Source organism: Silurus aristotelis (assembly GCF_946808225.1).
Source record: "Silurus aristotelis genome assembly, chromosome: 2".
Classification (NCBI taxonomy): Eukaryota; Metazoa; Chordata; class Actinopteri; order Siluriformes; family Siluridae; genus Silurus; species Silurus aristotelis.
The window spans coordinates 1,248,005-1,359,652 of record NC_139575.1 but is presented as its reverse complement, the minus strand read 5'-3'; the positions used below and the strand labels follow the sequence as shown (position 1 = coordinate 1,359,652).

General features: G+C 45.8%; 4 protein-coding genes across 5 annotated transcripts; all 4 read left to right on the top strand.

The window, feature by feature from the left end:
• Positions 1-2,041: 2,041 nt before the first annotated feature.
• LOC310738719 (uncharacterized protein) lies at positions 2,042-6,189 on the top strand. Its single transcript, XM_083563976.1, has 3 exons — positions 2,042-2,198; positions 3,047-5,092; positions 5,248-6,189. Exon 2 carries the CDS (start codon positions 3,097-3,099, stop codon positions 4,087-4,089), a length of 993 nt encoding a protein of 330 aa, XP_083420102.1. The 5' UTR covers positions 2,042-2,198; positions 3,047-3,096; the 3' UTR covers positions 4,090-5,092; positions 5,248-6,189.
• A 1,380-nt stretch (positions 6,190-7,569) lies between these two features.
• Positions 7,570-29,114, top strand: LOC310738613 (uncharacterized protein). Its single transcript, XM_083563750.1, has 2 exons — positions 7,570-7,768; positions 27,317-29,114. Exon 2 carries the CDS (start codon positions 27,399-27,401, stop codon positions 28,566-28,568), a length of 1,170 nt encoding a protein of 389 aa, XP_083419876.1. The 5' UTR covers positions 7,570-7,768; positions 27,317-27,398; the 3' UTR covers positions 28,569-29,114.
• Positions 29,115-31,525: 2,411 nt separating this feature from the next.
• On the top strand, positions 31,526-73,051 carry LOC310738567 (uncharacterized protein). 2 transcript variants are annotated; one of them, XM_083563625.1, is made up of 3 exons: positions 31,526-31,708; positions 69,775-69,995; positions 71,250-73,051. In XM_083563625.1, exon 3 carries the CDS (start codon positions 71,252-71,254, stop codon positions 72,506-72,508), a length of 1,257 nt encoding a protein of 418 aa, XP_083419751.1. In that variant the 5' UTR covers positions 31,526-31,708; positions 69,775-69,995; positions 71,250-71,251; the 3' UTR covers positions 72,509-73,051. The 2 variants fall into 2 exon arrangements, with proteins under 2 accessions (XP_083419751.1, XP_083419750.1); XM_083563624.1 differs by lacking the exon at positions 69,775-69,995 and having other exon boundaries at positions 31,527-31,708.
• Positions 73,052-95,228: 22,177 nt separating this feature from the next.
• Positions 95,229-101,160, top strand: LOC310738686 (uncharacterized protein). Its single transcript, XM_083563879.1, has 2 exons — positions 95,229-95,324; positions 99,118-101,160. Exon 2 carries the CDS (start codon positions 99,120-99,122, stop codon positions 100,674-100,676), a length of 1,557 nt encoding a protein of 518 aa, XP_083420005.1. The 5' UTR covers positions 95,229-95,324; positions 99,118-99,119; the 3' UTR covers positions 100,677-101,160.
• Positions 101,161-111,648: the final 10,488 nt, after the last annotated feature.

The window sequence follows — 111,648 nt, the reverse complement described above, 5'->3', positions numbered from 1 at the left end:
AGTAGATCTGTAACTCATCATATAGCATCCACCATCACCATGTTCCACTGAAACTCAAACTGAAGCTCAAACTCTCCTGAACTTCTGATTCACCACAGGGTACCCAAATTCTTCTACAGCAAACAAGCAACCAATTCAGAGCTCCAACCTGTGCTGAGAAGATAACTGCCAATCTTACATCACTGCAAGAGATTATCACTGCAGGAGATATCAGCTATGCTAATTCCTCTCCACTGCTCCTCTTTCTCTCCCCATCCCGAGGCATCCTGAGGTTGCTCCAGCTCCAGTCACGTCCCACCTCATGAAGATTATGGATTTTAAAGAAGTAGATGCCCACAAACATCCTGAACCATCTAAAGACGTACCAGTGCCAATTGGATCCCACTGCATGTGGAGTTTTGACACTGGACCTCTTTAGGTGTTTAAAGGCTCTGGCATGGAGAAGCTGGTGTTGGATCTGTGATGATTAAAATGTTGAGCTCAGTAGCTTCTAAATTTATAACCATAATGACTGTAAAAGACTGTAGAAAGATCATCAGTCCAGTGCTCATGTTAGTTCTCACTCTCCAGTGTTCTGTAGTGTTTAAAGACTATAATCACACTCTTGATGTCACCCACATGAGGATGAGGTTCTGCTTTTGAGTCTGGTTCCTCTCAAGATTTAAAGGGATAAAACCGTTCACCTTAACTGTTGATTTCCGTAAAGCTGCTTTGAGACAATGTCTGTTGTGAAAAGTGAAATAGAAATAAACTTGAACTTGACATATAAAATAGGATTTTGTCAATTGTATTTTAGAGGGTTGATGAAAATGGCTTCATATTTTTAGTGTTTGTAGTTTTAAATACTGTAAAATACTTTATAAGACTTTATAAAAACGAGGCCTCTGATTGGTTCCTACTCAGTATTTTGCTCAGACTTCAGATCAGAACAGAAAATTGATCATATGGAAGAAGGTGGTGAAGGTCAGAAACCTGCAGGCTGCCAGCTTTCAAATAGACGCCAATGATTAATAAATAAGTAGCTGTTTAGTAGATCATGATTTCGCAGACCACTGCATGAACGACTGCTGACCAATAATATTATTATATTTATTATTAACAATCAAATGATTAATGAGTTAGAAACTAGTTGGTATGAATGCTGGTGCCATCAGTCGTCTTCTTCTGTCTGCACCAGGTTGCACATGTGCACTTTATGTGGCGAGGACACTCACTAGTCTTTAACTCTGTGTTTTCTGTTGTCTGTGATTGTTGTTGATTGATGTTGTATGAAGCACCAGGGTTCAGGAGGAACGTTGTTTCTTGTCACTGTGTACTGCGTCACATATATTTGGATGAAATGACAATAAAAGCTTCTTGACTCTTGACTTGAACTTCATTAGGATACAATTATGATTCTTTCACAAACTGTTCAACATGAAACTGTTGGTTACTTTTAAACCGACCTTCATGTGGGAGATCACTGGGATCTTGTATGTGAATATTAGATCTGTTAACTCCTCCAGAGAAAAGCTGCTGCTATCAAACATGGTTTACTTAATAAACTGAGTCGGTGTGATGGTGAAGAACAGATCAAACAAACGAGTGATTGGAGAAATTTCATGTAAAAGTTTATTTTAGTATTTTATCAATACAATAATACAGAAGTTTATTTTGATTAATGTTTTGACTGCTGTAATTTGTAGTCTATTTTAAGTAAAGGTATTTTGTGTGTGTGTGTGTGTGTGTGTGTGTGTGTGTGTGTGTGTGTGTGTGTGTGTGTGTGTGTGTGTGTGTGTGTGTGTGCAATAAAAATATACCAAAAAAATGTGCAACTGGAAGCTTCTGTCACCAAAACAAATTCCTTGCCAGTGAAAACATTCTTGTCAATAAAACTCTTTCAGATTCTGATTCTGGATTAAAAATAAATATAAATCACGTTATGTTTAAGTCTGAAAGATAAATGTGATCTCTACATGCGATGAACAGTTCCAATTTTGTCCACTAGGCGGTAGTAATGCACTTCGCATACTACATTTACCAATCACTGTTAAAAAAGATCAAAGAAGAAGAGGAGGAGGAGGAGGAGGAGGAGGAGGAGGAAGAAGAAGTAGAAGAAGATGTAGAGGAAGCACGAGCTGCTTTCCGGTGGTCTACTAATGACGTCATGAATCATCTTTACATCTTTACATTCCCAAAGTTCTGCCGGAAACATCAAGGTAAGTTCAACAGTGGCTCAATCCTAAACGGGTTTCTGCTCCCTACACTAGTGCACTACAGAGTCTACACTAGCGCTGTTTACTACACACTCCGTAGTGCACTAGATACACAATTAGGACTGATTTGGGACTCGGCCCGGGTACGAATACGTTGCAGATTGATTAATTGATTGACTGATTGGTTGATTGAGCACTTAGTAGATACCTGCTAATGATTGGAGCGTAAATTCAAGACTCTGATTGGTTAGATGACGTATATACATGTTGATAAGTGCATTTCACTGTGGCCTTTTAAACAGACTCATCACTTTGATTCGAAATTATTGATTTAAATAATAATCGTAGCATGCGGTCGATGCCCTTAACTAGAACAATTTACTCATTTACACACCTGAGCAGGTGAGGGTTAGGGGCCTTGCTGAAGGGCCCTGCAGGGGCAGTGTGGTGGTGAGATTGGAACTCTCAACTTTCTGATCAGAAGTACAACTTCTTCACTTACTGAGCTACCCCTTCCATCTTATTATGTCAGATCAAACACTACAGGTACAGAAAACGGGTCAAAGATTAAATAAAAGTCATGTGACACCTCATATTTCTTTGGATGTGAATATTTGTGTGTCTTCTATTCGCATTGTATGTTTTTTCATATAACACACAAAGAGCTGTGGACTATTATATTTATAAATAAACCCCAAGCCGAAGACACGTAGTTTCCAGGCAGGATGATGATGATGATGATTGTATTGCAATAATAATACAATTATTTATTTATTTATTTATTTATATAAACTGATTTATTTATTTACAAAAACATAATCCTTGGCCATTGTTGCCTCTTTCTTCTCCAGGCACAAGCTCCATCCTCATCTTATAATCACCTCCACGAGAAAATCAAGACATGAATTCAGAAGAAATGAACATTGAGAATCCAGAACCCACGGAGATTTTGGTTACTCAGGAAACCTCTTCTGACACGTTTCACACCTGCACAAAGAACGTATCGAAGGTTCACATCTGCTCTCAGTGCGGGAAGAGCTTCAGCCAGAAGAGTTACCTGACGACCCACTGGCGCGTTCACACCGGAGAGAAACCGTACCAGTGCTCGCACTGCGGGAAGAGCTTCAACCTGAGCAGCATTCTCAGGAAACACACCCGGATCCACACAGGGGAGAAGCCGTATCCATGTGTGCAGTGTGGGAAGAGCTTCAGCTTGAGGAACACTCTGAAAAGACACCAGCGCATCCACACGGGGGAGAAGCCGTACCAGTGCACCCAGTGCGGGAAGAGTTTCACAGAGAAAGGAAGTCTCAGACAGCACCAGCGGGTCCACACCGGAGAGAAACCCTACCACTGCCCCGAGTGTGGCAAGAGGTTTTCGGTCCAGAGCAGCCTCCAGCATCACCAGCGCATTCACACTAAAGATAAACCCTACAACTGTATAGAGTGCGGGAAGAGCTTCCGAAAAGGGGCTCATCTCCAAGCGCACCAGCATGTTCACACGGGAGAGAAACCCTACTACTGCTCAGTGTGTTGGAAGGGCTTCAGCCGGCACGGATGCTTCCTGAGACACCAGCTCATCCACACCGGAGAGAAACCACACCGGTGTCCGCAGTGTGGGAGGAGCTTTAGGAGGCGGTCCCATTTACAGCGACACCAGCACATCCACACAGAGGATAAACCATATCACTGTTCGGAATGTGGGAAGAGTTTTAGAGAAGAACCGGATCTTCAGACGCACCGGCTCGCTCACAGAAAGGAGAAGCCGTACCAGTGCTCGCAGTGTGAGAAGAGGTTCGGGAACCGGAGCCATTTTCAGCGGCACCAGCGCGTTCACAGGCCCGAGAACGTTCATGTCTGGAGGTTCTCATCAAGCGGCGTAGGAGTCGATTAAAATCGTAACCCTGGAGAATGACTAGAACAGTCAGCTGAGAAATGACTTCTCACGGTACTTCATGGTTATTAAGCAAAAGGTTTTTGTTTGCCCTGCTCTTATACACAATACGCCCCACCTGACCGTAAGATTGCTATGTGCCTCTCATTCCACATTTAGTCTCCATTTGAGAAGATAAGATATGTTATAATAAGCTCCATTCTTCTGGAAGGATGTTCCACTAAACCTTTTGGAGATTTTTGTGGTGATTCATTTACATTAACATTTATGGCATTAGGCAGACACCCTCATCCAGAGCGAATTACAACTGAGCAGTGAAGAGTTAAGGGCCTTGCTCAAGGGCCCAGCAGTTGCAGCTTAGTGGTGGTGGGATTTGAACCTGTGACCTTTCGATCAAAAGTCCAAGCCGTTAATCACTGCTCACAGATCACTCAGCTACGACTGTGTTAATAAAGGGGTAGTGGTAGTGATGTAGATGAGGTGAGGAGGTCTGGGGTGCAGTCAGTGTTCACATTCATCATGTTCAGAAGGGATGGAGCTCTATAGCAGGAGATCTTCCACTCCACCCCATGGAAAGCGGATGTTGTGTCATGCTGGAACAGGTTTGGGTCCCCTAGTTCAAGTGAAGGAAAGTTTCATGCTCCTGCATCCAAAGACGCGTCTCCAACTTTGTCGTAACAGTTTCGGAAAGAAACACATATGGCTGGAAAATTCGGGTGTCCTAATACTTTTGACCGGATGCAAACATACACGAAAGTCCTCAAAGGTCTCAGAGTTTTGAATGTCTGTATTATTAGACATTAATTTAAATTGGATGAACTCCTTCAGCTACATTAAACAGTGGGAATAAAAGTGTCATAAACATGTATCTTTTATCGTATGATTTGTTTTTGTTTCTAATAAATATAATATGGTTTGTGCTGTAAAGGTTTTATAAAGATCACAGAAAAGTGACTGTCAGGTAAAGTGTAGCGTTCGAGGAATATATATATATATATACTGTGTAACGGTACACGTATTCGTACCGAAACCTTTCTGTACAGGGCTTTCGGCACGGTGCACACGTGTACTGAATGCAATACTTTTTTACGTGTGGAACACGACTACAATCTGTGTTCCCACACGTACGTATTACGTTTCAGACCACAGGTGTTTTAGTCTCCACCTCACACTTTGAGCGCAGTGTCACTGTTTTTTTATTATTATTATTAAACTTGAAAATATACAGAACACTGGCAGGGATGTAAAAAAACAAACTCGAGTTCCGGAAATACAAAAAATAGTTTTGTTCATGTGTGAAATGAAGCCGCGACCGGTTGTACTACAGTCTGTACTACAGCGCTATGGATTCTTGAGCGTTTCATGTCCAGCTTCAAGAATTTAAAAGCAGGCAATTTATTTTTAATTGTTTTAAAAATGTAAAATGTTGATGTTCACAAATGTTAATAATAATAAACTGCGTTCATAAAAAAACACAAGCAACTTTATCTTTTAATTTCTTTCACCAAACTGTTCTGAAAAAAAAAGAACCGTGACTTTAAAACCAAAGTATAAACCGAACGGTGAATGTTGTGTACCGTTACACCCCTGATATATACTGTTTATATATGTATTGTTAAATATGTTACGAGTTGTTGTTCTTGTTACACATCTGTCCTGATGATCATATGATCAGTTCTGCTCCTGAATCCACTCTTTCTGTGCTGCACTTCTGTAAATGGACCAAACCCAAGTTTAGCATTTAGCAGTATTCTCCACACACTTATACTTTACACACACACACACACACACACACACACACACACACACACTATATTCAATACAATACACTACAATACAATACAATCAAAATAAAACAAATTTCAAAAAAATTTGACCTCTGATGAACAATATGTGGGAAAGTTTGTGGAAAATAAAAAGTATTGATGCTGGTTGTATAAATATTTACACCCTTTTATAACGTTAACGAGCAGCTGTGCTCTGAATCATGTAATTTTCTGTGTGATTCTGATTAACCCCAAATAAAAGATCAGAAGTATTTTTTATGCATTTTATCTGACAGAAAGTAAAGATCAGGAGCAAGGGTATGAAAAGATCTCATAACACTACTTATACCAGTGGACTTCTGTTTACACTTTAACAATAGTCACTGTCAGTACAGGCCAGTAGCACTTACTTCTCTGATAATGAAAACATTTGAGAAGATTGTGAAGGACGCGCTTTTGACCATGGTACAGGCAAATCTGGATCCGCTTCAGTTTGCCTATAGGTCAGGCAGGGGTGTTGATGATGCGATATGTGCTCTATTAAACATGATTTGGGCACACCTTGAGGGCGCAAAAACTTTTGTACGTTTGGTTTTTATTGATTTTTTATCAGCCTTTAATTGTATCCAACCTCATATCCTAGCAGAAAGGTTAAAGAGTGTTCATAATATTAATTTTGGATTGATAAGTTGGCTGATGGATTTCTTAACCAATAGGTCTCAGCGTGTGAAGGTGAACAGTGTTTTGTCTGATGTACTTTTTTCCTCTACTGGGTCACCACAAGGGTGTGTTCTTTCACCTCTTTTATTTGTGCTTTATACTAATGAGTGTCGTACGCAACTTGAGAGGCGCCATATCATTAAGTTTGCTGATGATTCAGTGATCGTTTCCCTCCCTGATTATGATAATTCTGTTTACGGTTCTGTTTTGGTAGATTTTATTGATTGGTGTAAACTGTCCTTTTTGGACATTAATGTAATAAAAACTAAAGAGATGATTGTAGATTTTAGGAAGAATCGTACAGCCATCTCTCCTGTGGTTATTAATGATCATACTGTTGAGATTGTACATCATTTAAAATATCTTGGTACTATAATAGATGAAAAGTTGACTTCTGGGGCTCATGTGGATGCTGTTTGTAAAAAGCGTATGTATTTTTTACGGAAACTCCGTGGTTTTAACGTGGATAGCACTTTTATGAAAATGTTTTATTCTTGTTTTATTGAGTCAGTTATTACTTTTACATTTGTGTGTTGGTATGGAGCACTTAATCTGAAAAATAGAACTAGACTTCAGGGTATTGGTAAAGTGTGTGGTAAGATTGTGGGCACCAACCTGATGGATTTAAACAGTGTGTATAAAGCGAGGACTCTGAGGAAGACTGAGTTAATGTTGAGATTCCAGCCATCCCTTGCAGAATCTTTTTATGTTGTTACCTTCTTCACGTAGATGTTCTTTACCACTTTGTAGGACAAATAGATAAAAAAATATTTTGTAACAGTTGCTATTGGGTTTTCAAATACTTACATTATTTATTTATATTTATTTTTTTCTCTCTGTACTGTTTGTTGTGTGTGTTTGGGATTGTATGGATTCGGCTGGCTGTGAAACAAATTGCCCCTCGGGGATAATAAAGTTGACCTAACCTAACCCAAAGGTCTGGTCCTGTATTAACAAAACCCCTGGTGGAGATCAAGCGCGCTATAATACAGATGCTCCAGTAGGTGTCGCTGTGAGCGTCCAGGTCGCGTTGTGTTACAGGAATAGAAGAAGGCGTGCGGCAGTGTTGCTGATTGATGATCTGATCTCGGACTCTACTAATCATCTTTCCATTCCAATATTTCTGACAGGGTTTTACCTCCACACTTCCATCTGATCCGCTGGAGCTGAATTTGAGTGGCCAGTTGTCAAAGGTAAAATGATCGGATTTTGGTTATCGGATTGGATAAAATCTTGAAAATGGGTTGTTCAAAAGGGAAAGAAGAAATCTGAAATCAGATTAGATCATGGAATCCAATCCTAGTTTTAATCTGGATCAAACCTTCAGTTTGTGTTGTTCAAAACTTGTCAGTAGGATTTGGAGAACTTTGATCCAAAACAACAGGATTATCCTGATCCCAACAGGGGGTTGGATTTCAAGGTGGATTCCAGGAGGAAAATTTAGTAAAACTTCAAAATTGGTTAAATAATAAATTTGTATCATTTAGTGTATATACTTTTATTTATATTTTGCACTTGACTTGTGTAATGGTTGTAACAGTGATACAGTAGATGTAGTAGACACAGGCTACCATTTAAACTCTTCAGTATAGTAAAGTAAAAATAATGAAATGTGAAATAATCCCCAAACAGATTTCAATAACAAACAAAAATAATATATTGCATTTTTCTGTCATTCATCACCATATATTAATTTCAAAGAAATAATAATCAGAGACGAGCCTGTCAAAAATAATGTCTAACAATTGCATCCTTTACTATACGTCCAGTCAGTCCCTCATTCTGACAGAATACCAGAGGTTGGTCTGGTTCTTCAACAGGCTCAGGTGCATCATAAACATCATCACAGAGAGGGACATTACGCCTGGTAGCGATGTTGTGCAGGACGATACACGCTAGTATTATGTTGCCTGCTCCCTGTGATTCCACTCGCAAATAGTTAAGGCGTGCAAAGCGTCTCTTCAGAACAGAGTCTACACTAGCGCTGTTTACTACACACTCCGTAGTGCACTACAGAGTCTACACTAGCGCTGTTTACTACACACTCCGTAGTGCACTACAGAGTCTACACTAGCGCTGTTTACTACACACTCCGTAGTGCACTACAGAGTCTACACTAGCGCTGTTTACTACACACTCCGTAGTGCACTACAGAGTCTACACTAGCGCTGTTTACTACACACTCCGTAGTGCACTACAGAGTCTACACTAGCGCTGTTTACTACACACTCCGTAGTGCACTACAGAGTCTACACTAGCGCTGTTTAATACACACTCCGTAGTGCACTACAGAGTCTACACTAGCGCTGTTTACTACACACTCCGTAGTGCACTACAGAGTCTACACTAGCGCTGTTTACTACACACTCCGTAGTGCACTACAGAGTCTACACTAGCGCTGTTTACTACACACTCCGTAGTGCACTACAGAGTCTACACTAGCGCTGTTTACTACACACTCCGTAGTGCACTACAGAGTCTACACTAGCGCTGTTTACTACACACTCCGTAGTGCACTACAGAGTCTACACTAGCGCTGTTTACTACACACTCCGTAGTGCACTACAGAGTCTACACTAGCGCTGTTTACTACACACTCCGTAGTGCACTACAGAGTCTACACTAGCGCTGTTTACTACACACTCCGTAGTGCACTACAGAGTCTACACTAGCGCTGTTTACTACACACTCCGTAGTGCGCTACAGAGTCTACACTAGCGCTGTTTAATACACACTCCGTAGTGCACTACAGAGTCTACACTAGCGCCGTTTACTACACACTCCGTAGTGCACTACAGAGTCTACACTAGCGCTGTTTACTACACACTCCGTAGTGCACTACAGAGTCTACACTAGCGCTGTTTACTACACACTCCGTAGTGCACTACAGAGTCTACACTAGCGCTGTTTACTACACACTCCGTAGTGCACTACAGAGTCTACACTAGCGCTGTTTACTACACACTCCGTAGTGCACTACAGAGTCTACACTAGCGCTGTTTAATACACACTCCGTAGTGCACTACAGAGTCTACACTAGCGCTGTTTACTACACACTCCGTAGTGCACTACAGAGTCTACACTAGCGCTGTTTACTACACACTCCGTAGTGCACTACAGAGTCTACACTAGCGCTGTTTAATACACACTCCGTAGTGCACTACAGAGTCTACACTAGCGCTGTTTACTACACACTCCGTAGTGCACTACAGAGTCTACACTAGCGCTGTTTACTACACACTCCGTAGTGCACTACAGAGTCTACACTAGCGCTGTTTACTACACACTCCGTAGTGCACTACAGAGTCTACACTAGCGCTGTTTACTACACACTCCGTAGTGCACTACAGAGTCTACACTAGCGCTGTTTACTACACACTCCGTAGTGCACTACAGAGTCTACACTAGCGCTGTTTACTACACACTCCGTAGTGCACTACAGAGTCTACACTAGCGCTGTTTACTACACACTCCGTAGTGCACTACAGAGTCTACACTAGCGCTGTTTACTACACACTCCGTAGTGCACTACAGAGTCTACACTAGCGCTGTTTACTACACACTCCGTAGTGCGCTACAGAGTCTACACTAGCGCTGTTTAATACACACTCCGTAGTGCACTACAGAGTCTACACTAGCGCCGTTTACTACACACTCCGTAGTGCACTACAGAGTCTACACTAGCGCCGTTTACTACACACTCCGTAGTGCACTACAGAGTCTACACTAGCGCCGTTTACTACACACTCCGTAGTGCACTACAGAGTCTACACTAGCGCCGTTTACTACACACTCCGTAGTGCACTACAGAGTCTACACTAGCGCCGTTTACTACACACTCCGTAGTGCACTACAGAGTCTACACTAGCGCCGTTTACTACACACTCCGTAGTGCACTACAGAGTCTACACTAGCGCCGTTTACTACACACTCCGTAGTGCACTACAGAGTCTACACTAGCGCTGTTTAATACACACTCCGTAGTGCACTACAGAGTCTACACTAGCGCTGTTTACTACACACTCCGTAGTGCGCTACAGAGTCTACACTAGCGCTGTTTAATACACACTCCGTAGTGCGCTACAGAGTCTACACTAGCGCTGTTTACTACACACTCCGTAGTGCGCTACAGAGTCTACACTAGCGCTGTTTAATACACACTCCGTAGTGCGCTACAGAGTCTACACTAGCGCTGTTTACCACACACTCCGTAGTGCACTACAGTCTACACTAGCGCTGTTTACTACACACTCCGTAGTGCACTACAGTCTACACTAGCGCTGTTTACTACACACTCCGTAGTGCACTACAGAGTCTACACTAGCGCCGTTTACTACACACTCCGTAGTGCGCTACAGAGTCTACACTAGCGCTGTTTACCACACACTCCGTAGTGCACTACAGAGTCTACACTAGTGCCGTTTACTACACACTCCGTAGTGCGCTACAGAGTCTACACTAGCGCCGTTTACCACACACTCCGTAGTGCGCTACAGAGTCTACACTAGCGCTGTTTACTACACACTCCGTAGTGCACTACAGAGTCTACACTAGCGCTGTTTAATACACACTCCGTAGTGCACTACAGAGTCTACACTAGCGCTGTTTACTACACACTCCGTAGTGCACTACAGAGTCTACACTAGCGCTGTTTACTACACACTCCGTAGTGCACTACAGAGTCTACACTAGCGCTGTTTACTACACACTCCGTAGTGCACTACAGAGTCTACACTAGCGCTGTTTACTACACACTCCGTAGTGCACTACAGAGTCTACACTAGCGCTGTTTACTACACACTCCGTAGTGCACTACAGAGTCTACACTAGCGCTGTTTACTACACACTCCGTAGTGCACTACAGAGTCTACACTAGCGCTGTTTACTACACACTCCGTAGTGCACTACAGAGTCTACACTAGCGCTGTTTACTACACACTCCGTAGTGCACTACAGAGTCTACACTAGCGCCGTTTACTACACACTCCGTAGTGCACTACAGAGTCTACACTAGCGCCGTTTACTACACACTCCGTAGTGCACTACAGAGTCTACACTAGCGCCGTTTACTACACACTCCGTAGTGCACTACAGAGTCTACACTAGCGCTGTTTAATACACACTCCGTAGTGCGCTACAGAGTCTACACTAGCGCTGTTTACTACACACTCCGTAGTGCACTACAGAGTCTACACTAGCGCTGTTTAATACACACTCCGTAGTGCGCTACAGAGTCTACACTAGCGCTGTTTACTACACACTCCGTAGTGCGCTACAGAGTCTACACTAGCGCTGTTTAATACACACTCCGTAGTGCACTACAGAGTCTACACTAGCGCTGTTTACTACACACTCCGTAGTGCGCTACAGAGTCTACACTAGCGCTGTTTAATACACACTCCGTAGTGCGCTACAGAGTCTACACTAGCGCTGTTTACTACACACTCCGTAGTGCGCTACAGAGTCTACACTAGCGCTGTTTAATACACACTCCGTAGTGCGCTACAGAGTCTACACTAGCGCTGTTTAATACACACTCCGTAGTGCACTACAGAGTCTACACTAGCGCCGTTTACTACACACTCCGTAGTGCGCTACAGAGTCTACACTAGCGCTGTTTACCACACACTCCGTAGTGCGCTACAGAGTCTACACTAGTGCTGTTTACTACACACTCCGTAGTGCGCTACAGAGTCTACACTAGCGCTGTTTACCACACACTCCGTAGTGCACTACAGTCTACACTAGCGCTGTTTACTACACACTCCGTAGTGCACTACAGAGTCTACACTAGCGCCGTTTACTACACACTCCGTAGTGCGCTACAGAGTCTACACTAGCGCTGTTTACCACACACTCCGTAGTGCACTACAGAGTCTACACTAGTGCCGTTTACTACACACTCCGTAGTGCGCTACAGAGTCTACACTAGCGCCGTTTACCACACACTCCGTAGTGCGCTACAGAGTCTACACTAGCGCTGTTTACTACACACTCCGTAGTGCACTACAGAGTCTACACTAGCGCTGTTTACTACACACTCCGTAGTGCACTACAGAGTCTACACTAGCGCTGTTTAATACACACTCCGTAGTGCACTACAGAGTCTACACTAGCGCTGTTTACTACACACTCCGTAGTGCGCTACAGAGTCTACACTAGCGCCGTTTACTACACACTCCGTAGTGCGCTACAGAGTCTACACTAGCGCTGTTTACCACACACTCCGTAGTGCGCTACAGAGTCTACACTAGCGCTGTTTAATACACACTCCGTAGTGCACTACAGAGTCTACACTAGCGCTGTTTAATACACACTCCGTAGTGCACTACAGAGTCTACACTAGCGCTGTTTACTACACACTCCGTAGTGCACTACAGAGTCTACACTAGCGCTGTTTACTACACACTCCGTAGTGCACTACAGAGTCTACACTAGCGCTGTTTACTACACACTCCGTAGTGCACTACAGAGTCTACACTAGCGCTGTTTAATACACACTCCGTAGTGCACTACAGAGTCTACACTAGCGCCGTTTATTACACACTCCGTAGTGCACTACAGAGTCTACACCAGCGCCGTTTATTACACACTCCGTAGTGCACTACAGAGTCTACACTAGCGCCGTTTAATACACACTCCGTAGTGCACTACAGAGTCTACACCAGCGCCGTTTAATACACACTCCGTAGTGCACTACAGAGTCTACACCAGCGCCGTTTAATACACACTCCGTAGTGCACTACAGAGTCTACACCAGCGCCGTTTAATACACACTCCGTAGTGCACTACAGAGTCTACACCAGCGCCGTTTATTACACACTCCGTAGTGCACTACAGAGTCTACACCAGCGCCGTTTATTACACACTCCGTAGTGCACTACAGAGTCTACACCAGCGCCGTTTACTACACACTCCGTAGTGCACTACAGAGTCTACACTAGCGCCGTTTAATACACACTCCGTAGTGCACTACAGAGTCTACACTAGCGCCGTTTAATACACACTCCGTAGTGCACTAGAGTCTACACTAGCGCCGTTTATTACACACTCCGTAGTGCACTACAGAGTCTACACTAGCGCCGTTTATTACACACTCCGTAGTGCACTACAGAGTCTACACTAGCGCCGTTTAATACACACTCCGTAGTGCACTACAGAGTCTACACTAGCGCCGTTTATTACACACTCCGTAGTGCACTACAGAGTCTACACTAGCGCCGTTTAATACACACTCCGTAGTGCACTACAGAGTCTACACTAGCGCCGTTTAATACACACTCCGTAGTGCACTACAGAGTCTACACTAGCGCCGTTTAATACACACTCCGTAGTGCACTACAGAGTCTACACTAGCGCCGTTTATTACACACTCCGTAGTGCACTACAGAGTCTACACTAGCGCCGTTTACTACAAACTCCGTAGTGCACTACAGAGTCTACACTAGCGCCTTTACCACACACTCGGTAGTGCACTACAGAGTCTACACTAGCGCCGTTTACTACAAACTCCGTAGTGCACTACAGAGTCTACACTAGCGCCTTTACCACACACTCGGTAGTGCACTACAGAGTCTACACTAGCGCCGTTTACCACACACTCCGTAGTGCACTACGGAGTCTACACTAGCGCCGTTTACCACACACTCCGTAGTGCACTACGGAGTCTACACTAGCGCCGTTTACCACACACTCCGTAGTGCACTACGGAGTCTACACTAGCGCCGTTTACCACACACTCCGTAGTGCACTACGGAGTCTACACTAGCGCCGTTTACCACACACTCCGTAGTGCACTACGGAGTCTACACTAGCGCCGTTTATTACACACTCCGTAGTGCACTACAGAGTCTACACTAGCGCCGTTTACCACACACTCCGTAGTGCACTACGGAGTCTACACTAGCGCCGTTTAATACACACTCCGTAGTGCACTACGGAGTCTACACTAGCGCCGTTTATTACACACTCCGTAGTGCACTACAGAGTCTACACTAGCGCCGTTTACTACACACTCCGTAGTGCACTACAGAGTCTACACTAGCGCCGTTTAATACACACTCCGTAGTGCACTACAGAGTCTACACTAGCGCCGTTTAATACACACTCCGTAGTGCACTACAGAGTCTACACTAGCGCCGTTTACTACACACTCCGTAGTGCACTACAGTCTACACTAGCGCCGTTTAATACACACTCCGTAGTGCACTACAGAGTCTACACTAGCGCCGTTTATTACACACTCCGTAGTGCACTACAGAGTCTACACTAGCGCCTTTACCACACACTCGGTAGTGCACTACAGAGTCTACACTAGCGCTGTTTACCACACACTCGGTAGTGCACTACAGGGTCTACACTAGCGCTGTTTACCACACACTCGGTAGTGCACTACAGAGTCTACACTAGCGCTGTTTACCACACACTCCGTAGTGCACTACAAAGTCTACACTAGCGCCGTTTAATACACACTCCGTAGTGCACTACAGAGTCTACACTAGCGCCGTTTACTACACACTCCGTAGTGCACTACAGAGTCTACACTAGCGCCGTTTAATACACACTCCGTAGTGCACTACAGAGTCTACACTAGCGCCGTTTATTACACACTCCGTAGTGCACTACAGAGTCTACACTAGCGCCGTTTACTACACACTCCGTAGTGCACTACGGAGTCTACACTAGCGCCTTTACCACACACTCGGTAGTGCACTACGGAGTCTACACTAGCGCCGTTTACTACACACTCCGTAGTGCACTACGGAGTCTACACTAGCGCCGTTTACCACACACTCCGTAGTGCACTACGGAGTCTACACGAGCGCCGTTTACCACACACTCTGTAGTGCACTACGGAGTCTACACTAGCGCCGTTTTCCACACACTCCGTAGTGCACTACGGAGTCTACACTAGCGCCGTTTACCACACACTCCGTAGTGCACTACGGAGTCTACACTAGCGCCGTTTACCACACACGTCTACACTAGCGCCGTTTACCACACACTCCGTAGTGCACTACGGAGTCTACACTAGCGCCGTTTACCACACACTCCGTAGTGCACTACGGAGTCTACACTAGCGCCGTTTACCACACACTCCGTAGTGCACTACGGAGTCTACACTAGCGCCGTTTACCACACACTCCGTAGTGCACTACGGAGTCTACACTAGCGCCGTTTACCACACACTCCGTAGTGCACTACGGAGTCTACACTAGCGCCGTTTACCACACACTCCGTAGTGCACTACGGAGTCTACACTAGCGCCGTTTTCCACACACTCCGTAGTGCACTACGGAGTCTACACTAGCGCCGTTTTCCACACACTCCGTAGTGCACTACGGAGTCTACACTAGCGCCGTTTACCACACACTCCGTAGTGCACTACGGAGTCTACACTAGCGCCGTTTAATACACACTCCGTAGTGCACTACGGAGTCTACACTAGCGCCGTTTACCACACACTCCGTGGTGCACTACGGAGTCTACACTAGCGCCGTTTACCACACACTCCGTAGTGCACTACGGAGTCTACACTAGCGCCGTTTACCAAACACTCCGTAGTGCACTACAGAGTCTACACTGGCGCCGTTTAATACACACTCCATAGTGCACTACGGAGTCTACACTAGCGCCGTTTACCACACACTCCGTAGTGCACTACAGACTCTACACTAGCGCCGTTTACCACACACTCCGTAGTGCACTACAGACTCTACACTAGCGCCGTTTACCACACACTCCGTAGTGCACTACAGAGTCTACACTAGCGCCGTTTAATACACACTCCGTAGTGCACTACAGAGTCTACACTAGCGCCGTTTAATACACACTCCGTAGTGCACTACAGAGTCTACACTAGCACCGTTTAATACACACTCCGTAGTGCACTAGATACACAATCAGGACTGATTTGGGCCTCGTCCTTGGTGATATAGCTATTTATTTGTGGGTTAAATGACATCTGCTGCTGTTTTGTAGAATTCCTAAAAAATTATAGAAATAATTAAGTTTATCTTTCCGGAAAAAAAGACCTGCCTGTCCATCCAAAGAGCTTTGAGAGATTAATTTAATTTACACATATTATAGATTATAACATTAAAATGTTATGTTGGTGCCAATAAGTGCAACCCCAGTGAGTAAAAAGTTGTGAAACTGTGCAAAGCGTACAAATAAAACAGAATGCAATGATTTGCAAATCTCATAAATCCATATTTTATTTACAGTGGAACATAGAAAAATGTTGAAACTGAGGAAATTTACCATTTTAATGAAAAAATAAGGTCATTCTGAATTTGATGCTGTAACACATCTCAAAACATTTGGGACAACTATAGTTTGTAAATAAAGTAAATGTTATAAAACAGTTTAAGAAACATTTAGAAACTAATGAGGTTAATTGACAGCAGGTCAATGAGATAATTGTGGTATAAATAGTGTATTTTAGAATGGCAGAGCTTTACCAATCTGTAAAAGACTGTGACTTCAAACTGTGGAACAATTACAGAATAATGTTTGCCAATGTAAAATTGCTCTGTGTAGCATCATATCTTCTGTCTGTATATATACGGGTACAGAGGGAACCAGTTGCTGAAGATTTGGGGGAGGAATGTTGTCCCATATGTGTCTGATTCAGGATTAGAGCTGCACAACAGTTCTGGGTTTCCTTTGTTATATTTTTCTTTTCATGATGTGCCAAATGTTTTCAAATGGTGAAAGGTCTAGACTGCAGGCAGGTCAGTTCAGTACCCAGACTGTTCTACTACAAAGTCATGCTATTGTAATGGATGCAGTATACCATGAAAAATTTTTCTGGATGGAAGCATTTGTTGCTTAAAAACCTGTTCAGCATTAATGGAGTCTTTCCAAAATTGCAAGCTGCTCATTCCACAGGCACTAATGCAACACCATACTATCAGAGATGCGGCTTTTGTAACTAAACATTGATAACAATGATAACAAGCCAGATGGTCCCTCTCCTCTTTAGTATGGAGAACCTGGTGTCCATGGTTTCCAATCAGTATTAAAAAATTGTCTGACCACAGAACAGGTTTCCACTTTGCATCAGTACATTTTAAATAAACTGTGGCCCAGAGAGGATGGTGGTGTTTCTGGATCATGTTTACTCATGCCTTATTTGCTTATTTGCATGATAGAGATTTAACCTGCAGTTGTGGACGACATGGCAAACTGTGTTTACAATGATTTCTGGAGGTGTTAATGAGCCTATGCAGTGATTTCCATTACAGAATCATGACTTTTTTAAATGCAGTGGCCCCTGAGGGCCCGAAGATCAAGGCCATTCAAAATTGTTCACCCTTGCTCCGTGGGCACAGAGATTTCTCCAGATTCTTGGAAACCTTTAATTATATCATGTTCTTTAAATGATGAGATATTTAACTGCTTTGCAGTTTGATGTTGAGAAACTTAATTCTGAAATTGTTCCACAGTTTGTAGACTTTTTTTGGAATTGTAAATGAGTGATGCCAATGGTGACTGTGGTGATGGAAAAATTCCCTGAGATGGCATAAGGAAGAAACCTTAAGAGGAACTAGACTCAAAAGGGAACCTCATGCTCATCTGTGTGGCACTGAATGTTTATTCATTAGTTTTAACATTGTTGAGGTGTACTTTTATTTGACTGTGCGTAAATGCAGAACTGCAGAACCACCTGTAGTCCTAAGTATTCGTCCCCTTAATTCCAGCATTTTATAGTCTAGGAAGGAGGAGATTATAATCAATAGTGTTGAAAGCTTCACTAAGATCAAGCAACTCAAGTAGGAGACAAAGGAGACACAGATGCTAATAGCAGGTCATTAACCACTTTAACCAGCGCCGTCTCTGTGCTATGATGAGGCTGAAATCCTGAAACACTGTAACACTTAGATTTCAAAAGCTTCATAAAAAAATTGCGGAACCCCAGAGACTTGCTACATTTCAAATACATTTCACAATCTTTTAGAATGTTGTTCATGAACCTTTGAAAAGTTGCAGCAGCCTTTTTAAGTCCAAACAGAAGACGACTAATTTTGAACTGGGCATCTCTGGTGACAAATGCAGTTTTTTTTAATACTATCCAACCTGCCAGTAACCAGACTTTAGGTCTAATGTGCTTTATTTAGTCACCTTATATGGAGACTCTAACATATTTTGGATCTACGACACTGAAATCCATAAAATTCAGTGCTCAATAATCGACACAAAATTTAGTACTGCCATCCTTCTTTATTACTAAAACCACCGGTGTGGCCCAAGGAGAAACCGAAGCTCTTATAATGTTTGATAGCGTAACTGCTTATTGGTGGTCTCTCTTTTTTATATACTGTATTGTTTCTTTTTTTTTTTGCTGCTGTAACACATAAATTTCCCCACTGACTGTCAGTGAAGGTGATAAAGCGGTGAAATGTTGGATTACTTTAGGTTTTTCAGGCAAGGATTATGTGGAACTTTTAAAGTCAATAGTGATTCCTGATGTCCCCAGAAACTCAAGACCTAATACAACTGAAGAAGCCAAGTTACAATCCTTCATCACATAGGCTGTTAGAGGATAGCTGTGGCCATGGTCAGTACTCCACCAAGCTTTCTTCCCCAAGGCTAACTGTACATAACCATTAGCAAGAGAAACTGACTGTCCTCTGCTTAAATGCAAACCTCTTGATTTGACCTCAACTGTTGCCAGCATAAGTGCTTCCAGTAGCCAAAATTGCTTGGTATTGGAGACTTTTGATGGTTATGTGCAATGTTAACATCATTAGCGGTTCTCCACTGTTCTCTGAACAGACAGCTATGTGCGAATCCGTCTGTCACCCTTTTGAGAATTTCCTAGGTTTGACAGGTTTTGGGGTTGATTCCTGATGCCTCTGCTTCCAGAACACTCTCTCCTTGTGAATATCCCTTTCTGTAAGTGTTCCTACCGCTACCAAATTATCTACTGTAGTCACTGTGCCTCTTTGAACCCAGCCATTAGGGGGGCACAAGCCAGTGTACTCTTAGTGCCGGTCCCAAGCCCGGGTAAATGGGGAGGGTTGCGTTAGGAAGGGCATCCAGCGTAAAACATGTGCCAAATCAAATATGCGGATCACAAATGAGAATTTCATACCGGATCGGTCGAGGCCCGGGTTAACAACGACCGCCACAGGTATCGTTAGCCGACAGGGTACCGGTGGAAATTGGGCTACTGTTGGCCGAAGGAGGAGAAGGAGAGGAGGAAGGCGTCTACAGAGACGGCAGGAAAAGGAGCAGTGTAGGAGAGTAGAGGTTCGGGTTGGTACTTTAAATGTTGGTACTATGACGGGTAAAGGGAGAGAGATAGCTGATATGATGGAGAGGAGAAAGGTAGATGTGTTGTGTGTTCAGGAGACCAAGTGGAAAGGGAGTAAGGCCAGGAACATTGGAGGTGGGTTTAAACTGTTTTACCATGGTGTGGATGGGAAGAGAAATGGTGTAGGGGTGATTCTGAAAGAAGCATACAGTAAGAGTGTAGTTGAGGTGAAGAGAGTTTCTGATAGGGTGATGATCGTGAAGGTGGAAGTTGAAGGGATGATGATAAATGTCATCAGTGCCTATGCTCCACAAGTTGGCTGTGAGATGGAGGAGAAAGAAAGATTCTGGAGTGAATTAGATGAAGTGGTAGATGGTGTACCTAGGAAAGAACGATTGGTGATTGGGGCAGACTTTAATGGGCATGTAGGTGAAGGGAACAGAGGTGATGAGGAGGTGATGGGTAGGTATGGTTTTAAGGAGAGGAATGTGGAAGGGCAGATGGTGGTAGATTTTGCTAAAAGGATGGAAATGGCAGTGGTGAACACGTATTTTAAGAAGAAGGAGGATCATAGGGTGACGTATAAGAGTGGAGGAAGGTGCACACAGGTGGATTATCTTCTGTGTAGGAGATGCAACCTGAAGGAGATTGGAGACTGTAAGGTGTTGGCGGGGGACAGTGTAGCTAGACAGCATCGGATGGTGGTCTGTAGGATGGTTTTGGAGGCGAAGAAGAAGAGGAGGAAAGTAAGGTTTGAAAGAAGAATAAGATGGTGGAAACTGAAGGAGGAAGAGTGTAGTGTGAGGTTCAGGGAAGAGGTCAGACAGGGGCTTGGTGGTGGTGAAGAGGTGCCGGATGATTGGGCAACTACTGCAGGAGTGATGAGGGAGGCAGCTAGAAAAGTACTTGGTGTGACATCTGGAAATAGAAAGCAAGACAAGGAGACGTGGTGGTGGAATGAGGAAGTGCAGGAGAGCATTAGGGGAAAGAGATTGGCAAAACAGAAGTGGGATCGACAGAGTGATGAGAAGAGTAGGCAGGAGTACAAGGAGATGCGGCAGCAGGTTAAAAGGGATGTGGCGAAAGCCAAGGAAAAGGCATATGAGGAGCTGTATAAGAGGTTGGACACTAAGGAAGGAGAAAAGGATTTATACCGATTGGTCAGGCAGAGGGACCGAGCTGGGAAGGATGTACTGCAAGTTAGAGCAATAAAGGATGGAGAGGGAAATGTGTTGACTAGTGAGGAGAGTGTGTTGAGAAGATGGAGGGAGTATTTTGAGCAGCTGATGAATGAGGAAAATCAGAGAGAGAGAAGGTTGGAGGATGTGGAGTTGGTGAAGCAGGATGTAGATAGGATTAGTAAGGAGGAAGTGAGAGCAGCGATTAAGAGGATGAAGAATGGAAAGTCGGTTGGACCAGATGACATACCGGTAGAAGCGTTTAGATGTTTAGGAGAGATGGCAGTGGAGTTTTTAACCAGATTGTTTAACAGGATTCTGGAAGGGGAGAGGATGCCTGAGGAATGGAGAAGGAGTGTGCTGGTACCGATCTTTAAGCATAAGGGAGATGTGCAGACCTGCAGTAACTACAGGGGAATTAAGTTGATCAGTCACACCATGAAGTTATGGGAAAGAGTAGTGGAAGCCAGGCTGAGAGAAGAGGTGACCATCTGTGAGCAACAGTATGGTTTCATGCCGAGGAAGAGCACCACAGATGCCTTATTTGCTTTGAGGATGTTGATGGAGAAGTATAGAGAAGGACAGAAGGAATTGCATTGTGTATTTGTGGATTTAGAGAAAGCGTACGACAGGGTGCCGAGAGAGGAGTTGTGGTATTGTATGAGGAAGTCAGGTGTGTCAGAGAAGTATGTGAGGGTGGTGCAGGACATGTATGAGGACAGTGTGACGGCAGTAAAGTGTGCAGTAGGTACGACAGACTGGTTCAGGGTGAAGGTTGGACTGCATCAAGGATCGGCCCTGAGCCCTTTCCTGTTTGCAGTGGTGATGGACAGGTTGACGGACGAGGTCAGACAGGAGTCTCCCTGGACTATGATGTTTGCAGATGATATTGTGATTTGTGGTGAGAGTAGAGAGCAGGTTGAGAAGAGCCTGGAGAGGTGGAGATATGCGCTGGAGAGAAGGGGAATGAAAGTCAGTAGGAGTAAGACAGAGTACATGTGTGTGAATGAGAGGGAGGGCAGTGGAGTGATGCGGTTGCAGGGAGAAGAGGTGGAGAAGGTGGAGGAGTTCAGGTACCTGGGGTCAACAGTGCAAAGTAATGGAGAGTGTGTTAGGGAAGTAAAGAAAAGAGTGCAGGCAGGGTGGAGTGGGTGGAGAAGAGTGACAGGAGTGATTTGTGATAGAAGAGTATCTGCAAGAATGAAAGGGAAAGTTTATAGGACTGTGGTGAGACCTGCGATGTTGTATGGATTAGAGACAGTGGCATTGAGTAAAAAACAGGAGGTGGAGCTGGAGGTAGCAGAGCTGAAGATGTTGAGGTTTTCGTTGGGAGTGACGAGGATGGACAAGATTAGAAATGAGTTTATTAGAGGGACAGCACATGTAGGATGTTTTGGTGACAAGGTGAGGGAGGCGAGATTGAGATGGTTTGGACATGTGCAGAGGAGGGACATGAATTATATTGGTAGAAAAATGCTGAAGATGGAGCCACCAGGTAGGAGGAAAAGAGGAAGGCCAAGGAGGAGGTTCATGGATGTGGTGAGGGAAGACATGCAGGTAGTTGGTGTAAAAGAGGCAGATATAGAGGACAGGGTGGTATGGAGACGGATGATCCGCTGTGGCGACCCCTAATGGGAGCAGCCGAAAGAAGAAGAAGAAGAAGAAGTCACTGTGCCTCTTTGAATACTGGCAATTCTTGGATTGCAGTATCGAAGAGTTGTTTGGAGCATCTCTTGTTCCATCATGGAAGGCTTCAACTGCAGGCACAATGCTCGGTACTATTATGCAAAAGTCCTAATGCTTTCATAAACTCTTGGTTTCCTTTCTCTGATCCTTCTCTCCACTTCGACCTCATGATTGTCAGACAAAAAAGATTGAAGAAAGGCAGACTTGAATTGTGACCATGTCTTTACCTTCTTTTTAGCTGCTACCCACCAGTCTTTAGCTGTATGTGTTAATACAGAAGGAAGCATGGAAAAGATCTCAGAGTCATTCAAAGGTTGTACAGACAAATACTCATCACCTTGCTCCAGATACATAATGGGATCTTCTCCATCCAGACTTCCAAATTTTGGAAACTCTAGGTTGATGGGGTCTTATAATGAAAGGAACTGTGGTCTGGTATGGTGTGACTGTGTTGTGGAGTGGAAGTAACTCTCCCAGAAGACTGAATTAGGGATCTCATCTGCCCATCTCTCCATTTCAGGCAATCCATAACGGTCCGTGCCAACTCAAGTATTTTAGCTTACAAAGTCTCCTTTACTTGGTAGCATTTATCCTTCAGCTTGGTGGTCAGTACCTTTTTGAGCTGCTGTACCTCTGTGTGATAATCCTGGTGTTGTCTTCCCATATGCTGTAGCTGACTTTCGATGGCAGCAATTCTTTTTACTTTGCTCTGTCAACTGAGTTGAACACCCTTAAAACGACGATCAATTGAGTTTTCTAACCCGTCCACGTTACATTAAACTTTATGCATTCTTGAAGCCATAATAAACATCAATAAGCTATCATCTCCATTTGGAGGAGAAGGAGCAGGTAACAAAGTGCCTTTCAATTTGCATCCTTGTTCTATATTTTCCAGATACAAGCTACTGAGAGAATGACTAAGGTCTTGGATCGGCTCACAACGACTGGTGAAAGCTTCTGAAGAGTAGTCTGGGCCTGCAGGATCCTCACCCTTTATCTTCTTTTGCAAAGTGGCCATTTTACAACATAAGAACAATTAAAACTTTAAAGCATCAACTCTTTTACATTGCTTGTAATTACAGGTCTTTCAATATATTCCACAAAAACACAATCAGCCAATCAGCCTGACTCATGGAAAGTAGAATAGGTGTTTCTCATTAAGTTTGGTTCCCTGTTCGGGTGCCATATTTTATGTAATACTTAGATTTCAAATGCTGCATTAAAAATTGAGGAACCACAGAGACTTGCTACATTTCAACAGGCCAGGTGTATTAAACATATATTGGATGTCACACATCTGCACCAAGAAGTTTACCAATACATATAAAAACTGCTAACATAAAGGAAATAATAAATAGTATAAAGGCCACTGTTAGTGCAGCGTTTAGAGCAGAACCCAAGAGATATACAGTCTTTAAGTGCAGTAGAAAAGCATCTGTCCAGTAGTCTACCACCACTTAAGAGATAACCATTAGCAGTGTTGGGCAGTAACGCGATACTTTTGACAGTAACTAATACTGTAATGCGTTACTTTTAAAAATAAAGTAACTCCGTTACCATATGGTGCGTTTGTCCTTTGTACGTCCCTGTCTGGCCCACGTGAGGCCAATCATAATTTACAGGGATGCACCGAAAATTTGGCCACCAAAAACTTTCGGCCGAAATACTTAAATCACCAAAACAACATGGCACGGTGTGCGGATAGCGATTTGCAACACACGCAATGCTGAAATTTCAAGAGGGGGTGTATCTGCAAAGAGTTTCTCCACGTCGGGTTTATTACCTGAAATCCAAACATCCCGATTGCCATTCTAAAATTTGAGAAGAACGCGGCGCAGAAAAGTAAAGTCAATCCGAGCATGCGCACTCCGTCTGTAGAGGACGTTTTTGAAAAGGCAGGAAAGTTTTCCAGTGATGGTGCCAAGGCAAAAGGCATAACACACAAATTATGGAATTCATTGCTTTAGATCAGTGGTCTCCACTGGATCGACGGGTTGATCTTTGAAACATTCCCCGTGGATCCCGAAAATAATAATGATTATATTATAATATTATTTATTACACGGCTCTTCTTAATGCTGTAGATTAGATCGTTCCATTCACTTGAATGAGCTTCCAAACGTTCAGCGGTCAATTGTTTTGCTTTAACAGACCGTTGCTTATAATAATTGACCTCTATCTGTCTGTCAATACTATGAATGGTAACAAATAAATAACAATAATTTATAAGAATAAATAAAACACTTTTGTAATTGATATATTCTTTGAATTGCAATGCATTGATTTTAGTGAGGTGAGTACACACTCATAGCCAGAAATGCAATGGTTCTAATAATTGACAATCTTTTCTTTCGGTGTTTCGGTTTTGGCCTTGGTTTCCTCATTTTTGGGTTCGGCCAAGAATTTTCATTTTGGTGCATCCCTAAAATATTATCGTTGGTGTGGCTCTTTGACACAATTCAGGTTTCTCATGTGGCCCCTTGTAAAAATTAATTGCCCACCCCTGGTATAGACCATAACGCATAAAAGGCCAATATTGGGAACATTAAAAAAGGTTCTTTTAAAAAGTAACTAAAAAGTTACTTTTAACAGTAACGCATTACTTTTTGGTGTAAGTAATCAACAAAGTAACTGTTACTTTTTGAATGAAGTAACGAGTAACTGTAACTAGTTACTATTTTTAGTAACTAACACAACACTGACCATTAGCTGGATATAGGATGAACAATGACAGATTATTGGAACTAATAAAACAGTAAAACTGTTACAATACAATTCATAAATGTTATTCCTACACACGTGTGAGCAGTACTGCTGTGCTACAACCTTTTGAAGGATCTTTTAAAGAGGTTTTATATTGGCCTGTAATTGGAGAGCTAATAGGTGTTGACAGGTTAGTCACGCACAACAATTTTATTGCCCCTGACTCACAGTCCTGTCTTCAAGCACTTAAAACTGTAGAGATTGACCATCCAATAATAGCTGACATTTTAACTAAACTAGACCATCTGAAGAAGGAGAAATTTAGTGTAAAATATTGCTAGGTTCCGAGTCACATTGGTTTGTTGGCTGGCAATGAGAAAGTGGATACACTGCCAGTAAAACACATGAATTGGAAATAACTGACTGTGAAATACCACCCTCTGACCTCAGACCTTTAATTTACCTATACATTACAATCAAAAATTGCAAAAATGGAAAATGCTGTTTGTGGACTACAGTTCAGCATTTAACCTCCACGTATTTCCCTCCACGTTTACCTCTAAGTTGAAGGTCCTGGGACTCAGCCTGCCACTGTGTCAATGGATCTCCATCTTCCTGACAGACAGACCACAAGCCGTATGGGTGGGCAAACACATCTTACCCAACCTCCCCCTCAGCACTGGAGCACACCAGGGTTGTGTTCTGAGCCCCCTGCTGTACACATATGACTGTGTGGCCACTTCCAACTCCACCACCATCATCAATTTTGCTGACGATACTGTTGTGGTGGGCCTGATCTCCAACAACGATGAGGCGGCCTAATTACAGGAGATAAAAAACCTGGAGAGGTGGTGCCAGGAGAACAATCTTCTTCAGAACGTCAGCAAGACTAAGGAGTTGATAGTGGACTTCGGCACAAAGCAGGAGCGGCCATACCAACCGCTAAACATCAACTGGACCTGTCTTGGTCCTGTCATATCAACACCCTGGTAAAGAAGCCCGGCAGCATCTGTACCATCTGAGACACTTAAGGGACTTTAAACTACCCTCTCAGATGCTAAAGACTTTTTACACTTGCACCATTGAGAGCGTCCTGACGGGTACCATCACTTTCTGGTTTGGGAACAGCACAATGCAGGACAGGTGAGCCCTCCAGAGAGTGGTGCGGTCAGCGGAACGTACCATCCACACCGAGCTCCCTGACCTGCAGGACATCTACAGCACGCGGTGCAGGACCAGAACCAACAAGATTGTAAAGGACCTCAGCCATTCCAACAATGGACTCTTTTCTTTGTTATGTCCAGGGAAGCAATTTCGCTCCTTGAAAGCAAACACAGAGAGAATGAGATGAATTTAATCAAATGGCAGAGGGAATGTAACTGAATGAATGAATTAAGCCTGTGTACCAAAAGAAGCTTTTTTGTAGGTTTAAATAAGCACATGACCAAGTTGTCTACACGCTGTGCCGACTTGGCCACTGAAGGCTTACTCATCTGTTTCTTCTGATGGGTAAAGCTCCTCCCTTATGTCTCTCATGTCAAGTTCCCTTGACTATTAAACAGATCTTGTTGGACTGTAACTTTTACGATACTGCTAGAAACCAATTTTATTTAGAAACATCTTTACAAGGGATCTTTCAAAATGTATCACCTGAATATGTTTTAAGTTTTTATCTCTCGTAAAACTGAAATGTCTTATATAGTAATTTAAATGTAACGGACTTGATGATGACCCTGTGTCTACCATGTATACAGCCCTGATACTAACATGGGGTTAAAGCTCATTAAACAAACAAAGAACATGTACTTTGCTTTCAAAACAGGAAGCCTGTTTTGTAGCTCAGCATAAAATGTGTTTTTCTAAAAACATATTGATTTGATTATCTGTTTTGCTTTTTTCTTTTTCTAATCCAGATATGAGTGGCCTGCTCCTGCTACCCTGCTACCCACAGAACATACATTTATCTCTGCAAGAACATCACTAGTTCCAACTGAGATGGTCTCCTTTGTTGTGATTAAATGTGAGGATCTGGAATCCACAGAGATCTTTAGAAGTAATCAAAGCTTATCTGGTACTTCCCACACTAGTGCCCCTAATAGAGAAGTGAAAAATGAAATTTACCAGTGCCCAGAGTGTGGCAAGATCTTCAGTCAGAAGAGGACTCTGAAGGAACACCAGCGCATCCACACAGGAGAGAAGCCGTATCATTGTTTAGACTGTGGAAAGAGTTTCAATCAAAGCGGGAATCTCAAGAAACACCAGCGGATTCACTCGGGTGAAAAGCCGTATCAGTGCTCTCAGTGCGGCAAGAATTTTACGAGTCAGAGCGATCTCCAGCGGCATCAGCGCACTCACTCGGGGGAGAAGCTGTACCAGTGTACACAGTGTGAGAAGAGTTTTATTGAGCGCAGCAATCTTGTAAAGCACCAGCGGGTTCACACTGGAGAAAAGCCGTATCAGTGCTCGGACTGTGGGAAGAGTTTTACCCAAAAACCTCACCTACAGAAACACCTGCGCACTCACACCGGAGATAAACCATTTCACTGCTTAGAGTGTGGGAAGAGTTTTACTCAAGAAATTAACCTCCAAATACACCAACGTGTCCACACGGGGGAGAAACCGTACCACTGTACACTCTGTGGGAAGAACTTTACCAACCAGACTAATCTTCTGCGACATCAGCGCATTCACACGGGCGAGAAACCGTATCAGTGCTCAGAGTGCGAGAAGAGTTTTATAGAGAAAGGTTTCCTGATACAACACCTACGGACTCATACAGGAGAGAAACCGTATCAGTGTTCGTACTGCGGGATGAGTTTTACACAAAGGGGTAACCTCAGAACACATTTATACATTCACACTGGTAATAAACCCTATAAGTGTTTAGAGTGCGGGAAGAGTTTCATCCAGGAAGCCAATCTCCAAGTGCACCAACACGTTCACACTGGGCAGAAACCGTATTACTGCTCAGCATGTGGGAAGAGCTTTAGTAGGCATAGTAGTTTCCAGCGACACCAGCTCATCCACACTGGAGAGAAACCATATCAGTGTTCAGATTGTGGTAAGAGCTTTACACAAAGGGGTAACCTCAGAAAACATCTACAGGTTCACACCGGAAAAAACCCGTATGAGATTCTGGATTGTGGTATGAGTTCTACTGATTAAGCTAATGAAACCCCAGAGGATGCAGACAGTAGAGGGTTTTAGTATTTGTAGGAACTTGCAGGAACACGAGCTCCTTCACAGGGCTGAGATCCAGGACATTCTTTTTAGAGAAAAGTGTAGAGATTAACTAGATCACTTCAGTGTTTTTTCAGGGCGAGGGCAACCACATTATACCAAGCATCAGACCTTGAAGTCAGTGTGGTGTCCAGGCAGGTACGAACAAGGAGTAACCCAATCCGCTCCACCAGCAGTGTTTATACACATTGGTAGAAAGATATACCAAATTATACTTTTATTGAACTTTTATTTTTTGGAATGATATTTCTTTCCTATCACTATGAGCTGATGTCATGGCATTAGGGGTATAACGATACAATGCTAAATGATGCATCACGATGCAAAATTGTAACGATTGATCTTATGTACATGAGCACCAACACAGAATGGTGTAAAAGTCATTAATAGTTTTGGATTTCCATTGTACTAAAAGAAATTATATAAATTATATATTTGATTGTTTAATAAAGTAAAGTTGGGATTTGAGAAGATCTGTGATTTATATGATTTATATGATCTACTTTACATGGGTCGGATGTGTGTGAAAAATTATCTACCGTATTTTTTGGACTATAAGTCGCTACTTTTTCCCGCTCTTTGAACCCTGCGGCCTAAACAACGAAGCGGCTAATTTATGGATTTTTCCTGGGTTTTTCCCCGTTTCACAAACTTCAAGCCAAAAAACTGAGCGACATAACATTAGACCAATGAAATTTCCGAACGAAACGGAAACCTCACCTGTGTTCTGAGCTGCACGGCATCGGGAGAAAAAACTTTTTTTTTTTTAAACGAACGACGATGCCAAAAGATAAACTCCCGAGAGAAATAGTTGTGAAAGGAAGGAGGAAGACAGTGAACAATGGCTTTCTTGGTCGGCTACTGTTTAGATACAAGCCGTTGTAACGTGTTGAGTCTGGGTGAAGGGAGAGCTCACTAACTCCAGTTACAACAGAAATCATATAGGCACAGACAGGTTTCCAGGTTTCAGGTTTCTTGGCAACAGCGTTACGGGTTAGTCAAAGAAACTTAAAAATCAGCATCAAAAAATAATAAACACATAATCCTCGTCTTGCACACATGCAGTAATAGTGGAAAAATGCGGCTGCAGGATATTCCCACAATGCCGCTCTGCTCTTAAAGGAAGCGCAACATATTTCACCTGTTACATAGGTCCCCTGGTGGTCTAGTGGTTAAGATGCAGCGCTCCCACCGCTGCGACCCGGGTTCGATTCCCGGTCAGGGAACCATCCCCAGCCACTCTTAGTGCCGGTCCCAAGCCCGGATAAATTGGGGAGGGTTGCGTTAGGAAGGGCATCCAGCGTAAAACATGTGCCAAATCAAACGTGCGGAGGATCCGCTGTGGCGACCCCTAACGGGAGAAGCCGAAAAGAAATCCACACAGTGTGTAACGTGTCTTTCGTTAAAGCCTGTGTAAAGTTCATTAGTTTCAGTGTAGACACTGCGGCTTATAGACAGGTGCGGCTTATTTATGTTCAAAATTAAAATATTTGTAAAATTCAGTGGGTGTGGCTTATATATGGGTGCGTTTAATAGTCCGGAAATTACGGTATTTAAGTACACTGAAAAAAGTTCAATGAACTTAAATATACAAGTTTTGGAAAATGTATTACTCAATTTAATTGAGGGTAGGAGTTTACTCAATAGGTTAAGTTTACTTAACTTGGTGCTCATGTAGACTGTACTTAAATTGTTGTGTTCATCTTACTTGCTGTATTATAAATTGTACTGAAACTATTAAGTTCATGTACTTACACTACATATTTAACTTAATTTAAAATGGAACTGAAATAGAAAATTTATTATAAATTAAATTGACTACTTTTGACTGTTAAATATTTATGCAATAAAAAAAAAAAAATACTGAACAGCATATTGAATGTATTTATTGCACAAAATCAAACAATATTAAAAATAAATTACAATACATACTTTAATGAAAAAGAACTGGATCACAGCCAGACTTTACAACACTGTACGGGTGGTAACAACAGTAAAAATGTTCCTCATTAACTGCTGCACTACATCACTGCTCGAACTTTGTGCATTTAATCAATTTAACCAATCACACGTTCTATAATCCATTAAAGGATAATTGAGTATAAACGAAGGGAAAAATGGTTAACGATTATGTTAATTTTTTACCGAACATGAATGTGGAACAATACTGACTTAAATTCAGCAACAATAAGACATTTGTTAAAACTAATATTTTTCTTAAGTAAAAAGCTGGTTGTACCAAACACTGTACTTTGGGCTTGAGGGCTTTCTGTCCCACTGACTTCAGTACACGCTGTATGAAATCAACGTGTTTGCGAGTGATTTGGTGTAATTCAGGTCTAATGTGTAAATGAGACCAAAGAGAAAACACTTTGCTTATGGGAGGTCCGGCATCTTGTCCATCACCATTTGGCCTTCAAGTATTATATTAATCTAGGAATTTGAATGTAAGGAGTTGGGGGGCTTAAGATCAGTGTCCTCGAATAAAATCCCCACTGGCACATCAGGGCTTGAACTGCGTGAAAACACAAGAATAAATTAAATACAAAATAAATGATTGTGATCCTGCATTAAATAATATTTCCTAAGGGAAGCATGTATATTGTGAAAAGCAGGGGTCCTAGAACTGAACCCCATATTTAACTTGGATTAACCTGATAGTTCTCCATTTAAATCTACAAAATAGTAACGATCAGACAGGTAGGATTAAATGGAGCACTTTTACTTTACTGAAGTGACATTTACCAAGTGAAACTCTACTTTAATTCAACTACATGCGCTGTGTTCTGCCTGGAGGAACGTTGTTCCGTCTACTGTACTGTTATGTGACTGAAATAAAATAAAAGTGACTTGACCAGATCGTCCAGTAGGTGTCGCTGTGAGCTTCCAGGTCGCGGTGTGTTACAGGAATAGAAGAAGGCGTGCGGCAGTGTTGATCTGATCTCGGACTCTACTAATCATCTTTCCATTCCAATATTTCTGACAGGGTTTTACCTCCACACTTCCATCTGATCCGCTGGAGCTGAATTTGAGGAGCTTCACTGCGTTCTGCTGGAAACATCAAGGTAACTTCAACTCGGCTAACAGTGGCTCAATCCTAAACGGGTTTCTGCTCCCTACACTAGTGCACTACAGAGTCTACACTAGTGCTGTTTACTACACACTCCGTAGTGCACTACAGTCTACACTAGCGCTGTTTACCACACACTCCGTAGTGCACTACAGAGTCTACACTAGCGCTGTTTAATACACACTCCGTAGTGCACTACAGAGTCTACACTAGCGCTGTTTACTACACACTCCGTAGTGCACTACAGAGTCTACACTAGCGCTGTTTACTACACACTCCGTAGTGCACTACAGAGTCTACACTAGCGCTGTTTAATACACACTCCGTAGTGCACTACAGAGTCTACACTAGCGCTGTTTACTACACACTCCGTAGTGCACTACAGAGTCTACACTAGCGCTGTTTAATACACACTCCGTAGTGCACTACAGAGTCTACACTAGCGCTGTTTACTACACACTCCGTAGTGCACTACAGAGTCTACACTAGCGCTGTTTACTACACACTCCGTAGTGCACTACAGACTCTACACTAGCGCCGTTTACTACACACTCCGTAGTGCACTACAGAGTCTACACTAGCGCTGTTTACCACACACTCTGTAGTGCACTACAGAGTCTACACTAGCGCTGTTTACTACACACTCCGTAGTGCACTACAGACTCTACACTAGCGCCGTTTAATACACACTCCGTAGTGCACTACAGAGTCTACACTAGCGCTGTTTAATACACACTCCGTAGTGCACTACAGAGTCTACACTAGCGCTGTTTACCACACACTCCGTAGTGCACTACAGAGTCTACACTAGCGCTGTTTACCACACACTCCGTAGTGCACTACAGAGTCTACACTAGCGCTGTTTACCACACACTCCGTAGTGCACTACAGAGTCTACACTAGCGCTGTTTACCACACACTCCGTAGTGCACTACAGAGTCTACACTAGCGCTGTTTACCACACACTCCGTAGTGCACTACAGAGTCTACACTAGCGCTGTTTACCACACACTCCGTAGTGCACTACAGAGTCTACACTAGCGCTGTTTAATACACACTCCGTAGTGCACTACAGAGTCTACACTAGCGCTGTTTACCACACACTCCGTAGTGCACTACAGAGTCTACACTAGCGCCGTTTAATACACACTCCGTAGTGCACTACAGAGTCTACACTAGCGCCGTTTACTACACACTCCGTAGTGCACTACAGAGTCTACACTAGCGCCGTTTACTACACACTCCGTAGTGCACTACAGAGTCTACACTAGCGCTGTTTACTACACACTCCGTAGTGCACTACAGAGTCTACACTAGCGCCGTTTACTACACACTCCGTAGTGCACTACAGAGTCTACACTAGCGCCGTTTACTACACACTCCGTAGTGCACTACAGTCTACACTAGCGCTGTTTACCACACACTCCGTAGTGCACTACAGAGTCTACACTAGCGCTGTTTAATACACACTCCGTAGTGCACTACAGTCTACACTAGCGCTGTTTAATACACACTCCGTAGTGCACTACAGTCTACACTAGCGCTGTTTACCACACACTCCGTAGTGCACTACAGAGTCTACACTAGCGCTGTTTAATACACACTCCGTAGTGCACTACAGAGTCTACACTAGCGCTGTTTACCACACACTCCGTAGTGCACTACGGAGTCTACACTAGCGCTGTTTAATACACACTCCGTAGTGCACTACAGTCTACACTAGCGCCGTTTACTACACACTCCGTAGTGCACTACAGAGTCTACACTAGCGCCGTTTACTACACACTCCGTAGTGCACTACAGTCTACACTAGCGCTGTTTACCACACACTCCGTAGTGCACTACAGAGTCTACACTAGCGCTGTTTAATACACACTCCGTAGTGCACTACAGTCTACACTAGCGCTGTTTAATACACACTCCGTAGTGCACTACAGTCTACACTAGCGCTGTTTACCACACACTCCGTAGTGCACTACAGAGTCTACACTAGCGCTGTTTAATACACACTCCGTAGTGCACTACAGAGTCTACACTAGCGCTGTTTACCACACACTCCGTAGTGCACTACGGAGTCTACACTAGCGCTGTTTAATACACACTCCGTAGTGCACTACAGTCTACACTAGCGCCGTTTACCACACACTCCGTAGTGCACTACAGAGTCTACACTAGCGCTGTTTACTACACACTCCGTAGTGCACTACAGTCTACACTAGCGCTGTTTACCACACACTCCGTAGTGCACTACAGAGTCTACACTAGCGCCGTTTAATACACACTCCGTAGTGCACTACAGAGTCTACACTAGCGCTGTTTACTACACACTCCGTAGTGCACTACAGAGTCTACACTAGCGCCGTTTAATACACACTCCGTAGTGCACTACAGAGTCTACACTAGCGCTGTTTAATACACACTCCGTAGTGCACTACAGAGTCTACACTAGCGCTGTTTACCACACACTCCGTAGTGCACTACAGAGTCTACACTAGCGCTGTTTACCACACACTCCGTAGTGCACTACAGAGTCTACACTAGCGCTGTTTACCACACACTCCGTAGTGCACTACAGAGTCTACACTAGCGCTGTTTACCACACACTCCGTAGTGCACTACAGAGTCTACACTAGCGCCGTTTACTACACACTCCGTAGTGCACTACAGAGTCTACACTAGCGCCGTTTACTACACACTCCGTAGTGCACTACAGAGTCTACACTAGCGCCGTTTACTACACACTCCGTAGTGCACTACAGAGTCTACACTAGCGCCGTTTACTACACACTCCGTAGTGCACTACAGAGTCTACACTAGTGCTGTTTACTACACACTCCGTAGTGCACTACAGTCTACACTAGCGCTGTTTACCACACACTCCGTAGTGCACTACAGAGTCTACACTAGCGCTGTTTAATACACACTCCGTAGTGCACTACAGAGTCTACACTAGCGCTGTTTACTACACACTCCGTAGTGCACTACAGAGTCTACACTAGCGCTGTTTAATACACACTCCGTAGTGCACTACAGAGTCTACACTAGCGCTGTTTACTACACACTCCGTAGTGCACTACAGAGTCTACACTAGCGCTGTTTAATACACACTCCGTAGTGCACTACAGAGTCTACACTAGCGCTGTTTACTACACACTCCGTAGTGCACTACAGAGTCTACACTAGCGCTGTTTACTACACACTCCGTAGTGCACTACAGTCTACACTAGCGCTGTTTACCACACACTCTGTAGTGCACTACAGAGTCTACACTAGCGCTGTTTACTACACACTCCGTAGTGCACTACAGACTCTACACTAGCGCCGTTTAATACACACTCCGTAGTGCACTACAGAGTCTACACTAGCGCTGTTTAATACACACTCCGTAGTGCACTACAGAGTCTACACTAGCGCTGTTTACCACACACTCCGTAGTGCACTACAGAGTCTACACTAGCGCTGTTTACCACACACTCCGTAGTGCACTACAGAGTCTACACTAGCGCTGTTTACCACACACTCCGTAGTGCACTACAGAGTCTACACTAGCGCTGTTTACCACACACTCCGTAGTGCACTACAGAGTCTACACTAGCGCTGTTTACCACACACTCCGTAGTGCACTACAGAGTCTACACTAGCGCTGTTTACCACACACTCCGTAGTGCACTACAGAGTCTACACTAGCGCTGTTTACCACACACTCCGTAGTGCACTACAGAGTCTACACTAGCGCTGTTTAATACACACTCCGTAGTGCACTACAGAGTCTACACTAGCGCCGTTTACCACACACTCCGTAGTGCACTACAGAGTCTACACTAGCGCCGTTTAATACACACTCCGTAGTGCACTACAGAGTCTACACTAGCGCCGTTTACTACACACTCCGTAGTGCACTACAGAGTCTACACTAGCGCCGTTTACTACACACTCCGTAGTGCACTACAGAGTCTACACTAGCGCTGTTTACTACACACTCCGTAGTGCACTACAGAGTCTACACTAGCGCCGTTTACTACACACTCCGTAGTGCACTACAGAGTCTACACTAGCGCCGTTTACTACACACTCCGTAGTGCACTACAGTCTACACTAGCGCTGTTTACCACACACTCCGTAGTGCACTACAGAGTCTACACTAGCGCTGTTTAATACACACTCCGTAGTGCACTACAGTCTACACTAGCGCTGTTTAATACACACTCCGTAGTGCACTACAGTCTACACTAGCGCTGTTTACCACACACTCCGTAGTGCACTACAGAGTCTACACTAGCGCTGTTTAATACACACTCCGTAGTGCACTACAGAGTCTACACTAGCGCTGTTTACCACACACTCCGTAGTGCACTACGGAGTCTACACTAGCGCTGTTTAATACACACTCCGTAGTGCACTACAGTCTACACTAGCGCCGTTTACCACACACTCCGTAGTGCACTACAGAGTCTACACTAGCGCTGTTTACTACACACTCCGTAGTGCACTACAGTCTACACTAGCGCTGTTTACCACACACTCCGTAGTGCACTACAGAGTCTACACTAGCGCCGTTTAATACACACTCCGTAGTGCACTACAGAGTCTACACTAGCGCTGTTTACTACACACTCCGTAGTGCACTACAGAGTCTACACTAGCGCCGTTTAATACACACTCCGTAGTGCACTACAAAGTCTACACTAGCGCTGTTTACTACACACTCCGTAGTGCACTACAGAGTCTACACTAGCGCTGTTTACTACACACTCCGTAGTGCACTACAGAGTCTACACTAGCACCTTTTACTACACACTCCGTAGTGCACTACAGAGTCTACACTAGCGCTGTTTACTACACACTCCGTAGTGCACTACAGACTCTACAATAGGGCCGATCACACACTCTGTAGTGCACTACAAAGTCTTCACTAGCGCTGGTCAATACACACTCCGTAGTGCACTACAGAGTCTACACTAGCGCCGTTTACTACACACTCCGTAGTGCACTACAGAGTCTACACTAGCACTGTTTAATACACACTCCGTAGTGCACTACAGAGTCTACACTAGCGCTGTTTACTACACACTCCGTAGTGCACTACAGAGTCTACACTAGCACCTTTTACTACACACTCCGTAGTGCACTACAGAGTCTACACTAGCGCTGTTTACTACACACTCCGTAGTGCACTACAGACTCTACAATAGGGCCGATCACACACTCTGTAGTGCACTACAAAGTCTACACTAGCGCTGTTTAATACACACTCCGTAGTGCACTACAGAGTCTACACTAGCGCCGTTTACCACACACTCCGTAGTGCGCTACAGAGTCTACACTAGCGCCGTTTAAAACACACTCCGTAGTGCGCCACAGACTCTACACTAGCGCCGTTTACTACACACTCCGTAGTGCGCTACAGAGTCTACACTAGCGCCCTTTACTACACACTCCGTAGTGCGCTACAGAGTCTACACCAGCGCTGTTTACCACACACTCCGTAGTGCGCTACAGAGTCTACACTAGCGCCGTTTACCACACACTCCGTAGTGCGCTACAGAGTCTACACTAGCGCCGTTTACCACACACTCCGTAGTGCGCTACAGAGTCTACACTAGCGCCGTTTACCACACACTCCGTAGTGCGCTACAGAGTCTACACTAGCGCCGTTTACCACACACTCCGTAGTGCGCTACAGAGTCTACACTAGCGCCGTTTACCACACACTCCGTAGTGCGCTACAGAGTCTACACTAGCGCCGTTTACCACACACTCCGTAGTGCGCTACAGAGTCTACACTAGCGCCGTTTACCACACACTCCGTAGTGCGCTACAGAGTCTACACTAGCGCCGTTTACCACACACTCCGTAGTGCGCTACAGAGTCTACACTAGCGCCGTTTACCACACACTCCGTAGTGCGCTACAGAGTCTACACTAGCGCCCTTTACTACACACTCCGTAGTGCGCTACAGAGTCTACACTAGCGCCGTTTACCACACACTCCGTAGTGCGCTACGGAGTCTACACTAGCGCCGTTTACTACACACTCCGTAGTGCGCTACAGAGTCTACACTAGCGCCGTTTACTACACACTCCGTAGTGCGCTACAGAGTCTACACTAGCGCCGTTTAATACACACTCCGTAGTGCGCTACAGAGTCTACACTAGCGCCGTTTACTACACACTCCGTAGTGCGCTACAGAGTCTACACTAGCGCCGTTTACCACACACTCCGTAGTGCGCTACAGAGTCTACACTAGCGCCGTTTACCACACACTCCGTAGTGCGCTACAGAGTCTACACTAGCGCCGTTTACCACACACTCCGTAGTGCGCTACAGAGTCTACACTAGCGCCGTTTACCACACACTCCGTAGTGCGCTACAGAGTCTACACTAGCGCCGTTTACCACACACTCCGTAGTGCGCTACAGAGTCTACACTAGCGCCGTTTACCACACACTCCGTAGTGCGCTACAGAGTCTACACTAGCGCCGTTTACCACACACTCCGTAGTGCGCTACAGAGTCTACACTAGCGCCGTTTACCACACACTCCGTAGTGCGCTACAGAGTCTACACTAGCGCCGTTTACCACACACTCCGTAGTGCGCTACAGAGTCTACACTAGCGCCGTTTACCACACACTCCGTAGTGCGCTACAGAGTCTACACTAGCGCCGTTTACCACACACTCCGTAGTGCGCTACAGAGTCTACACTAGCGCCGTTTACCACACACTCCGTAGTGCGCTACAGAGTCTACACTAGCGCCGTTTACTACACACTCCGTAGTGCGCTACAGACTCTACACTAGCGCCGTTTACTACACACTCCGTAGTGCGCTACAGACTCTACACTAGCGCCGTTTACTACACACTCCGTAGTGCGCTACAGAGTCTACACTAGCGCCGTTTACTACACACTCCGTAGTGCGCTACAGAGTCTACACTAGCGCCGTTTAATACACACTCCGTAGTGCGCTACAGAGTCTACACTAGCGCTGTTTACTACACACTCCGTAGTGCGCTACAGAGTCTACACTAGCGCTGTTTACTACACACTCCGTAGTGCGCTACAGAGTCTACACTAGCACCTTTTACTACACACTCCGTAGTGCACTACAGAGTCTACACTAGCGCTGTTTACTACACACTCCGTAGTGCACTACAGACTCTACAATAGGGCCGATCACACACTCTGTAGTGCACTACAAAGTCTACACTAGCGCTGTTTAATACACACTCCGTAGTGCACTACAGAGTCTACACTAGCACCTTTTACTACACACTCCGTAGTGCACTACAGAGTCTACACTAGCGCCTTTTACTACACACTCCGTAGTGCACTACAGAGTCTACACTAGCGCTGTTTACTACACACTCCGTAGTGCACTACAGACTCTACAATAGGGCCGATCACACACTCTGTAGTGCACTACAAAGTCTACACTAGCGCTGTTTAATACACACTCCGTAGTGCACTACAGAGTCTACACTAGCACCTTTTACTACACACTCCGTAGTGCACTACAGAGTCTACACTAGCGCTGTTTACTACACACTCCGTAGTGCACTACAGACTCTACAATACGGCCGATCACACACTCTGTAGTGCACTACAAAGTCTACACTAGCGCTGTTTACTACACACTCCGTAGTGCACTACAGAGTCTACACTAGCGCTGTTTACTACACACTCCGTAGTGCACTACAGAGTCTACACTAGCACCTTTTACTACACACTCCGTAGTGCACTACAGAGTCTACACTAGCGCTGTTTACTACACACTCCGTAGTGCACTACAGACTCTACAATAGGGCCGATCACACACTCTGTAGTGCACTACAAAGTCTTCACTAGCGCTGGTCAATACACACTCCGTAGTGCACTACAGAGTCTACACTAGCGCCGTTTACTACACACTCCGTAGTGCACTACAGAGTCTACACTAGCACTGTTTAATACACACTCCGTAGTGCACTACAGAGTCTACACTAGCGCTGTTTACTACACACTCCGTAGTGCACTACAGAGTCTACACTAGCACCTTTTACTACACACTCCGTAGTGCACTACAGAGTCTACACTAGCGCTGTTTACTACACACTCCGTAGTGCACTACAGACTCTACAATAGGGCCGATCACACACTCTGTAGTGCACTACAAAGTCTACACTAGCGCTGTTTAATACACACTCCGTAGTGCACTACAGAGTCTACACTAGCGCTGTTTACTACACACTCCGTAGTGCACTACAGAGTCTACACTAGCACCTTTTACTAGACACTCCGTAGTGCACTACAGAGTCTACACTAGCGCAGTTTACTACACACTCCGTAGTGCACTACAGACTCTACAATAGGGCCGATCACACACTTTGTAGTGCACTACAAAGTCTACATTAGCGCTGTTTACTACACACTCCGTAGTGCGCTACAGAGTCTACACTAGCGCTGTTTACCACACACTCCGTAGTGCGCTACAGAGTCTACACTAGCGCTGTTTAATACACACTCCGTAGTGCACTACAGAGTCTACACTAGCGCTGTTTACTACACACTCCGTAGTGCACTACAGAGTCTACACTAGCGCCTTTTACTACACACTCCGTAGTGCACTACAGAGTCTACACTAGCGCTGTTTACTACACACTCCGTAGTGCACTACAGACTCTACAATAGGGCCGATCACACACTCTGTAGTGCACTACAAAGTCTACACTTGCGCTGTTTACCACACACTCCGTAGTGCACTACAGAGTCTACACTAGCGCCGTTTACCACACACTCCGTAGTGCACTACAGAGTCTACACTAGCGCTGTTTAATACACACTCCGTAGTGCACTACAGACTCTACACTAGCGCCGTTTACTACACACTCCGTAGTGCACTACAGAGTCTACACTAGCGCCGTTTACTACACACTCCGTAGTGCACTACAGAGTCTACACTAGCACCTTTTTCTACACACTCCGTAGTGCACTACAGAGTCTACACTAGCGCTGTTTACTACACACTCCGTAGTGCACTACAGACTCTACAATAGGGCCGATCACACACTCTGTAGTGCACTACAAAGTCTACACTAGCGCTGTTTAATACACACTCCGTAGTGCACTACAGAGTCTACACTAGCGCTGTTTACCACACACTCCGTAGTGCGCTACAGAGTCTACACTAGCGCTGTTTAATACACACTCCGTAGTGCACTACAGAGTCTACACTAGCGCTGTTTACTACACACTCCGTAGTGCACTACAGAGTCTACACTAGCGCCTTTTACTACACACTCCGTAGTGCACTACAGAGTCTACACTAGCGCTGTTTACTACACACTCCGTAGTGCACTACAGACTCTACAATAGGGCCGATCACACACTCTGTAGTGCACTACAAAGTCTACACTAGCGCTGTTTAATACACACTCCGTAGTGCACTACAGAGTCTACACTAGCGCCGTTTACCACACACTCCGTAGTGCACTACAGAGTCTACACTAGCGCTGTTTAATACACACTCCGTAGTGCACTACAGACTCTACACTAGCGCCGTTTACTACACACTCCGTAGTGCACTACAGAGTCTACACTAGCGCCGTTTACTACACACTCCGTAGTGCACTACAGAGTCTACACTAGCGCCGTTTAATACACACTCCGTAGTGCACTACAGAGTCTACACTAGCGCTGTTTTTACTACACACTCCGTAGTGCACTACAGAGTCTACACTAGCACCTTTTTCTACACACTCCGTAGTGCACTACAGAGTCTACACTAGCGCTGTTTACTACACACTCCGTAGTGCACTACAGACTCTACAATAGGGCCGATCACACACTTTGTAGTGCACTACAAAGTCTACATTAGCGCTGTTTACTACACACTCCGTAGTGCGCTACAGAGTCTACACTAGCGCTGTTTACCACACACTCCGTAGTGCACTACAGAGTCTACACTAGCGCTGTTTAATACACACTCCGTAGTGCACTACAGAGTCTACACTAGCGCTGTTTACTACACACTCCGTAGTGCACTACAGAGTCTACACTAGCGCCTTTTACTACACACTCCGTAGTGCACTACAGAGTCTACACTAGCGCTGTTTACTACACACTCCGTAGTGCACTACAGACTCTACAATAGGGCCGATCACACACTCTGTAGTGCACTACAAAGTCTACACTTGCGCTGTTTACCACACACTCCGTAGTGCACTACAGAGTCTACACTAGCGCCGTTTACCACACACTCCGTAGTGCACTACAGAGTCTACACTAGCGCTGTTTAATACACACTCCGTAGTGCACTACAGACTCTACACTAGCGCCGTTTACTACACACTCCGTAGTGCACTACAGAGTCTACACTAGCGCCGTTTAATACACACTCCGTAGTGCACTACAGAGTCTACACTAGCGCTGTTTACTACACACTCCGTAGTGCACTACAGAGTCTACACTAGCACCTTTTTCTACACACTCCGTAGTGCACTACAGAGTCTACACTAGCGCTGTTTACTACACACTCCGTAGTGCACTACAGACTCTACAATAGGGCCGATCACACACTCTGTAGTGCACTACAAAGTCTACACTAGCGCTGTTTAATACACACTCCGTAGTGCACTACAGAGTCTACACTAGCGCTGTTTACCACACACTCCGTAGTGCGCTACAGAGTCTACACTAGCGCTGTTTAATACACACTCCGTAGTGCACTACAGAGTCTACACTAGCGCTGTTTACTACACACTCCGTAGTGCACTACAGAGTCTACACTAGCGCCTTTTACTACACACTCCGTAGTGCACTACAGAGTCTACACTAGCGCTGTTTACTACACACTCCGTAGTGCACTACAGACTCTACAATAGGGCCGATCACACACTCTGTAGTGCACTACAAAGTCTACACTAGCGCTGTTTAATACACACTCCGTAGTGCACTACAGAGTCTACACTAGCGCCGTTTACCACACACTCCGTAGTGCACTACAGAGTCTACACTAGCGCTGTTTAATACACACTCCGTAGTGCACTACAGACTCTACACTAGCGCCGTTTACTACACACTCCGTAGTGCGCTACAGAGTCTACACTAGCGCCGTTTACTACACACTCCGTAGTGCACTACAGAGTCTACACTAGCGCCGTTTAATACACACTCCGTAGTGCACTACAGAGTCTACACTAGCGCTGTTTACTACACACTCCGTAGTGCACTACAGAGTCTACACTAGCACCTTTTTCTACACACTCCGTAGTGCACTACAGAGTCTACACTAGCGCTGTTTACTACACACTCCGTAGTGCACTACAGACTCTACAATAGGGCCGATCACACACTCTGTAGTGCACTCCAAAGTCTACACTAGCGCTGTTTAATACACACTCCGTAGTGCGATACAGAGTCTACACTAGCGCCGTTTACCACACACTCCCTAGTGCGCTACAGAGTCTACACTAGCGCCGTTTACCACACACTCCCTAGTGCGCTACAGAGTCTACACTAGCGCCGTTTACCACACACTCCCTAGTGCGCTACAGAGTCTACACTAGCGCCGTTTACCACACACTCCCTAGTGCGCTACAGAGTCTACACTAGCGCCATTTACCACACACTCCCTAGTGCGCTACAGAGTCTACACTAGCGCCGTTTACCACACACTCCCTAGTGCGCTACAGAGTCTACACTAGCGCCGTTTACCACACACTCCGTAGTGCGCTACAGAGTCTACACTAGCGCCGTTTACCACACACTCCGTAGTGCGCTACAGAGTCTACACTAGCGCCGTTTACCACACACTCCGTAGTGTGCTACAGAGTCTACACTAGCGCCGTTTAATACACACTCCGTAGTGCGCTACAGAGTCTACACTAGCGCCGTTTACCACACACTCCGTAGTGCGCAACAGAGTCTACACTAGCGCCGTTTACCACACACTCCCTAGTGCGCTACAGAGTCTACACTAGCGCCGTTTACCACACACTCCCTAGTGCGCTACAGAGTCTACACTAGCGCCGTTTACCACACACTCCCTAGTGCGCTACAGAGTCTACACTAGCGCCGTTTACCACACACTCCCTAGTGCGCTACAGAGTCTACACTAGCGCCGTTTACCACACACTCCCTAGTGCGCTACAGAGTCTACACTAGCGCCGTTTACCACACACTCCGTAGTGCGCTACAGAGTCTACACTAGCGCCGTTTACCACACACTCCGTAGTGCGCTACAGAGTCTACACTAGCGCCGTTTACCACACACTCCGTAGTGCGCTACAGAGTCTACACTAGCGCCGTTTACCACACACTCCGTAGTGCGCTACAGAGTCTACACTAGCGCCGTTTACCACACACTCCGTAGTGCGCTACAGAGTCTACACTAGCGCCGTTTACCACACACTCCGTAGTGCGCTACAGAGTCTACACTAGCGCCGTTTAATACACACTCCGTAGTGCGCTACAGAGTCTACACTAGCGCCGTTTACCACACACTCCGTAGTGCGCTACAGAGTCTACACTAGCGCCGTTTACCACACACTCCGTAGTGCGCTACAGAGTCTACACTAGCGCCGTTTACCACACACTCCGTAGTGCGCTACAGAGTCTACACTAGCGCCGTTTACCACACACTCCGTAGTGCGCTACAGAGTCTACACTAGCGCCGTTTACCACACACTCCGTAGTGCGCTACAGAGTCTACACTAGCGCCGTTTACCACACACTCCGTAGTGCGCTACAGAGTCTACACTAGCGCCGTTTACCACACACTCCGTAGTGCGCTACAGAGTCTACACTAGCGCCGTTTACCACACACTCCGTAGTGCGCTACAGAGTCTACACTAGCGCCGTTTACCACACACTCCGTAGTGCGCTACAGAGTCTACACTAGCGCCGTTTACCACACACTCCGTAGTGCGCTACAGAGTCTACACTAGCGCCGTTTACCACACACTCCGTAGTGCGCTACAGAGTCTACACTAGCGCCGTTTACCACACACTCCGTAGTGCGCTACAGAGTCTACACTAGCGCCGTTTACCACACACTCCGTAGTGCGCTACAGAGTCTACACTAGCGCCGTTTACCACACACTCCGTAGTGCGCTACAGAGTCTACACTAGCGCCGTTTACCACACACTCCGTAGTGCGCTACAGAGTCTACACTAGCGCCGTTTACCACACACTCCGTAGTGCGCTACAGAGTCTACACTAGCGCCGTTTACCACACACTCCGTAGTGCGCTACAGAGTCTACACTAGCGCCGTTTACCACACACTCCGTAGTGCGCTACAGAGTCTACACTAGCGCCGTTTACCACACACTCCGTAGTGCGCTACAGAGTCTACACTAGCGCCGTTTACCACACACTCCGTAGTGCGCTACAGAGTCTACACTAGCGCCGTTTACCACACACTCCGTAGTGCGCTACAGACTCTACACTAGCGCCGTTTACCACACACTCCGTAGTGCGCTACAGACTCTACACTAGCGCCGTTTACCACACACTCCGTAGTGCGCTACAGACTCTACACTAGCGCCGTTTACCACACACTCCGTAGTGCGCTACAGACTCTACACTAGCGCCGTTTACTACACACTCCGTAGTGCGCTACAGACTCTACACTAGCGCCGTTTACTACACACTCCGTAGTGCGCTACAGACTCTACACTAGCGCCGTTTACTACACACTCCGTAGTGCGCTACAGACTCTACACTAGCGCCGTTTACTACACACTCCGTAGTGCGCTACAGACTCTACACTAGCGCCGTTTACTACACACTCCGTAGTGCGCTACAGAGTCTACACTAGCGCCGTTTAATACACACTCCGTAGTGCGCTACAGAGTCTACACTAGCGCTGTTTACTACACACTCCGTAGTGCGCTACAGAGTCTACACTAGCGCTGTTTACTACACACTCCGTAGTGCACTACAGAGTCTACACTAGCACCTTTTACTACACACTCCGTAGTGCACTACAGAGTCTACACTAGCGCTGTTTACTACACACTCCGTAGTGCACTACAGACTCTACAATAGGGCCGATCACACACTCTGTAGTGCACTACAAAGTCTTCACTAGCGCTGGTCAATACACACTCCGTAGTGCACTACAGAGTCTACACTAGCGCCGTTTACTACACACTCCGTAGTGCACTACAGAGTCTACACTAGCACTGTTTAATACACACTCCGTAGTGCACTACAGAGTCTACACTAGCGCTGTTTACTACACACTCCGTAGTGCACTACAGAGTCTACACTAGCACCTTTTACTACACACTCCGTAGTGCACTACAGAGTCTACACTAGCGCTGTTTACTACACACTCCGTAGTGCACTACAGACTCTACAATAGGGCCGATCACACACTCTGTAGTGCACTACAAAGTCTACACTAGCGCTGTTTAATACACACTCCGTAGTGCACTACAGAGTCTACACTAGCGCTGTTTACTACACACTCCGTAGTGCACTACAGAGTCTACACTAGCACCTTTTACTAGACACTCCGTAGTGCACTACAGAGTCTACACTAGCGCTGTTTACTACACACTCCGTAGTGCACTACAGACTCTACAATAGGGCCGATCACACACTTTGTAGTGCACTACAAAGTCTACATTAGCGCTGTTTACTACACACTCCGTAGTGCGCTACAGAGTCTACACTAGCGCTGTTTACCACACACTCCGTAGTGCACTACAGAGTCTACACTAGCGCTGTTTAATACACACTCCGTAGTGCACTACAGAGTCTACACTAGCGCTGTTTACTACACACTCCGTAGTGCACTACAGAGTCTACACTAGCGCCTTTTACTACACACTCCGTAGTGCACTACAGAGTTTACACTAGCGCTGTTTACTACACACTCCGTAGTGCACTACAGACTCTACAATAGGGCCGATCACACACTCTGTAGTGCACTACAAAGTCTACACTTGCGCTGTTTACCACACACTCCGTAGTGCACTACAGAGTCTACACTAGCGCCGTTTACCACACACTCCGTAGTGCACTACAGAGTCTACACTAGCGCTGTTTAATACACACTCCGTAGTGCACTACAGACTCTACACTAGCGCCGTTTACTACACACTCCGTAGTGCACTACAGAGTCTACACTAGCGCCGTTTAATACACACTCCGTAGTGCACTACAGAGTCTACACTAGCGCTGTTTACTACACACTCCGTAGTGCACTACAGAGTCTACACTAGCACCTTTTTCTACACACTCCGTAGTGCACTACAGAGTCTACACTAGCGCTGTTTACTACACACTCCGTAGTGCACTACAGACTCTACAATAGGGCCGATCACACACTCTGTAGTGCACTACAAAGTCTACACTAGCGCTGTTTAATACACACTCCGTAGTGCACTACAGAGTCTACACTAGCGCTGTTTACCACACACTCCGTAGTGCGCTACAGAGTCTACACTAGCGCTGTTTAATACACACTCCGTAGTGCACTACAGAGTCTACACTAGCGCTGTTTACTACACACTCCGTAGTGCACTACAGAGTCTACACTAGCGCCTTTTACTACACACTCCGTAGTGCACTACAGAGTCTACACTAGCGCTGTTTACTACACACTCCGTAGTGCACTACAGACTCTACAATAGGGCCGATCACACACTCTGTAGTGCACTACAAAGTCTACACTAGCGCTGTTTAATACACACTCCGTAGTGCACTACAGAGTCTACACTAGCGCCGTTTACCACACACTCCGTAGTGCACTACAGAGTCTACACTAGCGCTGTTTAATACACACTCCGTAGTGCACTACAGACTCTACACTAGCGCCGTTTACTACACACTCCGTAGTGCACTACAGAGTCTACACTAGCGCCGTTTACTACACACTCCGTAGTGCACTACAGAGTCTACACTAGCGCCGTTTAATACACACTCCGTAGTGCACTACAGAGTCTACACTAGCGCTGTTTTTACTACACACTCCGTAGTGCACTACAGAGTCTACACTAGCACCTTTTTCTACACACTCCGTAGTGCACTACAGAGTCTACACTAGCGCTGTTTACTACACCCTCCGTAGTGCACTACAGACTCTACAATAGGGCCGATCACACACTTTGTAGTGCACTACAAAGTCTACATTAGCGCTGTTTACTACACACTCCGTAGTGCGCTACAGAGTCTACACTAGCGCTGTTTACCACACACTCCGTAGTGCACTACAGAGTCTACACTAGCGCTGTTTAATACACACTCCGTAGTGCACTACAGAGTCTACACTAGCGCTGTTTACTACACACTCCGTAGTGCACTACAGAGTCTACACTAGCGCCTTTTACTACACACTCCCTAGTGCACTACAGAGTCTACACTAGCGCTGTTTACTACACACTCCGTAGTGCACTACAGACTCTACAATAGGGCCGATCACACACTCTGTAGTGCACTACAAAGTCTACACTTGCGCTGTTTACCACACACTCCGTAGTGCACTACAGAGTCTACACTAGCGCCGTTTACCACACACTCCGTAGTGCACTACAGAGTCTACACTAGCGCTGTTTAATACACACTCCGTAGTGCACTACAGACTCTACACTAGCGCCGTTTACTACACACTCCGTAGTGCACTACAGAGTCTACACTAGCGCCGTTTAATACACACTCCGTAGTGCACTACAGAGTCTACACTAGCGCTGTTTACTACACACTCCGTAGTGCACTACAGAGTCTACACTAGCACCTTTTTCTACACACTCCGTAGTGCACTACAGAGTCTACACTAGCGCTGTTTACTACACACTCCGTAGTGCACTACAGACTCTACAATAGGGCCGATCACACACTCTGTAGTGCACTACAAAGTCTACACTAGCGCTGTTTAATACACACTCCGTAGTGCACTACAGAGTCTACACTAGCGCTGTTTACCACACACTCCGTAGTGCGCTACAGAGTCTACACTAGCGCTGTTTAATACACACTCCGTAGTGCACTACAGAGTCTACACTAGCGCTGTTTACTACACACTCCGTAGTGCACTACAGAGTCTACACTAGCGCCTTTTACTACACACTCCGTAGTGCACTACAGAGTCTACACTAGCGCTGTTTACTACACACTCCGTAGTGCACTACAGACTCTACAATAGGGCCGATCACACACTCTGTAGTGCACTACAAAGTCTACACTAGCGCTGTTTAATACACACTCCGTAGTGCACTACAGAGTCTACACTAGCGCCGTTTACCACACACTCCGTAGTGCACTACAGAGTCTACACTAGCGCTGTTTAATACACACTCCGTAGTGCACTACAGACTCTACACTAGCGCCGTTTACTACACACTCCGTAGTGCGCTACAGAGTCTACACTAGCGCCGTTTACTACACACTCCGTAGTGCACTACAGAGTCTACACTAGCGCCGTTTAATACACACTCCGTAGTGCACTACAGAGTCTACACTAGCGCTGTTTACTACACACTCCGTAGTGCACTACAGAGTCTACACTAGCACCTTTTTCTACACACTCCGTAGTGCACTACAGAGTCTACACTAGCGCTGTTTACTACACACTCCGTAGTGCACTACAGACTCTACAATAGGGCCGATCACACACTCTGTAGTGCACTCCAAAGTCTACACTAGCGCTGTTTAATACACACTCCGTAGTGCGATACAGAGTCTACACTAGCGCCATTTACCACACACTCCCTAGTGCGCTACAGAGTCTACACTAGCGCCGTTTACCACACACTCCCTAGTGCGCTACAGAGTCTACACTAGCGCCGTTTACCACACACTCCCTAGTGCGCTACAGAGTCTACACTAGCGCCGTTTACCACACACTCCCTAGTGCGCTACAGAGTCTACACTAGCGCCATTTACCACACACTCCCTAGTGCGCTACAGAGTCTACACTAGCGCCGTTTACCACACACTCCGTAGTGCGCTACAGAGTCTACACTAGCGCCGTTTACCACACACTCCGTAGTGCGCTACAGAGTCTACACTAGCGCCGTTTACCACACACTCCGTAGTGCGCTACAGAGTCTACACTAGCGCCGTTTACCACACACTCCGTAGTGCGCTACAGAGTCTACACTAGCGCCGTTTAATACACACTCCGTAGTGCGCTACAGAGTCTACACTAGCGCCGTTTACCACACACTCCGTAGTGCGCAACAGAGTCTACACTAGCGCCGTTTACCACACACTCCCTAGTGCGCTACAGAGTCTACACTAGCGCCGTTTACCACACACTCCCTAGTGCGCTACAGAGTCTACACTAGCGCCGTTTACCACACACTCCGTAGTGCGCTACAGAGTCTACACTAGCGCCGTTTACCACACACTCCGTAGTGCGCTACAGAGTCTACACTAGCGCCGTTTACCACACACTCCGTAGTGCGCTACAGAGTCTACACTAGCGCCGTTTACCACACACTCCGTAGTGCGCTACAGAGTCTACACTAGCGCCGTTTACCACACACTCCGTAGTGCGCTACAGAGTCTACACTAGCGCCGTTTACCACACACTCCGTAGTGCGCTACAGAGTCTACACTAGCGCCGTTTAATACACACTCCGTAGTGCGCTACAGAGTCTACACTAGCGCCGTTTACCACACACTCCGTAGTGCGCTACAGAGTCTACACTAGCGCCGTTTACCACACACTCCGTAGTGCGCTACAGAGTCTACACTAGCGCCGTTTACCACACACTCCGTAGTGCGCTACAGAGTCTACACTAGCGCCGTTTACCACACACTCCGTAGTGCGCTACAGAGTCTACACTAGCGCCGTTTACCACACACTCCGTAGTGCGCTACAGAGTCTACACTAGCGCCGTTTACCACACACTCCGTAGTGCGCTACAGAGTCTACACTAGCGCCGTTTACCACACACTCCGTAGTGCGCTACAGAGTCTACACTAGCGCCGTTTACCACACACTCCGTAGTGCGCTACAGAGTCTACACTAGCGCCGTTTACCACACACTCCGTAGTGCGCTACAGAGTCTACACTAGCGCCGTTTACCACACACTCCGTAGTGCGCTACAGAGTCTACACTAGCGCCGTTTACCACACACTCCGTAGTGCGCTACAGAGTCTACACTAGCGCCGTTTACCACACACTCCGTAGTGCGCTACAGAGTCTACACTAGCGCCGTTTACCACACACTCCGTAGTGCGCTACAGAGTCTACACTAGCGCCGTTTACCCCACACTCCGTAGTGCGCTACAGAGTCTACACTAGCGCCGTTTACCACACACTCCGTAGTGCGCTACAGAGTCTACACTAGCGCCGTTTACCACACACTCCGTAGTGCGCTACAGAGTCTACACTAGCGCCGTTTACCACACACTCCGTAGTGCGCTACAGAGTCTACACTAGCGCCGTTTAATACACACTCCGTAGTGCGCTACAGAGTCTACACTAGCGCTGTTTACCACACACTCCGTAGTGCGCTACAGAGTCTACACTAGCGCTGTTTAATACACACTCCGTAGTGCGCTACAGAGTCTACACTAGCGCTGTTTACTACACACTCCGTAGTGCACTACAGAGTCTACACTAGCGCCTTTTACTACACACTCCGTAGTGCACTACAGAGTCTACACTAGCGCTGTTTACTACACACTCCGTAGTGCACTACAGACTCTACAATAGGGCCGATCACACACTCTGTAGTGCACTACAAAGTCTACACTAGCGCTGTTTAATACACACTCCGTAGTGCACTACAGAGTCTACACTAGCGCCGTTTACCACACACTCCGTAGTGCACTACAGAGTCTACACTAGCGCTGTTTAATACACACTCCGTAGTGCACTACAGACTCTACACTAGCGCCGTTTACTACACACTCCGTAGTGCACTACAGAGTCTACACTAGCGCCGTTTACTACACACTCCGTAGTGCACTACAGAGTCTACACTAGCGCCGTTTAATACACACTCCGTAGTGCACTACAGAGTCTACACTAGCGCTGTTTACCACACACTCCGTAGTGCGCTACAGAGTCTACACTAGCGCTGTTTAATACACACTCCGTAGTGCACTACAGAGTCTACACTAGCGCTGTTTACTACACACTCCGTAGTGCACTACAGAGTCTACACTAGCGCCTTTTACTACACACTCCGTAGTGCACTACAGAGTCTACACTAGCGCTGTTTACTACACACTCCGTAGTGCACTACAGACTCTACAATAGGGCCGATCACACACTCTGTAGTGCACTACAAAGTCTACACTAGCGCTGTTTAATACACACTCCGTAGTGCACTACAGAGTCTACACTAGCGCCGTTTACCACACACTCCGTAGTGCACTACAGAGTCTACACTAGCGCTGTTTAATACACACTCCGTAGTGCACTACAGACTCTACACTAGCGCCGTTTACTACACACTCCGTAGTGCACTACAGAGTCTACACTAGCGCCGTTTACTACACACTCCGTAGTGCACTACAGAGTCTACACTAGCGCCGTTTAATACACACTCCGTAGTGCACTACAGAGTCTACACTAGCGCTGTTTTTACTACACACTCCGTAGTGCACTACAGAGTCTACACTAGCACCTTTTTCTACACACTCCGTAGTGCACTACAGAGTCTACACTAGCGCTGTTTACTACACCCTCCGTAGTGCACTACAGACTCTACAATAGGGCCGATCACACACTTTGTAGTGCACTACAAAGTCTACATTAGCGCTGTTTACTACACACTCCGTAGTGCGCTACAGAGTCTACACTAGCGCTGTTTACCACACACTCCGTAGTGCACTACAGAGTCTACACTAGCGCTGTTTAATACACACTCCGTAGTGCACTACAGAGTCTACACTAGCGCTGTTTACTACACACTCCGTAGTGCACTACAGAGTCTACACTAGCGCCTTTTACTACACACTCCGTAGTGCACTACAGAGTCTACACTAGCGCTGTTTACTACACACTCCGTAGTGCACTACAGACTCTACAATAGGGCCGATCACACACTCTGTAGTGCACTACAAAGTCTACACTTGCGCTGTTTACCACACACTCCGTAGTGCACTACAGAGTCTACACTAGCGCCGTTTACCACACACTCCGTAGTGCACTACAGAGTCTACACTAGCGCTGTTTAATACACACTCCGTAGTGCACTACAGACTCTACACTAGCGCCGTTTACTACACACTCCGTAGTGCACTACAGAGTCTACACTAGCGCCGTTTAATACACACTCCGTAGTGCACTACAGAGTCTACACTAGCGCTGTTTACTACACACTCCGTAGTGCACTACAGAGTCTACACTAGCACCTTTTTCTACACACTCCGTAGTGCACTACAGAGTCTACACTAGCGCTGTTTACTACACACTCCGTAGTGCACTACAGAGTCTACACTAGCGCCTTTTACTACACACTCCGTAGTGCACTACAGAGTCTACACTAGCGCTGTTTACTACACACTCCGTAGTGCACTACAGACTCTACAATAGGGCCGATCACACACTCTGTAGTGCACTACAAAGTCTACACTAGCGCTGTTTAATACACACTCCGTAGTGCACTACAGAGTCTACACTAGCGCCGTTTACCACACACTCCGTAGTGCACTACAGAGTCTACACTAGCGCTGTTTAATACACACTCCGTAGTGCACTACAGACTCTACACTAGCGCCGTTTACTACACACTCCGTAGTGCACTACAGAGTCTACACTAGCGCCGTTTACTACACACTCCGTAGTGCACTACAGAGTCTACACTAGCGCCGTTTAATACACACTCCGTAGTGCACTACAGAGTCTACACTAGCGCTGTTTTTACTACACACTCCGTAGTGCACTACAGAGTCTACACTAGCACCTTTTTCTACACACTCCGTAGTGCACTACAGAGTCTACACTAGCGCTGTTTACTACACCCTCCGTAGTGCACTACAGACTCTACAATAGGGCCGATCACACACTTTGTAGTGCACTACAAAGTCTACATTAGCGCTGTTTACTACACACTCCGTAGTGCGCTACAGAGTCTACACTAGCGCTGTTTACCACACACTCCGTAGTGCACTACAGAGTCTACACTAGCGCTGTTTAATACACACTCCGTAGTGCACTACAGAGTCTACACTAGCGCTGTTTACTACACACTCCGTAGTGCACTACAGAGTCTACACTAGCGCCTTTTACTACACACTCCGTAGTGCACTACAGAGTCTACACTAGCGCTGTTTACTACACACTCCGTAGTGCACTACAGACTCTACAATAGGGCCGATCACACACTCTGTAGTGCACTACAAAGTCTACACTTGCGCTGTTTACCACACACTCCGTAGTGCACTACAGAGTCTACACTAGCGCCGTTTACCACACACTCCGTAGTGCACTACAGAGTCTACACTAGCGCTGTTTAATACACACTCCGTAGTGCACTACAGACTCTACACTAGCGCCGTTTACTACACACTCCGTAGTGCACTACAGAGTCTACACTAGCGCCGTTTAATACACACTCCGTAGTGCACTACAGAGTCTACACTAGCGCTGTTTACTACACACTCCGTAGTGCACTACAGAGTCTACACTAGCACCTTTTTCTACACACTCCGTAGTGCACTACAGAGTCTACACTAGCGCTGTTTACTACACACTCCGTAGTGCACTACAGACTCTACAATAGGGCCGATCACACACTCTGTAGTGCACTACAAAGTCTACACTAGCGCTGTTTAATACACACTCCGTAGTGCACTACAGAGTCTACACTAGCGCTGTTTACCACACACTCCGTAGTGCGCTACAGAGTCTACACTAGCGCTGTTTAATACACACTCCGTAGTGCACTACAGAGTCTACACTAGCGCTGTTTACTACACACTCCGTAGTGCACTACAGAGTCTACACTAGCGCCTTTTACTACACACTCCGTAGTGCACTACAGAGTCTACACTAGCGCTGTTTACTACACACTCCGTAGTGCACTACAGACTCTACAATAGGGCCGATCACACACTCTGTAGTGCACTACAAAGTCTACACTAGCGCTGTTTAATACACACTCCGTAGTGCACTACAGAGTCTACACTAGCGCCGTTTACCACACACTCCGTAGTGCACTACAGAGTCTACACTAGCGCCGTTTAATACACACTCCGTAGTGCACTACAGACTCTACACTAGCGCCGTTTACTACACACTCCGTAGTGCGCTACAGAGTCTACACTAGCGCCGTTTACTACACACTCCGTAGTGCACTACAGAGTCTACACTAGCGCCGTTTAATACACACTCCGTAGTGCACTACAGAGTCTACACTAGCGCTGTTTACTACACACTCCGTAGTGCACTACAGAGTCTACACTAGCACCTTTTTCTACACACTCCGTAGTGCACTACAGAGTCTACACTAGCGCTGTTTACTACACACTCCGTAGTGCACTACAGACTCTACAATAGGGCCGATCACACACTCTGTAGTGCACTCCAAAGTCTACACTAGCGCTGTTTAATACACACTCCGTAGTGCGATACAGAGTCTACACTAGCGCCATTTACCACACACTCCCTAGTGCGCTACAGAGTCTACACTAGCGCCGTTTACCACACACTCCCTAGTGCGCTACAGAGTCTACACTAGCGCCGTTTACCACACACTCCCTAGTGCGCTACAGAGTCTACACTAGCGCCGTTTACCACACACTCCCTAGTGCGCTACAGAGTCTACACTAGCGCCGTTTACCACACACTCCCTAGTGCGCTACAGAGTCTACACTAGCGCCGTTTACCACACACTCCCTAGTGCGCTACAGAGTCTACACTAGCGCCGTTTACCACACACTCCCTAGTGCGCTACAGAGTCTACACTAGCGCCGTTTACCACACACTCCCTAGTGCGCTACAGAGTCTACACTAGCGCCGTTTACCACACACTCCGTAGTGCGCTACAGAGTCTACACTAGCGCCGTTTACCACACACTCCGTAGTGCGCTACAGAGTCTACACTAGCGCCGTTTACCACACACTCCGTAGTGCGCTACAGAGTCTACACTAGCGCCGTTTACCACACACTCCGTAGTGCGCTACAGAGTCTACACTAGCGCCGTTTACCACACACTCCGTAGTGCGCTACAGAGTCTACACTAGCGCCGTTTACCACACACTCCGTAGTGCGCTACAGAGTCTACACTAGCGCTGTTTACTACACACTCCGTAGTGCGCTACAGACTCTACAATAGGGCCGATCACACACTCTGTAGTGCGCTACAAAGTCTACACTAGCGCTGTTTAATACACACTCCGTAGTGCACTACAGAGTCTACACTAGCGCTGTTTACCACACTCCGTAGTGCGCTACAGACTCTACAATAGGGCCGATCACACACTCTGTAGTGCGCTACAAAGTCTACACTAGCGCTGTTTAATACACACTCCGTAGTGCGCTACAGAGTCTACACTAGCGCTGTTTACCACACTCCGTAGTGCGCTACAGAGTCTACACTAGCGCCGTTTACCACACACTCCGTAGTGCGCTACAGAGTCTACACTAGCGCCGTTTACCACACACTCCGTAGTGCGCTACAGAGTCTACACTAGCGCCGTTTACCACACACTCCGTAGTGCGCTACAGAGTCTACACTAGCGCCGTTTACCACACACTCCCTAGTGCGCTACAGAGTCTACACTAGCGCCGTTTACCACACACTCCGTAGTGCGCTACAGAGTCTACACTAGCGCCGTTTACCACACACTCCGTAGTGCGCTACAGAGTCTACACTAGCGCCGTTTACCACACACTCCGTAGTGCGCTACAGAGTCTACACTAGCGCCGTTTACCACACACTCCCTAGTGCGCTACAGAGTCTACACTAGCGCCGTTTACCACACACTCCCTAGTGCGCTACAGAGTCTACACTAGCGCCGTTTACCACACACTCCCTAGTGCGCTACAGAGTCTACACTAGCGCCGTTTACCACACACTCCCTAGTGCGCTACAGAGTCTACACTAGCGCCGTTTACCACACACTCCCTAGTGCGCTACAGAGTCTACACTAGCGCCGTTTACCACACACTCCGTAGTGCGCTACAGAGTCTACACTAGCGCCGTTTACCACACACTCCGTAGTGCGCTACAGAGTCTACACTAGCGCCGTTTACCACACACTCCGTAGTGCGCTACAGAGTCTACACTAGCGCCGTTTAATACACACTCCGTAGTGCGCTACAGAGTCTACACTAGCGCCGTTTAATACACACTCCGTAGTGCGCTACAGAGTCTACACTAGCGCCGTTTACCACACACTCCGTAGTGCGCTACAGAGTCTACACTAGCGCCGTTTACCACACACTCCGTAGTGCGCTACAGAGTCTACACTAGCGCCGTTTACCACACACTCCGTAGTGCGCTACAGAGTCTACACTAGCGCCGTTTACCACACACTCCGTAGTGCGCTACAGAGTCTACACTAGCGCCGTTTACCACACACTCCGTAGTGCGCTACAGAGTCTACACTAGCGCCGTTTACCACACACTCCGTAGTGCGCTACAGAGTCTACACTAGCGCCGTTTACCACACACTCCGTAGTGCGCTACAGAGTCTACACTAGCGCCGTTTACCACACACTCCGTAGTGCGCTACAGAGTCTACACTAGCGCCGTTTACCACACACTCCGTAGTGCGCTACAGAGTCTACACTAGGGCCGTTTACCACACACTCCGTAGTGCGCTACAGAGTCTACACTAGCGCCGTTTACCACACACTCCGTAGTGCGCTACAGAGTCTACACTAGCGCCGTTTACCACACACTCCGTAGTGCGCTACACAGTCTACACTAGCGCCGTTTACCACACACTCCGTAGTGCGCTACAGAGTCTACACTAGCGCCGTTTACCCCACACTCCGTAGTGCGCTACAGAGTCTACACTAGCGCCGTTTACCCCACACTCCGTAGTGCGCTACAGAGTCTACACTAGCGCCGTTTACCCCACACGCCGTAGTGCGCTACAGAGTCTACACTAGCGCCGTTTACCCCACACTCCGTAGTGCGCTACAGAGTCTACACTAGCGCCGTTTACCCCACACTCCGTAGTGCGCTACAGAGTCTACACTAGCGCCGTTTACCACACACTCCCTAGTGCGCTACAGAGTCTACACTAGCGCCGTTTACCACACACTCCCTAGTGCGCTACAGAGTCTACACTAGCGCCGTTTACCACACACTCCCTAGTGCGCTACAGAGTCTACACTAGCGCCGTTTACCACACACTCCCTAGTGCGCTACAGAGTCTACACTAGCGCCGTTTACCACACACTCCCTAGTGCGCTACAGAGTCTACACTAGCGCCGTTTACCACACACTCCGTAGTGCGCTACAGAGTCTACACTAGCGCCGTTTAGCACACACTCCGTAGTGCGCTACAGAGTCTACACTAGCGCCGTTTAGCACACACTCCGTAGTGCGCTACAGAGTCTACACTAGCGCCGTTTACCACACACTCCGTAGTGCGCTACAGAGTCTACACTAGCGCCGTTTACCACACACTCCCTAGTGCGCTACAGAGTCTACACTAGCGCCGTTTACCACACACTCCCTAGTGCGCTACAGAGTCTACACTAGCGCCGTTTACCACACACTCCCTAGTGCGCTACAGAGTCTACACTAGCGCCGTTTACCACACACTCCCTAGTGCGCTACAGAGTCTACACTAGCGCCGTTTACCACACACTCCCTAGTGCGCTACAGAGTCTACACTAGCGCCGTTTACCACACACTCCCTAGTGCGCTACAGAGTCTACACTAGCGCCGTTTACCACACACTCCCTAGTGCGCTACAGAGTCTACACTAGCGCCGTTTACCACACACTCCGTAGTGCGCTACAGAGTCTACACTAGCGCCGTTTACCCCACACTCCGTAGTGCGCTACAGAGTCTACACTAGCGCCGTTTACCACACACTCCGTAGTGCGCTACAGAGTCTACACTAGCGCCGTTTACCACACACTCCGTAGTGCGCTACAGAGTCTACACTAGCGCCGTTTACCACACACTCCGTAGTGCGCTACAGAGTCTACACTAGCGCCGTTTACCACACACTCCCTAGTGCGCTACAGAGTCTACACTAGCGCCGTTTACCACACACTCCCTAGTGCGCTACAGAGTCTACACTAGCGCCGTTTACCACACACTCCCTAGTGCGCTACAGAGTCTACACTAGCGCCGTTTACCACACACTCCGTAGTGCGCTACAGAGTCTACACTAGCGCCGTTTAGCACACACTCCGTAGTGCGCTACAGAGTCTACACTAGCGCCGTTTAGCACACACTCCGTAGTGCGCTACAGAGTCTACACTAGCGCCGTTTACCACACACTCCGTAGTGCGCTACAGAGTCTACACTAGCGCCGTTTACCACACACTCCCTAGTGCGCTACAGAGTCTACACTAGCGCCGTTTACCACACACTCCCTAGTGCGCTACAGAGTCTACACTAGCGCCGTTTACCACACACTCCCTAGTGCGCTACAGAGTCTACACTAGCGCCGTTTACCACACACTCCCTAGTGCGCTACAGAGTCTACACTAGCGCCGTTTACCACACACTCCCTAGTGCGCTACAGAGTCTACACTAGCGCCGTTTACCACACACTCCCTAGTGCGCTACAGAGTCTACACTAGCGCCGTTTACCACACACTCCCTAGTGCGCTACAGAGTCTACACTAGCGCCGTTTACCACACACTCCGTAGTGCGCTACAGAGTCTACACTAGCGCCGTTTACCCCACACTCCGTAGTGCGCTACAGAGTCTACACTAGCGCCGTTTACCACACACTCCGTAGTGCGCTACAGAGTCTACACTAGCGCCGTTTACCACACACTCCGTAGTGCGCTACAGAGTCTACACTAGCGCCGTTTACCACACACTCCGTAGTGCGCTACAGAGTCTACACTAGCGCCGTTTACCACACACTCCGTAGTGCGCTACAGAGTCTACACTAGCGCCGTTTACCCCACACTCCGTAGTGCGCTACAGACTCTACACTAGCGCCGTTTACCCCACACTCCGTAGTGCGCTACAGAGTCTACACTAGCGCCGTTTACCCCACACTCCGTAGTGCGCTACAGAGTCTACACTAGCGCCGTTTACCCCACACTCCGTAGTGCGCTACAGAGTCTACACTAGCGCCGTTTACCACACACTCCCTAGTGCGCTACAGAGTCTACACTAGCGCCGTTTACCACACACTCCCTAGTGCGCTACAGAGTCTACACTAGCGCCGTTTACCACACACTCCCTAGTGCGCTACAGAGTCTACACTAGCGCCGTTTACCACACACTCCCTAGTGCGCTACAGAGTCTACACTAGCGCCGTTTACCACACACTCCCTAGTGCGCTACAGAGTCTACACTAGCGCCGTTTACCACACACTCCCTAGTGCGCTACAGAGTCTACACTAGCGCCGTTTACCACACACTCCCTAGTGCGCTACAGAGTCTACACTAGCGCCGTTTACCACACACTCCCTAGTGCGCTACAGAGTCTACACTAGCGCCGTTTACCACACACTCCCTAGTGCGCTACAGAGTCTACACTAGCGCCGTTTACCACACACTCCCTAGTGCGCTACAGAGTCTACACTAGCGCCGTTTACCACACACTCCGTAGTGCGCTACAGAGTCTACACTAGCGCCGTTTACCACACACTCCCTAGTGCGCTACAGAGTCTACACTAGCGCCGTTTACCACACACTCCCTAGTGCGCTACAGAGTCTACACTAGCGCCGTTTACCACACACTCCCTAGTGCGCTACAGAGTCTACACTAGCGCCGTTTACCACACACTCCCTAGTGCGCTACAGAGTCTACACTAGCGCCGTTTACCACACACTCCCTAGTGCGCTACAGAGTCTACACTAGCGCCGTTTACCACACACTCCCTAGTGCGCTACAGAGTCTACACTAGCGCCGTTTACCACACACTCCCTAGTGCGCTACAGAGTCTACACTAGCGCCGTTTACCCCACACTCCGTAGTGCGCTACAGAGTCTACACTAGCGCCGTTTACCACACACTCCCTAGTGCGCTACAGAGTCTACACTAGCGCCGTTTACCACACACTCCGTAGTGCGCTACAGAGTCTACACTAGCGCCGTTTAGCACACACTCCGTAGTGCGCTACAGAGTCTACACTAGCGCCGTTTAGCACACACTCCGTAGTGCGCTACAGAGTCTACACTAGCGCCGTTTACCACACACTCCGTAGTGCGCTACAGAGTCTACACTAGCGCCGTTTACCACACACTCCCTAGTGCGCTACAGAGTCTACACTAGCGCCGTTTACCACACACTCCCTAGTGCGCTACAGAGTCTACACTAGCGCCGTTTACCACACACTCCCTAGTGCGCTACAGAGTCTACACTAGCGCCGTTTACCACACACTCCCTTGTGCGCTACAGAGTCTACACTAGCGCCGTTTACCACACACTCCCTAGTGCGCTACAGAGTCTACACTAGCGCCGTTTACCACACACTCCCTAGTGCGCTACAGAGTCTACACTAGCGCCGTTTACCACACACTCCGTAGTGCGCTACAGAGTCTACACTAGCGCCGTTTACCACACACTCCGTAGTGCGCTACAGAGTCTACACTAGCGCCGTTTACCACACACTCCCTAGTGCGCTACAGAGTCTACACTAGCGCCGTTTACCACACACTCCCTAGTGCGCTACAGAGTCTACACTAGCGCCGTTTACCACACACTCCCTAGTGCGCTACAGAGTCTACACTAGCGCCGTTTACCACACACTCCCTAGTGCGCTACAGAGTCTACACTAGCGCCGTTTACCACACACTCCCTAGTGCGCTACAGAGTCTACACTAGCGCCGTTTACCACACACTCCCTAGTGCGCTACAGAGTCTACACTAGCGCCGTTTACCACACACTCCCTAGTGCGCTACAGAGTCTACACTAGCGCCGTTTACCACACACTCCCTAGTGCGCTACAGAGTCTACACTAGCGCCGTTTACCACACACTCCGTAGTGCGCTACAGAGTCTACACTAGCGCCGTTTAGCACACACTCCGTAGTGCGCTACAGAGTCTACACTAGCGCCGTTTAGCACACACTCCGTAGTGCGCTACAGAGTCTACACTAGCGCCGTTTAGCACACACTCCGTAGTGCGCTACAGAGTCTACACTAGCGCCGTTTACCACACACTCCGTAGTGCGCTACAGAGTCTACACTAGCGCCGTTTACCACACACTCCCTAGTGCGCTACAGAGTCTACACTAGCGCCGTTTACCACACACTCCGTAGTGCGCTACAGAGTCTACACTAGCGCCGTTTACCACACACTCCGTAGTGCGCTACAGAGTCTACACTAGCGCCGTTTACCACACACTCCGTAGTGCGCTACAGAGTCTACACTAGCGCCGTTTACCACACACTCCGTAGTGCGCTACAGAGTCTACACTAGCGCCGTTTACCACACACTCCGTAGTGCGCTACAGAGTCTACACTAGCGCCGTTTACCACACACTCCGTAGTGCGCTACAGAGTCTACACTAGCGCCGTTTAATACACACTCCGTAGTGCGCTACAGAGTCTACACTAGCGCCGTTTACTACACACTCCGTAGTGCCCTACAGAGTCTACACTAGCGCCGTTTACCACACACTCCGTAGTGCGCTACAGAGTCTACACTAGCGCCGTTTACTACACACTCCGTAGTGCGCTACAGAGTCTACACTAGCGCCGTTTACTACACACTCCGTAGTGCGCTACAGAGTCTACACTGCACACTCCGTAGTGCACTACAGAGTCTACACTAGCGCTGTTTACTACACACTCCGTAGTGCACTACAGACTCTACAATAGGGCCGATCACACACTCTGTAGTGCACTACAAAGTCTACACTAGCGCTGTTTAATACACACTCCGTAGTGCACTACAGAGTCTACACTAGCGCTGTTTACCACACACTCCGTAGTGCGCTACAGAGTCTACACTAGCGCTGTTTACCACACACTCCGTAGTGCGCTACAGAGTCTACACTAGCGCTGTTTACCACACACTCCGTAGTGCGCTACAGAGTCTACACTAGCGCTGTTTACCACACACTCCGTAGTGCGCTACCGACTCTACAATAGGGCCGATCACACACTCTGTAGTGCACTACAAAGTCTACACTAGCGCTGTTTAATACACACTCCGTAGTGCACTACAGAGTCTACACTAGCGCTGTTTACCACACACTCCGTAGTGCACTACAGAGTCTACACTAGCGCTGTTTACTACACACTCCCTAGTGCACTACAGAGTCTACACTAGCGCTGTTTACTACACACTCCGTAGTGCACTACAGAGTCTACACTAGCGCCTTTTACTACACACTCCGTAGTGCACTACAGAGTCTACACTAGCGCTGTTTACGACACACTCCGTAGTGCACTACAGACTCTACAATAGGGCCGATCACACACTCTGTAGTGCACTACAAAGTCTACACTAGCGCTGTTTAATACACACTCCGTAGTGCACTACAGAGTCTACACTAGCGCTGTTTACTACACACTCCGTAGTGCACTACAGACTCTACACTAGCGCTGTTTAATACACACTCCGTAGTGCACTACAGAGTCTACACTAGCGCCGTTTACTACACACTCCGTAGTGCACTACAGAGTCTACACTAGCGCCGTTTACTACACACTCCGTAGTGCACTACAGAGTCTACACTAGCGCCGTTTACTACACACTCCGTAGTGCGCTACAGAGTCTACACTGCACACTCCGTAGTGCACTACAGAGTCTACACTAGCGCTGTTTACTACACACTCCGTAGTGCACTACAGACTCTACAATAGGGCCGATCACACACTCTGTAGTGCACTACAAAGTGTACACTAGCCCTGTTTAATACACACTCCGTAGTGCACTACAGAGTCTACACTAGCGCCGTTTACCACACACTCCGTAGTGCGCTACAGAGTCTACACTAGCGCCGTTTACCACACACTCCGTAGTGCGCTACAGAGTCTACACTAGCGCCGTTTACCACACACTCCGTAGTGCGCTACAGAGTCTACACTAGCGCCGTTTACCACACACTCCGTAGTGCGCTACAGAGTCTACACTAGCGCCGTTTACCACACACTCCGTAGTGCGCTACAGAGTCTACACTAGCGCCGTTTACCACACACTCCGTAGTGCGCTACAGAGTCTACACTAGCGCTGTTTAATACACACTCTGTAGTGCACTACAAAGTCTACACTAGCGCTGTTTAATACACACTCCGTAGTGCACTACAGAGTCTACACTAGCGCCGTTTACCACACACTCCGTAGTGCACTACAGAGTCTACACTAGCGCCGTTTAATACACACTCCGTAGTGCACTACAGACTCTACACTAGCGCCGTTTACTACACACTCCGTAGTGCACTACAGAGTCTACACTAGCGCCGTTTACTACACACTCCGTAGTGCACTACAGAGTCTACACTAGCGCTGTTTACCACACACTCCGTAGTGCACTACAGAGTCTATACTAGCGCTGTTTACTACACACTCCGTAGTGCACTACAGAGTCTACACTAGCGCTGTTTACTACACACTCCCTAGTGCACTACAGAGTCTACATTAGCGCTGTTTACTACACACTCCGTAGTGCACTACAGAGTCTACACTAGCGCTGTTTACCACACACTTCTTAGTGCGCTACAGAGTCTACACTAGCGCTGTTTACCACACACTCCGTAGTGCACTACCGACTCTACAATAGGGCCGATCACACACTCTGTAGTGCACTACAAAGTCTACACTAGCGCTGTTTAATACACACTCCGTAGTGAACTACAGAGTCTACGCTAGCGCTGTTTACCACACACTCCGTAGTGCACTACAGAGTCTACGCTAGCGCTGTTTACTACACACTCCCTAGTGCACTACAGAGTCTACATTAGCGCTGTTTACTACACACTCCGTAGTGCACTACAGAGTCTACACTAGCGCTGTTTACCACACACTCCGTAGTGCGCTACAGAGTCTACACTAGCGCTGTTTACCACACACTCCGTAGTGCGCTACAGAGTCTACTCTAGCGCTGTTTACTACACACTCCGTAGTGCACTACAGAGTCTACACTAGCGCCTTTTACTACACACTCCGTAGTGCACTACAGAGTCTACACTAGCGCTGTTTACGACACACTCCGTAGTGCACTATAGACTCTACAATAGGGCCGATCACACACTCTGTAGTGCACTACAAAGTCTACACTAGCGCTGTTTAATACACACTCCGTAGTGCACTACAGAGTCTACACTAGCGCCGTTTAATACACACTCCGTAGTGCACTACAGAGTCTACACTAGCGCCGTTTACTACACACTCCGTAGTGCACTACAGAGTCTACACTAGCGCCGTTTACTACACACTCCGTAGTGCACTACAGAGTCTACACTAGCGCCGTTTACTACACACTCCGTAGTGCGCTACAGAGTCTACACTGCACACGCCGTAGTGCACTACAGAGTCTACACTAGCGCTGTTTACTACACACTCCGTAGTGCACTACAGACTCTACAATAGGGCCGATCACACACTCTGTAGTGCACTACAGAGTCTACACTAGCGCTGTTTACCACACACTCCGTAGTGCACTACAGAGTCTACACTAGCGCTGTTTACTACACACTCCGTAGTGCACTACAGAGTCTACACTAGCGCCGTTTACTACACACTCCGTAGTGCACTACAGACTCTACACTAGCGCCGTTTACTACACACTCCGTAGTGCACTACAGACTCTACACTAGCGCCGTTTACTACACACTCCGTAGTGCCCTACAGAGTCTACACTAGCGCCGTTTACTACACACTCCGTAGTGCGCCACAGAGTCTACACTAGCGCCGTTTACTACACACTCCGTAGTGCGCTACAGAGTCTACACTAGCGCTGTTTACTACACACTCCGTAGTGCACTACAGAGTCTACACTAGCGCTGTTTACTACACACTCCCTAGTGCACTACAGAGTCTACATTAGCGCTGTTTACTACACACTCCGTAGTGCACTACAGAGTCTACACTAGCGCTGTTTACCACACACTTCTTAGTGCGCTACAGAGTCTACACTAGCGCTGTTTACCACACACTCCGTAGTGCACTACCGACTCTACAATAGGGCCGATCACACACTCTGTAGTGCACTACAAAGTCTACACTAGCGCTGTTTAATACACACTCCGTAGTGCACTACAGAGTCTACACTAGCGCTGTTTACCACACACTCCGTAGTGCACTACAGAGTCTACACTAGCGCTGTTTACTACACACTCCCTAGTGCACTACAGAGTCTACATTAGCGCTGTTTACTACACACTCCGTAGTGCACTACAGAGTCTACACTAGCGCTGTTTACCACACACTCCGTAGTGCGCTACAGAGTCTACACTAGCGCTGTTTACCACACACTCCGTAGTGCGCTACAGAGTCTACTCTAGCGCTGTTTACTACACACTCCGTAGTGCACTACAGAGTCTACACTAGCGCCTTTTACTACACACTCCGTAGTGCACTACAGAGTCTACACTAGCGCTGTTTACGACACACTCCGTAGTGCACTATAGACTCTACAATAGGGACGATCACACACTCTGTAGTGCACTACAAAGTCTACACTAGCGCTGTTTAATACACACTCCGTAGTGCACTACAGAGTCTACACTAGCGCTGTTTAATACACACTCCGTAGTGCACTACAGAGTCTACACTAGCGCCGTTTACTACACACTCCGTAGTGCACTACAGAGTCTACACTAGCGCCGTTTACTACACACTCCGTAGTGCACTACAGAGTCTACACTAGCGCCGTTTACTACACACTCCGTAGTGCGCTACAGAGTCTACACTGCACACTCCGTAGTGCACTACAGAGTCTACACTAGCGCTGTTTACTACACACTCCGTAGTGCACTACAGACTCTACAATAGGGCCGATCACACACTCTGTAGTGCACTACAGAGTCTACACTAGCGCTGTTTACCACACACTCCGTAGTGCACTACAGAGTCTACACTAGCGCCGTTTCCCACGCACTCCGTAGTGCGCCACAGAGTCTACACTAGCGCCGTTTCCCACGCACTCCGTAGTGCGCCACAGAGTCTACACTAGCGCCGTTTCCCACGCACTCCGTAGTGCGCCACAGAGTCTACACTAGCGCCGTTTCCCACGCACTCCGTAGTGCGCCACAGAGTCTACACTAGCGCCGTTTCCCACGCACTCCGTAGTGCGCCACAGAGTCTACACTAGCGCCGTTTCCCACGCACTCCGTAGTGCGCCACAGAGTCTACACTAGCGCCGTTTCCCACGCACTCCGTAGTGCGCTACAGAGTCTACACTAGCGCCGTTTCCCACGCACTCCGTAGTGCGCCACAGAGTCTACACTAGCGCCGTTTCCCACGCACTCCGTAGTGCGCCACAGAGTCTACACTAGCGCCGTTTCCCACGCACTCCGTAGTGCGCCACAGAGTCTACACTAGCGCCGTTTCCCACGCACTCCGTAGTGCGCCACAGAGTCTACACTAGCGCCGTTTCCCACGCACTCCGTAGTGCGCCACAGAGTCTACACTAGCGCCGTTTCCCACGCACTCCGTAGTGCGCCACAGAGTCTACACTAGCGCCGTTTCCCACGCACTCCGTAGTGCGCCACAGAGTCTACACTAGCGCCGTTTCCCACGCACTCCGTAGTGCGCCACAGAGTCTACACTAGCGCCGTTTCCCACGCACTCCGTAGTGCGCCACAGAGTCTACACTAGCGCCGTTTCCCACGCACTCCGTAGTGCGCCACAGAGTCTACACTAGCGCCGTTTCCCACGCACTCCGTAGTGCGCCACAGAGTCTACACTAGCGCCGTTTCCCACGCACTCCGTAGTGCGCCACAGAGTCTACACTAGCGCCGTTTCCCACGCACTCCGTAGTGCGCCACAGAGTCTACACTAGCGCCGTTTACCACGCACTCCGTAGTGCGCCACAGAGTCTACACTAGCGCCGTTTACCACGCACTCCGTAGTGCACTAGATACACAATCAGGAATGATCTGGGCGCGACCCTGGTGATAGTTAGTGTGTGTATGGATCATTATTGATTGATTGTGTTTAATTAATGCTGATTCTAATTATCTTTCATTTCTTCTACATTTTGCACTACGCTGTGGATTAGAAACATCTGCTGCTGTTCTGTAGAGTTTCAAATTATTGTAAAAATAAACAAGACAATCTCACTAATGTTCTAATCAGATATTTTCATCGTCGGTCAGTGACAGAATAGGAACAAAACAGGTACTACAGTACAGGTAGTGCGTGCTCGTGCATTTAAATTCATTCAATTGAATGCGGTTTAATGAAGCACTGCATAACAGCAGGATTGTTCAATATTAATACATGATACATGCTGATGTTCCTCAAATGGTTCCAAGGTCAGACTGCTGATCTCCTGCTCTCCAAACATTTACACAAGTATCAGTAAAAAGATGTGTTGTGTAACGATGATCCCCAATGAAAACCAAATATTTTTTTACATTTTAGATCAAATTTTTGGATCAGAAGTGTGAGTGAAGTTTCTCTTTCTCTGATTGTCAAAGAGAATGTTTCATTAGATTTCCATCATCAATAAACATTAGTGAATCTGTTCCTGCAGTAGCCATGCAAACCCAAGTCATGACACTACCACCATCATGCTTCACCCAATCAGTGCTACTCTAGCTGGCTAGCTTCCACATTCATCCTGTTCATTAATGTCAATAAACTGGACAACATCCGACTCCAGCAAGCTACACGGTTTGAGTTCTCAGATCCTTGTTTTCACAGAGACGTGGCTCATTTCTAGATCAAGCATCACAAATAAAGAGCCAAAACCCTGATAAGAGGCCAATAACAGTCATTTACCACCTTAACTAGCGCCGTCTCTGTGCTGTGATGAGGCCGAAATCCTGACTGATACATTTCATAAATGTTCTTCCTCAGTAGATGTGAGCAGAACTGCTGTGCTAAAACCTTTTCTAGAATCTTGGAGATAAAGAGGAGGTTTGATATTGGACTGTAGTTGGACAGCTGACAGGGTGAAGGTCAGGTTTCTTAATTAGGGGGTTGATATCTGCAGTTTGAAGGATTTAGGTACAAAACCAGTGCTAATGGAAGAGTTTATTATTTTAGAACAGGTTCAATTCCCTCTGGAATGATCTGTTTGAGGAAACTTGCAGGTAAAATGATCTAGAACACAAGTTGATTATATTGATGTTTAATTCTATTAAATTGGAGTAAAACTTTGTAATTGATTATCTGTAATAATTATAGTATCTACAGGGTTATTTATAAAATAGTTTGGATTTGAAAACAAGGACACAGGTTTGGATGCTGTATATGGACATCAGCTCAGCATTCAACACAATCATTCCCCAGTATGATCAGGAATCTGAGCCTTTCCCTGTAACTGGATCCTGAATTTTTAACTGAGAGACCTCAGACATTATAGATAAGGAACAGCACCTCCAGCAGAACCAGACTAAGCAGTGGGGTCTCCCAGGTCTGAGTGCTCAGTGCAGTGGTTCAGGGACTGGTGTAAAGCCAACAACCTGTCTCTGAATGTGGATAAAATAAAAGAATTGTTTCTTTATTTTAGGAGGACATGAAGTGATCACCTTCTGCTGAACATCAATGTCTCTTCCATGGAGCAATCAACCAGCAATCAATCAACACCAATTTTTTTGTGTTCACCTGGCAGAGAAAATCAGCAGGTTCCTCATCACTAGCGTAAAAAATAAAGCCCAGCAGCACCCCTACTTCTTGAGAAAGTTAAGAAATTTCCATCTCCAATTCTCACCACGTTCTACAGAAGGGCTATCGAGCACCCTGAGCAGCTGCATCACTGCCTGGTTTGAAAATTGCATCATAGGATAGGTTGGGTTTTTTTTGTAAGACACTGGAGTCAAGTGGATTGCAAACTTAATATAAATATTACTCTTGAATTCTACAAAGCAGCTTGGAAAGTGCCAATTTCAGTGTTTCAGGAAGAGGTAGGTCTTCAAACGTCGCTTGAAAATATCCAGGGACTCTGCTGTACGGACATCTAGGGGAAGTTCATTCCACCACCTCGGTGCCAGAACAGATAAGACCCTTAAAGTGTACTTACCTCTCATTCTGAGAGGTGGTGGTACCAGTGGAGCAATGCTGGAGGATCTCAGACAGCATGGTGCAGTGCGAGGTGTAATGAGGTCTCTGAGGTAAGATGGTGCTGGTCTATTTTTGGCCTTGTAGACAAAACATGTTTTGAATCTGATACGTGCAGCTACTGGAAACCAGTGAAGGGAGCGCAGCAGTGGGGTGGTGTGGGAGAACTTGGGCAGATTGAACACAAGTCGTACAGCTGCTATTCTAACTGCTGTTCTAGAGGCACCACCACTCTACTTTGTTTTCAAAAAACAAGGTGGTATTTTTGAAGTGCCCCGTCTCCATCCCTGCACCTAACCTTATAGTCAATTTCCTGATTGACCATGTGACTTCAAAGGGCCTTTCCCACATTGTAATTTAGGGAGGTGGTAGTCCACTGGTTAGGGCTCTGGGTAACTGATCAGAAGGTTGGGAGTTCAAACGCCTGTATCACTGCGCAACCTAATGTAATGTCAGTGGTGATGTGCTGTCGGCTGCGAGTTGCAATTTGCCCCGATAGGATTAATAGCACGTAAAGTGCCTGCTCTGACATTGGCCACCCCATGCTTGCAGCACTTGAATAGTTTAAGGAAAACTTAAACGTGGGCCAATCTTGTTTATTGTGAGCTGTTTCTTTGTCCAGCATGCTCTGGAGCAGCATCTGATCATCTGCCTGGTTGTTGATCAGGGCCTGCTCTGTTTGGACCTAGAGAACAACCTGATATTGTGTCTGCTGGATGGGGGTGAGGACTTCCACTAGCTCATTCAAGAGCGCAAACTCCATGAGGGAGTTCCTCCTTTCTTTCCTGTTTTTTTTTTTAATCACCAGTATAAAGAGCTTGCAGGCTCAGGGAAGGATTAGCATGTAGATGGCAAGTTTTACTTCTTATAGACTTTATTAATTTTTTTTATTTTTAGCGTTTTATTGCACATGTATCCATACACACAAACATGCACACCTTCCAGTTGTCTCTTTCTTTCGCTGCTCTGCTCTTGTGGCCCTCTTGAGAGAGTACACTCATTAATACAAATCATGTGCATGTGTGTAATCCTTACTGCTGGTTTCCTCCTGCTCCACCTTACATTCACAAACTGGCACTCAACCATGAACCCACTGTACACAGTAAATAATCCTTCTTTCGGTAATGCTGGTTAGTATTGATTACAGTGTGATGTTTGAAGATATAACAGGAAATATCCAGTGTTGTTGAAGCAAGAAAGAGAGAACTTGCATATACATTTGCTTTTTAAACAGGAAGTCTTTTTTTTGTAGCTTATTTATTAAAAACGTATTGATCCATTACCTGTTTTGCTTCTTTCTGATCCAGATATGAGTGGTGTCCAGCCTTCTCCTGCTACCCTACTAGCTACAGGACAAAAATGTATCCCCGCAAGTACATCACTAGTTCCAACTGAGATGGTCTCCTTTGTTGTGATTAAATGTGAGGATCTGGAATCCACAGAGATCTTTAGTAGTCATCAAAGCTTATCTGGTACTTCCCACACTAGTGCCCCTTATAGAGAAGTGAAAAATGAAATTCACCAGTGCCCAGAGTGTGGCAAGATCTTTAGTCAGAAGAGGACTCTGAAGGAGCACCAGCGCATCCACACAGGAGAGAAGCCGTATCATTGTTTAGACTGTGGGAAGAGTTTCAGTCAAAATGGACATTTCAAGAAACATCAGCGGATTCACTCGGGTGAAAAGCCGTATCAGTGCTCTCAGTGCGGCAAGAATTTTACGAGTCAGAGCGATCTCCAGCGGCATCAGCGCACTCACTCGGGGGAGAAGCTGTACCAGTGTACGCAGTGCAAGAAGAGTTTTATTGAGCGCAGCAATTTTGTAAAGCACCAGCGGGTTCACACTGGAGAAAAGCCGTATCAGTGCTCGGACTGTGGGAAGAGTTTTACCCAAAAGTGTAACCTCCAGAAACACCTGCGCACTCACACCGGAGATAAACCATTTCACTGCTTAGAGTGTGGAAAGAGTTTTACTCAAGAAATTAACCTCCAAATACACCAACGTGTCCACACGGGGGAGAAACCGTACCACTGTACACTCTGTGGGAAGAACTTTACCAACCAGACTAATCTTCTGCGACATCAGCGCATTCACACAGGCGAGAAACCGTATCAGTGCTCAGAGTGCGAGAAGAGTTTTATAGAGAAAGGTTTCCTGATACAACACCTACGGACTCATACAGGAGAGAAACCGTATCAGTGTTCGTACTGCGGGATGAGTTTTACACAAAGGGGTAACCTCAGAACACATTTATACATTCACACTGGTAATAAACCGTATAAGTGTTTAGAGTGCGGGAAGAGTTTCATCCAGGAAGCCAATCTCCAAGTGCACCAACACGTTCACACTGGGCAGAAACCGTATTACTGCTCAGCATGCGGGAAGAGCTTTAGTAGGCATAGTAGTTTCCAGCGACACCAGCTCATCCACACTGGAGAGAAACCATATCAGTGTTCGGATTGTGGTAAGAGCTTTACACAAAGGGGTAACCTCAGAAAACATCTACAGGTTCACACCGAAAAAAACCCATATGAGATTCTGGATTGTGGTATGAGTTCTACTGATTAAGCTAATGAAACCCCAGAGGATGCAGACAGTAGAGGGTTTTAGTATTTGTAGGAACTTGCAGGAACACGAGCTCCTTCACAGGGCTGAGATCCAGGACATTCTTTTTAGAGAAAAGTGTAGAGATTAACTAGATCACTTCAGTGTTTTTTCAGGGCGAGGGCAACCACATTATACCAAGCATCAGACCTTGAAGTCAGTGTGGTGTCCAGGCAGGTACGAACAAGGAGTAACCCAATCCGCTCCACCAGCAGTGTTTATACACATTGGTAGAAAGATATACCAAATTATACTTTTATTGAACTTTTATTTTTTGGAATGATATTTCTTTCCTATCACTATGAGCTGATGTCATGGCATTAGGGGTATAACTATACAATGCTAAATGATGCATCACGATGCAAAATTGTAGCAATTGATCTTATGTACATGAGCACCAACACAGAATGGTGTAAAAGTCATTAATAGTTTTGGATTTCCATTGTACTAAAAGAAATTAAATAAATTATATATTTGATTGTTTAATAAAGTAAAGTTGGGATTTGAGAAGATCTGTGATTTATATGATTTATATGATCTATTTTACATGGGTCGGAGCCCAGTCATTAGTGTTGCACAAGCCAGTGCTAAAGGAGGAGAAGGAGAGGAGGAAGACGTCTACAGAGACAGCAGGGAAAGGAGAGTGGAGGTTTGGGTATGTATTTTAAATGTTGGTAAAGGGAGAGAGGGAGCTGATATGATGGAGAGGAGAAAGGTAGATCTGGTGTGTGTTCAGGAGATCAAGTGGAAAGGAAGTATGACCAGGTAAAGGAAACAGAGGTGATGAGGAGGTGATGGTAGGTATGGCCTTAAGGAGAGGAATGTGGAAGGGCAGATGTTGTTGGATTTTGCTAAAAGGATGGAAATGTCAGTGGTGAACACGTATTTTAAGAAGAAGGCGGATCACAGGGTGACGTATAAGAGTGGAGGAAGGTGCACACAGGTGGACTATGTTCTATGTAGGAGATGCAACCTGAAAGAGATTGGAGACTGTAAGGTGTTGGCAGGGGACAGTGTAGATGGACAGCATCGGATGGTGGTCTGTAGGATGGTTTTGGAGGTGAAGAAGAAGGAGAAGAGGAGAGTGAGGACTGAAAGAAGAAGATGATGGTGGAAGCTGAAGGAGAAAGACTGTAGTGTGAGGTTCAGGGAAGAGGTCAGACAGGAGCTGAAGAGGTGGTGAGGTGCTGGATGATTGTGGAACTAATGCAGGAGTGATGAGGGAGACAGATAAAAAGGTTCTTGGTGTAACATCTGGAAATAGAAAGGAAGACAAAGAGACGTGGTGGTGGAATGAGGAAGTGCAGGAGAGCAGAAGGAGAAAGAGGTTGGAGAAACAGAATTGGGATCGAAAAAGTGATGAGAAAAGTAGGCAGGAGAACAAGGAGATGCAGCAGCAGGTAAAGAGGGATGTGGTGAAAGCCAAGGAAAAGGCATATGAGGAGCTGTAGGAGAAGTTGAACAGTAAGGAAGGAGAAAAGGATTTGTACTGATTGGCCAGGCAGAGCAATCGAGCTGGGAAGGATGTGCTGCAAGTTAGAGCAATAAAGGATGGAGAGGAAAATGTGTTGACTAGTGAGGAGAGTGTGTTGAGAAGATGGAGGGAGTATTTTGAGCAGCTGCTGAACGAGGAAAATGAGAGAGAGAAGTTTGGATGGTGTGGAGATGTGAAGCAGGAAGTGGATAGGATTAGTAGGGAGGAAGTGAGAGCAGCGATTAAAAGAAATGAAGAGTGGAAAGTCGGTTGGACCAGATGACATACCAGTAGAAGCATGGAGATGTTTAGGAGAGATGCAGTGGAGTTTTTACATTTACATTTGCGGCATGTAGCAGACGCTCTTATCCAGAGCGACGTACAAAAGTGCTTTGAATCTCTAGCAATGAATAAATCTACACTGTACACCAGATTAAAAACTTAATATAAATATAACTCCTGAATTCTACAATCCTGGAAAGTGCTAATTTAAGTGTTTCAGGAAGATGAAGGTCTTCAATCAGTGGTTGAAGATAATCAGGGACTCTGCTGTACGGACATCTAGGAGAAGTTCATTCCACCACCTCGGTGCCAGAACAGAGAAGAGCCTTGAAGTGTACTTACCTCTCATTCTGAGAGAAGGTGGTACCAGTCGAGCAGTGCTGGAGGATCTCAGACAGCGTGGTGCAGTGCGAGATGTGATGAGGTCACTGAGGTAAGATGGTGCTGGTCCATTTTTGGCCTTGTAGGCAAACATCAGTGTTTTGAATCTGATACGTGCAGCTACTGGAAGCCAGTGGAGGAGCAGCAGTGGGGTGGTGTGGGAGAACTTGGGCAGATTGAACACAAGTCGTGCAGCTGCATTTTGGATCATTTGCAGTGGACGAATAGCGTTCAGGGGAAGACCTGCCAGCAGAGAGCTGCAGTAGTCAAGTTTTGAAATCACAAGAGACTGAACAAGAACCTGGGCAGCCTGTGTGGACAGAAACAGTCTAATTCTTCGGATGTTGTAGAAAAGAAATCGACAGGAACGAGCAACATTAGCAACATGTGGGGAAGAAAGACGGTTCATTGTCCATAGTTTCCCTGAGGTTACGAGCAGTGGCTGAAGGGGAGAGCAGAGAGTCATGAAGTGTTATTTGGAGATCTTGACCTGGAGATGAATCACCTGGGATGACCAGCAGTTCTGTTTTGCTGGGGTTGACTTTTAGTTGATGAGCACTCATCCATGAAGATATGTCTGTCAAGCATGCCGAGATCTGAGCGGAAGCTGTGGTATCTGATGGAGGGAAACAAAAGGTTAGTTAAGTGTCATCTGCATAGCAGTGATACAAAAACCCATGTGAGGATATGACTCCGCCAATGGAGTGGGTATAGAGCAGGGATGGGCAAACGTTTTGACTCACGGGCTACAATGGGTTCTAAAATTTGACAGAGGGGCCGGGCCATGATATATATATATATGTATGTGTGTGTGTGTGTGTGTGTGTGTGTGTGTGTATTACATTAGAGATTTGGCCTGTAACATGTAGCAGAGCATGAATATGCAAGGCTCATTGTACAAATTGTTTTTCAAATGTCAAGTCAAGTTTATTTCTATTGCGCTTTTCACAACAGACATTGTCTCAAAGCAGCTTTACAGAAATCAACAGTGAAGGTGAATGGTGTGTGTTTATCACTGATGAGCACCGTGGAGACTGTGACAAGGAAATTCCTCTCAAGGTTTCTTCCTCATTACATCTAAGGGAGTTCCCTTAGATGTAATGAGGAAGAAACCTTGAGAGGAACCAGACTCAAAAGGGAAACGCATTTGATCATAATTCTTGCAACAATACAGAACACTGGAGAGTGAGAACTAACATGAGTACTGGAGTATAAGATTATAAGTAAATGTTTTTTCTACAGTCTTTGGTATAAAAGTAGGAGCTACTGAGCTCAACATTTGTGATCATCACAGATCCAGCATCAGCTTCTTCATGCCAGAGCCTTTAAACACTCCAGGAGGTCCAATGTCAAACTCCACACATGCAGTGGGATCCAAATGGCACTGGTACGTCTCTAGATGGTTCAGGATGTTTGCGAGTTCGGCATCTACTTCTTTAAAGTCCATAATCTTCATGAGGTGGGGCATGACTGGAGCTGGCCAACCTCAGGATGCCTCGGGATGGGGAGAGAAAGAGAAGCAGTGGAGAGGAATTAGCGTAGCTGCTGTTCATGATATTAACAGCACAAGTTGATAATGTGATGTGATCAGATGTTCTGGAGCACAAGGTTGTGATGTGATGTGTGTTATGTGTAGAACTCGCTAAAAACATACGTCTTTAATCTACACTTAAACTGGGAGAGTGTATCTGAACCCCGAACACTGTCAGGAAGACTATTCCAGAGTTTAGGAGCTAAATGTGAGAATGTTCTACCACCTTTAGTGGACTTTGCTATTCTAGGAACTACTAGAAGCTCAGAGTTTTGAGATCTCAGAGAGCGTAGCGGATTGTAGCGTGTTAAAAGACTGGAGAGATACATGGGAGCCAAACCATTTAGTGCTTTATAAGTGAGTAGCAGTAGTTTGTAGTCTATTCGAAACTTAACAGGAAGCCAGTGTAGGGACGAGAAGATCGGGGTTATGTGGTCATATTTTCTTGACCTAGTAAGAACTCTTGCTGCTGCATTCTGAACTAACTGAAGCTTGTTTATTAATGATGCAGGACATCCACCTAGTAATGCATTACAGTAGTCTATTCTAGAGGTCATAAACGCATGGACGAGCTTCTCTGCATCAGATATAGATAACATATTTCTTAGCTTAGAAATATTTCTAAGATGAAAGAAGGCTGTTTAAATTAATAATTAATTTATAAAATTTAAGTTGAATAAACACAGCAGAAAATCTCAAGTTCAGTTTCAGTAGCAACAGTGTTGTTGATCTTATTTTGCCAGTTCAATAAAGTCTGGAGGAAGTTTTGTTGTGGCAGTTCTCAGGATAGATCTGAGCTGTTGGTCAGTTAACCTGGATCTGTGAGGGGCTTTGTTGATGTTCATGATGCTGAATGTCTGTTCACATACGTAGGTCGAACCAAACAAAGTCTTCCAGAGGTTTGGAAACATGGCTTCGTTAAGTGAAGCATAAAAGTCATTCAGTTTAAGAGAGCTGAACTTCTCCTTTAAGACGTTAAACGTTAATCAGTTCCAATTGCACTTCTTGTGGTTTGGTTTCTGGATCTTGGGACAGGGGACAGGACACCAGTTGAAAAGTGCAAAGTGACGGCTGATATTGTACTCTTTGAAAAACGTGACAGTTTCTTGGCATATTAGGCATTCAGCCTTTGTCCACTCCGCATTAAACACTCGGCGCTCACCATCCACTATCCACTTTTTCTTTGATAAGCTAATTTTTCAGAAGGGCTGATAAGAGAGGAAGAGAGACGCGAACAAGGTCAATGTAGCTGAAGTGCGACATCTTTTGCGGAAACGTGGGCATTACAGGGGAAAGATAAATTGAACCGGGTTTACCCGTACCTATTTTAATAGAATTTGGTCACGTTTGGCTGGTCGGATTAATAAACCCAACGGGCCGTGTGTGGCCCATGTCTGATCTAGAAATGTTCAGGCATCAGAAATAATAAATAATGCTTATATATTTTTCTATAGGTCCCCTGGTGGTCTAGTGGTTAAGATGCAGCGCTCCCACCGCTGCGACCCGGGTTCGATTCCCGGTCAGGGAACCATCCCCAGCCACTCTTAGTGCCGGTCCCAAGCCCGGATAAATTGGGGAGGGTTGCGTTAGGAAGGGCATCCAGCGTAAAAACATGTGCCAAATCAAACGTGCGGAGGATCCGCTGTGGCGACCCCTAACGGGAGAAGCCGAAAAGAAACGCTTATATATTTTTCTATCACTCTGCACTCTTTCTTTCCTCACTGCCTAATTTTAATTTCAACACCAGCTCCATAACCATTCTCCCATCACCCATCCTCATCCATCCTTTCCACGTTCTACAGAGGGCCTGAGGAGCGCATCCTGAGCAGCTGCATCACTGCCTGCTCAGATCCTACAGAGGACAGTGCAGACAGCGGAGAAGATCGTCAGCCTTTTTTATCCTTCTATCTCCAAAATGTACACAATATGCTGCATTCACAAAGCCACCAGGCATTGTGCCTGTTCACACACACACACACACACACACACACACACACACACACACACTTCACACACACTGTTTTGTTTGCAGTGTTGTCTGCACACTTTCCCTTTATATAGTGCCCTAGTTAGGATTGTGTTATTCTGTGTTCATTAGTGTTGTTTCCTGTTGCACCTTGGTCCTGTAATCATTAGTGGACAATAATGAAGTAAATGTAATTTGTTACTATACTTAAGTAGTTTTTTCGTATATCGTTATGAAAAATTTCACAACTACATTTAGTGAAATCAGTCGTTTCTTTTTATGTAGGAGGATAAAAATGTAACTGGTGAACGACGCTTGAACTCGTTCTGATTGGCGCTTGGTATATCTACTGATCACCAACATACAGTTCAGCATCAGTTCAACATGAAGCAGAACATTTATAGAGGAATAAATACTCCAGACTCAAATTTGCCACAACACACACATGATAATTGTAATAGAAATCAATCAGTGTTTAAGTCATTAATATCATTCTATTAATAGATCAGTGTGCTGAGAGTCACATTCGAGTCTTTTTTACAGAAACTGGGGTGATTATTTAAAGAGTCTTGTGGTAAAAATGAGAAAAGGAACATTAGGGCATGAGTGGGAGTGGGAGCTCAGTCATTAAGGTGCTGGGTTACTGATTGAAAGGTCAGGGGTTCAATCCCCGGTATTGCCAAGCTGCCACTCTTGGGCCCTTGAGCAAGGCCCTTAACCCTCTGTGTTCCAGGGGTGCCGTATCATGGCTGATCCTGTGCTCTGACCCCAGTTGTTGAGCAAGCTGGGATATACAAAAATAGAATGTCACTGTGTTGTAATGTATATGTGACTAAGTCATAATAAATCATAGTACTTTGGATACTTAAGTACATTTAAAGGCAAATACTTTTGTACTTTAACTCAAATGTAAGTTAAAAGGGACACTTTTACTTTACTGGAGTCACATTTTACCGAGTGAATGTCTACTTTAATTCAACTACATGCTTTGTGGTCTACTGTACTGTTATGTGACTGAAATTAAATAAAAGCGACTTGACCAGATTGTCCAGTAGGTGTCGCTGTGAGCGTCCAGGTCGCGTTGTGTTACAGGAATAGAAGAAGGCGTGCAGCAGTGTTGCTGATTGATGATCTGATCTCGGACTCTACTAATCATCTTTCCATTCCAATATTTCTGACAGGGTTTTACCTCCACACTTCCATCTGATCCGCTGGAGCTGAATTTGAGGAGCTTCACTGCGTTCTGCTGGAAACATCAAGGTAACTTCAACTCGGCTAACAGTGGCTCAATCCTAAACGGGTTTCTGCTCCCTACACTAGTGCACTACAGAGTCTACACTAGTGCTGTTTACTACACACTCCGTAGTGCACTACAGTCTACACTAGCGCTGTTTACCACACACTCCGTAGTGCACTACAGAGTCTACACTAGCGCTGTTTAATACACACTCCGTAGTGCACTACAGAGTCTACACTAGCGCTGTTTACCACACACTCCGTAGTGCACTACAGTCTACACTAGCGCTGTTTAATACACACTCCGTAGTGCACTACAGAGTCTACACTAGCGCCGTTTACTACACACTCCGTAGTGCACTACAGAGTCTACACTAGCGCTGTTTACCACACACTCCGTAGTGCACTACAGAGTCTACACTAGCGCTGTTTACCACACACTCCGTAGTGCACTACAGAGTCTACACTAGCGCCGTTTACTACACACTCCGTAGTGCACTACAGAGTCTACACTAGCGCTGTTTAATACACACTCCGTAGTGCACTACAGAGTCTACTCTAGCGCCGTTTACTACACACTCCGTAGTGCACTACAGAGTCTACACTAGCGCTGTTTACCACACACTCCGTAGTGCACTACAGAGTCTACACTAGCGCTGTTTACCACACACTCCGTAGTGCACTACAGAGTCTACACTAGCGCCGTTTACTACACACTCCGTAGTGCACTACAGAGTCTACACTAGCGCTGTTTACTACACACTCCGTAGTGCACTACAGTCTACACTAGCGCCGTTTACCACACACTCCGTAGTGCACTACAGAGTCTACACTAGCGCCGTTTAATACACACTCCGTAGTGCACTACAGAGTCTACACTAGCGCCGTTTACTACACACTCCGTAGTGCACTACAGAGTCTACACTAGCGCCGTTTACTACACACTCCGTAGTGCACTACAGAGTCTACACTAGCGCCGTTTACTACACACTCCGTAGTGCACTACAGAGTCTACACTAGCGCCGTTTACTACACACTCCGTAGTGCACTACAGAGTCTACACTAGCGCCGTTTAATACACACTCCGTAGTGCACTACAGAGTCTACACTAGCGCCGTTTATTACACACTCCGTAGTGCACTACAGAGTCTACACTAGCGCTGTTTAATACACACTCCGTAGTGCACTACAGAGTCTACACTAGCGCCGTTTATTAAACACTCCGTAGTGCACTACAGAGTCTACACTAGCGCCGTTTACTACACACTCCGTAGTGCACTACAGAGTCTACACTAGCGCCGTTTACTACACACTCCGTAGTGCACTACAGAGTCTACACTAGCGCCGTTTACTACACACTCCGTAGTGCACTACAGAGTCTACACTAGCGCTGTTTACCACACACTCCGTAGTGCACTACAGAGTCTACACTAGCGCTGTTTACCACACACTCCGTAGTGCACTACAGAGTCTACACTAGCGCTGTTTAATACACACTCCGTAGTGCACTACAGAGTCTACACTAGCGCCGTTTACCACACACTCCGTAGTGCACTACAGAGTCTACACTAGCGCCGTTTACCACACACTCCGTAGTGCACTACAGAGTCTACACTAGCGCCGTTTACCACACACTCCGTAGTGCACTACAGAGTCTACACTAGCGCCGTTTAATACACACTCCGTAGTGCACTACAGAGTCTACACTAGCGCCGTTTACTACACACTCCGTAGTGCACTACAGAGTCTACACTAGCGCCGTTTACTACACACTCCGTAGTGCACTACAGAGTCTACACTAGCGCCGTTTACCACACACTCCGTAGTGCACTACAGAGTCTACACTAGCGCCGTTTACCACACACTCCGTAGTGCACTACAGAGTCTACACTAGCGCCGTTTACTACACACTCCGTAGTGCACTACAGAGTCTACACTAGCGCCGTTTATTACACACTCCGTAGTGCACTACAGAGTCTACACTAGCGCCGTTTATTACACACTCCGTAGTGCACTACAGAGTCTACACTAGCGCCGTTTATTACACACTCCGTAGTGCACTACAGAGTCTACACTAGCGCCGTTTACTACACACTCCGTAGTGCACTACAGAGTCTACACTAGCGCCGTTTACTACACACTCCGTAGTGCACTACAGAGTCTACACTAGCGCCGTTTACTACACACTCCGTAGTGCACTACAGAGTCTACACTAGCGCCGTTTACTACACACTCCGTAGTGCACTACAGAGTCTACACTAGCGCCGTTTACCACACACTCCGTAGTGCACTACAGAGTCTACACTAGCGCCGTTTACCACACACTCCGTAGTGCACTACAGAGTCTACACTAGCGCCGTTTAATACACACTCCGTAGTGCACTACAGAGTCTACACTAGCGCCGTTTAATACACACTCCGTAGTGCACTACAGAGTCTACACTAGCGCCGTTTAATACACACTCCGTAGTGCGCTACAGAGTCTACACTAGCGCCGTTTAATACACACTCCGTAGTGCGCTACAGAGTCTACACTAGCGCCGTTTAATACACACTCCGTAGTGCGCTACAGAGTCTACACTAGCGCCGTTTAATACACACTCCGTAGTGCGCTACAGAGTCTACACTAGCGCCGTTTAATACACACTCCGTAGTGCGCTACAGAGTCTACACTAGCGCCGTTTAATACACACTCCGTAGTGCGCTACAGAGTCTACACTAGCGCCGTTTAATACACACTCCGTAGTGCGCTACAGAGTCTACACTAGCGCCGTTTAATACACACTCCGTAGTGCGCTACAGAGTCTACACTAGCGCCGTTTAATACACACTCCGTAGTGCGCTACAGAGTCTACACTAGCGCCGTTTAATACACACTCCGTAGTGCGCTACAGAGTCTACACTAGCGCCGTTTAATACACACTCCGTAGTGCGCTACAGAGTTTACACTAGCGCCGTTTAATACACACTCCGTAGTGCGCTACAGAGTCTACACTAGCGCCGTTTAATACACACTCCGTAGTGCGCTACAGAGTCTACACTAGCGCCGTTTAATACACACTCCGTAGTGCGCTACAGAGTCTACACTAGCGCCGTTTAATACACACTCCGTAGTGCGCTACAGAGTCTACACTAGCGCCGTTTAATACACACTCCGTAGTGCGCTACAGAGTCTACACTAGCGCCGTTTAATACACACTCCGTAGTGCGCTACAGAGTCTACACTAGCGCCGTTTAATACACACTCCGTAGTGCGCTACAGAGTCTACACTAGCGCCGTTTAATACACACTCCGTAGTGCGCTACAGAGTCTACACTAGCGCCGTTTAATACACACTCCGTAGTGCGCTACAGAGTCTACACTAGCGCCGTTTAATACACACTCCGTAGTGCGCTACAGAGTCTACACTAGCGCCGTTTAATACACACTCCGTAGTGCGCTACAGAGTCTACACTAGCGCCGTTTAATACACACTCCGTAGTGCGCTACAGAGTCTACACTAGCGCCGTTTACTACACACTCCGTAGTGCGCTACAGAGTCTACACTAGCGCCGTTTACTACACACTCCGTAGTGCGCTACAGAGTCTACACTAGCGCCGTTTACTACACACTCCGTAGTGCGCTACAGAGTCTACACTAGCGCCGTTTACTACACACTCCGTAGTGCGCTACAGAGTCTACACTAGCGCCGTTTACTACACACTCCGTAGTGCGCTACAGAGTCTACACTAGCGCCGTTTACTACACACTCCGTAGTGCGCTACAGAGTCTACACTAGCGCCGTTTACTACACACTCCGTAGTGCGCTACAGAGTCTACACTAGCGCCGTTTACTACACACTCCGTAGTGCGCTACAGAGTCTACACTAGCGCCGTTTACTACACACTCCGTAGTGCGCTACAGAGTCTACACTAGCGCCGTTTACTACACACTCCGTAGTGCGCTACAGAGTCTACACTAGCGCCGTTTACTACACACTCCGTAGTGCGCTACAGAGTCTACACTAGCGCCGTTTACTACACACTCCGTAGTGCGCTACAGAGTCTACACTAGCGCCGTTTACTACACACTCCGTAGTGCGCTACAGAGTCTACACTAGCGCCGTTTACTACACACTCCGTAGTGCGCTACAGAGTCTACACTAGCGCCGTTTACTACACACTCCGTAGTGCGCTACAGAGTCTACACTAGCGCCGTTTACTACACACTCCGTAGTGCGCTACAGAGTCTACACTAGCGCCGTTTAATACACACTCCGTAGTGCGCTACAGAGTCTACACTAGCGCCGTTTAATACACACTCCGTAGTGCGCTACAGAGTCTACACTAGCGCCGTTTAATACACACTCCGTAGTGCGCTACAGAGTCTACACTAGCGCCGTTTACCACACACTCCGTAGTGCGCTACAGAGTCTACACTAGCGCCGTTTACTACACACTCCGTAGTGCGCTACAGAGTCTACACTAGCGCCGTTTACTACACACTCCGTAGTGCACTACAGAGTCTACACTAGCGCCGTTTACCACACACTCCGTAGTGCACTAGATACACAATCAGGACTAATTCGGGACTCGGCCTTGGTGATACAGTAGTGTGTGTAAAGATCATTAAGAGGTACATGTGTGCTTCCCACAGGGGAAAATGTTTAAAAAAAATAATTACTTACTTAGCAAGCACTACGCTGTGGATTAGAAACATCTGCTGCTGTTCTGTAAAGTTTCTAAAGATTCTAGAAATAAATAAGTTGATCTTACCAAAGTTAAACCCCAAACACTTCATTACAGGGTGTGTATGTGTATGTGTGTGTGTGTGTGTGTGTGTGTGTGTGTGTGTGTGTGTGTGTGTGTGTGTGTGTGTTTTGGGGGGTGGAAGTAGGGCACAATGAAGCACTGCATAACAGCAGGATTGTTCAATATTAATACATGGTGGATGGAAACACAGAAATGTTGAGTGTAAATGTGGTGTGCTGATGTTCCTCAAATGGTTCCAAGGTCAGAATGCTGATCTCCTGCTCTCCAAACAACAATGAAAACCAAATATTTTTTTTACATTTTAGTTCTAATTTTTCGATCAGAAGTGTGAGTGAAGTTTCTCTCTCTGATTGTCTGAGAGAATGTTTCATTAGATTTCCATCATCAATAAACATTAGTGAATCTGTTCCTGCAGTAGCCATGCAAACCCCACTCATGACACTACCACCATCATGCTTTACCCAATAATTTCATATGCATTGGGTCATAAGTGTATCCTTTCTTTCTCCACACTTTCCATTACTTTGGTAGAGGTTCCTCTAGGTTCCGGGACTTCTTTGGCTCATCTCTATAGGTCTTACAACCCAGCCTGAGCTTCAAATCCAATCTGTTTTTCTGATTTTTATTGCTGGTTCCGATCCAATAAGGTGGCATGACACTGGCCACTCCGGATCTGAAATAGTGCTGGTTTTTTTGGTGTTGCCTGTTTTACACAACATATGGACATCAGAGCAACTCCAGTTGTGTGTATTATTGCCAGACTCTTTTAAACTATCAAATTAATTCAACCAAACAACATGTACTATGTTCACCTGAAGATGAAGCTGGAGCCTGTGCTACTCTAGTCAATAAACTGGACTACTAACCCTGACTCCAGCAAGCTACACAGCGTGAGTTCTCAGATCTTTGTTTTCACAGAGACGTGGCTCATTTCTAGATCAAGCATCACAAGTAAAGAGACAAAACCCTGATCAGAGGCCAATAACAGTCATTTACCACCTTAACTTGTGCCGTCTCTGTGCTATGATGAGGCTGAAATCCTGACTGATACATTTCATAAGTGTTGTTCCTCAGTAGATGTGAGCAGAACTGCTGTGCTACAACATTTTCTAGAATCTTGGAGATAAAGAGGAGGTTTGATATTGGTCTGTAGTCGGACAGCTGACAGGGTGAAGGTCAGGTTTCTTAATTAGGGGGTTGATATCTGCAGTTTGAAGGATTTAGGTACAAAACCAGTGCTAATGGAAGAGTTTATTATTTTAAATCAGGTTTAATTCCCTCTGGAATGATCTGTTTGAGGAAACTTGTAGGCGAGGGATCGAGAATGCAGGTTGATAATTTTGATGAGGAAATAAATGAAATGCAGTCACTCTTTTGAATAGGAGTAAAACTTTGTAATTAATTTTCTTATAACTACACTGCTGTCTACAGGTTTAGTTGAAAAATATTTTGGATGCTGTATATGGACATCAGCTCAGCATTCAATACAATCATTCCCGAGTATGATCAGAAATCTGAGCCTTTTGGGCCTTAACACCTCTCCCTGTAACTGGATCCTGGACTTTTTGACTGAGAGACCTCAGACATTATAGATCAGGAACAGCACCTCCAGCAGCACCAGACTGAGCAGTGGGGTCCCCCAGAGCTGAGTGCTCAACCCTGCTGAATCATAACGGTGCAGGATTACACCGATTGAATTACCGTAATTTCCGGACTATTAAACGCACCCAAATATAAGATGCACCCACTGAATTTGACAAAGATTTGTATTTTGAACATAAATACGCCGCACCTGTCTATAAGCCGCAGGTTCCTACACTGAAACTAATGAACTTTACACAGGCTTTAATGAAAGACAGTGTCTGTTACACGGCTTGTATCTAAACAGTAGCCTACCAAGAAAGTCATTGTTCACTGTCTTCCTCCTTCCTTTCACAACTATTTCTCTCGAGAGTTTATCTTTTGGCATCGTCGTGTGTTTAAAAATCACCATCGGTGAATCTTTTCTCCCGATGCCGTGCAGCTCAGAACACAGGTGAAGTGTGTTTTTATGCCCGGTTGTTTTCAGCGTGACGAATGATTCACATTTCCTGTAGACAGTCCGAGTGAGCGGCAGGTCAAACCTCAGAGTAACATTATCCATATTTATGATGTGGTGCGGCGCGATTCAGTGGGAGCGCATCTGATTTAATATAAAGAGTTTCATTGGTTCACCTGAACCCGTTCCGCAATTTCATTGGTCAAATGTTTTGGGGCTCAGTTTATTGGCTTGAAGCTTGTGGAACCGGGAAAAACCCCGGAAAAATCCATAAATTAGCTGCTTCATTGTTTAAGCAGCAGGGTTCAAAGCATGGGGAAAAAGTATCGGCTTATAGTCCAGAAAATACGGTACATCTAGTTTGATAAGATCAAGAATGAAGAATCAGCTTACAGAGATAAAGTGCAGAAATTCAGGGACTGTAGGTGCTCAAGGGCCCAAGATTGGCAGCTTGCAAATACCAGGTCTGAAACCCTCGCCCTTCTGCTCAGTAACCCAGCTCCAAGCTACCACTCCATCCATATCCATGTGTGCAATGTGGATAAAAAAAAAAGAGATTGTTGTTTATTTCAGGAGGACATGAGTGATCACCTCCCACCAAATATCAATAGCTCTTGCATGGAGCTCATCAAAAATTATTTTGTGTTCAACTGGCAGGGAAGATCAACAGGTCCCTTAACACTAGCTTCATAAAGAAAGCACAGCAGCACTCCTACTTCTTTAGAAAGCTGAGGAATTCCATATCCCATTGTAGTTGATCACACACACCCCTTACATTACAACCACTTCAAATTCCAATTCAAATTTTCAAAATGTATTTGTTACATACATTCATTTGTTTTATACAGAGTACGACAGTAGTAGTAAAATAATTTTTACGATTGTCCAACATGTAAACATAAAGATTAGCAATAAAATATAAAAATAAAAGAATAAAGTAAAATTAAAATAAATATAAAAGTGTATTAAAAGTATGTCTAACAATCTTCTTCTTTTTCTGTCGGCTTCTTCCATTAGGGATCTCAACAACGAATCATCCGTCTCCACACCCCTCTGTCCTCTACATCTGCCTCTTTCACACCAACTACCTGCATGTCTTCCCAGCACATCCATAAACCTTGTCCTTGGTCTTCCTCTTTTCCTCCTTCCTGGTGTCTCCATCCTCAGCATTCTCCTACTGATATACCCCATGTCCCTCCTCTGCACATGTCCAAACCATCTCAATCTCACCTCCCTCACCTTGTCTCCAAAACGTCCTACATGTGATGTCCCTCTAATAAACTCATTACTAATTCTGTCCATTGTCATCACTCTTAATGAACATCAACCTGTCTGTCACCACTGCAAAAAGGAAAGGGCTCAGAGCCGATCCTTGATCAGAGCCTGGCTTCCACTACTTTTTTCCATAACTTCCTGGTGTGACTGACCAACTTTATTCCCCTGTAGGTACTGCAGGTCTGCACATCTCCCTTATTCTTAAAGATCAGTACCAGCACACTTCTTCTCCATTCCTCAGGCATCTTCTCACCTTCCAAAATCCTGTTAAACAATCTGGTTAAAAACTCCACTGCATCTCTCCTAAACATCTCCATGCTTCTACCGGTATGTCATCTGGTCCAACTGACTTCATTTTTCATCCTCTTAATCGCTGCTCTCACTTTCTCCTTACTAATCCTTCTCTTATATATGTTGTACGTTCAGAAGATCAAGTGGAAAGGGAGTAAGCCAAGGAACATTGGAGGTGGGTTTAAACTGTTCTATCATGGTGTGGATGGAAAGAGAAATGGTGTAGGGGTGATTCTGAAAGAAGAGTACAGTAAGAGTGTAGTGGCGGTGAAGAGAGTTTCTGATAGGGTGATGAACGTGAAGCTGGAAGTTGAAGGGATGATGATAAATGTCATCAGCGCCTATGCTCCACAAGTGGGTTGTGAGATGGAGGAGAAGGAAAGATTCTGGAGTGAGTTAGATGAATGGTAGATGGTGTACCTAGGAATGAACGATTGGTTATTGGTGCAGACTTTAATGGGCACGTAGGTGAAGGGAACAGAGGTGATGAGGAGGTGATGGGTAGGTATGGTCTTAAGGAGAGGAATGTGGAAGGGCAGATGGTGGTAGATTTAGATAAAAGGATGGAAATGGCAGTGGTGAACACGTATTTTAAGAAGGAGGATCACAGGGTGACGTATAAGAGTGGAGGAAGGTGCACACAGGTGGACTATGTTCTATGTAGGAGATGCAACCTGAAGGAGATTGGAGACTGTAAGGTGTTGGCGGGGGACAGTGTAGCTAGACAGCATCGAATGGTGGTCTGTAGGATGGTTTAAGAGGTGAAGAAGAAAAGGAGGAGCGTGAAGACTGAAAAAAGAATTAGATAGTGGAAACTGAAAATATATATATATATATATATATATATATATATATATATATATATATATATATATATATATATATATATATATATATATATATATATTACATACATGCACACTAGGAAAAAATATATAGATTATATAAACACTTTTTCACACAGGGCCATGTAGTTTTGGATTTTGTTTTCCCTCAATAATAAAAACCTTAATTTAAAAACTGCATGTTGTGTTAATTTGTGTTCTCTTTTACAAATATTTTAATTAGTTTCATGATCTGAAACATTCAAGTGTGACAAACATGCAAAAAATAAGAAATCAAACACTTTTTCACACCACTGTATATGACTGATTGAAGTATGATTGTCATTAAAGTGACCATGTGCTGGTATTTAAGTGACACTGTGATGTGCCAATCCAGAGTTAAAGTGACATTGCAGCGAAGGAAAGTAAGACAGAGCGAGAAGACTAGTTGCTGGGTTTTTCCTGGTTTAAACTCCGAATGGCATGCGGGAAGAAGCTCCTCCTCTTTATTCTCACTGTGTTTTACTTTCAAGGATCGAAAGCGCTTCCCTGAACGCAACAGAGAAAAGACTCCATTGTTGGGTGGCTGTGGTTCATCACAATCTTCCTGCCCTGGTCCGGCACCTCTTGATGTAGATGTCCTGCAGGTTAGTGAGCTCGGTGGGGCTGGTACGTTCAGCTGCTCGCACCACCTACTGGAAGGCCCGTCGTTGCTGTTCCAGAACCAGGAAGTGATGCTACCCCTCAATACGCTCCTAATAGTGCAGGTGTAGAAAGTCTTAAGCATTAGAGAGGGTAATTCTCTGAAACAGGTCCTGTGTGATGCGAACACCTAGGTACCGGAAACGGTCCACTCTCTCCACTGGGGTTTGCTCCTTTGATGTTTATTGGTTGGTATGGCCGCTCCTGCTTCGTGCTGGACTGCACTATTAAATCCTTAGTCTTGCTAATGTTAAGGAAACAATTGTTCTCTTGGCACCATCTCTTCAGGTTTTTTACCTTTCTGCCATCTGGAAAAAGGTACTAAAGCAATTTGGCCCTGTAACAATTTTTCTCCGTAAGCCATTTAACTACTCAACTGTTTGCACAGAATTGCTTCAAAACTTTGTGGTTGCATGTACAGTATTTTTTGTTATATGAGCGATTAATTTGCTCTTATCTATCTGCTATACTGGTCAGAGTTGCAGCATCTTTTTTTACTGTCTTTCTGTCTTTACTGTTTTGCACTAAACATTTCTCACATGCATTTTATGTAGTGCCTAAGACTGTTTTGTGTTATTTTGTTATTTTATGTAGCTTCTTAATCTTGGAGGAATGTTGTTTTGTTTTACAGGGTACTGTACTGTATATGGTTGAAATGACAATGAAAGCCTACTTGACTTGATGTTGTTTCCTGTGGTATGGTCTCTATATTTTTGCTCTCAAGACCTATTTTGAATAATGATCATGATGCCTTCACCCCTGACCTGTGGATTGAGTGTTTGTGTGGTGGTTCTGATGGAAATGTTTAGCTGTAATCTCATATACATCTTTTGATCTCAAATCCAAATGTGTACAGCAAACAATAATGGACCTTGCTTTTTCCTTATCTTTCCCACAGTGACAATTATGGCCATTTTCATGATGTAAAAAAAATATATGATTCATCAGACCAGGCCACCTTCATCTGTTGCTTTATGGTTCAGCTCAAACTTAAATGGCTGAAGTTCCAGATATCAACGACTGAGCTACAAATAGAGGACGAAAGCTTGTCACAACAGTTAGTATCATAGGGTGAGCATCACCTATTTGATGGGGAAGTTTCAGGATCCAGGGGTTTTCCAGGTAATGCCCCCATGTGTTTCCTGTTTCCACCACTAGTTGGCATTGGGACAACGCCATCGCTAATTGTTTCCAGTTGGAGCATATTAACTCTGTGCATATAAAGTTCACAGTTTGTACCTGTCGCTCGCCTGTTTGTCTGTTTGCTTTTGAATCAAGGAATTCTTTTTGGCATTGTCTCTTGGACATTTGATTTCACCGCATTTGCAACTGGAACTTATTTTGGTGTCAGACTTTTTTCTCTCAGTGTTTGATTTATATTCTTGTCTTTTTTTCTATCTGCATTTTGGATGTCTGTAATGAACACGATGGACTTTATTTCAACCACTTGTTTGTCTATGCACATGGAGTCACACTGTGGCAGACCACCTGCCTCCCCCGCTGACAGAACAAACCAGCCACCCGTGAACCCAGCAGAGGCAATTGAGCACTGGAACACCAAGAGAGGGTTAGAGGCCACTATAGCCAGCCATTTTTGTACGTGACTTTTTCTCCGGACACATCTAGCCAACCACCTTCTCTGCCCCTGCGTTACTCTGGAGATCCTGAGACCTGCAGGTGGTTCCTAGTCCAGTGCCATCTAAAATTCACAACGCACCAGTACTCCTTCACGATCCATCTGGCTAAGATTGCCCACGTCACTTCTCCCCTCTAAGGCAAAGCTCTTAATTGGGCCAGGGCTGCTTGGGTAGCCCAGAGTCACTGCTGCTCCAGTAACTCTGCTTTCCCAGCAATGAACCATCTTCAATGACTCTGAGCCTCGCCAAGAGTGTCACTCAGTTTCAGAGCTCTGCAGAGAGCATTGCCCAGTTTTCCTGAATGGAGAGCATCTTCCTGTCTTGCTGAAGGGGTTGAGGAGGAAATCACTCTGCCTTGTACTAATTCTGACCCAGGTTTGAGCAGCACCCCTGGAGCACAAAGGGGTTAAGGGCCTTGCTCAAGGGCCCTTGACATTCCGATGTTCCCTTAAACCCCTGACCTTCCAATCAGTAACCCAGTGCCTTAACCACTGAGCTGCCATTCCAGCTAGGAACAAAGCTGCCAATAATAGCCAGTGTTTTTGGTCTTGGGTCTCAGCAGGACACACTTGCCGTAGTCTTCTCAATTTGGGGATGCACCTGCCTATTACCCAAGTGGAAACCCAGATTTTCCCCCCTAATGCCCAATTGCACACCTCTTTGGGTTTGCGGTGAGTTCTCCATGGCTCAGGACTGCCCTCAGGTGTTGTAGGTGTATCTCTTTTGCACATGCGCTTGAAGAATTTTACTGTACTGTAAAGTACACATGACAAGTGTAAAACCTGTTTTCTTTTTTTTTAAGAACTTAACCTAAGTAATCATATGTTAATCTTCTCTCCCAGTGTAAATGCTCGTAGCTGTGTCCCCCTTATCTCAGTTCCACTCCGATTGGCAGGAGCCTGTGGCACATCGGGAATTCGAACCATTGCCCACACCTCCATCATGGGGCATTGTTTCTGTAAGTGCCCAAGCTCCCACCTGTGGGGAGTAACACACAGGCACAGGTGGGAACAACATGGTTAGGGGGCAAAGGGGGAGTGGACAGGAAGCCTAATTTGGCCAGCTGGTTTTAGGAACATAGGTAGACTATGTTCTATGTAGGAGATGCAACCTGGAAGAGATTGGAGATGGAGACTGTAGTGTGAGGTTCAGGGAAGAGGTCAGACAGGGGCTTGGTGGTGGTGAAGATGTGCTGAATGATTGGGCAACTACTGCAGAAGTGATAAGGGAGACAGCTAGAAAGGTACTTGGTGTGACATCTGAAAATAGAAAAGAAGACAAAAAAATGTGGTGGAATGAGGAAGTGCAGGAGAATTGGGATCGACAGAGTGATGAGAAAAGTAGGCAGGAGTACAAGGAGATGCGGCAGCAGGAGATGAAAAAAAGGCATATGAGGAGCTGTAGGAGAAGTTGGACACTAACGAAGGAGAAAATAATTTTTACCGATTGGCCAGACTGAGGGACCGAGCTGGGAAGGATGTGCTGCAAGTTAGAGCAATAAAGGATGGAGATGGAAATGTGTTGAGAAGATGAAGGGAGTATTTTGAGCAGCTGATGAATAAGGAAAAATGAGAGAGAGAGAAGGTTGGATGGTGTGGAGATGTGAAGCAGGAAGTGGATAGGATTAGTAAGGCGGAAGTGAGAGCAGCGATTAAGAGGATGAAGAGTGGAAAGTCGGTTGGACCAGATGACATACCAGTAGAAGCATGGAGATGTTTAGGAGAGATGCAGTGGAGTTTTTAACCAGGTTGTTCAACAGCATTTTGGAAGGTGAGAAGATGCCTGAGGAATGGAGAAGGAGTGTGCTGGTACCATTTTTTTTAAGAATTGCAGAATGGCAGTAACTACATTTGAATAAAGTTGATCAGTCACACCATGTAGTTATGGGAAAGAGTAGTGGAAGCCAGGCTGAGAGAAGATGTGACCATCTGTGAGCAACAGTATGGTTTCCTGCCGAGGAAGAGCACCACAGATGCCTTATTTGCTTTGAGAATGTTGATGGAGAAGTATAGAGAAGGTCAGAAGGAGTTGCATTGTGTTTGTGGATTTAGAGAAAGCGTACGACAGGGTGGAGAGAGGAGTTGTGGTATTGTATGAGGAAGTCTGGTGTGTCAGAGAAGTATGTAAGGGTGGTGTAGGACATGTATGAGGACAGTGTGACAGCAGTGAAATGTGCAGTAGGAACGACAGACTGGTTCAAGCTGGAGGTTGGACCGTATCAAGAATCGGCTTTAAGCCCTTTCCTGTTTGCAGTGGTGATGGACAGGTTGACGGACAAGGTCAGACAGGAGTCTCCGTGGACTATGATTGGACATGTGCAGAGGAGGGACACGGGGTATATCGGTAGGAGAATGCTGAGAATAGGAAGAAGGAAAAGAGGAAGACCAAGGAGGAGGTTTATCGATAGGGTAAGGGAGGACATGCAGGTCATTGGTTTGAAAGAGGCAGATGTAGAGGATAGGGGGGTCTGGAGAAGGCTGATCCGCTGTTGTGACCCCTAATGGGAGAAGCCGAAAGAAGAAGAAGAAGGTTATAGGAATGGACCCCTGTTTACGACCCATTTACAAGTTCTGTTACAACTTCAGTAGCCATTTCACGCAAGCTTTGTGAAGCTTTTGGGAGAATGTGAAAGACTGCCCAACCTAATGAAAGGTCAGTGATGATGTTCTGTTGGCTGCGAGTTGCACTTTACCCAATAGAAGTGGTAGCTTGTAAAGTGCCTGCGCCAACATTGGCCACCTTCATGATTAATAGTTTGAGGAACACGTAGTGCATTAGAATAGTATTCAAATTTCTTCACTTTTTATGTCACAGCCTTATTCCAAACAATACCGTATAATGACAATTTTAAAAATAAATTTGTTTGAAATCTTGCAAATTATATATAATATAAAAAATAGTTTTTAAATATAACTTTCTTTCGGCTTCTCCCATTAGGGGTCGCCACAGCGGACCATCCGCATGTTTGATTTGGCACATGTTTTTACGCTGGATGCCTTTCCTAACGCAACCCTCCCTATTTATCCGGGCTTGGGACCGGCACTAAGGCTTATGCAACCCTAATGGTCGGGGTTAGTTCCCTGACCGGGGATCGAACCCGGGCCGCATCGGTGAGAGCGCCGCATCCAAACCACTAGCCCACCAGGGAATTTTTCTTTTTTTTTTTTTTTTTTTTTTTTTTTTTTTTATATTTAAAAACAATCACGTACATAGGACCCCAGGTGCATCATGTTTCCACTAATCATCTTTGAAATGTTTCTACAACTTGATTTGGAATCAATTAAAATAAATTTAGTTGATTGAAACCACCAGGAGTGGGCCGCCCTGTCAAACTGAGTGATTGCAGGAGAAGGGCCTTAGTCAGGGTAGTGCATAAAATCCCAATGGTCACTCTAAAAGAGCTCCAACAACCATCTCTGTAGCGCCCCACCAATCAGGCCTGTATGGTAAGTCTAGAGGAAACCAGGCACCCCCTCGTCACCTGGCCAAAACCATCCAATTTATATTTTACATTTACGGCATTTGGCAGACGCCCTTATCCAGAGCGACTTGCAACTGAACAAGGGAGGGTTAAGGGCCATGCTCAAGGGCCCAGCATGCTTGGTGGTGGCAGGATTTGTACATGTGACCTTCCGTTTCAAAGTCCAATGCCTTAACCACTGAGCTGTTTTTCATCCCTAAAGTGAAGCATGGTGGTGGCAACATCATACTGTGTTTTTTCAGCGGCAGGTACTGGGAGACTAGTCTAAAAGATTAATGCAGCAATGTACAGAGAACTCCTTAATGAAAACCTGCTCCAGAGTGCTCTGGGTCTTGAGAGTGGGGCGACAGTTCATCTTCTAACAGGACAACCTTAAGCACACAGCCAAGATAAAAAATTTGTGGCTAATGGACGACTCTGTCAATATCCTTGAGTGGCCCTGCTTGGTTCTGCAAAGAAGAATGGTAGAAACTGCCCCAAAATAGGTGTCAAGCTTGTATTAATAAACTCAAAAATACTTGAGGCTGTAATTGGTGCTAAAGGAGCAATTGATTGATATTTATGTAAGATTTTTTTTTCCCCATTCTTTATTTTTATTCAATTTGCTAAAATTTCAAACAAACTTCTTTCACGTTGTCGTTATGGGGTATTATTTGTAGAATTTTGAGGAAATTAATAAATGTAATAAATTTTTTGAAAAAGTAGTAAATTAACAAAATGGAAAAGTGGAAAAAGTGAAGCGCTGTAAATACTTTCTGGATGCACTGTAAACAAGGGTGAGTTTAATGTGAGCTGTCTCCTTCTCCAGCATGCTCTGGAGCAGCTCCTGATAATCTGCCTGGCTGTTGATCAGGGCCTGCTCTGTTTGGACCTCCAGAACGGCCTGATATTTTGTCTGCTGGATGGCGGTGAGGACTTTCACTAGCTCTTTCAAGAGCGCAAACTTCATGAGTTTTTTTTTTTACTTTTAGGTTTTTATTGCACATGTATCCATACACACAAACATGCACACCTTCCAGTCGTCTCTCTCTTTCGCTGCTCTGCTCTTGTGGCCCTCTTGAGAGAGTAAGAGAGTCAAGAAGCTTTTGTTGTCATTTCAACCATATATAGCTGATGCAGTACACAGTGAAATGAAACAACGTTCCTCCTGAACCCAGGTGCAACATAGAACAACATAAAACAAACAGTACAGAACAGAGAGACACAGGGCCGAGAACTAAGATCCTCGCCACATAAAGTGCATGTGTGCAGCTGGTGCAAACAGTGCAAAAGACAACACAGGACAGTGCAGGACAACACAGGACAGTGCAGGACAATACACAATACACAAAATATAAAATAAAAAATGGAAATAGCTCCGCCAGTAAAACCTGTCGTAACAGAATAAGGTGCAGTGTAAACAGAAAGATGTAAACAGAATTTGTGCAATTCAGCAGTAGCAGCAATCAAAAATAGAGTTAACAGTAACCAAAGTATTTGGACAGAATATTGTGCAAAATAACAAGTCCCGGAATCAGCAACAGACGGCATGTAAACATTTTGCGATCGTGAAAAATGTGATTGGTATTGAAACCTGGGTGAACGAAATGTATGATGGGTGTTGAGTCCGGTTTGTGCAGATCAGTCACACAGTTGTGTGTAAGTGTGTGTGTGTGAGAGAGAGTTCAGTTCAGTTCTTTGTTGAGGAGCCTGATGGCTTGTGGGAAAAAACTGTTGCACAGTCTGGATGTGGCGGCCCGAATGCTTCGGAACCGTTTCCCTGATGGTAGGAGTGTGAAAAGTGTGTGTGACGGGTGTGTGTGATCATCCACAATGCTGTGTGCTTTGCGGATGCAGCGTGTAGATGTCCATGATAGAGGGGAGAGAGATTCCGATGATCTTCTCAGCTGTCCTCACTATCCTCTGTAGGGTCTTGCGATCCGAGACGGTGCAGTTCCCAAACCAGGCAGTGATGCAGCTGCTCAGGATGCTCTTAATGGTCCCTCTGTAGAACATGGACAGGATGGGGGGAGGGAGATGAGCTTTCCTCAGCCTTCTCAGGAAGTAGAGACGCTGCTGGGCTTTCTTGGTGATGGAGCTGGTGTTAAGTGACCAGGTGAGCTTGTCCGCCAGATGAACACCAAGGAATTTGGTGCTCTTGACGATCTCCACTGAGGATCCAGCGATGATCAGTGGAGAATGGTCACTCTGTGTTCTCCTGAAGTCAACAACCATCTCTTTAGTTTTGTCAACGTTTAGAGACAGGTTGTTGGCTCCACACCAGGCTGTTAACCGTTTCACCTCCTCTCTGTATGCTGACTCGTCGTTCTTGCTGATTAGACCCACCACGGTCGTGTCATCGGCAAACTTGATGATGTGATTCGAGCTGTGCATTGGTGCACAGTCGTGAGTCAGCAGAGTGAACAGCAGAGGACTGAGCACACAGCCCTGGGGGGCCCCAGTGCTCAGTGTGGTGGTGCTGGATATGCTGTTTCCGATCCGGACTGACTGAGGTCTTACAGTCAGGAAGTCCAGGATCCAGTTGCAGAGGGAGGTGTTCAGGCCCAGTAGGCTCAGCTTCTCGATCAGGTGCTGAGGAATGATTGTGTTGAATGCTGAACTAAAGTCTATGAACAGCATCCTTACATAAGAGTCCTTGTTATCCAGATGGGTGAGGGCCAGATGAAGGGTTGTGGAAATAGCATCGTCCGTGGAGCGGTTTGGACGATATGCGAACTGCATGGGGTCCAGTGCGGGTGGAAGCTGGGTCTTCATGTGCCTCATGACGAGCCTCTCGAAGCACTTCATCATGATGGGTGTGAGTGCAACGGGACGATAGTCATTGAGGCAGGAGACAGAAGACTTTTTCGGCACAGGAATGATGGTCGTCGTCTTGAGGCACATAGGAACAGTGGCGCTGCTCAGGGAGATGTTGAAGATGTCAGTAAAGACATCTGCTAGCTGTTGTGCACATTCCCTGAGCACTCTGCCAGGAATGTTGTATGGTCCAGCAGACGTCCGTGGGTTAACTCTGCATAGAGTTTTCCTCACTTCAGCTGTGGTTAGACAGAGCACCTGGTCACTGGGAGGAGGGATGGTCTTCCTCGCCACCATGTTGTTCTGCACCTCGAACCGGGCGTAGAAGTCGTTCAGCGCATCTGGGAGGGAGGCGTCACGGTCACAAGCAGGTGATGTGGTCTTGTAATTCGTGATCGCCTGGATGCCCTGCCACATGCGCCGGGTGTCTCCACTGTCCTGGAAGTGGCCGTGAATTCTCTTGGCGTGTGCGCGCTTCGCCTCTCTGATGGCACGGGACAGTTTGGCCCTTGCTGTTTTCAAGGCCGCCCTGTCCCCTACTCTGAAGGCAGAGTCTATTGTTTTTAGCAGCGCACGCACCTTGGCAGTCATCCACGGCTTCTGGTTGGAGCGTGTAGTGATAGTCTTGGAGATAACAGAGATGTGGTCTGAGTAACCGAGGTGGGGGCGGGGCTTCGCCCGGTATGCGCCCCGGATGTTTGTGTAAACAACATCCAGCGTGTTTTCTCCTCTGGTTGCAAAGTCCACATTCTGATAGAATTTGGGAAGCACAGTCCTGAGATTTGCGTGATTAAAATCTCCGGGGACTATAAACAATCCGTCAGGGTGTGAGTTTTGAAGTCCGCTAATGGTCCCGTAGAGCACACTGAGCGCTTCCTTAGCATTAGCGCTAGGTGGTATGTACACTCCGAGCACAATAGCGGTGGTGAATTCCCGGGGTAAATAAAAAGGTCTACATCTCACAACAATAAACTCCAGCAACGATGAGCAGTAGGTAGAAACAAGCACAGAGTTCTTACACCATTCCGTGTTGATGTAAACACACAGACCGCCGCCGCGAGTCTTACCGCACAGAGCTGCATTTCTGTCGGCACGTAACGCGGCTAGCCCGTCCAGCTGGATGGCGGCGTCCGGAACTCTGTCGCTCAGCCACGTCTCCGTAAACACAAAAACGCAGCAGTGTCTGAACTCACGCCGAGTAGCTTGTTGGAGTCTGATGTAGTATAGTTTATTGTCCAGGGAGCAGACATTTGCCAGCAGTAGTGATGGCTCGCTTTCCGCGCTTCTGTTTTCTCGCGCAGCGCTTCCGATTCCCCCTCCTCCGCCCGTCAGCCGCAGGCGATGCAGAGGACTGAAAGCCTGGTTCTCGGAGCACGCCGAGGTCACGTAGCTTCTGCCGCAGGTCATCATTAATGGTGTTGTTTGGGTTGTTGCTGAGTTCTTTCATGGTTTTTCGGTTGTACACAGAGACACCGGTTTCTCTGATGTCCATGTATTGTAGTAAGGTGGGCTACAAAGTGAGAGTAGCACCATTATGGGTCCGGAGCGGCCGCTGCGAGCTACTGCCGCGCCGCCATCTTGGAACCAAGACTACACTCATTAATACAAATCATGTGCATGTGTGTAATCCTTAATGCTGGTTTCTTCCTGCTCCACCTTACATTCACAAACTGGCACTTAACCATGAACCCACTGTACACAGTAAATAATCCTTCTTTCGGTAATGCTGGTTAGTATTGATTACAGTGTGATGTTTGAAGATATAACAGGAAATATCCAGTGTTGTTTAAGCAAGAAAGAGAGAACTTGCATATACATTTGCTTTTCAAACAGGAAGTCTTTTTTTGTAGCTTATTTATAAAAAACGTATTGATCCATTACCTGTTTTGCTTCTTTCTGATCCAGATATGAGTGGTGTCCAGCCTTCTCCTGCTACCCTACTAGCTACAGGACAAAAATGTATCCCTGCAAGTACATCACTAGTTCCAACAGATATGGTCTCCGTTGTGATTAAATGTGAGGATCTGGAATCCACAGAGATCTCTAGTAGTCATCAAAGCTTATCTGGTACTTCCCACACGAGTGCCCCTTATAGAGAAGTGAAAAATGAAATTCACCAGTGCCCAGAGTGTGGCAAGATCTTCAGTCAGAAGAGGACTCTGAAGGAGCACCAGCGCATCCACACAGGAGAGAAGCCGTATCGTTGTTTAGACTGTGGGACGAGTTTTAGTCAAAATGGACATTTCAAGAAACACCAGCGGATTCACTCGGGTGAAAAGCCGTATCAGTGCTCTCAGTGCGGCAAGAATTTTATTAGTCAAAGCGCTCTCCAGCGGCATCAGCGCACTCACTCGGGGGAGAAGCTGTACCAGTGTACACAGTGCGAGAAGAGTTTTATTGAGCGCAGCAATTTTGTAAAGCACCAGCGGGTTCACACTGGAGAAAAGCCGTATCAGTGCTCGGACTGCGGGAAAAGTTTTAGTCAGAAAAGCACTCTAAAGGAGCACCAGCGCATCCACACAGGAGAGAAACCGTACCATTGTTCAGACTGTGGGAAGAGTTTCAATCAAAGCGGGAATCTCAAGAAACACCAGCGGATTCACTCGAGTGAAAAGCCATATCAGTGCTCTCAGTGCGGCAAGAATTTTAAGAGTCACAGATATCTCCAGCAGCACCAGCACACTCACTCGGGGGAGAAGCTGTACCAGTGTACACAGTGCGAGAAGAGTTTTATTGAGCGCAGCAATCTTGTAAAGCACCAGCGGGTTCACACTGGAGAAAAGCCGTATCAGTGCTTGGACTGCGGGAAGAGTTTTACCCAAAAGTGTAACCTCCAGAAACACCTGCGCACTCACACTGGAGATAAACCATTTCACTGCTTAGAGTGTGGGAAGAGTTTTACTCAAGAAATTAACCTCCAAATACACCAACGTGTCCACACGGGGGAGAAACCGTACCACTGTACACTCTGTGGGAAGAACTTTACCAACCAGACTAATCTTCTGCGACATCAGCGCATTCACACGGGCGAGAAACCGTATCAGTGCTCAGAGTGCGAGAAGAGTTTTATAGAGAAAGGTTTCCTGATACAACACCTACGGACTCATACAGGAGAGAAACCGTATCAGTGTTCGTACTGCGGGATGAGTTTTACACAAAGGGGTAACCTCAGAACACATTTATACATTCACACTGGTAATAAACCCTATAAGTGTTTAGAGTGCGGGAAGAGTTTCATCCAGGAAGCCAATCTCCAAGTGCACCAACACGTTCACACTGGGCAGAAACCGTATTACTGTTCAGCATGCGGGAAGAGCTTTACTACGCATAGTAGTTTCCAGCAACACCAGCTCATCCACACCGCAAAGAAACCATATCAGTGTTTAGATTGTGGTAAGAGCTTTACAAAAAGGGGTAACCTCAGAAAACATCTACAGGTTCACACCGGAGAAAAACCGTATTAGTGTTTAGAGTGCGGGAAGAGTTTTATCCAGGAAACCGATCTCCAAGTGCACCAACACGTTCACACTGAGGAGAAACCCTATCAGATTTCGGATTGTGGTAAGAGTTCTACTGCTTAAGCTCATGAAACACCAGAGAATGCACACAACTTAGGGTTTTAGTAGATCTTGCAGGAACACAAGCTTCGTCATGTAGCTGAGATCCAGGACATTCCACTGTTCTTTTTAGAGAAAACTGTAGGGAAATATCAGATTTTTTTTTTCAGGGCAAGGTCAAACATAATATTTACTTAATATTTGGCAGACGCCCTTATCCAGAGCGACTTACATTAGATCTCATTTATACAAATGGGGTTAAGCGCCATGCTCAGGGGCCTAGGAGTGGCAGCTTGGTGTGGCTGGTATTTGAACTCATGAACCTCAGAGCCCAATGACTTAACCATTCAGCTACAACCTCCCAACATCATGCTGATGTCAGTGTGGTGTCTGGGCAGTTCGGAGGTACAGTGAGGAAAATAAGTATTTGAACACCCTGCTATTTTGCAAGTTTTCCCACTTAGAAATCATGGCGGGGTCTGAAATTGTCATCGTAGGTGCATGTCCACTGTCAAAGACATAATCTAAAAAAAAAAATCCAGCAATAACAATGTATGATTTTTTAACTATTTATTTGTATGATACAGCTGCAAATAAGTATTTGAACACCTGAGAAAGTCAATGTTAATATTTGGTACAGTAGCCTTTGTTTGCAATTACAGAGGTCAAACGTTTCCTGTAGTTTTTCACCAGGTTTGCACACACTGCAGGAGGGATTTTGGCCCACTCCTCCACACAGATCTTCTCTAGATCAGTCAGGTTTCTGGCCTGTCACTGAGAAACACGGAATTTGAGCTTCCTCCAAAGATTCTCTATTGGGTTTAGGTCTGGAGACTGGCTCGGCCACGCCAGAACCTTGATATGCTTCTTACAGAGCCACTCCTTGGTTATCCTGGCTGTGTGCTTCGGGTCATTGTCATGTTGGAAGACCCAGCCTCGACCCATCTTCAATGCTCTAACTGAGGGAAGGAGGTTGTTCCCCAAAATCTCGCAATACATGGCCCCGGTCATCCTCTCCTTAATACAGTGCAGTTGCCCTGTCCCATGTGCAGAAAAACACCCCAAAGCATGATGCTACCACCCCCATGCTTCACAGTAGGGATGGTGTTCTTGGGATGGTACTCATCATTCTTCTTCCTCCAAACACGTTTAGTGGAATTATGACCCAAAAGTTCTATTTTGGGCTCATCTGACCACATGACTTTCTCCCATGACTCCTCTGGATCATCCAAATGGTCATTGGCAAACTTAAGACGTGCCTGGACATGTGCTGGTTTAAGCAGGGGAACCTTCCGTGCCATGCATGATTTCAAACCATGACGTCTAGTGTATTACCAACAGTAACCTTGGAAACGGTGGTCCCAGCTCTTTTCAGGTCATTGACCAGCTCCTCCCGTGTAGTTCTGGGCTGATTTCTCACCTTCCTTAGGATCATTGAGACCCCACGAGGTGAGATCTTGCATGGAGCCCCAGTCCGAGGGAGATTGACAGTCATGTTCAGCTTCTTCTATTTTCTAATGATTGCTCCAGCAGTGGACCTTTTTTCACCAAGCTGCTTGGCAATTTCCCCGTAGCCCTTTCCAGCCTTGTGGAGGTGTACAATTTTGTCTCTAGTGTCTTTGGACAGCTCTTTGGTCTTGGCCATGTTAGTAGTTGGATTCTTACTGATTGTATGGGGTGGACAGGTGTCTTTATGCAGCTAACGACCTCAAACAGGTGCATGTAATTTAGGATAATAAATGTAGTGGAGGTGGACATTTTAAAGGCAGACTAACAGGTCTTTGAGGGTCAGAATTCTAGCTGATAGACAGGTGTTCAAATACTTATTTGCAGCTGTATCATACAAATAAATAGTTTAAAAATCATATATTGTGATTTCTGGATTTTTTTTTTTAGATTATGTCTCTCACAGTGGACATGCACCTACGATGACAATTTCAGACCCCTCCATGATTTCTAAGTGGGAGAACTTGCAAAATAGCAGGGTGTTCAAATACTTATTTTCCTCACTGTATCTGACTGAAAGTGGTGTACAGGCCGGAGGTGGTGGTATCAAAAAGGTTTTGTGACTAGTCTTTGTGTACAAGAAAATACTTTATATATCTAAATTTCCACTCTATCACCTTTAAAAAAGTCCCCTTGCACAGCACTACAGCGCTCCTACCACTGCTGGAATGTGTCCTTAAAGTCTTCTTTTTTTAAGCATGTCAAGGACCTTCAGCGTTTCGCACAGGATCTCTGCAATGGTGTCAAAATGGCAAAAAAAAAAAAAAAAAAAGGCTTTTGAGCTGAATCTTCATCTTGGGCAAGAGGGCGAAGTTCGTATGTGCCAAATCTGGTGAGTAGGGTGGGCGCGGAAGTGAGATCATGTCGCTTCCGGTAAAAAAACCCACTTGTCAGGACAGCTTGGTAATATGTGGCACATGTGGTCATCCGATGTATACAGGATGATGTCTTTTGGCATAATGAATTATGAAGATCGGTGCTCCCTGTGTCTGTGAGTGCAGCCTTGTGCTGCCATCTATTGGTGTGCTATAAAATTAGTCTCAAAACTATTCTACCAAATTAGAGGTAATTGAACCCCTGACTTATGATGGAGATACATTCCAATGACCCCATCATAACTTAAAAATATCATAAGTTGAGACATGGCCAAGAGCAATTTATAGTAACATACTGCATAAACAATACAGTATATTTGCATGTGGCAGCGGGTGCATGGACGAGTCTGGGTTCGTGAGTGAAGGGTGGAGCATATGCTGGTACATTTTCTTAATGCTGTAATAAAATAAAATTGTCATCGTAAGATTGAAAAATTGTACGTCGAACCATTTTAACTCAGGGACTACCTGCATTTAATTTTTTTAATTAAAAACTTGTTACTGGAATGATATTCAATTTTTACAAATCACCATGAGCGGATTTAATGGCATTATGGGTATAATGATACAATGCTAGATGATGCATTAGTAGGGGTGTAACCGGTGCATGTATTTGTACCCAACTTTATTGGTACAGGCCTTTAGGTTCGGTGCACATGTATACCGAATGCAAACTTTGTGCGGAACATTGTTCAAGTTCCGTCATCAAAGTATTAAGTGGTGGACCACAAGTTTGTTTAGTCTCCACCTCAAAACAATGACAAGGTAAAAAAAAAAAAAAAAAAGTTAACTCAGTGTCACTTTGGCGGAAAAAGAGATTTGTAGCACGTTATAAAACTGCCAATTACTCAGTTTAATCAATATAATAAAAAAAGTGTATTGCATTTATTTGATTTATTCTTTTATTTTTATATATTTTATTTATATCAATATTTTATATATTTTTAACCAAGCAGGCATTTTATTGAAAATTGTTTAAAAAATGTAAACTGTTGTACACAAATGTTAATAATAATAAAAAATTATGTTAAATAAATGAGTGCGTTTCTTTTCCCCCAAACTGTACGGAAATTGTACCAAACTGTGACTTAAAAACCGAGGTACTTGCCAAATTTTGTGTACCGTTACACTCCTATGCATTATGATTACAATTTATTTGATGTATTTGAGCATTCCAAGACAGAATGTTGTAACAGTCAATAATACTTTTGTATTTCCATGCGACTGAAAGAGATTATATATTTTTCCATTGTTTAATAAAGAAAAAGTTGTGATTTGAGAAGATCACAAAAAAATAGGGGCGTATAATGTCTTTTCAATACATTTGTGGCATTTAGCAGACATCCGTGTCCAGAGCGACGTAAAAAAGTGCTTTGAGTCTCAATGAAGCAACGAACAAATCTACACTGGTACACTGGATTACAGACTTAAGATAAATGAGACTATAACTCTTGCAAATTTGGAAAGTGCTAATTGAAAGTGTTTCAGGAAGATGTAGGTCTTCAACCATTGCTAAAAGATATTCAGGGACTCCACTGTACAGACATCTAGGGAAAGTTTATTTCACCACCTCGGTGCCAGAACAGAGAAGAGCCTTGAAGTGTACTTACCTCTCATTCTGAGAGAAGGTGGTACCAGTCGAGCAGTGCTAGAGGATGTGATCAGGTCTCTGAGGTAAGATTGTGCTGGTCCATTTTTGGTCTTGTAGGTGAACATCAGTGTATTGAATCTGATACGTGCATCTACTGGAAGCCAGTGGAGGTGCAGCAGTGGGGTGGTGTGGGAGAACTTAGACAGATTGAACACAAGTTGTGGAGCTCCCCCCTGCTGGAGTCTTCATTATTTAAGGTAACAACAAATAGCCTGCACCTTTTGATCTAAGTAGGCGTGGAGGATCATACTGGTACAGAAGTTCACTCAGATACTGTGGCGTGAGAACGTTAAGTGCTTTATACGTCAGTAGTAGTATTTTATAATCAGTGTAAGATGTAATTGGGAGCAGTGTAGATGATTAAAACAGGGCTGATGTGATCATATTTTCTAGATCTAGTGAGGACTCTTGCTGCTGCATTCTGAACTAACTGAAGCTTATTTCTGCACTTACTCCAACACCCAGACAGTAAAGCGTTACAGTAGTCTAATCTAGATGTTACAAAAACATCAACTAGTTTTTCTGCATCCTGTAACGACATCATATTTCTAATTTTATCAATATTTCTAAGGTGAAAGAAGGCGATCCTGGTGATATTATTCACGTGAGCCTCAAAGGAAAGACTCAGGTCAATAATAACACCAAGGTCTTTGACTGCTGAAGACAGAAACACCATCCTGAGATGCTACGGAATCAGAAAGTTTACTTCTAGCTGCATGTGGTCCTAGTAAAAGTACTTCCGTCTTATCTGAGTTAATCAGAAGAAAGTTTTCAAGCATCCACTGTCTAATGTCCTTTACACACACCTCAACATTGTTAAGCTGATCTCTCTCATCTGGCTTTGCTGAAATATACAGCTGTGTATCATCAGCATAGCAATGGAAGCGAATCCCATGTTTATATATCATTTCACCCAGAGGCAGCAGATATAAAGAGAAAAGCAGTGGGCCTAAGACAGATCCTTGCAGAACACCAAATTTTACCTCAGAGAGTGTGGAGAACTCACTATTTACATCAACAAACGGATAGCAATCAATCAAATAGGAACTAAGATGGGAGAGAGCTGTTCCCTTTATTCCAACAGTCTAGAAAGCAGGATAGTATGATCAATGGTGTCAAAATATAAAAAAGGTTGTTTTTTTTTTTTAGTGGAGCTCCCAAAATGCACAGCTGCAAATATAAACAGAGGTTTATTTCAAGTCAATTCACAGTTATTTGTATAGAACTTTTAACAAAACATTGTCCCAAAGCAATATAACAGAAATGCTCACTGCTGTAATGTTCAGTGTTTAAGGTACCAACAAATAGCCTGCACCTTTTGAATAAAGTAGATGTGGTGATTCATAATGGACTAATGTTCTCTCAGATACTGTGGCACAATTTTATTTAGTGCTTTATATATCAGTAGTAGTGTTTGGATTCATTGCGAGATTTGCGATCAATTTAGTTAGACGCCATTTATGTTCTAATTTCCAAGTGGTCTGTTTTAAGGTGTGCGTATAATCATTAAAATATTCCCTAAAAAGGAAATGTTCAGGTATCAGAAATAATGGATAATACTGAGTCGCTCTTTTTAGTGTCCTTGTTAGTTTTTAAATGAAAATCAAATTCAAATTCTCATTTTATTTGTCACAAACACATAGATACAGAGTACGACATGCAGTGAAATGCTTTATACGACTGTCCAATATTTGAACATGAAAAAAGGATAATTTTTTTTTGAATAAATAAAAAAGTATAAAGGAGTTGAAAAATATATGTATATACATGAACTCTAGAAAGGATGGATGAGTATGGCAGATATTGACAGAGTACAAATTAAGTCATTTAGTTTGATTGTCCTTAAAGTGTCCATGTACAGTGTGGTGTGGTATAAAGTGACACTGTGATGTGCATGTTCAGAGTTAAGGTGTCATATAATAGTGCAAAAAAGTTTAAATGTGCAGTGATGGAATAAAGTAAAGATGGAGAGAGAGTTCCAGTACTAGTCCCTGGGTGTTTCCTGGTTTAGACACCGAATGGCCTGCAAAAAAAAAAAGCTCCTCCTCATTCTCTCTGCAGGTTAGGAAGCTCGCTGCGGATGCAGCTCGCCTGTCCTGCATGGTGCTGTTCTTGAACCAGGAAGTGATGCTAACTGTCAGAACGCTCTCAATGGTGCAGGTGTAAAAAGTTTAAGCACCGGAGAGAGAAGTGTAAAGTCCCTTAAGCTTCTCAGATGGTACAGACGCTACCGGGCCTTCTTCACCAGGGTGTTGATGTGGCAGGACCAATACAGGTCCTGTCTGATGTGAACACCTAAGTACCAGAAACTGTCCACTCTCTCCACTGGGGTCCTATTGATGTTTAGCTGTTGGTATGACCGCTCCTGCTTCGTGCTGAAGTCCACTATCAACTCCTTAGTCTTGCTGACGTATAGGAGAAGGTTGTTCTCCTGACACCATCTCTCCACGTTTTTTACCTACTGTAGGTAGGCCGTCTCATCGGTGTTGGAGATCAGGCCCACCACAACAGTGTCATCAGCTTGATCAACTTGATGATGGTGGTGGAGTTGGAAGTGGCCAAACAGTCATATGTGTACAGTGAGTACAGCCGGGGGCTCAGAACACAACCCTGGGAAGCTCCAGTGCTGAGGGTAAGGGTGGATGAGGTGTGTTTGCCCACCCGTACAGCTTGTGGTCTGTCTGTCAGGAAGCTGGAGATCTAGTGACACGGCAGGCTGAGTCCCAGGACCTCCAACTTAGAGGTGAGCATGGAGGGAATTATGGTGTTGAATGCTGAACTGTAGTCCACAAACAGAATTTTTGCATAATTCCCTTTTCTGTAGTCCAGGTGGCTCATCGTTGTGTGTAGAAGATTTGTGATGGTGTCCTCAGTAGAACGGTTCTGGAGGTGCGCAAACTGTAGAGGGTCCAATGTGTCTGGTAGTGTCATAGTGATAAAGTCTCTGACCAGTCTTTCAAAGCACTTAATCACTACTGTGGTCAGGGCTACAAAGCGGTGGTTATTGAGGCAGGCGGGCTGGGGTTTGTTCTGGACAGGAACAATGGTGGACTGTTTGAAGCATGAGGGGGGACAACAGACTGTTCCAGTGAGAGGTTGAATATCTCAGTGAACACCGATGCTAGCTGGTCAGCGCAGGCTTTTAGAACCCAACCTATGATGCCATCTGGTCCTGCTGCCTTCCTGGTATTCACTCTACTGTATGCCCTCCTCACGTCATGCTCCGAGATGGTGAACGTGTTTACCTCTCCCGCTCTCTCGGCGTGCATGCTGTTTGTGTCGCTAGCACCACTAGCGTGGTTAGCTACAGCCTGGAAGCGAGCATAAAAGATGTTTAGCTCGTCTGCCAGAGAAGCGTCTGCATTCCCCATTCTAAAACATGGTGTTCTATAGTCCATGATGTTTCTTACTCCCTGTCCCTGTGACTTTAGTTTCCTCCCGTAGCACCACTTTGCTTCCTTCACCGCTCTGCGCACACTGTAAGATGCAGCCTTGTACCCGTTCATGTCCCTGGTGTCGAGCCCCGTGTTGTAGGCAGCGGAGTGGGAGCATCGCAGATGGTTTTATCCACCCACGGCTTCTGTTTGGGAAACGTCCTGATGGTGGTTTTCTGTAACGTATCATCCGCTAGTTTCCCGATGAAATCCACAACCTCTTCCTGAACATGTACTAGTCTGCGTCATCTAAAGAGTCCTGCAGAGCAGTCACCGATTGGTCAGTTCAGCTTTTGTCCTTTGTTTTGTTATTTTGTGTTCATTTGTGTTGTTTCCTGGAGCACTTTGGTCCTGGAGAAAAGTTGTTCCATCTACTGTACTGTCTTTACTGTACCGTCTACTGAAAATAACGCATTACATTACATAAGCCTTTTACTGTCATTTAGTATTTTTTTCTGTGTACTTCTACTATTTAAATTAGTTTCTAAACTCTTGTCAATTTACTTTTTAACTTAAGTATGTTTTGTTTTAAGTATTGTACTCAACTACGTTTTAAATTCTATCTGTACTGAGTAAAAAAACAAACAAAAAAAGAATTCGCCCCAGAAACTACTGCGCTGAATGATTTATGGCCAGAGAACTTCTTCTTCTACTACTTTCGGCTTCTCCCATTAGGGGGCGCCACAGCGGATCATCTGTCTCCATACCCCCCTGTCCTCTACATCTGCCTCTTTCAAACCAACTACCTGCATGTCTTGCCTCACCACATCCATACACCTCCTCCCTGGCGTTCCTCTTTTCCTCCTTCCTGGCGGCTCCATCCTCAGCATTCTCCTACTGATATACCCCATGTCCCTCCTCTGCACATGTCCAAACCATCTCAATCTCACCTCCCTCACCTTGTCTCCAAAACATCCTACATGCGCTATCCCTTTTATCAACTAATTTCCTCATACATGTCCTGCACCATTATGTTCTCTGACACACCAGACTTCCTCATACAATACCACAACTTCTCTCTCCACCCTGTCGTAAGCTTTCTCTAAATCCACAAATACACAATGCAGCTCCTTCTGTCCTTCTCTATACTTCTCCATCAACATTCTCAAAGCAAATATGGAATCTGTGGTGCTCTTCCTCGACATGAAACCATACTGTTGCTCACAGATGGTCACCTCTTCTCTCAGCCTGGCTTCCACTACTCTTTCCCATAACTTCATGGTGTGACTGATCAACTTTATTCCCTTGTAGTTACTGCAGGTCTGCACATCTCCCTTATTCTTAAAGATCAGTACCAGCACACTCCTTCTCTATTCCTCAGGCATCTTCTCCCCTTCCAACATCATGTTGAACAATCTGGTTAAGAACTCCACTGCATCTCTCCTAAACATCTCCATGCTTCTACCGGTATGTCATCTGGTCCAACCGACTTTCCACTCTTCCTCCTCTCTCTCTCATTTTTCTCATTCATCAGTTGCTCAAAATATTCCCTTCAAAATAATCTTCTCAACACACTATCCTCACTAGTCAACACATTTCCATCTCCATCCTTTAGTCAAGTCAAGTGGCTTTTATTGTCATTTCTACTATACACAGTAGTACACAGTAATAATGAGACAACATTCCTCCAGAACCCTGGTGCTACACAAAACAACATAGAGCTACAACACACAACATAAAGCTACATAAAGTGCATCGAGTGCAACCGAGTACAAACAGTGCAGACGAAAAACTGTACAGACAGACAGTACATAGAGACAGACAAACAGTACAGACAGACAGACAGCACAAGATAACACAAGACAGTGTGGGACAATACACATAACATAAGATAGAGCCGACTAGTAAACCTACTGTATACTCTGAATATACAGTACTGTGCAAAGAGAACTATAACAACTACAACCAATGCAGTGCAATAAAACAGCAGTAGCAGTAGTCAAGAGGTGCAAAAAAACAGCATGTAAACAGTGTAATATGATTAAGTTCAAATAACAATAAATAAGTGAGTGGTGGAATAGATTGAGATGAGTAATGAGTGTGTGTTGAGTTCAGGTTGTATAGTTCCGTAACACACAGTTGAGTGTGTGTGTGTGTGTGTGTGTGTGTGTGTGTGTGTGTGTGTGTGTGTGTGTGTGTGTGTGAGTTCCAGTTCAGTTCTGTGTATTGAGGAGCCTGATGGCTTGTTACACAGTCTGGATGTGACGGCCCGAATGCTTTGGAACCGCTTTCCTGATGGCAGGAGGGTGAAGGGTGTGAAAGATAGAGGGGAGAGAGACTCTGATGATCTTCTCAGCTGTCCTCACTATGCTCTGTAGGGTCTTGCAATCCAAAACGATGCAGTTCCCAATCCAGGCAGTGATGCAGCTGCTCAGGATGCTCTCAATGGTCCCTCTGTAGAACATGGTCAGGATGGGGGAGGGAGATGAGCTTTCCTCAGCCTTCTCGGGAAGTTAAGATGTTGCTGGGCTTTTTTGGTGATGGAGCTGGTGTTGAGTGACCAGGTGGAGTTCTCCGCCAGATGAACACCAAGGAATTTGGTGCTCTTGATGATCTCCACTGAGGATCCATCGATGATCAGTGGAGAATGGCCGCTCTGTGCTCTCCTAAAGTGCACAACCATCTCTTTGGTTTTGTCAACGCTCAGAAAGTTGTTGGTGCCACACCAGGCTGTTAACTGGTGCACTTCCTCTCTGTATGCTGACTCATCGTTCTTGCTGGTGCTAGAGATGTTGTTCCTGACTTAGGACCAGTCAGGAAGTCCAGGATCCAGTTGCAGAGGGAGGTGTTCAGGCCCAGACGGCTCAACTTCTCAATCAGGTGCTGAGGGATGATTGTGTTGAATGCTGAGCTGAAGTCAATAAACAGCATTCATACATACGTTGTCCAGGTGGGTGAGGGCCAAATGGTTGTGGAGATGGCATCTTCCGTGGAGTGTAGTGATGGTCTTGGAGATGGTCACTTTATCAAGGCACTTGCTGATGTAGATGGACACCGATGATGTGAACACTGGTTGCAGCCTCCCTAAACATATCCCAGTCAGTGCACTTAAAACAGTCCTGAAGAGCAGAGGTGGCTTCTGCTGGCCAGGTTTTCACCTGTTTCAAAACCGGTTTAGAGCGTCTGACGAGCGGTCTGTATGCTGGAATTAGCATAATAGAGCTGTGGTCTGAGTAGCCGAGATGGGGGCGGGGCTCCGCACGATACGCACCGGGGATGTTTGTGTAAACAAGATCCAGCGTGTTCGCTCCTCTCGTAGCAAAGTCCATGGATGGAGTTTAGGGAGCACAGTGCTGAGATTCGCATGGTTAAAATCTCCGGCGATAATAAACAATCCGTCAGGGTGAGCATTCTGCAGGTCGCTAATAGCGCCATAGAGTTCACACAGTGCCTCCTTAGCATTAGCGCTGGGA

Bases quoted from the DNA above. Each gene is read 5' to 3' on its own strand.
- LOC310738719 (XM_083563976.1), top strand. From the start codon at position 3,097: ATGAATTCAGAAGAAATGAACATTGAGAATCCAGAACCCACGGAGATT.
- LOC310738613 (XM_083563750.1), top strand. From the start codon at position 27,399: ATGGTCTCCTTTGTTGTGATTAAATGTGAGGATCTGGAATCCACAGAG.
- LOC310738567 (XM_083563625.1), top strand. From the start codon at position 71,252: ATGAGTGGTGTCCAGCCTTCTCCTGCTACCCTACTAGCTACAGGACAA.
- LOC310738686 (XM_083563879.1), top strand. From the start codon at position 99,120: ATGAGTGGTGTCCAGCCTTCTCCTGCTACCCTACTAGCTACAGGACAA.